The 139,214-nt window shown below is 56.0% G+C and overlaps 3 protein-coding genes across 5 annotated transcripts; 1 reads left to right on the top strand and 2 right to left on the bottom strand.

Moving 5' to 3' along the window:
- Positions 1 to 25,092: 25,092 nt before the first annotated feature.
- On the top strand, positions 25,093 to 36,485 carry CCNQ (cyclin Q). 2 transcript variants are annotated; one of them, XM_010361751.2, is made up of 5 exons: positions 25,093 to 25,324; positions 28,045 to 28,228; positions 29,846 to 29,978; positions 31,735 to 31,962; positions 36,022 to 36,485. In XM_010361751.2, the coding sequence occupies exons 1-5, from the start codon at positions 25,213 to 25,215 to the stop codon at positions 36,049 to 36,051; spliced, it is 687 nt and encodes a 228-aa protein (XP_010360053.1). In that variant the 5' UTR covers positions 25,093 to 25,212; the 3' UTR covers positions 36,052 to 36,485. The 2 variants fall into 2 exon arrangements, with proteins under 2 accessions (XP_010360053.1, XP_010360052.1); XM_010361750.2 differs by having other exon boundaries at positions 35,962 to 36,485.
- Positions 36,486 to 44,036: 7,551 nt separating this feature from the next.
- On the bottom strand, positions 44,037 to 107,095 carry ATP2B3 (ATPase plasma membrane Ca2+ transporting 3). Its single transcript, XM_030933467.1, has 22 exons — positions 106,920 to 107,095; positions 88,429 to 88,761; positions 83,320 to 83,517; positions 82,950 to 83,207; positions 82,436 to 82,561; positions 81,709 to 81,834; positions 78,650 to 78,691; positions 76,805 to 76,969; positions 76,004 to 76,218; positions 75,135 to 75,377; positions 74,557 to 74,798; positions 71,589 to 71,823; positions 67,858 to 68,037; positions 67,669 to 67,756; positions 67,069 to 67,175; positions 65,835 to 66,026; positions 64,146 to 64,359; positions 63,224 to 63,435; positions 62,014 to 62,121; positions 59,354 to 59,536; positions 54,763 to 54,876; positions 44,037 to 44,357 (listed from the first exon to the last, which is right to left on the bottom strand). The coding sequence occupies exons 2-22, from the start codon at positions 88,634 to 88,636 to the stop codon at positions 44,037 to 44,039; spliced, it is 3,777 nt and encodes a 1,258-aa protein (XP_030789327.1). The 5' UTR covers positions 88,637 to 88,761; positions 106,920 to 107,095.
- Positions 107,096 to 114,984: 7,889 nt separating this feature from the next.
- On the bottom strand, positions 114,985 to 129,432 carry BGN (biglycan). 2 transcript variants are annotated; one of them, XM_010361759.2, is made up of 8 exons: positions 129,210 to 129,432; positions 119,560 to 119,808; positions 119,159 to 119,271; positions 118,436 to 118,649; positions 117,877 to 117,987; positions 117,593 to 117,686; positions 117,331 to 117,469; positions 114,985 to 116,299 (listed from the first exon to the last, which is right to left on the bottom strand). In XM_010361759.2, exons 2-8 carry the CDS (start codon positions 119,795 to 119,797, stop codon positions 116,102 to 116,104), a joined length of 1,107 nt encoding a protein of 368 aa, XP_010360061.1. In that variant the 5' UTR covers positions 119,798 to 119,808; positions 129,210 to 129,432; the 3' UTR covers positions 114,985 to 116,101. The 2 variants fall into 2 exon arrangements, with proteins under 2 accessions (XP_010360061.1, XP_030789323.1); XM_030933463.1 differs by lacking the exon at positions 129,210 to 129,432 and adding an exon at positions 120,798 to 120,912.
- Between the last annotated feature and the right edge of the window lie 9,782 nt (positions 129,433 to 139,214).

Raw genomic sequence — 139,214 nt, 5'->3', positions numbered from 1 at the left:
ATCTTGCAGGAACCCTTTCACAGCAGAGCCTCTAACCTCCCCAGGCTGTCGGCCTTGCCCCTGCCCCTGGGCAAAGCTGGCATCCTGGGTGTCCCTCTGCCCTTCCCCCCTCCTATGTAACAGCCCTCAGTTTATGGTCACTTTTCCTTTAAAAATAATGTACTGCTTGTATAAAGTTAAAAACACACATTAAGAAAGAGCTAGACGGGGTCTCAGTGGCCTTGACTGTTCCGCGTGACCTTGGGCAGTCGTCTCCCCTTGCGGGATCTTGCTCGCATTATCTCTGGAAGGACAGAGTTGGACTGCAGTTATTCACGAATACTTCACGTATTCAACAGACACTTGTTTAGCAGTGACTCTTAAGAAAATGGTTTATCATGGAAAAGTTCGAACATAAACAAAGAGAGAGTTCATGAAACCCTGTGGATCCATCAACTGGCATCAATAGTTTGCCCATATTTTTCATGTATACTTTTCTTTTTTCTGCTGGAATATTTTTTAACTTGTTCTTTTTAAACCGTTAGATTCACGAGGACTTCGGCGAGAAGTGCCTGGGAAGCTGTGGCCCCTCCCCACAGGTCCCTCTGACATTGGCTACTTGAACGCCCGAGGCATGACCGGAACCCGGACGCGATGTCCATGCTCAGGTGTCTCCTGTGTGCGTGCACTCGTGTATGTACGTCTCTATGCAACTTCATCACTGTGTACATTCATGTAACTGCCAGTGCAATCAAATTACAGAACGGTTTCCTCACCACAAAGCCCCCTGTGCTACCCCTTTATAGATGAGTGTTTTTGTAAGAAACTGCCAACTGTTTTCCCGAGTGGCTGCCCGGTTTGTCATATCCACCAGCAATGGGTGAGCACTGGTGTCTCCACACCCACTCCGACATCTGCTGTGGTTTAGTTCAGCCATGGGATAGGTGTGTGATGGCACTGCACGGTGGTTTTGATTTGCATCTCCCTAATGGCTGGTGATGCTGAGCCTCTTTTCATGTACCTCTTGACGATGGTAAAACTGATCAGGAGATTCAGGTGGTGTCAGCCTGATCTGGCCTTTATAGAATTCTCTAGTATCCCTTTGCCCAGTGTTTTTAGCACCTACATCCATTACTTAGGGTTAAAAATGGTGATTTTTCGATTCTATAATTATTCCGGCATTTCCTAGTTGGAATTCTGTAACAGAAGAGCTTTCCTTCATTGACTGCTTGGTCACCACAAAAAAAAAAAAAAAAAAAAAAACACAGGTGAGGCGGAATACTATGCAGCCATAAAAAAGGATGAGTTCGTGTCCTTTGTAGGGACATGGATGCAGCTGGAAACCATCATTCTCAGCAAACTATCACAAGAACAGAAAACCAAATACCGCATGTTCTCATTTATAGGTGGGAATTGAACAATGAGATCACTTGGACACAGGAAGGGGAGCATCACACACCAGGTCCTATTGTGGGGAGGGGGGAGGGGGGAGGGATAGCATTAGGAGATACACCTAATGTAAATGACAAGTTAATGGGTGCAGCACACCAACATGGCACATGTATACATACATAACAAACCTACACGTTGTGCACATGTACCCTAGAACTTAAAGTATAAAACACACACACACACACACACACACACACACACAAACAGGTGAGGCAGGAAAAGCCAGATAGCCATGTGAGTGTTCTTTCTATACATCACCGTTCAGAGTCATAGGCCAGTCCCCAACAATTTCTGCAAGTGACCCATTGTTAAGAATATTCTGACTCTGGGCTGGGTGTGGTGGCTCATGCCTGTGATCCTAGCACTTTGGGAGGCCGAGGCGGGCAGATCATTTGAGGTCAGGAGTTTGAGACCAGCCTGACCAACGTGGTGAAACCCCGTCTCTACTAAAAATACAAAAAAAAAATTAGCCAGGCATGGTGGTGCATGCCTATAGTCCCAGCTACTTGGGAGGCTGAGGCAGGAGAATTGCTTGAACCTGGGAGGTGGAGGTTGCAGCGAGCCGAGATCGCACCACTTTACTCCAGCCTGAGCGACAGAACAAGACTTTGTCAAAAAACAAAACAAAACAAAACACAGCACAACAAAACAAAAGAAAACAAAGAATCCCAATTCTGACTCTGGCATATGTCACATGCTTTATTCCATGGCCATCCTTCCTCTTCTTGGTGCTCTTGGCCAGTGGGGTGCCTTGGAGGGGGCTTCCATGTCCCTTGCTGCAGTCCCAGCAGGATGTCCTGGTCTCATCTTCTCCACTCTCCACTCCAGACCTGCATATACACATCACTCCAAGGAACCCCAGGTCCTTTTAGGGGGAAATGTATTCAGAGAGACCACACTTAGGCATTACTGAATACCATTTCAGATTTCTTTGTAATTTTTTTCATCCTTATCCCATTAGGGGCAGGGCACAGTGGCTCATGCCTGTAATCTTCGCACTTTGGGAGGCCAAGGCAGAAGGATCACTTGAGCCCGGGAATTCAAGACCAGCCTGGGCAACAGAGTGAAACCCCCATCTCTACAAAAATTTTTTAAAAATTAGCTGGGTGTGGTGGTGTGCACCTGTAGTCCCAGCTACTCAGAAGGCTGAGGTAAGAGGGTCACTTGAGCCCAGGAGGTCAAGGCTATAGTGAGCTGTAATCATACCACTGCACTCCAGGCTGGGTGACAAAGCAAGACCATGTTTCAAAAAAACCACATGTATCCCGCCAGGTGTGGACAATACAAATACTGCTTTTCCCGTCTTTTCTTTTCTTTCTTTTCTCTTTCTTTCTTTTTTTTTTTTTTTTTTCTGAGACAAGAGTCTTGCTCTGTTGCCTAGGCTAGAGTACAGTGGTGCAATCTTGGTTCACTGCAACTTCTGCCTCCCAGGTTCAGGCAATTTTCCTGCCTCAGCGTCCTCAGTAAATGGGATTACAGGTGTGCACCAGCACACCCAGCTAGTTTTTGTATTTTTAGTAGAGATGGGGTTTCACCATGTTGGTCAGGTTGGTTTTGAACTCCTGACCTCAGGTGATCTGCCCGCCTCGGCCTCCCAAAGTGCTGGGAGTACAGGTATGAGCCATCGTGTCCAGTCAACCAAAATACTGTGTTTTCAAGACACTTGAAATACTTCTACATATGATTATGCCGCCAACTTTTATATTGTTTGGTTCATCTGCTTCTGTTTGTTTTGATTCTTGGGGATGGCAGTGATCTTTCTTTCTGATTTTTTATATTATGGAAAACATTTTTCATTAAACAACATATGTGCATTCATATCCCCACATTTTTATACAAAAAAATGGCATATTGTTGTGTGCCTCACTGTTGGGTGTATCTTGGTATGCTGGGGGCGCCCCAGGCAGCATGCTGACTCTAGCTGCATAGTATTCCAACACGCAGGTCAGCCCCAGCTTGTTCAAACAAGCCCAGCTGATGGATGCTGGCGTCGTTTCCAGTACTTTGCTATTACAAATAATCACCTATCCTTGTTAGGTCTGTAGGACTCCTTCCTTTCCTCCCTCTCCCCCATTCATATGCATATATATATAGTTTGTCATCTGTGTACCCGAATCTCTCATCCTAACTGATAGAAGAGAGAACCAAACAGATGTGGTCTTGTTATTATCAAGTGGGGGGATAGTCATTTAATGACACATGTAGTAAGTAAATGTGTAATTATTATTGCAAAAATATCTATGAAAGAAAAATACAAGGCCACCTCCTCAACAAAAAACTGAGAGAGGGCCGGGCGCGGTGGCTCAAGCCTGTAATCCCAGCACTTTGGGAGGCCGAGACGGGCGGATCACGAGGTCAGGAGATCGAGACCATCCTGGCTAACACGGTGAAACCCCGTCTCTACTAAAAATACAAAAACTAGCCGGGCAAGGTGGCGAGCGCCTGTAGTCCCAGCTACTTGGGAGGCTGAGGCAGGAGAATGGCGTGAACCCGGGAGGCGGAGCTTGCAGTGAGCTGAGATCCGGCCACTGCACTCCAGCCTGGGCGACAGAGCGAGACTCCGCCTCAAAAAAAAAAAAAAAAAAAAAAAAAAAAAAAAAAAAAAAAAAAAAAAAAAAACTGAGAGAGAGAGAGAGAGAGAGAGAGAGAGAGAGAGAGAGAGAGAGAGAGAGATTCATCTTTGGTGAATGTATCCAGATTTTCGCAATGAGAAAACCAAGAAAGAAGTTGTTTTTATGTGAGCATGCATGTCAGTTTTGTGACATTTCAAAAGGTAAAAACTGATTTCTGTTTTCATTACAATTATAAACTAGGTGCTCTGCATGACCCTTCTGATGAAAACAACTAAATATGCTAAAGAAAATAAAATATTTTAAAATCATCTCTCTGTTTTTTGAGACAGAGCCTGGCTCCGTTGCTCAGAGTGGAGTGCAGTGGCATGATCTTGCCTCACTGCAGCCTTAACCTCCTGGGCTCAAGTCATCCTCCCACCTCAGCCTTCCGAGTAGCTGAGACTACAGGTGCCACCACGCCTGGCTAATTTTTTATAGAGACGGGGGTCTCACTCTGTTGCCTAGGCTGGTCTTGGACTCCTGGGCTCAAGTGATCCTCCTGCCTCGGCCTCCAAAAGTGCTGGGATTATAGGCATGAGCCACCGTGCCTGACCTTAAAATCATTTTTTTTAATGCACCAGTGATATGGCAAAGAAGTAAGGAATTCCCAGAGTCCAAAAATTAAGTCAAAGCAGGAACTCCGAGAGGTAACCAGAACAGTGAGGCTAACTGTCACCCTTGGGCATTTGCAGACCCTAATGACTTTGGGCTTCAGTTTTCATGGCCTCGTGGATTGTGGGGACAGAAGACAAGGCCCAAGACTTGCAAAATAAGAAGTCTAAAAGGAACCACGCCCCTTACCACCATCTGCATGAAGGTGGGACCATAAAAGGTGTTATCATCATCAGGATGAACTGGAAATGTCGACCACTACCTCTTCATCACCAGGCCTCAAGGAGAATTGCTCATTTCCAAGCGTGGCATGAGGGAGAGGGGAAAATACCTCCTCTTGAGTATTTGTACTCACAAGCCAGCACCACGTGGCTTTGCAGCTGGGATTTACAACACCTAGATAGGCCATAAACTCCTCAAACTGAGAATTTAGTTTAAATACTTCTGGGCAAGGTGTGGTGGCTCATGCCTGTAATCCCTCCACTTTGGGAGGCCAAGATGGGAGGATCACTAGAGCTCAGGAGTTCGAGACCAGCCTGGACAATATAGACAGACCCCCATCTCTACAAAAAAAAAAAAAAAAATTGCTGGGTATAGTGGCATCTGTGGTCCCAGCTACTCAGGAGACTGAGGCAGGAGGATCGCTTGAGCTCAGGAGTTGGAGGTCGCAATGAGCCATGATCACAACATTGTACTCCAGCCTGAGTGACAGAGTGAGACCCTGTCTCAAAAAAAAAAAAAAAGTTCTGGGTTAGTGTGCCCCGGAAAACTGTCAGAAGGCAATGCAAATCCTCTCTGGAGGGAACCACCTTCAACCAGGTCTCAAGGCATTCCCACTGTGAGATCTGAGAAGGAAAAATATCCAGTCAAAAAATCCAAACACACGAGTAAAAAAGGAAACCGCTCTATGGATGAGTGCCAGCAAAGCACAGCTCCCACAGCCAAAGCTGGGATCATCAGCTACAGAGCATAACGTCAGCGTGTTTAATACATTGAGAGAAATCAAAGAGGGGGTTGAAAATATCAAAAAGGCAGTGTTCTATGAAACAACCATGGATATTTGAAAATGGACCAAATTATACTTTTAAAAGTGGAAAATAAGGTAATCGAATTTAATAATTCAGTGAAGGACTTCCACTTGTGATAATGATAAATTAGTGAATTTGTGCCTCCCTCCTACTGAGGGCAATTAAAAAAACTGGAAAAATATGAAAGTAATCTGCTTGAAGGCATCATAGAGCAAAAAGAGGATGAAGAACTTCCAGGGCAGGATGCTAGGGAGGCAAGGCCAGTGTTTGCAGCTGCTCACACCCTGAGGGTGATTGGAGATTGAGAACGAGGGGAGTATGAACTGTCCAGGGCTTTTGATGGCTCCTGGGGCTAGCAGGACAGGCACGGGAACCAGGACCTGCTCATGGAGCACCCTGGTGCATCTCTCTCATTTTGGTGGGGACCCTGTAGGGCTGTTCCCTAGGAGTAAAGGTGATCCAGCAATAGAAAGAGTCTCCTAGTACTTTAGCTAGCTTTTTAGCCTCTCAATACCAGAAACTGGATTAGGGCAACTAATCTTAGATTGCTGGCATCTTCAGAAGCTGGGACAGTCAAGTGGCATCTTCTCTGCAGGAAGGTGACATCGCCCTCGTCCTTAAGCTATCACTATAAAAATGTCTGCAGTTGAAATGTTCAGCAAACAATAAAAATAACTAGCCATATGAAGAGTGAAGGCAATATGAATGGAAGCAGCAGAAATAGACCCATAGTGGAATTATCAAATACAAACTTTAGGATAACCTACGAGAATCAAGACTGCATGGTATTGACATAAGAAAAGGCTCACAGATCAATGGAGTAGAATTGAGAGGCCAGAAATAAACCCACACATCAATGGTCAATTGATTTTTGCCAAGTGCACCAAGACCATTCAATGGGAGAAAGAATCATCTCTTTAATAAATGGTGCTAGGGCAACTAAATGTCTACATGCCAAAGAATGAAGCTGAACTCCAACCTCACACCATACAGAAACACTCACTCAAAATGTATTAAAGACTCACATGCGAGCCCCAAAACTATGAAACTCTTAGAAGAAAACGTAGGTGTAAATGTTCATGACCTTAGATCAGGCAATAATTTCTTAAACGTGATACCCAAAGTCCAAGTGACAACAGATAAAATAGATAAATTGGGCTTCATCAAAATTGAATAGTTCTGCACTGCAAATGTTACTATCAAGAAAGTGAAAAGAAAACTTGCAGAATGAGATAGAAGATTTGCAAATTATATATCAGATAAGGGACTTGTATCTAGAATATATCAAGAACCTCACAAAACCCCACAATAAAAAGATAAATGACCCAATTTTTAAAGTGAGTGAAAGATTTGAATAGATATTTCTCCAAATAAGATGTAGGAGAGGTGAATGAGCACATGAAAAGATGTTCAACATCACCAGTCATCAGAGAAATGCAAAGCAAAGCCACATGAGATACCACTTCACACTAAGATGGCTCTATTCAAAAGGACGGACACCAACAAGTGTTTCCCAGGCGCGGTGGCTCATACCTGCAATCTTATATTTTGGGAGGCCAAGGTGGGCAGATCCCTGAGCCCAGGAGCTCAAGATCAGCCTGGGCAAATGGTGAAACTCCATTTCTACAAAAAAATACAAGAAAAGTTAGCCAGGTGTGGTGGTGCACGCCTGTGGTCCCAGCTACTGTGGAGGCTGAGGCGGGAGGATCACAACCCCAGGAGATGGAGGCTGCAGTGAGCCATGATCGTGCCACTGCACTCCAGCCTGGGTAATACGTGAGACCCCATCTCTACAAAAAGTTAAAAAAAATTCAGCCAGGCATGTAGTTGTGCACCTGTGGTCCCAGCTACTGGGGAGGCTGAGGTAGGAGGGTTGCTTGAGCCTGGGAGTTTGTCACTGCAGTGAGCTGTGATCATGCCACTGTACTCCAGCCTGGGTGACAGAGCAAGATTCTGTCTCAAAAAAAAAAAAAAAAACAAAAACAAAAACAAAAAAACAAAAAACTATAATCTACAGACCTTAGAGTTTGTTAATTGTGCCAATAATATCTTTTCTATAAAGTTCTTTCCAGAAAAGGAGCACCTCTGATCACACGTTCTATGCAGTTGACCTAGCCCTTTAGTCTCCTTAAGTCTGGACCAGCTCTTTGTTCTTCGTGGCTTTTGACAGTTTTCAGGAGCAAATGGGCCAGTGATTTTGCAGCACTTCTGTGTGTTGGGGCTTGGCTGATGTTTCTTCATGATTCCATCCAGGTTTTGCACTTTCCATGGGAATAGCTCAGAAGTGCTGCGTCCCTCTCTGTGTATGGCATCAGGAGGCCATGATGCCGGTCCCCTTGTCCCATTGCTGATGATGATCACTTTGATCATGTGGTTAAGGTGGCATCTTCCAGGTGTCTCTGCTGTCCAGTTCCCACGAGTTTTTTCATTCATTGATTATTTTTTGCTTGAAACTCATTACTACAATAGTTGCCAAATGGCGATTTCCTATTTCCATCATTCCTTCTTCATTTATTATTTGGCTTTGTTCTGTGAGAAAGAGCTTCTCTTCTCCCCCTTTATAATCATGTGTTGCTTGATGATGGGGCTATGTTCTGAGAAGAGTGTTGTTAGGCGATTACATCATTGTTCGAGCATCCTAGAGTGCACATACGCAAACCTAGATGGTGTAGCTTACTGTACTCCCAGGCTATATGGTATGGCCTATTGCTCCTGGGCTACAAACCTGTACAGCATGATAATGTAGGCAACTGTAACACAGTGGTAAGTATTTGTGTATCTAAACCTAGAAAGGGTCCAGTCAAAATGCAGTATTATAGGCCGAGCACTGTGGCTCACACCTGTAGCCTCAGCACTTTGGGAGGCTGAGGTGGGAGGATCACTTGATCCTAGAGGTTCAAGAACAGCCTGACCAACATAGTGAGACCCCATCTCTACAAAAAAGTTTAAAAATAGCCAGGCATGGTGGCAGGTGCCAGCTACTAGGGAGGCTGATGTGGGAGGATTGGTGGAGCCTGGGAGGTCTAGGCTGCAGTGAGCTGAGGTCATGCCACTGCACTCCAGTCTGGGCAACAGAGTGAGACCTCATCTCAAAAAAAATGCAGTATAATAATCTTGTGGGACCACTGTCATATGTGCAGTTTGTTTTTGACCAAAATGTCATTATTCAGTGTACAACTATACTTATTTCTTTTTATCAGTGTGGACTTGGGGGTTTCTGACTTTCTGGAAGAACAGGGTATTCTAGGCTCATCTTGACTTTCCCTGGTCTCCTTTTCTGGAATCAGCCATTTCTCCTAGGATCCCTGATTCATTTTGAGTGGATAATGGCACTTAGAAGCTTACTGGGAAATTACACACACATAGAGAATACATACATATATGCAGATACATATATGTATATCTATGTATATACAGTCCCACATCTATCTGTTTATGTATCTATCTACCATGAGTTCATACTGACCCATCCAATTTCAACCCAACGGCACCAGGTCCATTCTAGTCTTCCTCCTACTTCTTGGTTGGTAAATTCTTTCCCTCTTGCTGAGAAAGTTGGCTCCCATTATCCACAATATATTTATGTATTTGCTCAGTCCTAGAATACTTGGAAAGTAGTTTCAGAATCATCAACTCATGTCTCTGCAAAGAAGAAAACTACTATGTAGATTTCCAGGTTTGTCTAGAGTCCTTTTTGTCTTTCCCTTGAGGACATAGAGTCCCATACCGCGGTCAGGCTGCTTGCTGAGTTTTTTTCTCTTTCAAGGTGGTTGTGTTGTTGTTTGATATATGGTTTGCTTCATTTGTTTCCGTTTGTATTTCCTTTGAGGATCTATTTCCCCATCCTTGTGACTTGATCTGTTTTAGGGACTTTGAAGTTCAAATGCTCTTTGTCTTCTGATTATGCTGAGGACATGGGTTTTGGGTGGTTTTATTTGTGCTTGCTTTTTAAAAATGATTTTGGTTCGGAAGCTCTGTTGAGAGTTTCAGATTTACGGGGCCGCCATTACCTTGGATATCCAGGATTTTCTGAAAAATCAAGGTTTTGAGCATGCCAGTTCTTCCCAATTTAAGTTTTAGATTGAACGTAATTGTAATCTAAATGCCATTTGTAAATGGAGCTTGACAAGGTGGTTCTTACATCTATATGGAAGAACAAATGGCATAGCTAAGACACTCATAGAGAAGGAGGAGGTGGGTGGAGTTGCCTCAGCAGATTCTAAAAATTATTATAAAGGTGCCATATTTAAGATAGTGCGGGCCGGGCACAGTGGCTCATGCCTGGAATCCCAGCACTTTGCGAGGCTGAGGCAGGAGGATCACTTGAGCCCAGGAGTTTGAGACTAGCCTGGGCAACACACGGTGAGACCCTGTGTCTACAAAACTTAAAAAAAACTGGCTGAGCATGGTGGCGGGTGCCTGTAGTCCCAGCTACTCGGGGGACTAAGGTGGGAGGATCACCTGAGCCCGGGAGGTCGAGGCTGTGGTAAGCTGAGATCACACCACTGCATTCTAGCTTGGGTGACAGAGTGACACCCTGTCTCAAAACAAGCAAACAAACAAACAACAACAACAACAACAACAAAAACCTTAATGTATGACAAAGTTGGCATTGCTGGCCAGTGAGGGAAGGAGATGTTCAATAAATTATGCTGGTTATCCATATGGAAAATAAGGTCCGACAACATCAAGTGTTGGCAAGGCTGTGAAACCGTTAGAAAGCTTGTATGCTACAGGGGGGCATATGGACTGGTACAACCACTTGAGGAAACAATTTGTCATTGCCCAGCAAAGTTGCAAGTGGACATTTCTGGTGACCCAGGGATTTTCCCCTGGATATACCCACTAGTGAAACTTGTGCTGGGCATCAGGACTCTGGTAACAGCCCAAAAAGTGGAAACAATTCCCCCATCCACCAAGCAGATGATACAGAGATCAGCTGTAGTTTAATCCCACAACAGAACAGAATGCTTGCGGGGAAAATGGATTATAGCTCTTAGTCTGGTGAATACCACATTCAGTGGAAAGGCAGGTTATAGAATAATACAGACAGTATGATTCCATTTATATAAAATTCAAAACAGGCAAAACTAAACAATATATTGTTTGGGGATGCAAAGGTGGTGAAACTATAAAGAAACACATGAGTGGTAAATGTAAAATTCAAGAAGGTGGTCACCTCTGAAGTGGGGGTGGGGGACACGGGGCGAAGAGAAGGGTCACTCAAGGTCCTTCAAAGGGAACGTTACCTTTCTTCTAAGCTGGTGGTGAGTACACAGAAGTTCGCTGTATTGTTTTTTACACTTACACATATTTTGTAAATGTCCTTTTGTGTCTACTCAGTGTCTACTAGACCATTTTAAAAGGTGAGAGTTCTGCTGAATTCCATATGGAGAGGCACCGTAATTCTTTCGTGTCTAAGAAACCTCAAAAGTCTTCATTAGGCCCTGGTGACCCCTCCAGGTAACAGATGAGGGGAGAAATTGGGTCCCAGGACTGGCTCTGACCCCTGCCATCTCTGGTCACAACAGCTGGTACCCACTCATAGGGCTGTGCCTGTGGCTAAAATGTCAAAGTACCTCTGCACCCATTGGTAAACTGCAGCTGCCCCTGAACCAGTCTCTCCTTTGGGACCCCCCTCAGCCCCTGCTCCTCCTGATCCGGAACTAGCGGCTCATTCTGGGCACAGCAGTGGCCCTTGGAGAACCGGCACCAGCCCCTCAGCAGCCTCTGTACCTGGGTTATCGTGGTGTTAAGTGCTGGAAAATTCACACTGCGACCTTGGGGTCCCAGCACCCACACTTTGGGAGGAGAGAAGACTTCAGGTGACGTCCACCCACCGGCTCTGTGTGCAGCCCTGTCCACCCACAGCCAGTTTGCCTCATGGCTAGGTCACCTCCAAGCCTGAATTTGGAATTCAAATGAAGGAGTTTATTTTTACCTTTTATTCAACAGCGGCTGTAGCTTAATCAGTTCTCTAATGATCAATTGTTCTGATTTAAAGAAATCAAGCACTTTGAAACCAATTCACTGAAGGCCCTTCTGTCTCTGCGAAAGGATTGCTTGTCAGTTGGGTTAGGGGCTGCTTCCTCTCCTGGGGGCTTTTTCTTCACCTTTCTTCTAAAGTAGATGGTCTGGCTGCCGAAGCCTTTCACACAGGGTTGCCCATTTGCCCTTGGGCTAGTGTTGCCCCCTCTGGCTCCAGGCCATTGCTCCCTGTGCCTGCAGCTGTCGTGCCTGGCTCTGTGAGGGAAGAGAGCGGCGAGGCGGTGTGGCCCTGCACTTGGCTGCACTGTGTCTTTAACTATGTCTAATGCACAAAGAAAAACTGCATCAGGACACACAAAATCAGTCCTAAATATGTTTTTTCTTTTTTTTCTTTAGACGAAGTCTCGCTCTGTCACCCAGGCTGGAGTGCAGTGGCACGATCTCAGCTCACTGCAACCTCCACCTCCCGGGTTCAATCAATTCTCCTGCCTCAGTCTCCTGAGTAGCTAGGATTACAGGCATGCCCAACCGCACCCGGCTAGTTTTTTTGTATTTTTGGTAGAGATGGGGTTTCACCATGTTGGCCAGGCTGCTCTCGAACTCCTGACCTCGTGATCACCCCGCCTTGGCCTCCCAGAGTGCTGGGATTACAGGCGTGAGCCACTGTGCCCGGCCAGTCCAAAATATCTTAATAAGGTATGCTTATTTCTAGGAAAAAACAATCTTAGGAAAAGGTCTTTATCCAAAAGGACAAGAATTCTCTTGGTTTCATCAGCTCAGGGGAGAGGCCTGAGTAGAGAAAACAGAAAGGACAAGGGCAAGATGTCCCAAAGGGGTAAGTGCTCTCCTGGCTCATCTTGGGCTCTGACCCCGGTGAGAATCACACTTCCCTCAGGAGACCAGCCTCACTCACTCCCACAGAAGCCCGGTGTGGAAACAGGCTGCCCTTAGGGGAATGCTTTGTTTTTAAACCATAAAATGCCAAAATGTTGGGAGAAAATAAGGCCCTGCCAGTGCTGTGGACACAGCCCGCGGTCCCCGGAGGCTGTGGGGAGAGCTGGGTATGTCCCCCTGGGGATGGGGGGCATGCCGTATTCCTGAGCAGGCACCTGCCTGTCTGCCCGCTGAGGTTTCTGAAGGCAGGACATTTGCTGAACCTGGCAGGACTGAAGGCACTCTTACCCTAGCTGCCTTCTGCCCCGGGGGCACAAGGTGTGGGAGCCAGAGGTCTGAGGGGGTCCCGTAGACACTGGTGGGGCCCAGAGAGGACAGGGCTTCCCAATCCCAAAGGGTCTTTAGCCTTAGCAAGGAGGGGGCTGAGTCCGCCCTCGGAAAAGGGTGACCCCATTGGCAGGCATCAAAAAGTCCAGGCAAAGATGGGGCCCCGCTCACCCCCTCACCTTGGCACAAGTTCTGCCTGCCTCGGCCTGGGGGGGGCGGAGGGTGGGAAGGGAGGGAAGGGAGGTCAGGCCACCTCCTCTCCATTCCAGTCCATTCCAGCCCCAAGGATGGGGAGGGGAGGCCCATGGGATGTGAGTCTGGGCTGAATTTTAATAACTGAAAAGGACCAGAGAAGTTAATGATCGGGGTGGGGGAGGTGCCAGAACACAGTGACTGGCGTAAACAAGCCCTGTCATGAGTTCCACCAACAGGAATGGTCTGGAATGGCCGGCACAGCCCCAGGAAGTGCTGGAGGGGCTGCAGGCCCAGGTGTGATTACCCCACTACGCTGTGTTGCCCAAGCTGGGGTCAGGCCTCCAGGGCGCCTCCTCACCCTGTCCCCTCCAAATGGGGCAGAGCAGGGAGCAGCTGAGCAAGGACAGGCATTTGAGGACAAGTGGGCAGCACAGACATTTCCCACTCACTGAGGCTAGAAGGTTGGGCGGGGAGCACCCTGGGGTGAACAGAAAGCACTGGGCTGTGAGGGAGTCCTTGAGCAGACTGGGTCCAACAGGAAGCCTGCAGCCGTGGAACCCTGAGCTCAGCCCTGCTAGTGATTTTCTAGGCTCTGTTGTGCTGTGCCAGCTCCGAACCTGCCAGGAAGCCACCCCTTGCTCTTTCTCTGGCCAGAAGAGAAGAAGGCTCTCCAGTCCTGATGGCCTAGGTCCAGCGCCCAGGCCAAGGGCGTCCCTGCAGACAGGTGCTGACGCTAGCATTTGTCCATCTGGCCCACGTAGCCGCCCTTCGATGTCTTTAGATCCGTGGCCTTTTCTCCGTGGCGGGCGGGTCTCCGGGGCAGTCTGTCTCCGTCCTCGCGTGGCGGCCTGCTGCACACCAGCGGCAGCAGCATCCCGTCGCGGCAAATGGCTGCCGCGCAACAGGCTGCCTGGTGGCTGAGCGGAAACCATGGCAACGGGAAGCAGGGAGGATATTCCCGTCACCCTCTGGAAAGGGCAGCCTATTTCTGGGACCCGAGCCCAGTTCTTCACTAGTTGTGTATTTTGCTGTGAATTTCGATGCCGGAGACACGGCGTGGAGGGTGCGGGGCTGAGGTGGGGAGGGGCAGTAACCGCCCCCAGCCGCAACCCCGGGCCCGGAGGAGGAGACCCAGTTCCGGGCTCAGCCCCACCGGATCAGACCCCTCTCCAGCCACACCAGGGGAGGGCGGGCGCTTTGGGGGGCACTGGGGCAGGGCCTGCTTCCCAGTCCCCAACAGAGGGGACCTTTTGGAACCCCTTGGCCGGGGACTGCCTGGGGCTCCCAGCAGCAGGGGGATGGGGTGGGGGTGGCGAGCCTAGCTCGCGGGACTCAGCGTCAAGCGAGGCCCCGCCGTGCGTGCACACGGGCTCGCGCACCTCCCCGCACGCGCACGCTGGAGCAGGGTGGCTTTTGATGTAGACGGCTCTGCCCCCTAGTGGCAGCTGCGATCAGCATGCGGGGCTCCTTCCAGGGAGGGCTTTGGAGAGGAAGAAGGGGTCCAGGAAGAGAATCGCAGGCTGAGCTTGGGGTGGAAGATCCCAGGAGGGGCTCGCGGCGGCCCGCTGCCCCGGCAGCTCCTTTTCACCCGCCACCCTCGTCCTGGGTGACCTCAGTCCCTCTTATGGCTGTCCAGACCTTTCCCTTAGGGGACAATCCCCAGGAAGACATAGGCCCCTCAAACTCCACGTGTCACAATGGAGCGCGTCTTCTTCCCACACCCGTCCCTCATCTCGGAGACTGGCACCTTCACCCACCCGGTTGGCCCAAACTTGGGAAAGCTCCTTGATATCTCCTTTTCCTCCTCCCCAACATCCACCTCCTCACTGATCCTGGGGATTCTCCATCCCAAATAGCTTTGAAATAATCAACTTCTGGTAGGCAGAATTTCGGCCCCCATGACCTTCATTCCCGTGTCACGCCCGTGAGTATGTTACATTACATGGCCAAAGGGACTTTGCAGATGTGATTCGGGCTACTCATCAGTTGACCTTAACATAGGGAGATGAGCTCATACAAGCAGAGAGCTTCACTGGCCGAGGCCAGAAGCCGAAGTCAGAAAGATGCAGAGATGATGGGAAGAGCTCTTGGCATCATTGATGGCCGGAAGGTGAAAGGAGGGCCTAGCTCCAGGGAACTGAATTCTGCCAACACCTGAATGAGCCCAGTTCATCTGACACCTTTTGTTGTTGGCTTGTTTTTATTTTGAGTTATGATAGATTCACAGGAAGTTCTAAAGACAGTGCAGGGAGGTCCCATGTACCCTTCACCCTGTTTCTCAATTTAAAGTATACACGCCAGGCATGGTGCCTCATGCCTGTAATCCCAGCACTTTGAGAGGCCATGATGGGTGGATCACTTGAGTTCAGGAGTTCGAGACCAGCCTGGACAACATGGCAAACTCAGCCTTTACAAAACATTTTAAAGTGTACAATGCAGTACTTTAAAAAATATTCATAGAGTTAAGTAACCATTACCACGATCTCATTCCAGAACGTTTTTATCACCCCCACCAGGAACCCTGTATCACCTAAGCACTAACTCCTCATTCTCCTCTCCCCCTAAGTCCTGGCAACCATTTGTCTTCCTTTCTATGGATTTGCCTGTTCCAATCTGGCATAGAAATGGACTCATATAATTTTGTGGCCTTTTGTGTCTGGCTTCTTTGGCTTGGCATAATGTTTCCAAGGTTCACCAACACTGCAGCATGGACCAGTGTTTCATTGCTTTTGGGGACTGAATAATGTTCATTGCCTGGATATGCCACATTTTGTTTATTCATCTATTGATGGACATTTGAGTTGTTTCTGCTTTTTGGCTATTATGAATAAATCTGCTATGAACATTCGTGCAAATTATCTGGTGTGGGCATATGCTTTCACTTCTCTTGGCTGTACAGCTAGGAGTGGAATTGCTAGGTCACATGGTTACTCTATGTTTAACCTTTGGAGGAACTGCCAGACTAGTTTCCCAAATGGCTATAACCGTTGAACATCTTACTAGCAATGTATGAGGGTTCTGATTTCTTCATATCCTCTCCAAACAGACACTTGTTATTTTCTATTTTAATTTTATTAGTCATCCTAACAGGTGTGAATTGTACCTTATTCGAGTTTTTTTTTTTTTTTTTTTTTTTTTTTTCTTGTTTGAGACAGACTCTCACTCTGTCTCCCAGGCTGGAGTGCAGTGGCACGATCTCAGCTCACTGCAACTTCTGCCTCCTGGGTTCAAGCGATTCTCCTGCTTCAGCCTCCTGAATAGCTAGGATTACAGGCACCTACCACCATGTCCGGCTAATTTTTGTATTTTTAGGAGACATGGGGTTTCACCATGTTGGTCAGGCTGGTGTCGAATGCCTGACCTAAGGTGATCCACCTGCCTCAGCCTCCCGAAGTGCTGGGATGATAGGCGTGAGCCACTGCACCTGGCCTCATTCTAGTTTTGATTTGCGTTTTCTAGTGATCCTGCATCACTAACGACTAGTGATGTTGACCATTTTTTCATGTGCTCATGGCACATTATACATAGTCTTCTGAGAAATGTCCGTTTAGATCATTTGCCCAATTTTTTTTCTTTTCAAGCAAATGAATACTTTGATTAATATGGTACGTTTAAAAAAAACATGGTAGGGTTTTGACCCCAAATATTTATCAGGTCTGCTACTCAAATGAACTTATAGCTGGACAATGTATGAACCTTGAAGATGCCTCTTCCACTCCAGTTTAGGGTCCAACGCACAATTCCACACTCTCATCCCCCAGCTCCTCAAGGGTCTTTGCAGATCTCTTTCATTTTATGCTAAGTCCCTGAAATGCATCAGGGTACTACATCAACTTGTACAGAATATCAAGATCTCATCCTCTATTTTAGGTTCCATGTCAGATAAAGCTGAATTAGGTTGTCCAAACAAACTCACCAGACAGGTTAGATCAGATAGTGTACCACATAAAATTTAAATTTTGAACAAAATATATCTCTCCTCCTTTGGTCTCACACAGAAATTAAAGTCCTCAAATACAGATAATACTCTCCATTCTCCAGCTCTTCTCCAGATTCATGGGTCCAAGCCAGGTCAGCCCATCCACATTCCCAGTTGAAGTCTGGTCCTTTCTTCAGTAGTTGCTGTATGGAGTCATCTTCTAGAATTATTGCGGCTCCTTCAACCCCTCCAGAGCTGGAGAACTCCAACTGTGAGGCTCATGTGTCACACACAGACCCAAAGTTCCATGGAGCTATCAGATCACACAAGAAAGAGCAAAGCACCTCAGACATCTGGAAATAACAACCAAAGCCCAGGAACAAATGTGACTGCTGCAAGAGCGTGGTCTAGGTCCTCATTCCTGTATGAGAGAGCATTTTCCAAACAAACTTACTTCCCCAGACAAAAACGCTAACAATCAAAACTCACATTGAGTTCATCAACCACAGACCATAGCAGAGAACTGAGTGTGAGTGAGGACAGAGCGTGGACAGAGGAAAACAGAGAAAACCAAAGGCTCTCTGGTTTCAGCTTCTCCTGGGTGTCAGCCAGTCTCCACCAGATGACCAGAATCCATAGGCTGTAAACCACCGACCGTGCTCTCAACTCGTTCGTCTATCCTCCGGGCCAGCTCCACCAGCATCTCTGCCATCTTCACCATTTCCTTGGCCTTCTCCTCGGCCTTCTGGCACCTCTTGGCCACCCTGCCCTCCATTGCGTTGCCCGGGTTGTTGAGGTGGTTGAGGATGCTCCTCTGAAGCTTCCACCTGGGTTTTGATCTGGATGAGCGTATTGCCCATCTTCCACAGCATGCTCTGCTTCCACAGGTACGCTGGCCAGTGCTTGTCAGCGACGCGATGTCCTTTCGCATCTCATGGATGACCGGGAGCAGAAACTGCTCAAAATCCTCCTCCACCTCTAGCACCTCCACTTCCTCCGGTTCTGACAGCTCGACGACGTCCAGGGGCCGCATCTCTTCCTGCTGCCTCAGAAGCGCAGTAGCAACATGAGCAGAGCAGCGGTGAACAAAATCCCTTTCCCTAATTTTAATCGGGTTATTTCTTTTTGTTATTGAGTTGCATTGGTTCTGTATATGATCTAGATACAAGTCAATTATCAGCTACTGTGTGATTTGCAAATGGGGTCTGTTATTTTGTGGGTTGTCTTTTCACTTTCTTGATGGTGCCATTTGAAGCACAATAGTTTTTCATTTTCCAATTGATTTTTTGCTTTGCTTGTTTGATACTTTGGACATCCTTTCGAAGAAACCATTGCCTAAGCCAAGGTCATCAAGATTTACTCTTGCGTTTTCTTCCAGGAGTTTTATAGTTTTAGCTCTTACATTTAGATTTATGATCCATTTTGAGTTAATTTTTGTATATGGTCTGAGCTAGGGGTCCAAGTTCATTCTTTGGCTTGTGGATGTCTAATTGTCCCAACACTTTTTGTTAAACAGACTATTCTCTCTGCCATTGATGATGGTCTTGGCACCCTTGGCAAAAATCAGTTGACCATAGATGCAAGGGTTTATTTCTGAATTCTTAATTCTGTTCAATTGATCTATAAGTATCTTTGTGCTAGTACCACACAGACTTGAGTCCTGTAGCTTTGTGGTAAGTTTTAAAATTAGGAAATGTGAGTCTTGGAAAATTAGGAAAAATAACTTCATTCTTTTTCAAGATTGTTTTGGCTATTCTGAGTTTCTTGCATTTTCACACACATTTTAGGGTCAGCTTGTCAATTTCTGCACAAAAGTCAGCTAGGATTTTCTCTTTCTTTCTTTCTTTCTTTCTTTCTTTCTTTCTTTCTTTCTTTCTTTCTTTCTTTCTTTCTTAATTTAAGCCAGCTGGGATTTTGATAAGGATTCCATTGAACTTGTAGATCAATTTAGAGAGTGTTGTCATCTTGGTTGCCAGCAAAGCTCGAGTCCTGTCGTCTTGCTCTCCCCCATGGACAGCATGAGCTTCACCACTTGCTCCACCTTCTCCACTAACTACCAGTCCTTGGGCTCTGTCCAGGTGCCTAGCTATGGTGCCTGACTGGTCAGCAGTGTGGGTAGCATCTATGCAGGTGCTGGGGCCTCTGGTTCCCGGATCTCCGTGTCCTGCTCCACCAGCTTCCAGGGCGGCATGGGGTCTGGGGCCTGGCCACAGGGATGGCCAGGGGTCTGACAGGAATGGAAGGCATCCAGAACAAGAAGGAGACCATGCAAAGTCTGAACGACCACCTGGCCTCCTACCTGGGCAGAGTGAGGAGACTGGAGACTGAGAACCAGAAGCTGAAGAGCAAAATCCGGAAGCACCTGGAGAAGAAGGGACCCCAGGACAGAGGCCGGAGCCATTACTTCAAGACCATGGAGGACCTGAGGGCTCAGATCTCTGCGAATACTGTGGACAATACCCATGTTGTTCTGCAGATCGACAGTGCCCGTCTTGCTGCTAATGACTTTACAGTCAAGTATGAGACAGAGCTGGCCATGCGCCAGTCTGTGGAGAACGACATCCATGGGCTTTGCAAGGTCATTGATGACACCAATGTCACTTGGCTGCAGCTGGAGACAGAGATCGAGGCCCTCAAGGAGGAGCTGCTTTTCATGAAGAAGAATCACGAAGAGGAAGTAAAAGGCCTACAAACCCAGATTGCCAGCTCTGAGTTGACCGTGGAGGTAGATCCCCAAATCTCAGGACCTTGCCAAGATCATGGCAGACATCCGGGCCCAATATGACAAGCTGGCTTGGAAGAAACAAGAGGAACTGGACAAGTACTGGTCCCAGCAGATTGAGGATACCACCAGAGTGGTCACCATGCAGTGACAGAGTGAGACTCCATCTCAAAAACAAACAAACAAACAAACCCTCTGAACTCAGTGAATGGAACCTTATTTGGAAAAAGGGTCTGGGCAGATGTGATTAAGTTAAGGATCTTGAGATGAGATCATCTGGATTAGGGCCCTAAATCCAATGACAGGTGTCCTTATAAGAGAAAAGAAGTCACAAACACAGACGAGAAGGCCACGTGGATTCACAGAGAATAGAGCGGTGTCATCACAAGCCAAGGGACACCCAGATTCCCCAGGAACTGGGAGAGGCAAGGAGGAGCCTCCCCCAGAGCCTCCAGAGGAGGGAACAGGGTCCTGCAGACACCAGGATCTTAGGCTTCTGGCCTCCAGAGCTGCAAGAGAGCGCATTTCTGTTGTGTTACTTTGTTACGGCAGCCACAGGAAATGAGGTGGTGGTGGGGGGACCATGAACGGGAAACAAATACATCTTCACTTTGATGCTTTTGTACAAATACCCCCTAGGAAAATAACACATTTAGGGCCCCATTAATGCATGACAATTGAGTAACTCATAGACAGGCCTCCCTCCTCTCTCCCTGATACCTTGATGTTTACCCTCCTTCCCTTCCTCAGCCACTTGCTCCTGATCCCCAGATCCTGTCAGCATGTTGTCATGGATAGAGTGGACCTGTGTGACATGCGAGGGACACCGAGATCAAGGTCCCTGGAGACAGACTGTGGCATGGAGCCGGAGAGCTAAAGTGTCCTAGGGGGAGGATAGTAAAAGCATAATGTTGCTCTTTGGGGCAGGCGGAAACTTCTAGAGTTCTCTGTGTATGAGAATGGAACTGCAAATCATTTGCCACTGACTTTCCTGCTTTGCTCCAGCGAGAGGGTCACAGTGGGACCAGTAGCTGTGAGTGGAGTACCCATGGGGTTGCGGGACAGGAGCTTCCACAAGGTGCCTCCTGCTGCAGGAGCCTTCACTCACCTGAGCCAGGGAGCCAGCTGTTCATCACAAGAGGGGCTCAGGGGCTGCCTAGGAGACAGATTTCAGGCCAAGGTCTTTCCATCAGCTCCCACTCTGGCTGCTGTGCACCCCACGAGGATCCTCCATCTCCAACCATCGCAGTGGACCCTTGTTTCAGAGGTGACTTTGCTGACCTTGTTGAGGACTTTGAGGGTACACCCCACTCTGGTCCCCTCCCGCACCACCTCCTTGCTATCAGGAGTCGTCCCTGGGCTATCAGGAGTCCTGCGACAGCCCGGCCACCCACCCTCGCTGTGGCTGTCCTGCTGACACCCTGGGTTTCTCAGGTCCTTGCATTCACTTGGCCCTTCTGAGAGCTTCCTGGCTCCATAACGTTGCCCACTTCTTCCAGCTGCTCTGCCCTCCGACTTTCTTTGCTGGCCAGTCTCCCAGTTCTTCCGTGTGAAACCCTTCTCCCCATAAGAATATTTGGTCCTCAGTGGCACGATTGCATGTGGTAGTTTTAAAAAATAATGGATTTACTCAGATATAATTCACGTACCATAAAATTCACCCATTTAAAGCATACAATTCAATGGCCTTTTAATGTATTCACAGAGGTGTGCCACCATCACCACTATCTAATTCCAGAACATCCTTGTCACCCCTATCTCCATCAGCAGTCACTCCCTGTGATCCCTCCCTGGCCCTGGCACCCACTCATCTGGTTTTAGTCTCCTGCACATCTATTGCTGGGGTAGATTTTCCAGCCCTCATGCCTGACTGGCAGCACTTCTCCCTAGGTCCAACTTGGTCACACCCAAGATCCCGTGCGTGCTTAGAGCTTGCTCAATTACTCTATTGAGCTCCTGGTTACTTGAGTCTCTGAAAAAGAAAATAATACCAGGCAGTAGATTCACCAAAAAGTTATAATCTGACTAGGCTTTGTGGCTCACACCTGTAATCCCAGCACTTTGGGAGGCCGAGGTAGCCAAATCACCTGAGGTCAGGAGTTCGAGACCAGCCTGGCCAACACGGTGAAACCTCGTCTCTGCTAAAAATACAAAAAATTAGCTGGGTGTGGTGGCGCACGTGGCCTGTAATGCCAGCTACTCAGAAGGCTGAGGCAGGAGTATCACTTGAACCCGGGAGGTGGAGGTTGCAGTGAGCCAAGATCATGCTACTGCACTCCAGCTTAGGTGGCAGAGCGAGATTCTGTCTCAATCAATCAATAAATAAAAAGATGAAGGGTGGGTAGGCAGTGGGGAGCGGGGAGGGAGAACAGAGATGGAGGCTGTGGATCTTGCTGATGGTGAGAGGGAGCTGGCTCGGAAGGCACAGTGGATAGGTGACTATGGCAGGAGGTTCCCAGCCAGTGAGGAGTTTCTAAAGACAAGTGGCAGGCCTGGACTTTGATGAGGCTGCCAGGATGAAGACCTGGGCAGGTTAGGTGCTTTGGAAATTGCCTCTGCTTTTTGAAGACCACCCAGGCTTTCCCGTGGCCCTGCCTGTGCACAGCCTCTCTTCTGGACCCCAAATGCCTCTTCCCTCTTTCTCTGCCTCATCCTTTGATCTTCAGACCGAGTCCTATTCCTTGAAATGAGTCACTCACTCTTTTCCATAATAGTGCTATTGTGAGGGAAAGGCTGTGATTTAATCAATGTATGGGCATTGTGAGGATTAGCTAAGGAAGCGCTGGCAAATATTACAGAATCGTGTTTCTGATGGTGACTGGCAACCCCAGGGCCAAGCCTGGCGTTGAGAACCAGGCTTCAGCCCTCAAGGAACTCACCATCTGAGCCAGGGGAGATGAGACGGGGTATGCCACATTTGGGACAATGGGGACAGGCTTGCCAGTGGGAGAGGAGGTGCTGCCTAAAGGTTTGCTGGCTCCAGTTGGTGGCTAGTGAATTATTCATTTATCAACCAGTGCGCCGAGGTGACCCAGGGCTTTAAACTTCACGTGTTCATTGAGTCATTCCCTCGGCTCACATTCCCAGGCACCTTTTACTAGCTGAGCTGGGACTCTTCTCAGCACATAAGGCCCAGAGCAGAAGAAGGAGTTCGAGCTGCGCCTAGAGGATGGGCGGGCCACCAGGGGCCAGAGGGAAGCACTGTATGATTTGGGGTGGTCGCATATGTGCACGTGTGCATGTGTGTATGTGGGGGGAATGTGTGATGCGTGTGCATGGGGGTGTGTGTGTGTAGTGTGCACAGATGTGGTGGTAGGGGGAAGCTGAGAGGCAGCAGCCTGATTCTCCAAGGCCCATAGCTGCTTTAGGGAACATGGGCTTGAGCCTTCTAGATCTAGCTGTGGCTGGTCCAGCCCAGGGGCACTGTCTGGAGGAACACAGGACCTGGCCTCCACCAACGGGGCTGAGGGGAGGTGGGCCCTCTGGGCATTGCCCAGGTTTCAGCCTTGGGCTGGGGAGAGGGTGGGGCTGCTCACAGCTTGGGGACAGACACAGTGCTCAAGGTGTGGCAGGTGTCAGCAGCACAGGGAGCTGGGGACCCTGAGTCAGTTCACACACGCACACATATGCACACACACGTGCACACCTGTGCACATACAGACAAAAGCAAGCTGGGTGATGGAAGTGGAGCAGTAATTCCTTCACCAGGCAGAAAATGTGCAGAGACGTTCAGCTGGGAGGCCATAACCTTTAGGGGACCTGCCAAAGGTCTCTGCCATGAGGCAAAGTGGTGAGATCTGAGGCCGGTCAGTTGACAGGGTGACTCTGCAAGGACCAGCATGTGAGGCCAAGGCCCCACATTTTCTCCTGAGGGTGAAGGGACCCCGGAGGGTGTCAGGCAGGGCAGGACCTGTTGAGCCTCGCCGTTTAGAAAGCTGGCTCTGGCGGCTGCTATTGTGGGCTGAATGGCAGCCCCCGAAAGGTGTGTCCATGTCCTAATCCCTGTGACTGTAACCTTATTTAGAAGGACCTTTGCAAGATGTAATGAAGATAAGGATGTCAAGATGAGCTCCTCCTGGATTATCTAGGTGGGCCCTAACCCAGTGACAGATGTACTTATAAGAGAAGACAGGGAGAAGGCCACGTAAAGATGGAGGCAGAGATTGGAGTGATGGGGCCAGAAGCCCAGGCAGAATTCAGGGTGCAGAAGCTGGAAGAGCAAGGAAGAACTGATCCTCTGCCAGAGCCTTTGAGGGAGCAAAGCCCTGGTGTCACCTCCATTTCAGGTGTCTGGCCTCCAGAATTGAGAGAAGATATACTTCTGGTGTTTTTAGCAACCCAATTTGTGGTCATTTGTTACAGTAGCCCCAGGAAACTAACCCAGCTGCGATGGAGAGAGGACTTGGGGAGCCTGGTGGAGGCATGAGGTGCTGAGGAAGGAGACCCAGGCTGGACTGGGTGTGTGGGGTGGGGGTAAGAGGTGGGGACTTCCACATCATCCGGAGATCAAGGCGCCTGGGTAGAAGGGTTTAGGGAGCAGTAGCTGTTGCCTCTCCATATTGCCCCCTGTCTGAAATTGTAGCAATGATCTGAATGTATCAGAATGGCTCAAGTGACTGTCACTAGCTTGGGAGTCCTTTTGGGGTTCTAAGTCCCCTAAAGCCTGATGCGCCATTTCCTGCTTGTGGAAGGCACGAATGAAAAATGGGATGGTAAATACATGAGTTCGATATTCAACATTTATTCAACAAACATTTATTAGGCTCCTAGTGTGCGTAGCGCCGGAAAGGCAAGCAGAAGCTAGATTCCCAATCGATCCCAGGAGGCTGGACGATCCAGACACAAACACCGTTCATGCGTCTATTGGAAAAGGCCCCCTTGGAATTTTGTGCACAGCATTTCCTTGGGGTGTCGGTGGATCGGGGTTTGCAAACACTAGCACCTTTTCCGGTGGCCGCTGCCTTCTCAGACCTCAGACACCGGCGCCTCCACGTCAACTCCCGCAGGCGTCTCTAGCCCAGGGCTTGGCGGGCGCTGCCGGCTGTTCCTGGCCTAAGCCACGTTGGGCCGCCAGCCCGGGGCTACACCTTCTTCGGACGGCGGGGATTTGCAGCTCGGGTGACCGGAGGTGCCCTCCCGCGGGTCTGAAAGTAGCTCCGCGGACTCTCGCTCCGCGGGGAGGAGCCTGCGTCTCCCAGAGGCGGGGCTCGAGGCGTCTAGGGGGTCACCACTCGCTAGCCGCCCGGTGGTGTCGGCCTCTGCGCCTGCGCCTGCGCTTGCGCCTGCGCGCGCGGCCAGGCAGCCTCTGTGGCGCAGGCGCGCGCTCACTCTTGGGCGCGGGCCCTGCGGGGCGGGGCGGGGCGGAGGAGCGGCGGGGCGGGACGCAGACGGGTGGGACGGCCGTGCCCGCCGCGAGCACCCTCCGGCTTTGCCGGCGTCTGCGCGCCCGGGCCGCCTCTCCTTCCGCCGGGGCCGCGGGGCCTCATGGAATCCCTGGAGGGCGGCGGAGGGGGTTCCGCAGCGCGGGGCCCCGAGGGGCAGCCGGCGCCCGAAGCCAGAGTGCACTTCCGAGTGGCGAGGTTCATCATGGAGGCAGGTAACCGCGGCCGGGGGCAGGCCGGGGCAGGCGGCGCCGGGGCCCGTTTCGCGGAGCGGGCGCGGCTGGCCGGGCCGGCCTTCCGGAGTGCTCACCTTACAGAGGCCGGGAAGCCCGGCTCGGGGCTGGGGACCTCCGCCTTTGCGCCGCGCCCGGTGTGCTGAGCAGTGAGCCGCGATGTGTCCCCATTGCGTGAACCGGTGTGCAGGCCCTAGGAGAGGACGTGGCCGGGTCGGGCCTCCAGCGAGGCGGGGACCAGCCCGGGCACCTGTAGCTCTGCGCAGTGCGCCACGCCTTCTGCCGCACCCGCGGGCCTGCACTGGCGCTTGGTCTCGCGGAGCATTTTGGAGAAGGCTGTCCGGGGATTCCTGTCACTCCGAGGACCTAGGGTGCATGCAGCTCCTGTTCCGAACCCTGCCAGGATATCCACAATAGTGTTGGGCTCCGCGTTTCCATCCGGCCATCAACAGTGTTTTTTTTGTTTTTGAGACGGAGTCTCGCTCTGTTGGCCAGGTTGGAGTGCAGTGGCGTGATCTCGGCTCACTGCAACCTCCGTCTCCTGGACTAAAGCAGTTCTCCTTCCTCAGCCTCCGAGTAGCTGGAATTACAGGTATGTGCCACCGCGCCCTGCTAATGTTTGTAGTTTTAGTAGAGATGGGGTTTCACCATGTTGGCCAGGCTGCTCTTGAACTCCTGGCCTCAGGTGATCCACCTGCCTCGGCCTCCCAAAGTGCTGGGATTGCAGGCGTGAGCTACCTCGTCTGGCCCATCAACAGTGTCTTGATAGGAGATACTGTTAGTTGGCGGATAGTTATTTCCTACCTTTACTGCTTGGGGGAGAAGGGTTGGGCAGATGTGCTTTGTACTCAAAGGGGACAGAGAGTCTGAGGAATGCTGCAGGACTGTTCATCCCAGTGATATGTAAATGTACTGTAATTTGCAAGAAGAGTTGCAATGTTATTATTAGGGAAGGATAGCAGTGACACCTCATCTACCATCTGCTCGGAGGGTCCATGTAAATTGGGCTTTGCTCTGTAAAACAAGGCTTGGAAGGTCATGTCAGTAACAGCATCTTATCTGGCATCTCCTGGAATGAGGGGTCCCAGGTAGGAATTGTCTCTATATAACAAGTTTAGACCTTCTGAGGGACTTCTTTATAAAATGTATTGCATAAACCTTTGTTCTTTGTAGGAGGCTAAATATTGATTTCCCAAAGATGTCCCTGTCCTAATCCCTGGAACCTGTGAATGTCATCTTATATAGCAAAAGAGACTTTGAAGATGTGGTTAAAGACCCTAAGACGGGAGATCATCCTAGATTATTTGGATGTAACCATCCTTATAAGGGAAAGGCAGGAGGAGTTACCATCAGAGAAGGCCACATGAGGACAGAAGCAGAGTTAGAAGCTTTGAAGATGGAGGAAGGGGCCAGCAACCAAGGAATGCAGCCCTCCTCTAGAAGATAGAAAAGGCAAGGAAACAGATTTCTCCCATGGAGGCTCCAGAAGGAGCCAGCCCTGCTAAGACGTTGATCTTAGCCTTCTAGGCTTGTTTTGGACTTCTGACCTCCAGGATCAGGAGAGTATAAATGTGTGTTGTTTAAGTGACTGAATTTGTGGTGATTTGTTGCAGTAGCCCTAGGGAACTGATCTACTTAGGCAGAGGACGCTGGCTGTCATTTCATGGTTGATTGTTGGTTGTTCTCCACCTTCCTGTTTTGGCCTAGTGGATGTCATTTAACCTCTTGTGAACCCTGGTTGTTGTGAATTTGTTTTGGTTCTGTGCACCAGGGCAGTGATTTTCTTAGGAGCCATTCAGGAATGGGCTGGGGATGGGCTTTAACCCCCAAGTTAATCCACTGAGTTGTGTTCTGGTGTTTTGAGTTTTGTTAACTTTCAAATTTTTTTTCTTTCTTTTTTTTTTTTTTTTTTTTTTTTGTAGAGACAGAGTCTCACTCTGTTGCCCAGGCTGATCTCGAATTCCTGGGCTCAAGCAATCCTCCTGCTGGGATTACAGGCGTAAATCAGCATGCCCAGCCCACTTTTCAACGTGTTAGTGTTCTTCCCCCGTGCCTGGCCGTGGCCATAAACATTGCCTTTTCTCTGCAGTGCAAGTGGTTACTCTTGGCAGTCACGCTGCTTGCTTTGCTCACCTCTTCTAACCCGTGAACTAGGAAACCAGTGCCCAGTATAATCTTTCACTGTGACTTCAGGACTTGTGGTACCCACGAGGCCGTTTCTCTTCTGTCGTCGTAGCTGTGGGTTGGGCGACTTCTAGCTAGCGGCTTGCTAAGGTGAACCCAGACACACAACAGCGTATGGTCCTTTCCCAAGGTTTTGCAGAAGCTGCTATGCCAGTTGCTAACTGAGCAGTACTTGGAACCCTTGTTTCCCAGAGCGTGGTCTACAGACCCCTGACATGGGCATGACCTGGGGCTTGTCAGAAGTGCAGAATCTCAGAGCTGCAGACCTACAGAAGGGGAAGTCTGCATTTGAACACCGTCCTTAGGGGCTTGGGTCATCCACTGGAGTCTAAGAGCCCAGTGAGAGACCCAGCAGGAGCCACTGGCTCTGCTGGAAGCTCTTAGCCTTGTCCAACAAGGGTTCTTAGCCTTGTCCAAGAAGGGTTGTACCTGCTAGGACCCATTCCAATGGCTTCCCTCACTGGAGCAGTGAGCCAGCGCTGGACTGAAGTCCTCTCTTGCCTGCTTTCTCTCTGCAGGTGTCAAGCTAGGGATGCGGTCCATTCCCATTGCCACTGCTTGCACCATTTACCATAAGTTCTTCTGTGAGACCAACCTGGATGCCTATGACCCTTACCTGATTGCCATGTCTTCCATTTACTTGGCTGGCAAAGTGGAAGAGCAGCACCTGCGGACTCGTGACATCATCAATGTGTCCAACAGGTAATGGCATTTGGATGGGCTCCTGGTGTCCACGCGGTGGGGGGGAAGGGTAGGGAAGGCTCCTACGGGGCCCTGCCCACCAGGTGCCAGCAATGGAGCTTGGAAGGAAGTACCTGGATGGCCTTGAAACAGGGCCAGAAACACTAGCAGCAAACGTGGGAAGGAGCCTGATGTCAGACGCCAGTGGGGTCTGTGAGAGAAAAGCTGGGCCAGATTATGGGGAGCCTGGAAAGCTGGATGGAGGGTAGAGGTGGGGCTTGAGCAGAGGGAGCTTGGAGGGGCATGTCAAAGAAGATTCTGTTGAAGTCTTAGACAGGGATGGCTGCATGCAGAAGAGCTTGCCTGCATCAGGAGGGTGCAGACCCAGCCAGGTGGTGGGTCCCAGTTGCTTAGGGGCCTCACCCTGCTGTGGGTGTGGGCGTGGGCATAGCACAGCCGGCCCAAGCAGGTGTGTTCCTGCTGGGGCAGGATGCAGGGTCTTCGCCAAGGCAAAGGAAAAACGGTCTGGGAAATATAAAACTGAGAAATGTTCAGTTTTTGGAGTACCTCATTCTCATGAGAGGCTTAAATATCTTTCTTGGATGGCTGGACATGGTGGCTCACGCCTATAATCCCAGCACTTTGGGAGGCCGAGGCGGGTGGATCGCTTGAGTCCAGGAGTTCAAGACCAGCCTGGCCAACATGGTGAAACCTTGTCTCTACCAAAAATACAAAAATTAGCCGGGTGTGGTGGCGCATGCCTGTGGTTCCAGTTGCTCGGGTAGCTGAGGCAGGAGGATCGCTTGAGCCCGGGGGGTCAAGGCTGCAGTGAGCTGTGACTGCACCACTGTACTCTAGCCTGAAAGACAGAGCAAGACCCTGTCTCAAAAAATAAAAAATAAGGCCGGGCACGGTGGCTCATGCCTGTAATCCCAGCACTTTGGGAGGCCAAGGCGGGCGGATCACGAGGTCAGGAGATCGAGACCATTCTGGCTAATACGGGGAAACCCCGTCTCTACTAAAAATGCAAAAAAGTGGTGGCGGGCGCCTGTAGTCCCAGCTACTCGGGAGGCTGAGGCAGGAGAGTGGCGTGAACCCGGCAGGCGGAGCTTGCAGTGAGCCGAGATCGCGCCACTGCACTCCAGCCTGGGTGACTGAGCGAGACTCCGTTTCAAAAATAAATAAATAAAAAATAAAAATAAGATAAAAAAATACGTTCCCTGGGCCCAGAGCGAGAACCCTGGGCATTGCCACCTCAGGTGATGAAGACTCCCTACTGCCAGGCTGAATATAACAGGAAGCACAACCGACTTGGCATGCTCAAGCTTCCGGTTCCTCTAGAGCCATTGACAACAGCCAGTCTTTGCACTTGACATTTTGCTGAATGATAGCAGACAGCCCATCTGGCTAAAACTAGGACCTGGCTTCTTTCCTGTGTTGGTTACTGTTTTCATTCTGTACACTAGATGTGGAGATGAAGAATTTTTGTATAAAAACACAAATAAAATGACTCTACATTAATCTGCAGATGGACAATGTAGTTTGCATCTGGACATTGTGTGACTTAAGCAATTTGAGCCATCCAGTGCTCAGGGGAGACTGCACTGGCTACTGAAGCATTGCCATTTCGCTGTGCAGGTACTTTAACCCAAGCGGTGAGCCCCTGGAATTGGACTCCCGCTTCTGGGAGCTCCGGGACAGCATTGTGCAGTGTGAGCTTCTCATGCTGAGAGTTCTGCGCTTCCAGGTCTCCTTCCAGCATCCACACAAGGTACATGCTAGGGAATTGGTGCCTGTTTGGAGAGGCTCAAGCCATGGTCTTTGTTCTTTATCCCAAAAGTGCATCCCATCTCATACTCGAGAGCATAGCACAGAAGGAGAGCAGGGCTGCGGCTGGGAACTGGGTCTCCCCGCTCCGTGTTTGTGGCCGGGTTGGCCGCCTGGCCTCTCCTGTCCCACTCCTGTGGGTTTTCTCAGCCAAATTTCATTTCAGCTTCTGCCTTTCTGCCTGCTCACCTGTGGGCGGGGTCCATGTGGCCCGCTGAAGCTGTGGCAGCTCCTGTGGCCCATATAGATGGTATGCACGCTGGGCCTTGGGGAAGCAGGCTGGTTTCGTGACCAGCCAGAGTCCCCGTCCCCAGGAGATGCTGTGATGCCTTGGAGCATGCATCCAGCTCAGCTGTGCTTAGGAAGCCATTTAGGAACGTGTGAGTCTCAACAGAAGAACCATTTCAAACAGCAAAAGGGAAAAGTGGAACGCTAAGGCAGCTGGCACACGATGCTCTGGGCACCGCAGCCCCACACGTGGGCAGCTCAGAAGGCTGGCTGGAGACAGAGATGGTGGAGTTGTGGTTTGGGGCTCTGGGCTGGAGTTTCATTCTTTTTCATCAAAACTCTTACTGAGATTATTGTAGCTTCCCATGCAGTTGTGACATGTACCCTTGGCCCAGTCTCCCCCAAGGGGAACACAGCCAGGATGTCAACATCAACACAGTCCACTGGCATCCTTACTTCCACGTGTATTCCTGTGTGTATTTTTTTTTGTTCCATTTTATCACGTCTCCGTTCACAGACCTACCACCACAGCCAAGGTGAGAGACAGTTCCAGCTGCACAAGCCCTTCGTGTTGCCTTTATAATCTTGCCTCCAGCCTTCCACACTCCCACCTTAGTATCTGGAAAGCCCTGGTCTGGGATTTCTGCACAGTAGTGTCTTAGTGGGCAGAATGCTTGGTGAGCATCCTGGGGGAAGGTGGGAGATGCCCTGGTGGCTGCAGGGTGGAGCTGTCAAGGTGACAAAGCTTAGAAAAGAGCAGCACTCAGAACTCGGGAGGTGTGTGATCTGTGCCCAGATGGGAAACCGATAGCTTGGTGTGGCTGGGAGCCTGCCAGCCCCTTCCCCTCCTTCCAGTCAAGGCTGGGATGGAAAGTAACCTATGTATCCCTCCTGCATGGTGTGCTGGGGTCACACACACATGTGTTCCAGACTGTCCAGAGAGCTTGCAGCATCTGTCTTATTGTGTGAGGTTCCGGCAAAATGTCTGTTCTGAGAGCAGGAGCTGGCAGCTGGGCTGGGAGGTCATTTGGATGTTGTGGCTGAGGACAGCATGTGCCCTTGGCAGCAGGCCAGATGCATGGGGAGCGGCACCCTCTGTTCTGCCCATGAAGAGGGTGCTCTCCGGAGCACCAGGCCCCGAGGAATTTCATGGTGGCCAGAGCGGGCCCTGTGGTTGAGAGGGACTGCGGTGGGGGTGGCCCTCATACCTAGAGCTGGGTGTGGAGGATGAGAGTGGGCAGGTGCATCTGGTGAGCTGGTTTCAGGCAGACAGCTCCATGAGTGTGAAGGGCCTAGACGGTGCGCTGGAAGGCGGGGTGGGAGGGGCAGGAGACGGGGCCAGCAGAAGGCCTTGGGGCTTCTTCCTAAGGGACATGGTAGCCGCTGGACGGTTGGTGCAGGTGCTGATACGATTATGTCAGCATGAGGAGAGCAGCTGGTGTGACCAAAGGCTGATGGATGTGTCTTTGCAGTATCTGCTCCACTACCTGGTTTCCCTCAAGAACTGGCTGAACCGCCACAGCTGGCAGCGGACCCCTGTTGCCGTCACTGCCTGGGCCCTGCTGCGGGACAGCTACCACGGAGGGCTGTGCCTCCGCTTCCAGGCCCAGCACATCGCCGTGGCGGTGCTCTACCTGGCCCTGCAGGTCTACGGAGTTGAAGTGCCCGCTGAAGTCGAGGCTGAGAAGCCGTGGTGGCAGGTGAGGCGGCTACTTGGCATACTGGACGTGCCCCCTTTCCCTCTGGACATCTGTATTGCAGTGCTCACCAAATTCTTTCTGTTAATTATCCATGAAGAAAGATACGGGCTGCTGGGGAGCATGGACGCTTCAGAGCGCCCTGTTGATGGCCTGGGCCAGGCTCTCCCTCAGCACAGTTGCCATTTAGGGATCCCGGATGTCGAACAGGAGTGCTAGCCTCCACCGAGACGTCGCCGGTGTCCCGGGAGGCGGGTTGCCCCAGCGGAGAACCACTTTTACTGAATTGAGTGGGAACTTGAGTGTGGTCACAGGTTACTAAACCTGGCTTCCCATCAGAAACATCTGGGGTGCTTTACGGAGAGGGCTGGGTGACTAGGTAGGTGACAGCTAGCTGGCTAGTTGACAGACACCTAGGTGGATGGGTGAGAGAGCTGATGGGCCAGGTGGCGGGTGACTGATAGGTATTAATAGGTAGATCCTGGAGGGATAGATGGTAGAACTCTGTAGGCCCGCCCATCGCACAGCTTGCCAGGTGGCCGCTGCTGCTCTGCATAGAGACGCCCCTGCCTCTCTTCCCTGGCCCGTGTGCCTTGTGGGCGACCACAGCACTTGCTGATTTTTGCGTGTTTATTGTCTAATCTCGTATCCCCAGTCAGCTGTGAGCCCCTGAGGCCAGGCAGCTCGTCTGCCCCATGCCGCCACATCTCCTGCGCCACCCTGGCACTATAGCGCGTGCCCATGTGTCTTTGAACCCATGCCCCCGTGTTCCTAGTCTCGGGCTGGAAGCACCCTGTCCCCGAGGCAGTGTGCAGGTGGTGCAGGGCCATCGGTGTGGACAGACAGTATTGCTCCATGCTCGGGCTGCTCAGGGACTTTCAGATAGCATGGCTGCCTTGTGCTCAGGGTTGGACTCTGGTGAGGGCAGACACCCTCTGGGGACATCTGGTGGGTGTGGCCCTGGCCCTGGGCTGCCTGGCTATTCTGCATCTCTCTTCCTTTCTGCTCTGTCTTCTGCGCTTGCTCATAAACCTCACCTTGTGTGCTGGTACCACCTGCGTCCCATGCTTAACCCCTCCCCGAGGAGTGCGAGCCCAGGTGAACCTGCACAGCCAGGAAGCAGCTCCACCAGCAAGTTGTTTGCTGGCGGCCCAGCTCACCCAGTTGTTGTTTAGACTGCGAAGAAGTTACCCTTTGTGGGGTGGCGAGCTTATGTTCACCCAGCTCTTCTTAAAGGTTGCTAAACTTGACCTGACCTTTGCTTCCCAGCTTGGGGCTGTGCAACAGAAGCTTCCGGAATCCGGGTGCATCCTATGGGCTGGTGGGGTGCAAGGGCCTGATCCCTCGTGATGAGTGGGGTCCTGGGAGGCCTCACCCACCCGGGTGCTGCGGAGCGCATGGCCTGGCTTTTGAAACCCTTTCTTCCTTGTGTGCTCTCGGCCGCCACTTCTTATAGCGACTCCTGTCACTTGTCTGCCATGGGCTCGGCATGGCAGCTTGATGTGCTTGCCTGGAGAAGCTTGCCTGCACTCTGACTTGCCAGATGAGCAGGGATGGTGGCGGTGTCAGAAATGATGCAGGTCGTCACACAATGCTGCTGAAGCTTCCACGTCCAGAGCCACACTGAGTGCCCTCCATCCCCTCGTTCCTTAGCAGGAGAACCTGCCTCTTTCCAGCCACTGCTGCTCTTTGTCTTATCAACAGATGGACCGCCCACAAAAAGGCAAAGTCCCCAGAGGCCAGCAGTGTCTCCTACTAGGACTCGGGTCTGTGTCCTTTCTGCTGTCAGGTGTCCCAGGACGGTTATATTTAATTGTGGTGACATACACATCACCTAAATTGTACCACATTCAGCATTTTTAAGTGTGCGGCCCAGGGGCAGAAGCACATTCACGGGGCTGTGCAGCCATCACCACCATCCAGCCGCAGAACTTGTTCATCTTCCCAAACTGAAGCTCTGGCCCGTTCAACCCCAACTCCCCACCCCCCAGCCCCTGGCACCCACCCTTCCACTGTCCATCTACAGAGTTCACGGCTCTCATTTGAGGCCCCTCACAGGAGTGGAATCCTACAGTGCGGGCCTTTCTGTGACTGGCTCCTTTTACTGAGCACGATGTTGGAGCCCCTGTCTCAGAATGTCCTTTCTTTTGATGGCTGAATCATATTTCATGGCCTGCATGGACTGTATGATATTAACATATTCATCCATCGATGGACGCAGGCTGCTTCCACGTTTTGGCCCTGCTTTTTTTTTTTTTTTAAGTGACAAGAGTCTCACTCTGTTGCCCAGGCTGGAGTGCAGTGGTGAGATCTCGGCTCACTACAGCCTCCGCCTCATTGGTTCAAGTGATTCTCCTGCCTCAGTCTCCCAAGTAACTGGGATTACAAGTGCCTGCCACCACACCCAGCTAATTTTTGTATTTTTAGTAGAGACGGGGTTCAAGGAACTCCTGACCTCCAGTGATCCACCCGCCTCGGCCTCCCAAAGTGCTGGGATTGTAAGCATGAGCCACCATGCCCAGCCCCTGAATGCTTTTTCATGATTGCTTCTGAGCTTGGGGTCTCCAGGAGCACACAGGTGACGGACCCCAGCAAACAAGTGTGCATTTCTGAAGTATTTGTTTTTCACCCAGAGCCCAGGGTAAGACAGCTATGCTTCCTGAGTCAGGACTTGGAGGGTGTCCAGGTTACCATCTCCTGCCTGAGGTTGTAGGCCACAGAGGAACCTATGGTTCTTCGGGAGCATTCAGCAGGGGTGGACTTAGGTCCAGTTCTTGCCTTGACTTGGCCCAAGGCCTTGATCTTATTGGTACATTGGTTCCCCAGGCAGCAAGCTTGGGCACAGGGTGGCTACAGACGCAGCATCTAACCAAGGTCTTGCTGCTTTGCTTGCTATTTCCCTTATCACTGGGGATCCCAAAGCGCCCTGGGGCTCAGTGCTGTGCTGGGCTGAAAACCCAGAAAAGCCGTCACGCTCTGAGTTCCGGTTTATTACAAGGAAAGGACACAGGTCACGGTGAGCGAAGGCTCAGGGCGCACAGGACAGGCTCCAGGAGAGACCAGGCGTGAGCTTCAGTGGCTCCTTGCCCAGGGGAGTTGTGCAGACAGCACCTGTTTCAGCAACAGTGTGGGACAGTGTGCACGGAGTCATAACTAGGGAAGCTCACCCCAGCCGTGGCGGCCAGGGTTTCCTCAGGGCGTGGATTGCATAGGCACGGAGCGCCTGCGTGGCCAACCCTGGTTACTTGGGCTGCAGCCACCAGAGGTCAGGCTGGGACTCTGGCCCAAGGCCCTCACCATAAATGATGTGGTTAACACAGACCGCCTGGCAGTCCAGTAAACCAAGACGCTTACACGGGGCGGGATTTTCTAGGGGCCTAGAGGTTATTCTCCAGGAGCTGGGCAGAGGCCAGACCTGCCTTTGGAAGGTACAGGGTGTAGACCCCACCCTGTGGCGTGGCCCTGGGCTGCAACCCTCCTGCCATGGGCCCTGAGGATGTCCTTTGCCGTCTTGCGAGTGCTCCTGCATGTGGTGGTCCGGGCTGTGGAGTGGGTCCACATGCTCCCCAGGGGCTGGGTTATGGTGGGCATGGGGTCCGGGTACTTAGTCTGCCTGTGGCTGCACAGGGACTGCCACCCTCTCCTCTTGCCGGTGTCCCCAGAGACCCTAGACCTGAGGGAGTCCCAGACAGGAGGCAGGAGCCTGTGCTCTGGACGCAGCTGTGTTAACAATTCCCTGCATGACCTCGAACAGCTCCCCTCCTGTCTGGGTCAGAGGATCACCAAGGCCTGTTCCATCTGGAATGTCCTCGGCTTTGTGAAGCGTTTCATTGGCCTCAACAAGCTGGAACTGAACTGGCTTTGCAGGAGAGCTACCATCTTCCTGGATAGCCAAGTCCCTGTGCCCCTCCCCTGCCCATGAAATGTGATTCTGTGCTTAGTGACAGGTGCCTTATTTAACACAGAGGGAGTCTAACTGGAGCCTGTTTTCCTTCTTTCTAGGTGTTTAGTGACGACCTTACCAAGCCAATCATTGATAATATTGTGTCTGATCTCATTCAGATTTATACCATGGACACAGAAATCCCCTAAGGCCCTGGCCCAGGCCTGCCCAAAGAGAAGCCCAGGATGGTTGGCTGCCTGGGGACATTGCCAGCACGTCGCCATGACGGCTGGTCCCCAGAGGACTGGCTGGGAGGACTGGTGCTGCTGGAGAAGGACTGGAGAAGGCGATGGCATGCTGCTGCTTTGACAGTCCCTAGCAGTTGCGGTCCAGACGATGATGGGAGCCGCACCTCCAGTGGGCAGGCCGGGAGTGCACTGTGTGAGCTGACCCAAGGCAGCCACATCTGCTTTTGTCCTTTGAGAGGACTCTGACTACCACAGAGGCATGACATCAATGAAAGGAAAACCATGAAATGATGAGACTGGATCCCGAGGGATTTTTTGAAGCCAGATTCATAGCGAGAATGAATACGCAACATGGCTGAAATCTATTTTGTGTAATAAAAGGTGATGCAAGTCAATAGGGACCCTTGGCTTTGCTCTGCAGCGCATGCTGCACATGGGGGTGTGAGGGGCTGCCACAGACTGCTTCCCTCCGAGTGCCCTCAGGTAGAGCGTGTCCCACACACAGCCACCAGGCGGCAGGCCTGGGCTTAGGGAGGATCACTTGTATTCAGAAAAGTGAGACCTGATCAAAAGTAACTAAAAGTAACGTGTTTTTCATAGACTCCCTGCTCAAAAGCCAGTGGGTAAGAAGTAGTCCAGGAGATGCTCTCTGGGTCCCCTTACAGGCTAGACATACGTTCAGCACGTGGCATAGGGCGAGGGACTGGTAGGTTTACACAGGAGGGTGGGCTCCAGCTCCTGCAGGTGTGGGGGCAGGGGTGATGCAGGTCAGGGCAGAGTCTTGCTTGACTTTACAGAGCGACTATGTTCAGTGTCCTCAGGGTGCAGTATCAGAGCACATGTCACAGGCCTCCCTGGTGGGCAGGCTTGCCCCGGCTGACCTGCCCTTCCTTTTGTAGGACTCCCCTGTGGGTTTTGATGATTAACTTCTCCTAAATGTGGGCTCCTGCTTTACCTGGTGTAAGCTTTTTAGACTAATCAGTCAAAGAACCACATTTATTAAGCAGCTACTGTGTGCCCAGTCCTTGCCTATGCTCTGGCAACCTGGTGAAACTCCTTGCTTATGTGGAGGGAGAGATGGGAAACAGAATGTGTAGCATGGTAGTGAAAAGTGCTCAGGGGAAGAGAAGGTGGCCAGGGCTCAGAAGAATTATGGTAAAAATGGCCCTGATGGCTGGGTGTGGTGGCTCATGCCTGTAATCTCAGCGTTTTGGGAGGCCGAGGCGGGCGATCACCTGAGGTCGGGAGGTCATAGACCAGCCTGGCCAACATGGCAAAACCCCGTCTTTACTAAAAATACAAAAATTAGCCAGACGTGGTGGTGGGTGCCTGTAATCTCAGCTACTTGGGAAACTGAGGCAGGAGAATTGCTTGAACCTGGGAGGTGGAGGTTGCAGCGAGCCGAGATCACGCCGCTGCACTCTAGCCTGGGCAACAGACGGAGACTGTATCTTCTTTTTTTAAAAAAGGGAGAAAATATTCACAAACTCTCTGTCTGACAAGGGGTTAATATCCAGAATATATAAGGAATTTAGACAACAGAATAACAACCCAATTTAAAAATGGGCAATAGACCCAAATAGACATTTCTCCAAAGAAGACATACAAATGCCCAACAGGTATATGAAAAAATTGCTCAACGTCAGTAATCAGGGAAATGCAAATGAAAACCATATTGAGGATATCACCTTACTCCAATTAGAATGGCTACTGTCAAACTAAAGAAAACATTTGAAAAATAGGCAGGGGATGGTGGCTCAGGCCTGTCATGCCAGCACTTCGGGAAGTGGAAGCGGGAGGATCATTTGAACCCAGGAGTTCAAGACCAGCTTGGGCAACATATGAAGACCTCTTGTCTATTAAAAAAAAAAAAAAATTACGCCAGGCACAATGGCTCATGCCTGTATTCCCAGCACTTTGGGAAGCTGAGGCAGGAGGATGGCTTGAGCCCAGCAGTTCGAGACCGGAAAAGAAAAGAAAAAACATTTTAGCATTCAATATATTTTAACATTCCAACAAACGAAAGAGTGGGTTCTGGAGTTAGACCGCTTGGCTGTGAAGGCTGGTTCCATCACCCGTGTATCTTGGGCTAATTGATCCACCCCTCTTTTCTTTTTCTTTCTTTTGTCTTTTTTCTCTTCTTTTTTATTTTCTCCTTCCTTCCTTCCCTCCCTCCCTCCCTTTCTTCCTTTCTCCTTCCCTCCCTCCCTCCCTCCCTCCCCTCTTCTTTCTTTTTTGTTTTGTTTTGTTTTCTTTTGCAGTCATGACTCACTACAGCCTTGACCTCCTGGGCTCATTCGATCCTCCCACCTCAGCCTCCTGAGTAGCTGGGACTATAGGTGTGCACCACCATGCCTGGCTCTTTTTTAAATTTTATTTTTACTTTTGGTAGAGATGAGGCCTTGCTATGTTGCCCAGGCTGGTCTCAAACTCCTGGACTCAAGTGATCCTCTAACCTTGGCCTCCTAAAGTGTTGGGATTACAGGTGTGAGCCACCATGCCTGGCCTGGTATGTTAAAATGTAAAACCAATAAGAACATACTAGTTGCTTGAAATAATAGGCAGTCATGGTGGTGGGGAAAGTTAGTGTCCACCAATTCTAGATAGGGTCATGTGCTTCATGTTCATCTCTGGAAGTCCAGGGGACTCTATAGGTGTCACTGTAAGCACTTAAGAGCAAAGGTGTAAACACCATCTATTTTCTCATCTGAACTTCCAGAAAGGAATTGCAAGCCGGAAACAGCTTCCGTGCCTATATTTCTTCTGGAGCCTAACACAGCCTCCCACATGCATTGAACTGTGCTGTGGGTGAGAAAAAAAAGCCGTAAGAAAAAAGGAGGAGAGACAGACACGGGAGAAAAGCCACACTACAACAGAGGCAGAGGTTGGAGTGGAGCATCTATAAGCCAAGGAATTCCGAGGACGGCTGGCAATGCCCAAAGCTAAGAGGAGGTCCTGGAACAGATTCTGCCCTGGAGCCTTCAGAGGGAGCATGGCCTGCGCATGCCTTGATTTTGGACTTTTGGCCTTCAGAACTGTGAGAGAAGTTTCTGTTGTGAGCAGCCATGGGCCACTCACACACGGGTCTCCCCCAGGCCGCTGCACGAGCCTTTACTCCCAGGACTCAGCTGTTTCACTGAGGACCAATTTTCCCCCATGGCACCTGTGTCATGTCTGAAGCAGAAGCTTGTGGACAGGGGATTCACAGACACAAATTTGCGTTTCTTTTAGGGTAGCATGATGTCTCTCCATGAAGGGCCAGCTATCTTGGTGTGGACTTTGGCTCAATCTGGACTTACTCATCCTTATGGTTCAGGATGCACTTGGACACCAGTGCAGCAAGGGCATGGTGCGATTCTTCTGCCTGCTGTTTTCAATTTGTCTTCTTTTCTGTTTTCCTTTCCTTTTCCTTTTCCCTTTCCCTTTTCTCTTTCCCTTTTCCCTCTCCCCTTTCCCCTTTTCCCTTCTCCTTTCCCCCTTCCCCCTTCCCCCTTCCCCCTTCCCCCTTCCCCCTTCCCCCTTCCCCCTTCCTCCTTTCCTTTCCTTTCCTTTCCTTTCCTTTCCTTTCCTTTTTCCTTTCCTTTTTCCTTTCCTTTTTCCTTTCCTTTTTCCTTTCCTTTTTCCTTTCCTTTTTCCTTTCCTTTTTCCTTTCCTTTCCTTTCCTTTCCTTTCCTTTCCTTTCCTTTCCTTTCCTTTCCTTTCCTTTCCTTTCCTTCTTTTGAGACAGTATCTCACTCTGTCACTCAGGCTGGAGTGCAGTGGTACGATCTCAGCTCACTGCAACCTCCACCTCTTGGGTTCAAGTGATTCTCCTGCATCAGCCTTCCAAGTAGCTGGGATTACAGGCGTGCACCACCATGCCAGGCTAATTTTTGTATTTTTAGTAGAGAGAGGGTTTCATCATTTTGGCCAGGCTGGTCTCGAGCTCCTGACCTCAAGTGATCCCCCGCCTTGGCCTCCCAAAATTCTGGGATTACAGGCGTGAGCCACTGCACCCGGCCCAATTGGTCTTTTCGCTGGTTTTAGAAGCATGGACTCTGATACTTTGAATGACTTTGAAGCCATTTTTCTCCTCTCTTGGCAGCCTTCCTGGAAAATGCGTCTTCCGATGCTGCCAAGTCGAAAAGGGAAAGAGAAATCCAATGAAGTGAGGGGAGTGTGGTCTTAGCGCCATCGCCAGGGTGGTCACTGGCAAGTCTTGGCCACAGGATTGCCTTCCTGGCTCTTCCGGGCTCAAGCAAGAGTGGGACCATGGAGCATGGGCGTGCACAGGCACAGGTGTTTAGGGATGCAGCATGTGGATTAAGGGAATGAGTGAAATGGCGGGCTTTCTTCCTGTGGCTTTGGATTAGCAAAGGCGTCTGTGATTGGAACCGTCCTGCACTGCTGATGAGAGTGGAAAATGGCGGTTTCTCAAAAGGTTCAACCTACAGTTCCCATAGGATCCAGTAATTCCACTGCTGGGTATAGGCCCAAAGGAATGGAAGGCAGGGTCTGGAAGGGCAGTTTGCATGCCCATGTTCACTGCAGCATGATCCACAGTAGCTGAAATGTGGAAGCAACCTAAATGTCCATGGATGGCTGATTGCATAAACAAAATGCAGCATATCCAGACAATGGAGTATGATTCCCCTTAAAAAGGAAATTCTGACACATGCTTCGACATGGGTGACCCTTGAGGACATCATGCTAGTCACAGAAGGGCAAATACTGTAGGATTCCACTTCTATGAGGGTATGAGGGGCCTAGAGTGGTCAAATCCATAGAGACAGAAAGTAGAAGGGTGGGTGCCAGGGGCTGGTGGATGGGGAGTTGGGGTTGAACGGGGCCAGAGCTTCAGTTTGGGAAGATGAACAAGTTCCGCGGCTGGATGGTGGTGATGGCTGCACAGCACCGTGAATGTGCTTGTGATCTGTGTTTTACCACAATAAAAGAAGTGAGGAGTGTGCATGTGTGTCAGGGAGCCTCAAATTCCTGGGCCCAAGGGATCCTCCCGCCTCAGCTTCCCAAAGCGCTGGGATTACAGGCCTGAGCCACTGGGCCATGTACTACAGGCCCTTTCAAGTCAAGGCAGCCATGGCTCCTGCAGCAGCTGGAGCCCCTCCCCACGGGGCCTGACATCCCAGCATTAGTTCCTCTTCTGCTTACACATCCGGCCAGGCTGCTGCACACCCAGGGGAAACCCCCTCCTGCCCATGGCTTCTCCAGCTCTGTTAAAGCGGCGTGAAGGCACCTTTGTTTTGTTCCGCACGTCAATTCACCAAATAATAAATCACACACGTTACCCAGACCAGGATGTAAGGAGCTTTTCATTTTTTTATACACAGAAATTTTGGTCTATAAGTTAGGAAATTCAACTACAGACTTTAAATTATTATGCATCTGTGATCTTTCTCATTAAGTTTTTTTTGTTCATCTTTGTAACAGGCAGATAAAAATGTAAAACATATTTGTGAACTGAACACAGTTGACCAAGCCATTCCAGGTAATATAATGCTTTATAAAGAGGGGCTTCCCAGTGAGAAAGGGCCCCCCGCCTGAAGATTGCAAAAACAAGAGCAAAACATTCCAGGTCATGGTGCCCCGTTTCTGAACTCCACACCACAGCACAAAGGTGACCTCGGGACTAGACGATCGACATTGACATCAGGCAACTTGATACAGCAGCAGTGAGGGTTTGCTTTTAATAGCTATTGGTCATTGGCCCTATCGGTGTGTCTACGACAGAGTGAGAAGAAGCCGGTGATGGCAGCAGCACGCAGCTCATCTGCAATTTCAATGTCTCAAATTCGATTTCTCGTTGAAGAACACAAAGACCCTCAACAAATGGAGCTGCCCTTTTTCTTATTGTCGCCTAAACAAGGACATCAGGGGACAGTTTACAAATGGGTAACATTCTCAATGTGCCCTTTAGAAAAAAGGGATGGCTTTGAGTTATCTGCAGCTGGCATTTTAAAATGGGATTTTCTTTTCTAGCCAAAATTCTTTTGCCCGAGATTTGACTACTCCTGCTGAGGGGTGACATGGCATTAATGGTAATAGTGGGGATGGTGCCTGCTCCTGTTTGGTTTGTGTGGATGCCAGTGGAGGTGTGACAAGCCTCCTGAGGGTGCCAGTCCACATTGGTGGCTTCCATTCCAATCCTCTGTCCCTCAGGTCCCAGCTGTCTCCCAGCGGCTGAGCCCCAGGCCCAACCACCTCCCTGCAAAATGTGACACCTGCAAGTGCAGCAGGCAAGGGTCCCCCATGGCATCACTGTGTGGACCTAGGGGCTTCCTCAGGAGGGTGGCAAAAGTCAGGCCCCTCTTTATCCCCTCTGCTCATTTGGGGGAAACTGAGGCTTGGCCACCAGGTGCCCACACTGCCAGGATAGGCTCCCCTCAGTACCTGGTGCTCAGCCACAAATTCATGCCTTCATGGCTTAAGCTTGGCCTCTGGACACAAAGACTAGGGTGGGAAGAGTGCTTTGGTGATGGCATCTCTGGTGTCACAGCAGACATCGAGGTGGTCTACTGAGGACTCCTCGGCATTTGCCAAAGCAAACAGTGGGAGTCCATCCAGGTGCTGAGGGGACAGGGTCTGAACTGTGGCTGCCTCCCTGTCGTCATTCTCCCACTGCCAGCTCCTCTGTGCTTCTGACGCTCCCTCTCCCTCCATCGGCTTCTTTTGAACTCTTGGCCCTGCCCCCGCCCCCTCGGACCTGTGCTCAGCTGGGGCTGCTCCCTGGACTCTGGGCAGGACCCACAACTCCAAGAGTGCTTCATGCTCTTGAAGTTGGGGGCGTGGCCAGGATGAAGGATGTGGAATTGGAGCAGAAACCAAAGAAAGCTGAAAACGAAACTCCCGTTGCACTAACTGGAGGACTCTTTCTCATCAATGTTTTGTTTTTTTCCTTTTAGATTAAAATTTCAATTGAAAGGGTTTTCTCCTCTCTGGCAGGGGTCTCAGTGCAAATGCTCCAATTATACATGCTCCAGACCTGGAGCGTCCCCTCTCCGCCTTCTTGGGAATCTCAATAGGACCGGGCAGAGGGCAGGAACGAAGGGTGGGGGCAGGGAGATGAGGAACAAAAATGGATTGACCAGAAAGATATTCTTGCAGTCTAGTTCCCTGAAAACAAAACAAAACAAAACAAAACAAAACAAAAGAACAAAAAACAACAGCAGCAAAAAAAACTCTTGCTACATTCAATAATGAAATTTCCAAATGAAAATGCCTGATAAGAGGAATGCAAATATCATGCCAGTAAATAGTTCCTTATTGAAATATGCATCTGGCCATATGTATGTGCATGTGTACAGATCCACACACATACATGTGCACACATGCACACACATGCACACTGCAGATGTGCCTAGTTTTTGCTGGGGGCGGATTGCTTTGTGGCTGCAGGGCCGCTTGCAGGCGGCTCCCTCAGGTGGCACCCTTCACAGCCCTGCAGAGCACTCAACCTTTTTTTTTTTTGCATGAATATGCTGACCTGATTGCTCCTTCATGGGTGCAACAAAAGCTCCCAATAAACCCAAAGCAGCCCCCTGCCCACTGCACAGCCCAAAAGCAAACACGCGGTAAAACTGTAGTTCGTTAAAAAAGAAGCATCAATAGAAAAAAAGGTGGGGAACTCAGCTCTTCACACTTTCTACTTCTTCTCCTTCCTCCTTTGGACGAAGAACCTTCTCCTCCCCCTTTGTGTCCTCCTCTTCCTCCTTTTCCTCCTCCCCGTCCTCGTCTTCCTCAGTCCGGATGAGGAGCCTGTGGCAGGCTGCACCCTTGTTGAATGGATTTGGCTTCTTGCAAATGCCCTGCCAGAAAGGTCTTCAGCCACCTTAGTTGTTCCCCCGTTTTGCAGGTGTGCAGGTCCCTATATGTGTGTATGCGTGCATGTGTGCATGTGACTTCGTGTGAGTCCGAGTGTGTGTGTGCGCATGTGCTGAGACAAGTTCTTGTTAGAGGGATGTCTCCACGCTGTGGAGCGGGCTCCCGGGACTGGAGGAAAACACTGAAGAGGTAGCTGATTTGGTGACATGCGTGGTCAGGTAGATGCCGCTGTCTATGGCATTGTTGTTCTGGTTGGGGGACGGGGGCTGGGGGGCCCGGAGGCGCTCCTCGTTCTCGTCCACGTCCGTGTCGTCGATGAGAGGGATGTTGTGGGTGTAGTCATTGATCAGAAACTCGGGCGTGGCCATGAAGTTGTGAATGGAGGTCTTGGATTCTGGTTTCTCCAGGCCTTCATAGAGCGAGCTACGGAACGCTTTCACCACCCGGATCTGGAGTGGGAGATGGAGGGACAGGGCCCGACGTGGGAGCAGGGAGGGAGAAAAGGAAGGGAAAGGAAAGGAACGGTGGAAGGAAGGTAGGAAAGAAAGAAGGAGACAGTCAGTGGTCAGCTGGTGCTGGTAAGTTCCACCCACATCAATGGCTGGGGGTCATGGCATGAGAAATGTCCACCCATTTGTTGGAGGGCTGCTACGGAATGGGGTGGCTCTGCCTGCCTTTGGAAAGGGTTTTCAGGTGTGGGCCTTGGTCTCGTCAACCGATCTGCATGCAGGAAAAGATGGCAGTGTCTTTCTCTAGGCTGAGCTGGGCAGGTATTCTGGAACTCCAGAGTGCTGCACTAGGCTCGTGGCTGCGACCTCCCAATTCCCTGTCCCGGGGGGACGACTGGCTTCGGTGACCTCCGGGGTCTGCCCAATCTGAATTCCAATTTGGTAGAAAAGAAAGACGATTTGAAAAGGAGAGAATGCTGGTGAGTGGGCTCTCTTCTCGATCTTACCAGAAAGTCCGAAGTACCTGCTAGTATAAGCAAGTTCCCAGCCTATGGGCACTGCCGGCCTTTCTCGCATGGGTCTCCCTCCATCCCCCAGCTTCCATGGCTGGAGCCGGGACCTGCCATGCCCAGAGTCTCCCTGCAGCTAACTACGCTGTCCACTTCTGCATCTTCGTCTTATTTGATTCCTCAGGGCACTCAACACAGATGATCATCCCTCTTTCTGGAAACTTCTCATGGCTTCCTGACATTGCCCCTGCCTGGCCCTCTTCCACCTCACTAGCTGCTCTGGCCCCGTCTCCTCCACTGCCCTCTCTTCTGTCCCTGTGTGCCCCAGAGCTCTGGCTTGGCTCTGTCCCTCCTCCTCTCTGTCCATACCTCTCTGCCCTGGCCACAGTGCTGGGGCCCATCTGGCTATAACCAGGAACTGTGGCCCAGGCCTGTACTCAGAGCTCCAGGCCAGAGAGCCCAGCAGTCCCCAGCTGGAGGTATTTGAGACGAAAACAGCCACACTTTTGATTTGCACCCACTAAAGCCTGTCTCTGCCCAGATGCCCCTGTGGCCTCCTCATAGCCCCCGAGTCCGACTGGGTCTGGTTCAATCTGGTGCCCCTGCTCCTCTGGCCTCACTCCCCCGTCCTCTCTCCCGTCTCCTCCTCCATCTTCCAGTCAGACATTCCGAAACTTGCATCTCCACCGCCCCCCAGGGCTTCGCTCTGTGTTGTTCCCTGGCGGTCCCTCCTCACTGGAGTTAGCAGACCTCAGATGAGCAGAACTCCCTGCAGGAAAGAGCTCCCGCTGTGCCCCAGATTCCCCCAGCACAGTGGCCCTCTGCCCCCAACTGAGCTCATGGCACCTCTGAAGCCCCCTGACCCTCCAGCAGGGCACTGCTCCAAGAATGAGCTCTTCCCTCCTCTGGCTTCTCCACCTTGCCTCACGCACTCAAGTCCTTGCTGCCTCTCTTTGCTCCCTGGCCCCTCAGCCTGGGCTCCTTCCTGCTTCTAGAAGCCAGGAGTTGATGGGGAGACCTCTGCCTGGCCTCGCACAGGCCAGCGTCAGCACAGCCACCAATGGTAGCTGGCCCACCTTGTACTGCCGTCCCTATAGGGGGCAGCAGACAGAGCGCTGAGCTTCCAGGCAGACCCTGGGGTTCATCCAACACCTGTCCACCCCTCCCTATGTGAGCAGGTGGACACATTCGGAGTTCTGAAGCATTTCCAGGGCCAAGGTTCTATTTAGGATTTGGTTTTCTGGATTTAGACAAGGTGTCAGGGCTTACTCAAGGGCTAACCCCAGCTCTCTGCTAGTTTTGGTTAATAAAGTTTTACTGGTTTAAGGGCACAGTTGTGTCACGGCAGCAGAGACCAGGCCTGGAAAGCTAAAAATATTTCCTCTCTGGCTCTGTATAGGAAAAGTTAGCCGCCCCCTAGTTTAGACAATGAATCACCTTTTTTCAGTGACTTTCTTTCAGCCCTGCAGGGGCTCAGCTAGGCAAAGCACAGTGCTCCTGAACAGTTGAAACGATGCCAACCTCATCACCTCTCCAGTGCAAAAAGTGAGCCAGGGCCAGGTTTGGTGGTCCACGGCTGCAATTTCAGCACTTTGGGAGGCTGAGGTGGGCTGATCGCTTGAGACCAGGTGTTCGAGACCAACCTGGGCAATAGGGTGATACTCCCTGTTCCTATTTAAAATAATAATAATAATAAAAGTGAGCCAAAAAACTCCACATTGGAATTTTCTAGCACCCTATCTGAAATCTGGTTAGGATTTTCTCTGGATTCAGCAGATGGTCAGCTATTCTCACTCAGGCCTTTATCTCCAGACTGGTTTCTGAATTAGGGGTAACACAGAAATTGAGAATATTTTAACATTTTTAATGAAAAGAAACAGAATTCACTTTTCGTAGCCAATGCAGATGTTGCCTCATTATTTAGGCCTTTTCTGGTACAGGATTGTGGTATGGAAGCTGCCTGGGACATCGCCTACTCCAGCTGTTGCCCATGCCCGTCAAGTCACAAAAAGGACAGAACGCTGCAGGCCTTGACCCCAGGGCTGTGTGGGGTGAGTACACCAGGTGACCTTGGCCACACCCTTCTCCTCGCTGAGCTGGTGGCCTCATTCAGACCTGGGGCATGTGATCAGGCCAGGCCCCTGCTCAAACCTATGCACAGGTCTCACAGCACCTGGCTCAACTCCAAAGACCTCCACAAAGGGCAGCCAGGCCACGGAGCCAGTCCTTCCTTCCAGGCTGGGTTTCTGCTGCTACTGCTACTCCGGTCCCACCGGCTGCTCCAGCGTGCCCCTCCCGGATGGCATCTGCCTTGTTTGTGGCTTAACACCAGAGCCTGGCCCAGAGCAGCTGCTCAGCAGACACTTGGGGAATGCACAAGTGACTGAGTGAACCACTGCAGGATGGAAGGGCTGCCCCTCAACATTCTGCTGTTCGGGGGTGCTAAGCTTGGCTGGAGTCCTGGTGAGTCTGTTACAGCTGACAGTGAGTCAGCTTTCTCCAGGCTCTATTTTCCCTGCATTCTAATCCTGGGCCATTAAACAATGTTTTGGTGTTGGTCTTAGGGTAGGGTGTTTTCAGCCCACCCAACCCTGAAGGATGCAGTCAATTCCCGGGAGATTGTTTCAATGGAAAGCAGCAAACATTTCTAAGAGAGGCCCATCCCAGAGGGCTGCACTCCTACCTGGGTGCTCGAGGATGCCCTCCTTCCACCAGCCTGGGTTCACTCTGTCCTCATCTCAGGCTCCTGTACCACCTCCTGCTCTACTCCCAACCCAGGACGCGCCCCCCTCTACTGCTCCCAAAGGAATCTCATGGCCCCCAAGGCTGTCAATGCTGTTTATAGACCATCAGGTCACCGTAAATACTGCAGATACCAGCTGCACCACGTCCACTTTTTCCTGGACTGCCACACTTCTGCCCTGGCTGCCTCCCAGGTGTCCCCCCTTTGACGCCTAAAGGACCTCTCAAATTGCAGGAGGCCCAAGGAGGACTCTTATCAGTGCTCCAGCTGAACTCTGCCCACCAGCAGCCTTCCCAGTGCAGGGCTCTGGCCAAACCTCAGAGGCACTTTGACGCCCTGACCCTATGCACCAGACATCCGCGTGTCCTGTGGTCACTACCCTAACTCAAAAGCATCTTCCACATCTGAGCCTCTCCACACCTCCATTGCTGCTGCTATGTCCTGCCTGGGGTCCTGGGGTCCCCTTGGGACCGCAACCCCCACCAGCAAAGCCTTCTATCCTTCCTGTCCCTTCTCCAGGTGGAGTTTCGGAGCTCTCTCTGGCTGCCGAGTCAGACTCTTGGTTCCCCATCTGGCTCCAAACCTTCCAGTAGGCGATGGAACTGGCCCGCGTCCTGACTGTGTGGAAATTCATTGAACTGTACCCCAAAAAGCCCATTTCACTGTAGGAGAATTTAAAAAGAAAGGAAAAGAAAGCATTCTTCAGGGAGAGATGCCCCTAGGACGGTCAGGTTGGGCTGGGGGATTCCCCATCTCATCCGGGTGAGGCGCGGTGGCTCCACACTGTGTGTCCCCACCTCCTTGTGTCCTCCTGCTGTCTCCCTCTGCCACACTTCTCCGTTCCCCATCATGGCTGATGGCCCTGAGAGGCCACAGTCCTTTACACCTCACAGTCCCCCAGCGCTGTCCGACACTGCTCCAGCCCCTCCTCCTCTTCCATCCCTGACACCCGAGGGCCTTTCCTCTGGGTCTAGGTACTCTCTTCTGGCCCTCGGCCTTCCATTCCATCTGCCGGCTAACAGCCTCTCGGCTCCGGCTCCAGACTTAGGCGTCTAAGCTGCGTCTCAAACTTAGCAGGCCCAACCCCCTGGCCCCAGCCCCGTGGCTCCCTTCAAACGCCATCCAGAACCTGCCCTTCGTCCCCACCCCTCCATGCCCTTAGCATGGCAGCCCAAAAACCAGAGCGTGTCTTGGTCTCCCCGGCTACAAGCCCTCCACTGGCTGTGGCCCTCAGAGCCTGCCCCGGTCTCTCTCACTCTGCCCTCTTTTACCCCTCAGCCTCCAGCACATCCCACCTGGGGGCCTTTGCTCTGGCCACACCCCACAGCGGGAAGGCTCCCCTCACTCTTATCTCCCCCAGCAGCACGGTGCCCACTTCTGCTCCTTCCTTCAAGTGCTCCCTCCATCCGCCTTTCACTGGAAGGTATCTCCCTGGGGCAGGGGTCTGTCTGTCTGGCTCACTGCACCCAGCAGGGGCTCAGTGGACGGGGCTGAATGTCTGGGGCCTACACGGCCTGGCATCAGTCTCCTGTGCTGGCTTTGGCCATCACCATGGCTCTTTGCCCACTTTGCGATGCCCAGCTGGCTGGAGCTGTTTCCGAACGCCCCATGCAGGGGCTCGCCGGAGCCGTGACCCCTGCCCTTTCTGCTGCCTGGCTGGCCTTTCTCCTTCCTCTGAACTTAGCTCAAGTACACATCCTTAGAGAGGCTGTCCCTGGCAGTTTGTTACCAGCTTCCCAGAGGAGACACGCTGGGTGCTGTGGGCTTGGCCCGGGCTCCTGACCTGTGTGGATGAGCAGTTCTGAGCCTTACACAGGGCCGGTGACTCTGCAGACGGACAAGGCCCATCCCTGGCCACACTGAGCCAAAGCAGAAGGGGTGCAGGTATGGAGTGCCATGTGCGATGCCACTGCCAGCCAGCTGGAGTGGAGGTGCCCGCCATGTGCATGGGGACATGGGGAGACATGCCCCTGCTTAGCCTTCAAGTGCTGGAGTTTGCAGTGCAGGACTGGGGAGGAGGATGAGGGTGAAGAAGGGCCGCAGAAGCAGGGAGACAAGCGAAGGATCGAGAAGAGTAGAAAAAGGAAAGGAAAAGAGAACAATCAAAGCAAAGGCTCCTGACCCGCAGTGACAACGGAAACGACAGAAGCTGTGCCTGATACCTTCTCACTCTTCTTTCTAATTCCTCAAGCAGAAACAAGCCCTATCCTGCTGCCTCTGTGCTGGGCACCAGCTGGCCTAGGGGGCTCCATGCTCTCTGCTCAGTCTCAGTCACTACGGTTCACAGAGCTCCGATGCTTCTGGTCGATTTCCTCCCTGCCTATCCATTGCTCAGCACCAACCACCGGTCCAGAACCTTCCACTGGAGGCAGGAACCTGTCAGCTCCCCAGGCATCTGAGCTTTGAATTTAGAGCAGATTCTGAACACAGCAGCCAGGGAGACCCATGGGGAACTTCTCGCCAAGAACTTTAGGGTTTCCAGGCCCAAAACAACCCCACTTTCAAAGCGACAAAGGTGTCCTCAAGAGCCTGTGGCAATGTGAACCATCAGTCAACTCAGGCAATGAGAAGCCAAGCTCAGATAGCCTGAACACTGAGGAGAAGATGACTTCGGTCTCACCTCCCCGTGTGGGGGAAGAGCAAGGGGAAGGCCCCTTTCTCCCCCATGGGGATGTCACATGCTTGAATTAGGAAAAATGAAAATGCAAACTCCACAGCTGGCTCTTTCCCCAAGGAATCGAACCAAAGAACGGAAATGACAGACATGGTTCTGTGTGTGTTGGCAAGCCAGAACTGCTTGCAGCTGGCAAGTTTCATGAAAATTGCCTCCCACCTTGTGTGCACACTCATGCCCAGGACCGTGTGAGCCTAGGCCTGTGCTCCTGACATCAGCACTGAGCAGCTAAACTGACCTGGGTGCGGCGAGTCCCAGGCCTGTTGGGTGCTCGAACTAAAGAGGACCCAGGAGGAAGGCCCAGCTGAGCCCTTGCCTCCGTACTGGCTGAATCCAGGTGTGGGACCTCCAATTAAACTTGGGAGGTCTCTGGCCCTGGCTCCCAGCTTGGGAGTCCACACTCGGAGTGCCTGATGGGGAGGGCCTTGGACCAGGGGTTCCGGGCTGCCCTAGGCTGTGTTCTGGTGTCTACTTTAGGAATTGCCTGGAAGGGCATTCCCCTGTGGTAGGGCCCAGGTTTCCAGGAAAGCCTAGGGCAGGGCAGGGCTCTTGGGGGAGGGCTACTACTGCTTCCAGCATGGAGGCAGGGTGTAGACTGTCAAAGATCTGAGAAAAAAATGCCAATACACCGTTCCCAGAAACCAGGTAGGGAGGCTTGGCTCAAAGCACATGATCTTTCTGAGAATGCAAACTCCAGAAAACAAGACTCCTTCCACCATGGGGCTGTGAGTGTGGTGAGCATGTCGCCCTGGGCCCTGGAAAGGAGTGTCCAGGGAAAGCCTGGGACTCATGTGGCCCGGTTCAGCCCCTTTGACCACACGGTTTTCATGTTGCCAAAGCCAATAAAACCAAGCAACTGCTGTGATCTGTTTCCAGCTAATGATTAACCAGAACTAAATGGCCCTGAGGGACCCCCAGTGGCCACATGGGACCAGACTCATGGCCTGCTGCCCAACCCCTGCCCTTTGCTGGGCCAGGTCAGGTGGCATCTCAGGAACGACTCCAATAGTAAGCATCTCACACAGGCCTGGTGTTGGCGCTGCCGGAAGGATAGACTTTGGATGCGTGGCTGGGGTGTGTCTGTGTGTCCTAGTGGAAAACAGACATAAAAGTCCTCTCGAGTGGCTTTGGGGGGGCTTTCCAAATGATCGCGCACCCTCCTGTCCCTCCTAGGGGCAGACACGTAGCCCCCTGGGCCTGCTACCCTTGGTAGACCTGAGCAACTGAACCAGCTATCCCTGGCCAGCTCTCCAGAATATGGACACCCAATAGGGATAGTGATTCTGTGGCCTCGGTGTGTGGGTGTGTAGTTGAGGCATGGTGCGGGGTAGTCACCAGACTGGGCAGGGGAGGGGCAGTGGAGGCTGCCTGGAGCTGGGGATCAGAAGCTGTGGCCGGCACAGTCTGACAATGCATACAGAGGAGGGACGGGGCCTATGTTGGTACTCCTGAGTCCAGAAGCAGCAAAGGCATGGGAGGTTAGACAGGGTGGGGAGGGCTCAAGTGTGTGAGCACTGAGCCCCAGCGATCCCGAATCTCTAGACCCTTCCTAGTCACCCCCTTGCTACTTCCTGCATTGGCCCCAGGGGCACAGGGTGAGGGGATGTCATGGTACCAACCCCTGGCCCTTCTCCCTGGAGGGCCTGAGGTCCTCATTGGTAAAGGCTTGGGACAAAGGCAGCTCCAGTGCCCAGAAAAGCCCCAGTCTCCTGGTGGGCTGAAAGGCAGCCTGGCTTGGAGCAGGCAAAGAGGATGGGAAACTGTGGGTTTGCCTTAGGAAACCATGTGACTTGATGCCCCTGCAGGCCTAGTCGGGGCAGCCCTCTTGTCTAGGGGAGCTCTGTTGCAGCTTTCAGAGCATCTCTCATCCACCAGAAAGTTCCAAGTAGAGGGTGGGCACTGGTGCTAGTCCCCACTCTGCCAGGCCTGGCTGCTTATGGGACCCAGGGCAGGTCCTGGCCCTTGGGGACAACCTCCTTCCCCTGATCTCTAGGATGAGGGTACTGGGCTTGGTGATTGCTTAGGGTCCTTGAAGCGTGGAGTGGGGGTTGGGTTCTGAGTTCTAAACCAATCTGCTGCACTGTGATGATGGCAGGAGGTGGTTCTGGCGGGTGGCTTCCAGAAGTGGGCATGTCCTTGGTGTTGCCAGGTCCCCAGCCAGCATCTTCCTCCACGGCAGAGTCCTTTCTGGGATGCTGATGTTCAGCTGGGATGGGCCTCTTCAGAGGGCCCTGCCACCCACCTTCTGCTGGAGCACATAGTGTGCAAGGGACAGCTGCTCTCCTTCTGGCTATCCGCCACTTAGGGCCCCCATGGAATAGCTCGTGAACAGCAGGAGGGGTGGCGTCTCTCCCACTCTACTTACCCGGCACTGCCAGGCTCCGGAGGTGGGGAGGAGGGGGACAGATGGCCACGGAATGAAGGCAGGAAGGAAGTGCTAGGAGCCAAGGAAGAGAGGAGCAAGAGGCCGCCCCAGGGAGGAAGTGGGAGGAATCCAGAGGGAGAAGAGACAGCAGGCCCCACTGAGGCTGGGCTGGACCTGGAGAGGGACAAGGAGCTGGTCCTGGGGTGGGATGAGGCCAGAGCTGTGGAGAAGGCTCGAGGAACGCGTGGAGCGGGGCCGTGGTGGCTGCCTTCCCCTTAACTCAACAAATGGGCAGATGGACAGACAGACAGGAAGCACAGAGAGAGATGGCAAAGAGACATACGGAGGAAGTCAAGAGGGAGGGAAGCTGAGGCACAGCCATGCCCCTTGTTGCCCCTCAGCTCCCAGGAAGGAAGGTGCTGGGAGGCCACGAACCATTTTTGGCCTTAACTGACTTGGCAGAGCCTCCTGTCGGCCTCTCTGGGTGGAGTGACGGCGAGGCCCCTCTGAGCCCACGTCTAGGGCACTGGAGGCGCCAGCTGTTTTTCAGCCCAACCGCCACAGTGTTGGCCAATATTTGTGACCAGGGTAGGTGGCACCATGATGAGTGTGGAGCAAGCTGGAGGTGCGCATGGCCTGTGGTTTGCAGAAGGAGTGTGTGAGTGTGTGTGTGTGTGCGCGCGCGTGTGTGTGTGAGCACACGTGCTCTGTTCCCAAGGGGGACAGGATGGCCCTCCTCCCTTCCTTAAAGGACAGAGTGGCCCAAAACGACAGCTTATTCAAGAGGAGGGGTGACCCCCACCAGGGACCTCTCACCAGTTCCTAAAAAAAAAAAAAAAAAAAAAAGGAAAAGAAAAGAAATCAAGCTGGAAGAGTCTGTGATGGAAAAAGGCGTGGTTAAGTACTCCCATCTGCAGGGGAGTGGCGTGTTCATGTTGGCAGAGGGGAGCGCTTCAGGGGCTTGCTAGAAGGAAAGGAAAGAGGTAGCCCAGAACCATCCTGACAAGGGCTCTGGGCCCACGCGTGAAGGTTTACTATTTGGTGTGTAAACTGTCTTGAGTTTGTTGGAAAAAGCAGGCTGCCTGGCTGGACCCACTGGGTTCCCTGCATTCTCTCCCATCAGGGCGGTAGGGTCAGCGATAGAGTGGCTTTCCCTTTGTCTTTGTAAAAAGATGTAAGCAATTATGGAAGTTTCTACCTCCTTAGGATAGCCCCTGGGTTCTCTTTAAACTGTGACCAACGTGGTGGGAACTTTTTGTGGCAACGTCTTGAAGAAAAGTTGTTTCTCTCAGCTTCTCGGAGGAAGGAGGGAGAGAGTGTGGGTTAAGGATCGGGTTAAGGCCTGATCCTGAGGCTCGTTTGGAAAGAGTGAAGGCGCTTCAGGAACACCTGGCCACGTGCCCGGCCTCTGAGCACCAGTTCTAGGGACACCTCTAACACCCAGTGGCTTGGGGCAAGGCCTGCAGGGCAGGCGTCACCTGTGCAGTAGTGATTGGCCAGCACTGAGCCCACCTGGGGACAGGCGACAGCAGCATCCTTAGGAAACCACTTTAAGGAGGATGCTGGAAGCGCCGCTCCAGTTCCTGGGTACGCAGGCTGCATTCTTCTGCGGCAAACAGTGTGGGAAAGGCACCCACCACCCCTCCAGCCCCGGAAAGGCGGCCTTGAGCCCGCGTGCTGCCCTGACGCTGCACCACTAAACACTGAGCAAGGCCCCAGCCTGACACCAGACACCCCCAGAAGTGGCCCAAGTTCATGAAGAACCATCGGCAAAGGCAGACAAGTTCAAGAAAAGAGAACCAATGGCACAAGGAGCACTAAACATAAACCCAAAAACCAAACAAAGCAAAGAACGGGAGGTCCGGAAGTGCCATGGGTTGAGTACGTTTCATAAAAGAATATGGCTTTCGAGAGACACCGTCTGGGTGGGAAGGACTGGACAGGGCGGTAAAGAAAGAACAGAAAAGCCACGGTGAGCGGAATGCAAGACTGGAAAAGAGAGAAGGCCGAGCTGGGGAGGCTTATTCTTCCCCAGAGATGCCATTTATGAGAGAAAAGGGAAGTCAAGACTCACTCCCAGCAGCACTGGTGGGATTGGCAGCAGAGAGAATTGCGTGAGTAGGGGTAGAAAGATTGGTTACGTCATGAAGCTGGCTGAGGACCGAAGACCGCCGGCGCACAGCACCCTGAACTGAACCGCTTCTCTTGAAGGTACTCACTACCTCCATCTGTGGGAGAGAAAATGAGATAAAGTTTGGCTTGCACTGTTGTCCAGGCTATCGCGGAGGGGAGGGCTGGGCGAGGATAGGGGCCACCACTGGGCACATAGGGTGACAGCAAAGCCTCACCAGGTCACCCTGCTCACTGGGAGCTGGCAATGTTTGGACAGGGCCCTGACTGAGGCCAGCCTCTGTGCCACCCACCAAGAGAGGGTTTGCTGAGCAGATGCTTAGTGGTCATGAGATTGGGAAGGGAAGGGGGTCACAAGTCAGGGCACACTGCAAACATGTCAGAAATGCCCCTTGCAAGCCACTTGTCAGGAAGTACTTCATAGTTCTCAACCTTTTTTTTCCTCCCCAACACACCTGAGGGACATGACAGCCTCCTATTAGAACCCGCCCTGCTTCCTCTAAACCCGGAGGACTTGCGCCCCATGCTCTGTCCCCCTGCCCATCTCCGCCAGCTTCTGTGGCTCATCCGAGTGACTGGGCGGGGGGCGCCCCCTCGAAACCTCAGCAGAAGAATGGACCTAGCGGAGGAGGGGATTCTCCCACCAACTGGCAGCCATGGCTTCGCTTTGTCCCCACTCTTACAGCTTCCTACAACTTGAAGGGGAAGCGAGGCTGGGGAAACTTAGGCCTGCAGGAGGGCCTTAACCCAGTGTCTTTGGATTTCCTGACCTGCCCTTGGCTGGCATGGGGACTCATGTCCATCTTGCTGGAGATGATGTGAAGAGCAAAGCCAGCGTGCGTTATCTGGAGCCCAAACTACCTGCTCCAGCCCGAGCCCTGCAGTGCTATGTGGTGGCCACCAGGTTCACCTGGGTGTCTTGACACGGGCCAGGGCTTCGTGGAAGAAGGCAGCTTGAGTGTTCAGACTCCCCCTGCACCAGCCAAAATGAGGATGTACGCCAGTTCAACCCTTGACACGCTGTGGAAAGGACTCCTCTTTCTTCTCAGCCTGCCCAGTCCCCTTCTGCCCAGCACATCCCACTCACTCGCTTGTCACAAGGGGAACCTCGTGGCACTGGCTGCGACCGTGAGGAACGCATATTGAGTATATCAGCGCACGGAAGGAGGATGGTTGACGTGATGGTGTCGTGGTGGCTTGCAGGGGGATCTCCTGTCTAGATTCAGGAGAGGACTCTTGCTGCGGCAAAAGTGATGAGGGATAGGAAAGATGCCTTTCCTGCCTCGGATTTGCATTGGTCTGGCCTGGCTACAGACGGTGTCCCAGTGGGAGAGCCACATCAGTGACAATACCACAGTCGCCACCACCCCATACCTGGAAGCCCAAGAGCTGAGCCAGGAGCAAGGCCCAGTCGCTAATGAAGCTTCTTTTTGGGTTATTATGGGATGCAAAAAAGACAGACCGAGTCATGAGCGCTTCAAAAAGCTACATGTTCTGGGTTTGAAGGACTCTTTTATTCTGGAATGACACCCTGTCCATCTGGTGCTTTGATATGTTAGCATGGAACCATGGTGCGAGCAGGTTACAAAATCCCTTCACTTAGCAACAGAAAAGCGTGTGCCGGCCTCCAAAATCTGGGGAGCGATTTTGGTGGTTCCCAAAACACAGAAACCTGGGGCCAGCTGCCTAGGAAATGTTTTTCTTGGCTTGGGGCATACGCACAACCTGACGGGCTTCTCCCAAGCTTTACCTCCATTTTTCAAGCAGGTATTTCGAATCAAAGAGAGCAGATGCTCTTACATAGCTGGCTAAAAGAACCGACTGGTTCAGCATTCCTGAGAAACATGGTGAGTTGGATGTGACAAAATCAAAGCGAAAAACCATGGGGGTCAGGAACCCATGGAAGAGTCAGATTGGCTGTGCTGAGGGGAAGGAGTGCACCCTGTTTCCTCATAGGTAAAGCAGGGGACTCACCAGCCCGTGTCTCTGTGAGCACCGACAATTGAAACAGCCTGGAACTCTAAGACTCTAACCGATGGGACCCGCTTCTACTAGCCAGGCTGCAGTGGCCCCCACATACAGAGGACAGGAGACACACAGGTGGTCAGGGTACCACTGACACCACTGATGCTTCAGGTCAGGGCAGGGCTGTTGTCTCAGCTGCTGGAAAAGCTAACGTTGCCTTTGGCTGCAGCGGCAGGAGTGAAGTGGGCCGCCGAGGGGCAAGGTCCTGCTGTCCTCACCCCCAACTCCAGGCTTGGGCAGCTCTGGGCTCTGGGCTCTGGGCTCTGTAGCACAACAGCCCATGTGGGGGCAGCTGGAGGGCTCATAGGCATGGTCTCGTAGAAGGCACAGTTGGGCCTCTAGGAGGGCACTGGGGCAGATGTGAGTGCTGCTTCTAACATTTGATGTGTTTAAGATTTAGCACAGAAATACATTGCAGGGATCGAGAAGAGACTATCTGTGCTGCACCCCTGGCCTGTCCAGGCATTGTGCTTGAGGCATTAGCCCCTGCACACGGGAGGGGAGACACAGGCCATCTGGCGACAAAGCCTGCTCTCCTTCCTCACCAGGGCTCTCTGTGTTCTGACCAGGCCAGGCCATAGGTAACAGTGTTCGGAGTCCAGACCTAAGACATCCTTCCCAGGCTACGCTGTGTTGGGTGCCTAGGATGCCAGCCTCATCTCCCAGTTCTCAGTTGGAGAGGCCCCTTGGACTCCTGGGGGGCTCTTTAAATGTAGAGTTCTTTGGTGCCCCTTGACCTAACTTTGCATGATTGTGGTCTCTGGGGACTCTGTAGCTCTGGAAAGTTTTGCAAGGAGCCCGTGTGAGTGAGAGGAGTCGGAGAGGGCTTTGTAAGCATGAGGGCCTCAGGGGATGCAGCGGGAGTTGGGGAGGTGCAGTGGCACAGGAGGGCAGAGGGCATGATTGGAAAGGCAGCCAGGGGTGCAGGGGTGCAGGAAGGTTGGGGTGACACCGAGAGGCAGGGGCTTGAAGGTCATGGTCAGGAGCGTGGACTTCATCCTTAGGACAATGGAGAGAGGCTCCACCAGTCCCAATGCAGAGGGCGGCGTTGGAGGGGCTGAACTGAGCCAAGGCAAGCAAAGGAGGCTGAGGCCCGGGGAGTGGGGCTGCCCTGAGGCTGGGTCCCTTGAGACTAGGCCCTTGAGACCACTGGGAGGGAATACAGGACCCAGGGCACCGAGAACAGCTTTGTGCAAGTTGCATGGATGATTCCTTGGGACAAGCCCTTGGTGACGTGTGACAGACGTGAAGGGGTGTGGCCTCAGTCCCTGCCTATTTCAGCTTGAGCTGGGGCTGGTGGCTTAGGCGGGCCCTGGCTCTGCAGCGAAGTGTGCAGTGGTGTCCTTACTCTGGCAGGACCTCAGGGAGGAGAATCAGTCGCTCCATGTCAGGGGCATTGCAACTGGGGATCCTGGACAGGGCCTGGAGGGGCAGGGAGTGATGGCTGTGACCTGAGAGACCGTGGCCCAGGCCTTGCAGAAGGAGGTGGAGTGTGAAGCATGCTGGGTGGCCCTCTGGAGGCTGCTGGGGGAGGGGCAGGCCATGAAGGAGAGGCTGCAGGGGCTGCAGTGGGAGAGGGGCCAGGGCGCAGGTGGGGTCCCCATGGGCTCTTTCTTCCTCCCGGGCCAGGATTTTCAGCACTCAAGGGCCACAGCAGGGTGGGGCGAGGGCTGAGCAGGAGGTGGGGGTGCCAGGCGGGTGAGGACAGCAAGTCTCCAGGCAGTGCCCACAGCAGGCAGGAACGATGCAGGGATAGCCCGACCCCAGGAGCCGGAAGGGAGCCTTGTAGACCTAGGCGAGCGCCGTTTCTGGGGAGTGGTGGGCAGAGGCCAGGCTGTAGTGGGATCACAAGAGAGTTCCAGGGAGGGGTGTGGAGACACAGCGAGTCTGGAGCATTCTGGCAAAAATGTTGGCCGGGAGGAGATGGGAACAAGGGAGCAGGGTAGCGCTGGCAAGCGCCTGATACTGGTGGCAATGGTGGCTATCTGACTTCAGAGAGGAACACAGCTAACACCCTTGGTCCTGGCCAGCCCTAACCCTTGGTGATTTGGATGAGCAGAAAGGACCAACTCGGTGGCCAGAGTCCACTTCCCAAATGAAGTCTCCCCATCGCATTTACAGTGTCATCCAGTGAACCTTGAGCTCACTGGTGGCTGTTTGTTTGAAATGGGCCTGTCTTCCCGAGAATGTCACTTGCCTATGACCTGGGGCTGTTCCCGCCAAGTAAAGGGAGCCCCAGCAGTGATGAGGACAGTGCTGGCCTGTGCCTCTGAGAGCCATTAGTCACCCACACACACCTTTAGCTATGGGGGATGCCTGGGCTCTGAAGGAGGTGTCAGGGAGAGGCAACCTCAGTGCCACAGCCATCAGCGGACACACCCCAGAATGGCAAAGGGGACACTGGCAGCTATTTTTGTGACCTTGGCAGCAAGACCAGAGGGTTTCCCTGTGGGTGTTGGGTGCAGACGGCCAGCTCTGGGCTGCTGATGGCCGGCTCGCCTCTACCCTCTCTGGGTGGAAGTGCCAGGGCGAGAGCGAGGCGGGGCTTACCTGTGTCTGAATCCGGTTCAGGCCCCGGAACCAGAGGATCTGGCCCCTGCGGAGCTCCCGCTCGGCGTGGTCGATCTCTTCCTCGCCTTCGGCCAGCTCCTCGTCGGTCATCTCGTCCTTCCCGGGCCCATGCCCAGCTTCCTTCAGGCACTTGAGCTGACTGGTGGGGATGGTGGCAATGATCTGGGAGAGCCACACGGAAGTGGCCGTGAGAGCCGGGCTGAGCAACATCTGCCTGGCGTAAGGTCCCCCTCCAGAGGGAGACGCCGGCCTCCTTCCTCCAAAGGATGTCATTTTTTTTGTGTGTGACTAAGCAAAGGGAGTAAAGCTAGAGCAGCCCCCTGGGAACTGGCAGTCCCTGGAGAACCGGTGTAGTGTTCCCCCGGGGGGCTGAGATGCATTATCAGGAGTACGTGGAACTCTGGGCCTGCCCCTCCTCCATGGAGTTCCATATAGCCAAAGGGCCCGGGGAGTGACCCGAGTGGAGCGCTGTGCAGCAAGGGCTCCTGGGAGGGATCGTTAAGCCCCTGGAACATCCTGCCTGACAGCAGCATGGCTCACTGGGGCTGGGGGCTGGGGACTGTGCCCCATAGTCTACACTAACAGCTGGACCTCCAGAGGGCTGGAGACGGAGGTTAGCCATGTGACCACGGCATGGCTCTGCGAACCACCCCAAGAAAAGCTCTGGACACTGGGGCCCGGGTGAGCTGCCTTGGTTGACAATACTCCCTACATGTCGCTCCACACCGTTGCTGGGAGACACAGGTGCTGTTTGCGCAACTCCCCTGGGAGAGGACAGCTGGAGCTCTGGCCTAGTCTCTCCTAGAGAGGGCATCTCCTGGGGGAAGACCAGCCTAGAGAAGACCTATGCATTGGGGACTAGGGAGGGTGGGACGTGACAAGGAGGGTGACAGCTGGAAAGGGTGACCGGATAAGGAGCCTGGCAGGAGTGAAGAGAGGGCATGGCTTTGCGTATTGCAGGCCACTGGGAAGTGGGGGGAACAGTATAGAAGGGCGCAGGGGAAGCCACAGAAAGGGATGATGGGCATCTGGAGTTCTAGAACAAGATGTCTCGTCTGTCTTGTGTGTCTATGCCAGTGTCTTTGTCGAATGTGGCCAGGAGGGGACTTGAGGACTGGTTCACAGAGATTCCCTTCTATTCATTTTTCACTTAAACATATTTTATCTTTGTAACTGAACAAGGTTAAAAATGAAAAGGACAACCCAGTAGCCCTGAGAGGCCAAGCTACAGGCTGGTACCACGTTCCTGGCGGGGGGACCAGAAGACCAGTGGCCTGGGAGCTTGAAGAGCAAGAAGAGGGCCTGGCACCCCTCTGGGCTGTGGTTAGAGTCCAGGTTTTGGGAAGTGAAGGGACTCCATGGAGCAACCAGGTTCAAGCGTGATTGGGAGGTGGGGTGCAGTAGCAGAGGGAAAGAAGAATTCTGAGAATTCTGAACATGAAACGGAGGAACTGGGAACTGGGTGGGCTGTCCCCAAGGACACTAATGCTGGGGCAGATCACTTGAGGTCAGGAGTTCAAGACTAGCCTGGCCAACATGGCAAAACACATCTCTACAAAAAATACAAAAATTAGCCTGGTGTGGTGACATGTGCCTGTGGTCCCAGCTGCTTGGGAGGCTGAGGTAGGAGGATCACTTGAGCCTGGGAGTTCAAGGCTACAGTGAGCTGTGATCATACCACTGCACTCCACCCTGGGCAACAGAACAAGACCCTATCTCAAAAAAAAAAAAAAAAAAAAAAAAAAAGAAACAAAGCCAGAATGCTATGGACTGAACTGTGCTATCCAGTTCATGTGTTGAAGTCCTAGTGCCCAGCGTGGCTGGATTTGGAGTAAGGAAGTGATCAAGGTTAAATGAGGTCACCAAGGTGGGGCCCTGATCCTACTGGATTAATGCTCCTAGGAGAGGAGACACTAGAGACCTTGCTCCCTCTGTCTACCATGTGAGCACAGAGTGAGGAGGCGGCTGTCTGCAAGCAAAGAAGAAGCCCTCACCAGGAACTGGCCCTGCTGGCTCCTTGGCCTCGGATGTCCAGCCTCCGGGACTTTGAGAAAGTAAGTGTCTGTTGTCTAAGGCTCCCAGTCTATGGTATTTTGCTGTGGCAGTCGGAGCGGATGAAGACAGAGATAAGCGGATCCTGAATACCCAGGCTGTTTCTTCCTGATCTAATTGTGGGGTCCTAGACACTTCCCGGTGTGCGACTTCAGCTGCAGCCCACAGAACTCAATGTGGGGCTCTCTGTCCTTTCCATCAGGTCAAAATATTTCCTAATTTCTCTGGAGACTTTCCTTTCACCCCATGGATTATTGATCAGGGTGCCGTTTGATTGATTTAAAATAAGTGGGGATTTCCCAAACTACCTACCCATTTTGAAGGGACGATTTCTGGCTCTTATCATAGAAAGGGGAGCTGTGGGCAGTTTTCCTGGGCCCTGTCATATCCCAGCCATGTTCCTTTGCATTATTTTGCTGACACCTTCCCTTGTGGCCTGTCCCTGGGTCCTGATGTCTCCCAGGCCTGAGCCCGCAGTGTGCTTCCTGGGGTGTGGACCCCAAGACTCTGAAGCAGGGTTAGGGCAAGTGGGCCCATCCAAGCTGTCTGCAGGGCAGTCTGGAATGAGGGGCAGGGCTGTCACTCACCTGTCCCCAGACCAGCTCCCCAACACCAACAAACAGGCACCAGAGCCACTGTTCCGTGGATAGTGGGGAGCAGCTGAAGGGCTTCCCGCCGAACTGGACAATGACAATCTGCGAAGGGCAAGTGGGAGAGAGGCAGGTCCAGCTGCGGCTCCTGAGCCACCCTTGTTCTCCAGCCCCTTGAAGGCCCAGCCACCCTGGTCGGTTCGCCCAGGTGCACAGGCTGCTCCCTGCGAGAGGACCACAAGGCCGGGGGTGCCATGACAGAGCAGCACGTGGCCTTCACCGCCCCTGGGTGCCAGGCACCTACTGACTCCAGCCTCAGAATCGGGCCCAGCTCCACTGACCATGCTCCTATTTTTAGCAAGACAGGCTGTGACACCCACCCTGTGGGCACGCTGGATACGCCTCATTCTGGAGGACCCTAGAACCTGCTGGGGTCACCTTGCCTTGGCTTCCTGCCTCCTCAGGAGGCATCCAATTCCCAGGGGTGAGCTTTCCAAATGTAAACTGACCCTGTCCTCTGTTGGACTGTCACAGTCCGGCCCACTATCCCCTTGCGCTCATTACCCAAGACCAGGTACCAGACAGCCAGGGAGCACCCCTATGCCCTAGAACTGCTTCAGTGATGCAACCTAGCCAGTCCTGAGCCTACCAGCCCTGCCTCACCTGCTCCTCCCCGAGGGAAGCACAGCAAAGGCTGTGGACTTACTAGACCTCATTTTTTCTACAAATACACTATATTTTAGAACAGTTAGCCCCTCCTAGACAGTGGGGCTGACCAGCCTGTCCATAGCACTGTGAGAAGCACAGGTTAGTGTGTCAACATTGGGCACAGAGGGCATCTCCAAAAGAAACTTCTGGAGCTATGGCAGCCTCATGCCAAGGAATTAAGTGCTAGAAATGGGAACGGCAGACCTAGAGGGAGCCAGGGAGGACTCCTTTCAGCATCTGTGAGAAAACTTAGTTCTGATGAAGGCTCACGAAACCCTTCTGGAAGCTAACCCAGGGCAAGGCCAGCCATGTTTGGAAGATGAAGGCCCGCTCCGACATGCAGAGAGGACAGGGGGCTACAAGAAAGCCAGGTGGGCTGGGGCTTCTTCTGGGAGTGGAGGTGGGGAGGCCAGTACTAGGGGTGGACATGAGGCCTTGAAGCCCACCACCTCCACCTTTTGCAAGTGGCAGATGCCAAGAGTAGAGCCGCCCCTCCTACCTGAATCCCGAAAGTGCCCAAAACGATGGTGCAGAAGATGGGGTTGCTGAAGATGCCGTCGAACACGTTCCTCTCGCCATGGATCTTGCGGGCATTGATCTCGTTGAAGAGCTGCATCATGACGAAGGTGTTGAAGATGATGGTGTAGTGCTCTGAGGGTGGCGAGTGCAAGGGCGCATTCCTCCCGCTGTCGATGTCAAAGAAGAGCTCCCCTGGAAAGCAACATTCCCCACTCAGACAGTCACCTCAGCGCATGACTCAGGATCGAGACTGTGGTGTGTAGCTCCCGAGATGGGTCCCTTGTCTCAGGGGATGGCCACTTCCAGCTCACAGCCAAGGCCTAAGGCAGCCACACCTACCCCAGGCTCAACCAACCAGAGTCCTGAGACCCCACTGGGCCAGGGGCCAGACCCTGAGCCTGAGGGCAGGAAGGAAGAGGTTAAGAAGGGATGTTCTTAATGCTGGCTATCCTCAGATGCCCTCCTTCTCTTCCTGTCTCTTGCAAGCCCCCCTCCCTCACAGCTTCCAGCGCGACACCGCAGTCACTCCGCAGGAGCAATCTTCACAGGGTAAATGCGGGCTGTTCTGTTCCTAGGGTTACCGTGGCCACTCTGAGGCTGGGTAGAGGCTGCCTACTCTACACAGCTGTCGGCAGGATGTCAAGACATGAACTGCTTCTCAGCTGCTCAGGGGCCTGGGAGGAGAGGCTGAGAAAGAGCTATAGGCTACCAGCAGGCCTGGCTGCAGGGTTGCTAGCCTGGCCCATCTGCTCCTTCCCCTGTGTGCCGTCCAGTCAAGAACTGCAGCGTCTCACCCCGTACTGGGCCCGGAGACACAAGTGGAGGCACACCAGACAGAATCTGAGCCCGAGGTGGTGGCGACAGTGTCCCGAAGGCCTCCCGTGTGCCCCTGGCCAGCCTACCGACAAACAGTAGGGTGAAGATGATGGCGAGCTGGTACACGGCATGGCCCAGAATGTTCTTCATCATGGTGCGGGAGATGAGGGGCTTGTCACGGCCGTACGGCTTCCGCAGCAGCAGCGACTCCGTGGGTGGCTCTGTCGCCAGGGCCAGAGAGGCAAACGTGTCCATGATCAAGTTCACCCATAACATCTGCACGGCTTTGAGAGGAGAGTCCTACGGAGAGGAGGCAGTCACCTTTCCATGGGCCGCCTGCCCGGGAAGGTTGGGGGTGGAAACCCAGTAGCTCCTGGGGGCTCCTCATGGGGTCCACATCACCAGGATTTCATGCCCATGAAAACAGACATCTCCATCCCTACATTGCCTTTACGCTAGCAGGGCGTTTTCTTTGGGCTGTCATGTGCCCGCCTCCCTTCTCTCACCTGGCAGCAGGTGTGCTCCAAATCCCTCGCAGGAGGTGAAAAACCCCAGACCACAACACAGCCCGACGATGGGGTCTGCCACTGGGGGCAACAGAGTGAGGGCTGCTCTCCTTGTCTCCTGCACCTCAGGGGCAGGAGGAGGCAGAAACTCTGAACTGGACCTTCCTTCTCAGCTCCTCTGAGTTGTTGGTTAAAAATCAGCCTCACAGAAGCCAGACACACAAGGCCACGTACTGTCTGATTCCATTCATAGGAAACTTCCAGAACTGACAAATCCATAGAGAGAGAAAGCAGATGAGTGGGTGCCAGGGGCTGGGGTTCGGGGAGTAGAGTGACTGCTCACGGGGTTTGGGTGTCCTTTTGGGGTGGTGATGAGAGTGTTCTGGGAATAGACAGTGGCAATGCTTGCTCGACACTGCGGAGGAATATAAACCTCTGAGTTAGCTACTTTCATAAGGTTCAAATGGTTCTGGTGAAGTTTGTTAGGTGATTTTTATCTCAATTAAAAAAATTTTTTTGAAAAGACCAAGTTGAGCAGCAGGCAATTTAAATCCCTGTCAGCAACAAATAGGTATTTATTTGCCCCCCCTTTTCTAAGGGGGGGCGAAGAAAATCTGGACACTCACCAATGGGGAAAATGGGACTATTGAGAAAGGGTTCCCATGGGATGCACAGCCCACGCAGAAACTCATACACAGATGCTCCTGGCAGCACCATTCACAGGAGCCAAAAAGTGGGAACAAGCTATGTGTCCATCAGGACAGCCATACATAATGTGGCAATCTGTGCCATGGAGTGTTATGAAGTCATGAAAAGGCAGAAAGTCCTGCCCTCTGTGTGTGTGAGCCTGAAAACGCGGTGCTAAGCGAGATGCCAGACACAAGAGGCCACATATGATTTGATCCCACAGGAATTAAGTATTTGGAACAGGCAAATCCATAGACCCAGGAAGCCCGTGAGTGGTTGCTGGGGGCTGGGATGTTTGGGGGAGAAATGGGGAGATGACTGCTCAAGAGCACAGGGTTTCTTTTTAAGATGATGGCAATCTTCTGGAACTAGATAGAGCCAATGGTTGCACAACATGGTGAATGTTCTCAAAATTTGAGTGCTGAATTGTATACTTGAAAATGGTGAATTTTTGGCATGTGAATTTGATGTCAACTAAAATAATCTGCAGCAAAGAAAACAAAACCCTCACTCTCACAATCTGGCCCTCAGGCCTGAGCCCAGGTGTCCTATAGCGGGGGCACGGCAGCCCCCAGTACTCACCTGAGTAATGCAGGCGCCTGTGAAGGCCACGATCACGGCCACCACATTGACCGTCAGTTGAAACTGCAGGAACTTGGAGATGCTGTCATAGACGTTACGGCCCCACATGACGGCCTTGACGATGCTGGTGAAGTTGTCATCCGTCAGGATGATGTCGGAGGCCTCCTTGGCCACGTCGGTCCCTGCGATGCCCTGGGGGGTGACACACACTCACACACACAGAGTGTTTGTGGGGGCCCCTTCCCCAGCCCCCATGATCACCTGGCCTACGTGGGCTGACTCCCTGCCCTCCCCTTCTGAATAACATCCCACCCCGCCCCCCAAAGCCAAAAACAGCATTGTTGTTGTTGCTGTTTTTATGCAACACATTCTAGTACTATGAACACTAAGTTGTCACATGTCACAGTGAGGGGGGCTTTGCTCATAAACACATAAAGCCCAGCTGCCACCACGTGGCCACCAAGCAGTGTGGTCTGTTCTTAGCACTCCAGAGACGCTTGCTGGCTAAGGAGCCATGGGAAATCCTGCATGCGGACACCCTGGGCGGGTGGGTCTTTGCCCATTGCAGGTGCAGCTGCAGCTGTGCCAAGCTGCTCAGCCCTCTCCTCTGCCCCAAGCCTGGCCCTGTGACAGCTGCCACCTCTTGAAGCTTGGGCTGGAGCTCCCTTCTGGGCTACGGGTGCTGGGAAGGACTGGGCTGGGCTCCCAGGGTGGCACTCCTTTTCGGTAGGGCAGGGAGAGGGGCTCGCCAGGTTGCTGTGTTCAGCGGCTGTGTTCAGTGGCTGTGGGGCCACTGTGGGGCTGCAACCTGCCATGCGGGTGACGTCTGCAGGGCCACCCTACTCAGTGGGTGAGCAACAGGAAGGAAGTGCAGAGGAAGAGCACATCTGGGGACTCTGCTCACCTCATCTGGGGATGACAGTCCATTTAGAGAGGACTGGGGGTGGGCAATGCCATCAGTGATGAGCCCCCGCCCCCCATTCTCCTTCCTCTCCACAGTATGTCTGGGGCCCTCTGTCACCTTGGGCATCACAGCAGATGCCTTTAACCATATGTCCCCTGACTGGCCAAGCCCACGCCGGCCCAAGTGGCCAGGATGTAAGAGAAAGACCCTTCAGGCACTCTGTAACCTGCCCCAACACTGGCTCCCACTTCCTGGTGCAAAGCTAATGTCCGTGGGACAGACGCAGGCCCCATCTGCCATGGTGAGTTGGGCTGGCACCAGGTGGCTTACCATGGCGAAGCCCACGTCTGCCTTCTTGAGGGCCGGCCCATCGTTGGTGCCATCCCCTGTCACAGCCACCACCTGCCGCTGCTCGCCAGTGGTGCTGTCGATAATCCCTGCAAGACAAATCAGGGCAGGGCAGGGCTGGAGCCATCTGTCACCACAACCCTGTGTAGCCCAGGGAGCTATGGGGGTAGGTTGGCTGTGAAAACCCTTCAGGATTGCTCCGTCCTGACTGTCCCAGTCATATGTGCTCCCTGTCACCTGGATCATCTCCTATCCCCAAATAAGTAAGCAAGTCTCACTGAGTGACAGGGCCAGGGTGGGAGGGTAGGGATCTGCTTAGGGCCTGGGGACACGACCCTGGGTCCCTGGCTCTAGACCCACTGCTTCTAGAGACTCGCTGTGTGACCTGGAGTGAGTCACTGGCCCTCCCCGAACCCTGGTTCCCTCATGGGCCCCTGCCCTGCTGCTCTGGGCTAATGGGACAAATGGACCCAGCTTCCTAGGCAGGCCCTGGGGACCTGTTTGGGAACCTGGCTTTTGGTGTCAGGAAGCAGACAACCTCAGGTTGGCCACCCCAGGAAAGGGGTGTGGGACCTCGGCTACCTTTGACCAGCGTGTGCTTGTCGGTGGGAGACGACCGGGCCAGCACCCTCAGCTTGGGCCACACCTTGTCCAGCCGCTCCTGTTCTATCTGGGGAGGGGAAGCACAAGGACGCTGCAGAGCTAGGGCGGGCACACAGGGGGCTGGGGGGAGGAGAAGAGGGTCTGGGGTGGCAGACAGCTGGGTGTTACCTCGCCTTTCTCGTTGCGGATCCGCCGGTTGAACTCCTTCCCTTCCAGGCACAGGAAGTCCTCCCCGGGCTGGATGATGCCACATTTGGCTGCGATGGCCCGGGCCGTGTTGATGTTGTCCCCAGTCACCATGCGGACTGTGATGCCAGCACGCTGGCATTTTCGGATAGCTTCAGGGACCTAGAAGAGACAAGAGAGGTGGGTGGGGTCATCGAGGCAAGACGTATTTTGGGTTGAGGCAGTACCCCTTCCTCCATCAGATCTGCAGGCGGCCCAAAGTCCAGCAGAGATGACAGTAAAGCCAAACCATGGGTCCCCATGCAGGGCCCAGAGGAGGCCCAGAGGGTGGCAGGGCTGTCCTGCCCCAGCCAAGCCGCAATGAGCAGGTGCTTGCCTCCTTCACTGTGTCAGGCCCTGGGAGTGCCAGGCCCTGGGGACCAGTGATGACACAGATCTAGGCCCTGATGGCAGAGGCATGGCAGGGAAAAGTCACTGGAAGCTTTGCACTGTTCAGGGGCACCATCAGATTCGTGTCTGGAAAGGTCACCTGGGTGACCATAGAAATCACCCAGCTCTGTCAACCTCATTTTCCAGCTGGAAAACAGACACGGGGCTGCTGAGCCAGAGTCAGCCTGGGTTCCAGACAGGCTGGCAGGGGACATAGCTCTAAAGAAGAAGGAGGAGGGGGCCTCGCACCCTCAGCCACCTCGAGGGCTCCCAGGTAGCCAGAAGGGTCCACCATGGCTAGGTGGGCACCTGGACTCCTCTCTCACTTGCCTCTGTAGCTTATTATGACATTGTAAAACAATATAAAACCTAAGACATTTTTCTCAGGAGTTAATCTTTTTCCTAGTGTAGTTTTGCAGGACAACATATCTCTCTCCTCTCCAGGGGAAGCAGAACATAGCTTTGGTTGTGTAGTGCATATTTCCTTTTTCAAACACAGATGCTCCTCAGTTTACGATGGGGTTAGGTCCCGATAAACCCATGATAAGCTGAAAATACCATAAGTCAGAGATGCATCTAATACACCTAAGCTGCTAAACATCATGGCTTAGCTCAGCTCACCTTACACGTGCTCAGAACACTTACGTTAACCTACAGTTGGGCAAAAGCATTGAACACAAAGCCTACTGTGGAACACAGTGCTGATTATCTCATGTAACTCACTGAACACTGCACTGAAAGGGAAAAACAGAATGGTTGTATGGGACTCAAAGTAAAGTTTCTGCTGAATGCGCATCACCTTTGCACCAAGTTAAAAATTTGATAAAAGTTGGGGGCCACCTGCATCATATTAGATTCTGGAGAAAGAGAAAGAGGTTCCCCAGTGCTGAGTGGAAAGCACTGCACGGGGTTGAGAGCAGGAAGTCAGGAGATCGGCCGGGAGGTGGTGGCATTGTGCCAGTGGTGGGGGGACAGGGAGTGGCTCTTCAGGCTCAGAGACAGAGAGACAGGGTCAGGCAGCTGATGCCACTGAGGTGGAGGGGCAAGGGGAGAGGAGAAGAGGAGCCAGGTTCAGAGTTTGGGAACCTGAATGAGGAGGTCAGGCCTAGGCAGTGGGGCTTGTGAGCACTGTCGGGTGAGTGCAGAAGCCTAGGTGTGGCCAGGCCCCCAGGCCTAGGGAGCCTGGGGTGGGTGGAGTAGACACGCAAGAGCGGGAGCCAGGGGTGGGGCAGCCGGGAGAGGCCAGGGGAGGACATTGACCTGGGAGTCCCTGCATGCTGGCAGCCCCTGAGGCCATGGGCAGGGGGGCTGTGATCTTTGTCAGGGAGACAGCTGGGGCCCCACTTCAGGCTGTGGCAGAGTGATCCAATGGTCCCTGCAGCAAATGCCACCAAGTGGCCTCGCTGCCAGCCTCGGGGACACTTTCTACTCTCTGAGGATCTTGGGGTGCTGGATAACAAGATCATGAGCCACAGGAAGACAATTCTCCTTTGAGCCAGTGAATGCCTGTCCCTGAAACGTCTGGAAGCCACCCCTCTGCTGCCACCAAGTGGCCATGACGAGCCTGAAAACCAGCAGTTGTGAACCCAGGCCTCCTGCCTCCTCAGGCCCAGTGTGTGTAGCCCGGTTTCTTCCCCATGGCCCCAAAGGGCCAGGCCAGGCTGTCCTTCATCACCTGCTCAGCCCTGCTCCCTGCCTTCTCCCCAAGGCCCCACAGCACAGCAGCCAGCCAGGTGTCTGGAGAAGTTGCCAGTGCCCTCCGCTGGCCCAGCTCCAGCATCAATACCACCCCCACCACAGGCTTCCTGTGGTCCCCCAGGGCCCAGCCCCGCGGGCTCTCCTCTGGTTGCAGCCGTGCCACATCTCCAAGCACCCTGGCAGGTTTCAGTGAGGCCCTTGTGCCTACTGCCTGTTATTGGCACCCAGGACTTCACTGGGCCCTCTGTGTGTCCTCAGCCACCACCAGGCTGGCCAGTCTTTGTGGGGGTCTGCCCAGCCTCCACAGCCTGGCCCTGTCACTGTAGTCTACCACTTGGACTCTCTCTCAGCCACTCTCAAGCTGGGAAGGAGCTGTCCCTATTCCCCAGGACCCTCTGGCAAGATTCCTTCCTCTGCTCCGTGCTTCATTTGCTCCCTGGTCCAACAGAGGGACTCGATGGCTCCTGAAGGGAAAGGCCTCTAAGCCTGTCCCCAAGTGTGGCCTTGCTTCACCTCACCAGCACCCTCTCCTTCTGCTCTCCCAGGTTCAGCGGGGTCCGGGACTCACGCCACTGCCCACCATTGTGGGGCCCATTGCCCTCGCTGGACTTCTCTCCCCTGTCCTCCGCTACCACCCATTTTCTCCTGGGGCAGGTTTGAGGTGCTCCCTCTCCAGGCGTAGTGACCATGTTCTCCTTGGGGCGCAGGGCTGCTCTGTTGACATGACCCCATGGCTGGCGTTTAGAGGCACTGTCTTTGAATCAAGTGTCTTTGCTACGTGAGCCAATACATGAATACCTGTCTCCCAAAGGAGAGCCCAGAAGCTTCTCCTCCCGGGTTGCACCTGCACCCCCAGGGTGGCTCCTACAAATACAAGTTCTCAGGGTGATAGGCAGGATCAAAGTGGCCCTGCTTCTGACAGAGGCGGGTGCCATGCAGAGGCCCTGGGGAGACAGAGGGGTACCCCATACCTTGCACTCTCCCTCCGGGGCCGGCCATCCGCCACACTCTCCAGGGTCTGGGATCTTTCAACAACAAAGTGACTTCCCAGAGTCAAGACTGTGGCATCTGCCACACAGCCCTCAAGGTCTCCCTCGTCTGGACTCCCCTGGTGGCATCATCCATATGGAGATATGCTTCTGGCCTCCCTCTCCCGCCAGGACCTTTGCTGTGAGCTCCCCACAGGACGCCCTGACTGTTGAGTGGCCCCAGCCAAACTCTCAACCAATAAACGCCCACCCTGTCCCCCAAACCTGTGTCCCCTCAGGCTTCAGCACCACCTCCAGTCCATCAGTCCTGGGCGGATCAGATCCCAAATGTCAACGGTTTCTCTGCCACTGCCACCTTCTTACCTGGTAGAAGGTGGAGCCTGAGTTGGGCCCATAGGCCAAGCAGGGGAGGCCTTCCAGCAGGCAAGACAGAGCCTTTGTGTGGGTGCCAGGGCGAGAGCACCCAGGACAGGGCTCAAGTGTACTACGGAGGGACCGCAGCAACTATGTGTGAAGGAAGGCTGCCCCTACCAGTCCGAACAAGCTCGGGCAGAGGGCACAGTTACCAGGGCAGCTCACAGAGAAGGCAGGGGCTACCTCGGGCCGCACGGGGTCCTCAATGCCCACGACAGCTATGCAGGTGAGGTCACCCACGACCTCGTTCTCGTTGTCCCAGTCGGGCTCCTGGCCTGCAGAGAAGTCCCGGTAGGCGATGCAGATGGTGCGGAGGCCATCGCAAGCCATCGGCTCAATGATCTTCCTCACCATGTCGTCCCGGTCCCGAGGCCGAAAGCCTTGGAGTTCGCCATTGCTGTTTAAGATGTTGGTGCACCTAGGCAAGGGGTGGGCAGAGATGAGGTGGAGGTGGGGAGAGAACAACAGGAAACAGCTCTGGTCACACTGGATTGGGGGCTTAGCCAAGGACTGGGGTCCTTATCAGAGAGGAGAGCCCCATGTGAGAACACAGACACACAGGAAGAAGGCTGTGTGACAACAGGCAGAGATTAGAGAGGGGCAGCTGCAAGCCGAGGAATGCAAGGACTGGCGGCCACCACCAGAAGCTGGAGGAGGCAGGATGTGTCCTGCCTGAGATGTTCTGGAGGGGCCTCAGCCCTGCCCACGCCCTGATTTGGACTTCTGGCCTCCAGAACTGGGGGAGAATCCATTTCTGTTGCTTGAAGGCACCAGGACACTCATGCACTGCTGCAGGCTGAGAGACCAGGAGAGAGGGAGGCAGGAGTATGCGGCTCATGGCAGCTCCACCAGAGACTTCATGGGGCAAGGGGGTGGAACATGGGCAAAAACTGAAGTCTGTGGACAATTGCTATAACCACATTCAGGCAGCCACAGCCTCAGTAGAGCACTCATAACTCCAGGAGTTTCTCAAAAGGGACAGGACTAGGAGGATTCAGGTGGGGAGAGGAGGGAGCAAAGGAGCTGAGGGCCACAGAGGTGGGCGTGGTGGAAGAAGCCAGTGGGGCTGTGAGTGCCAGGTGCTGCCACTCAACAGGAGGCTGGTGATGAAGGAAATTATCATAACAGAAGCTGTGCAGACGGAGGGCCTCCTACGGATGTGGATTCACCCACAGAGTCCTCACACCCCTCCCCAGAGATAAGTATTCTGTGATCTCCATGCTGCCGGGGAAGCTGAGGCATGGGAGTAGGGGGAGTAACTTGCTCATGTATGCACAGCCAGCAGAGTGAAGCTGGGCTGGGCCTTTTATCCTCAGTGCCTCAGTGTCCCCCAGTGCCCACCAAAAAAGCAGCACAGAAAGAGGGCTGAGGCCCCCACACCAGCAGGGATGGCTCCAGGGAGGAGGTGGTCCTGGCCCTGGCGGTGAACGCTGCACCTGGCAGAGTTCTCGGGAGAGTGCTGTGGGTCAGGCAGGGTGCACTTGGTGGTCTAGTCCGCTGAACGCAGGAAGGAGGGCTGGGCCTGGGCCTTTGGGGAGCCCTGGGCGTTCTGCAGAGGACCCTGCCCTGAGGGCCCTGGGATGGCAGTCATGAGGAGCCAGGTGCGTGGGGGACAGAGACGCCAAGGCCAAGGGTGTAGAGTGCGGGAAGGCTGAGTGGGAGTGGGGAAGCCAGAGCACTTGGAGGTGACGCTGTGTGCTCTCCCTCACTTTGTTCTAATAGCTTTATTGGGATATAATTCACCCACCACACAGTCCCCCCATTTAAAGTAGATAATTCAATGGTTTTTAGTATAGTCACAGAGTTGCACAACCATCACCAGTCTCCAATTCCAGAAAATTTTCATCATCTCTAAGAAAATTTTCATCATCTCTAAGCAACAACAAGAAGATAGATCAACTGGACGTCATCACAATTTAAAACATTTGTGCATCTAAAGACACTATCAAGAGAGTGAAGACAGGCCACAGAATGGGACAGAATGTGTAGAAATCACATAGCTGATAAGGATCTAGGATCTGGAATACATAAAGAATGTTACAGCCCACCAGTAAAAAGACGAACAACCCAACTCAGCACCAAGCCAAGGGCTGGGACAGACATTTCCCCAAGGAAGACAGGCAAATGGCCACTCAGCACATCAAAAGAGATCAAACCCACCAGGAGATATTGCCTCACACCCACAAGGATGGCCCCCCATCAGCACTGACACACCAGAAAATAAGTGCTGTTGAAGATGGGGAGAAGGTGGAACCCTCCTATGTCACTGGTGGGAATGTGAAATGCTGCTGCCCCTGTGGAAAACAGTTTGGTGGACACCATGAACCAGTCATTCCTCTCCTAGATGTCCACGCAAAAGAATTGAAAACATGGGTTCAAACAAAAACTTGTACGTGAATGTTCACAGCAGCGTGACTCGCGACAGCCAAAAGGTGGAAACGACTCACGTACTGGTACACGGATGAATGAATGAATGGACCAACAAAATGTGCTTTACCATACAATGGGCTATTACTCAGCCGTAGAAAGAGTGAAAGTTCAGACTGGGCGCAGTGGCTCATTCCTGTAATCCTAGCACTTAGGGAGGACGGGATGGGTGGATCGCTTGAGCCCAAGACTTCAAGACCACCCTGGGCAAATGATGAGACCCCAGCTCTACAAACAATTTAAAAATTAGCTGGGCGTGGTGGCATGCACATGTAATCTCAGCTACTCGGAACACTGAGGTAAAAGGATGGCTTGAGCAACAAAACAAAACAAAAAAGGAAGGTCCAATACCTGGGTGAAACTGAAAAACTTTACACTAAGGAAAGAAGCCAGACACAAAAGGCCACACACTGTATGAGTCCCTTTATAGGAAATGTCCAGACAGGCGAATCCATCCAGACAGGAAGCACATGAGTGGGTGCCAGGGCTGGGGAGGGGAGTGGGCAGGGCTGCTCCTGGGTCTGGGGTTTCTTTCCAGGGTGATGGAGGTGTTTTGGAACTGGTTAGTGGTGACGGTTGCATGATATTGTGAGTGTACTTAATGCCATTCAACTGGACACTGTAAAGTGGTTGAAATGGTGAATTTTATGTTCGGCCTCTTTTACCACAACAATAGCATCAGAAACTCTGCATATACCCCGGCGCCTCCCTGCTGCTCACTCACTTTTTCAGCAGGATCTCTGAGGCCCCCTTGCTGAAGAGGCGGAAGCCACCGTCGGGCATGCGGATGACTGTGCTCATGGACTTGCGGACCGAGTTGAAGGTGTACACTTTGTAAAGCTTGTCTTCCGGGATCTGCTCGCGCACGGGCTGGAAGTCCCGCTTCAGGTCCAAGATGAAGCCCAGCAGGGCGCACTCTGTCTTATTGCCCACCTGGCGTGGGAGGGCGCCTTCCTTCTCAGGAGGCTGCAAGATGAGGAGCGCTAGCATGGCACGGGGGGCCTGAGACCACCCTCCATGCTGCCCCTGGAGCCCCAGCTCTGCCCCCTTGTGGCCACCATATTGTTAGGGTGTGGCAGGCGGGGAGCAGAGGAAGGTCTGCCTTAGCTACAGCCAGAGCCACCTGTGAGGCCAGGGACGGGCAGGAGGGTAAGCAGCACCCCAGAGACCACTGTGGCTCTGGGCAAAACTTCTCAAGGGGGGGCCCAATGAGCACCTTGCAACAGCTCACCTGGCACCCTGGCCAGGTCCCTCCCCTGCTCCCACCCCCGGCCCTGCCCGCCCGCTCCTGCCCCAGCTCACTAGTATTTTGGTGGTATAGGCACTGTTGATGGAGATGGCATGGACCAGGAGGTCGAGGATCTTAGGGGTCAGGGCGCTGGGGGCCGGAATCTCTTTGTAGTGGGTGTCCCCTAGGTAGGACTGGACCACGGTCATGCGGTTGGTGGTAAGCGTGCCTGTCTTGTCAGAGCAGATGGCTGTGGCATTGCCCATGGTCTCGCAGGCATCCAGGTGGCGCACCAGGTTGTTGTCTTTCATCATTTTCTGCAAAGGGCAAGGGTATGGGCATTTGGCCCAGGTGCTTGTTGGGGTGGGGGAGTGAGAGATATCAACACAAACACCGCGCGACTCTGTTCTGCTCAGTTAGCTCCACGTGTGGCACTAAGAACACTGGGGACCTCGGTCAGCCCTGAGCCAATAGCAAGGCTATAAGGCATCAGAAACCTCATGCAACGGTGGGGGTGGGATGAGCACCCGGGACCTTCCCTGTCCAAGCCCCCTCTCAATTACCCACCAGCCCTGCAGCTCTCCCACCCCACCACCCCACTCCTGGCTCCCTCCACTCCTCCCACTGCCTCCCAGTGTCCCAGGCCCTCTGCTGATTCCACGCCTCCCCACTGCCTCCTGGCCCCTCCGTCCTACTGCCCACATTGTGCAGATGCTGACCCCTGGGTATTCCACTGCCTGCCTGCTTTCTGGCGCATCTCATGCCCAGGGACTTGAGCTGACAGATCAGCAAAGCTGCCCCCTGGGTCCCTGCTCGGCACCTCCTCTCCTCCCTTGAGCCATCCCAAACGTCCCCCAGTTTATACTGCTGCCAAGGTGCCCAGTGACTTCTTACCCCAGTTTCCTAGTCTGTAAACGGTATCAACTGTAAGTTTTATGATTACCTTGACAGAGTAAGCTAAGGAGATGGTGACAGCAAGCGGCAGGCCCTCTGGGACAGCCACGACCAGCACAGTGACACCAATGATGAAGAACTTCACGAAGTATTGCACATAGACTGGTGTGCACTCTGCCAGCCATGTCCGGCCTTCCAAAACAAACGTCTCGATCACAAAGTAGAGGACCAGGATGATGACGGTGATGGCAGACATCACCAGCCCTGCCACAGAGGAGGGAGGAGAGGAAAGGGGTTGCCGCGGGTGAGGGAAGGAGGGGACAGGAAGAGAGAAGAGGAGGTATGGGCATGGTCTTGGAGGCATTTGTGAAGGCCTTGTAGATTTGCATTGCGTTTCAGGATAAACAGCCCGGGCTTGGCTCAGCAGGTGAGCTGGGGCCTGTTTGCAAGGGGGTTCTGCGTGGCCTCTTCTGGAGTCCTGCTGGGGTTGGGGAGTGGACTTTGTGGCCTGATGGCAAAAGAGGCACCGCTGGGGAGGACTAGCAAGCGTCTATCCTGCACTGCCCCCAGCTGCTTTTTGAGCCTTGGGTAGGGGCACCTCATGGGCAGTGGCTCAGTGTGTGACCTGGGGTGTTCGTCGAGGGTTTGGGATTTATGCTCGCTAGGGAAGGGCTGCAGCAGACCCTGATGGCCACTGCCGGCCCTGGCCTGTGCCCCTGGCTGCCTGGCCCACACTTCACCTGCCACATTCCTTCCCACTTGCTCTGTACAGCCTGGGCTCATCTCCAGGAGCCCAGTGTCCTCCACGCCCAGTCAATGGCCTGGGCCCGCCACCTCTTGCTGTCCCTACCTGCTTTCCCGATCTGCACCGCTAGCTTTGTGAGCTTCCCCTGAAGGACAGACTTCTCCTTCTTGGGTGCGTTGGCTTTCTTCTTCTCCCGCTCCTCCATCTCCCCACCCTCTGCGCTCTTCAGGGGCTGCATCTCCATGGCCACTGCACCATCCTGCTTCTTAGCTGCACACAGAGGAACCCCATGGCCAAGGTCAGTGCCTGGCTGGGGAGAAGGGGTTACAAGGGGCTTTTGTAGGGTAAGACATGCCACACCATAGAGAGGAGACGGGACTCAGTGGAGCTCTCCTATTTCAAGTCTATCAACTTCCCATCTCTTGCCTCCTAAGCCCAAGCCCTCTTGGGGTGGGTGGAGTGGCTCCAGCACTGTTCTGGGTGGGACAGAGATGGTTCTCTCGGGAGAAGGGAGGACAGACACAGCACAAGGAATTTGGGCACACAGACAGGATGACCAGTCCTGGAATGCCCCAAATAATACCTGCGAGCAGAGGCCTCTGGCCCAAGGAATGTTCCAGAACCCTGAGCTGACTCATCTGCCTACTGGTGTCCGAGCCACCTCCTACCTCCCTTAGGGAGGCCCAGGAGCCCCATGCACTCTCCTCCCACCAGCCAGCCCTGCGCCTGTTCAGGCTCCATCTGTCCCTCCAGCACCCTCCCTGTCTCTCCCCTGGAGCAGACGGCTCCTCTCCCTTCTTCTCTGGTGGGTCCTGTGCTCCTCATCCTTGCTGCCCTCGACATGGTGGGGGTGTGTCCCCCACTCTGGCTCCCTCCTCTACCCACTCCTCTGCTTCTGTCACTTCCTCATCTCCCTCCCTGCCAAGCTCTGGTCGCACCCACTCCATGGCCCAGAGTAATCCTGGCCACCCCACCTCCCTCTTGTGCCCCGGGACCGATGCAGCAACCTGGGAGAGCAAGACTCGTCTTTCTCCCTCACTACTCTGGTCCCCGATCCACTGGGGCTCTTGGCACTACCACCATCACCTCTGTCTCCTCCTGCTCCTCCTCACCTGCCAGCCCAAGGCCATTCGCCATGGCTCCTCTTCCGAGTGGCGTCAGGACACAATTGCCCCACCCAGCTGGTCCCCTCTAGCTTTGTGCCCCACCTGCTGCCACCTCCTCGACCCAGGGCTCCAGCCATTGGACTGTCCCCCAGTGCCCTCCCAAACCCAGTTCCACACTGGGCGTTGCCTGGGTCATCTCTGCCTGTGACCTTCCTGAGGGTCAGGACCTGCCTTGTCCCCCATGGCCTCCCAGCACCTAGAGCTGGCTGCTGCATTGGCCGATATCTCCTCTCCTCCGTGGGCCACGGCCAGCCTCCTCCCCCGTCCCCCCACCCTGTGTCCTGCTTCCCGCGTCTCACAGCCAGGCGCACGCTGGCCCCAGGGTGTCGGCACCTGCCAGGCGTCTGGGGCTGAGAGGAGAGCCGGGCCTCTGGCCCTCAGCGGACCACTCTGTCTCCCAGGTCCACAGGCTTGGCTGAAAGGAAGCTGGCCTGGGAAACACTGACTGGGACCCAGAGCTTCAGGCGAGTCAGCCCTTCTGGGCCTCAGTTTTCTCATCTGGCCAGAGTGGACTCGGGGCGCCCACTCATGCTGGGCTAAGGTCTCCTCTACGTGGCTGGGCTGAGCTGCCAGCAGTGTCCGTGGCCAGGATGCCCTGTGCAGCCCCAGGGGTGTGCTCTCTCCTCCCCCTCTGCACCGGGACGGGACTGTGCAGCCCACTCACCTGGTCTCCAAGTGCTGCTCCTGCCACTGAGGCAGGTGACCCTCCCCCCACACTGTGCCCTCCACCAGCCCCACCCCCAGGGCTCCAAGCTAGTGGTACCCAAGCAGCGGCGCCCGTTACCTTTGGTCTGGCTACTCTCCATGGCCCCATCCTGCTGCTTGCCTACAATGGAAGAGGAATGACAGACACGAAGGCTTCAGGACACCGTGTGGCACATACATGCACATGCACAGCACAGCCTGGGGGCCGCGTGGCAGAGGGGGTGGGGAGGAGGGGCCTGATTTTTGGTGACCCTAAGCACTGCCCACCGCAGCACCTTCTTCATGCCCCGTCCTCTCCAGGCTCACCCCGTCACCACTTCCCAGCACACGGTCACCATGAACACTGGCATTTCTGAGCCAGACCTCTGCCCAGGGCTCCCCCTTGGGCCTTAAGCTCAGCCCTACAGTGAACCCCTAAAGCCAGCCTTGGAAAGTCCCTGGGTCACACATAGCTGGCAGTGGGAGGCTCCTGGAAGCTGGAACCTCCCCAGGTCAGGATGTCTGCTCCTTGCAAACCAGTTCAAGGGGTTCACTTAGATGGCCCCTAACCCCTGGAAGCCAGGCAGACAGCACCCAGCTCTCCTTGCCTAGGGATCGGTTTTCCCTGCAGTCACCTCCAGCAGTTAGCTCAGTGTGTGTGTGTGTGTGTGTGTGTGTGTGAGCACTGCAACCTCCACCTCCCAGGTTTAAGCGATCCTCCTGCCTCAGCCTCCCAAGTAGCTGGGACTACAAGCATACACCACCACGCCCAGCTAATTTTTGTATTTTTAATAGAGACGGGGTTTCGCCATGTTGGCCAGGCTGGGCTCGAGCTCCTGACCTCAAGTGATTCACCCGCCTTGACCTCTCAAAGTGTTGGGATTACAGGCGTGAGCCACTGCCCTGGCCCCAGTGTGTGTTTTAAAGGGACAAAGGAATGAGACTCTAGGACTCTGCCGGGCACTTTTAGGTCATTCATTGGTCAACCCAGGGCTACTGCACAGGAGTGCCAGCCTGAGCACCAGCACCCAGCAGCCCTGGAAGGCCAGGCTGGCCCCAAGTGGCCCTATCCAGGGGCTCAGGTGGTGGCACAGCCCCCACTTCTGAGAGCTGCAGTTAGAGGAACTTCCTGGGGGGCCCATCTGCACCAGCCCTAGCTCTGGAATCCAACCGACTAGGGCAGGAGGGGCTTGTGGACAGTCACCCATCCAATGGCTCATGTCACTGGGCATCCAGGGACACAGATGGTGCCGGGTGGCTCCCAGGCAGTTGGGGTTGGGATCTGGGGTCCCCAGGGAGCAGGGAGAGCCCCCCCCCTTCCCTCAGCCAGGGGTGGGGCATTGATCAGGCCTTCTTCGCCCAGGGTTCCTGTGGGCATAGAGGGCCTTCTTGCAGGGAGGGGAGACCCCCATGGACACAAGATGGCAGTGTGATGACCGCACAGCACAGCAGGGGAGACAGCAGAGCCTTGGGGCCGTGGGGGCCTGAAGGAAGCATGGACTCCAGACCCAGCCTGCACACAGGCCCTGGGAGGCCTCTGGAGGAGGGAGGCAGGGGGAGGCCTGGGATGAGTATTGCTGGAAGAGGAGGGCTGGGCCCTGCCGAAGAGGCAGGAGTGGGGGGAAGGTGAGGAGGAGAAGCACACTTGGAGAAAGGTGCTTAGGAGTCAAGGTCAAGAGACAAGAAATAGGGGGTTGGGTGCGGGTAGAAGGCAAGTATCCTAGGCATGTACTGGGCAGGCTGCACCAAACAATGGGGATGGGGCGGGAGAGATGGGGAGGGTGAGCAGGGAGGCCCCTGGTCTTGCTGCTACCCTTTCCCCAACTGGTCAGCTGCTGCTCTCCCTCCAGGGCCCCCTCAGGGTTCCCTTCCTCCAGGAAGCCCTCTAGCTCTTACTCCCAAGTAGCACAGCCTGAGGGTGCTAGAGAGGAGGGGCGGGTGGGGCCTGGGAGAGGCTGAGTGGTCTTGTCAATTTCAAAAAAAAAAAAAAAAAAAGAGAGGCCTGGAACAGTTAGGGAGGACACTCTCATTTAAGGTACAGAGAGAAGGTGAGCAGCTTGGGAAGGGTGGCCGGAGACTCCAGAGGAGCGTGGGTTCCTGTGGACGATGGGAGAGGGCCATGTGTGCAAGGCATGAGAAAGCAGCCCAGGCAGGGGCAGCTGGGCTTCACAGGACAGAGGCCTAGGGACTCCAGCCCAGCCCAGATGAGGCCCAGGGCCGCCCATCTGCCTGTGCACCCCCAGGGCACTCACTGGGGTGACACTGCACTGAGCCCTACAGGACTTGGTGCCACAAAGAAGAGCCGGTACAGGGAGACACAGGCCCAGGCTGCCAGAAGGCAGGGCTCATGGAAGCTTCCAGGCCACAGAGGGTCATCCAGGTACTCCCTTGCTGCCTCCCCGGGTCAGGGCTGACTTTTCCCCCGGGCCCTGACTGCCTGCCGCACGTCCCCACGCCCCGCGCACTGGCCCCAGGGCCCTGGCTGGAGGTCCCTGGCAGGAAACAGAGCTTTCCCATGCGGGTGCAGCTCCCTACTGTGGTTTGGCTGCAGGAGTGGCCAGAAGGCAAGCCCAGGCCAGACCAAGGCCACCCAGTCAGAAGGGGCTGTGACAGCAATTTGATCTTGTCCATCAGCGCCTCTCTGAATAGTCCTCAGGTTAGAGGGTCTGAGGACTCCACCCACTGCAGGGCCTGGTGGTGACAGCTCCAGCCATACGGCAAGGAATGGGCCTTCCTGGCTCAGGCTTGCCTAGCTTTGTAAGCTCCAGGGCAGGGCCACCACCCACAGGTGGGCGCCCTGCCCTCACCTGTCCCAGCCTCCTCTGACTTCTGACCCCCACCTCCCTGGCTACCTCGTGGCCTCTGTCCCTTTGACCCCATTCCTGCCTAGGTAGGTATGGGATCCCGAAGCCTTTGGGGATGGTGGTCTCAGGGGAACTCCCTGTCCACAGCACTGGAGGGGCTCTTGGCCTGCCGGCCCTCAGGGGGAAAATCCTCAGAAGAGAAGTCTCCAAGGAGAATCAAAAGAGAGGGCCCAGCCTCCCACCCACTTAGGCTGGCTCTCCCTGAGTCCCCAATGGCACCAGCCCGCAAAGAGAGAATGGGCTGCACGGAAGGAGCTCCCACCAGCGCCAGGGACTGGTGGCACTGCTGCGCTACCTTTCTTATCTTTCTTCTCTTCCTCCTCTCCGCCAGCTCCAAGCAGCGTGAAGATGATGCCTGTCTGTGAGTTCACGCCAACGGCGGTCACCACCATTCTTCCAGAACCTTCCATGACATGAGTGCCTGGAACAGCAACACAGAGACTGAGACAGGAATTTGCACCACCCAGTGGGAGACATATTCAATGCCCACAACTTGTCTCCCAGGGTCTCCCGGAAGCAGGGATGCAGCGTCCAGGCCGCTAGAGGCTGTGTCCACCTTAAAACTAGGCTGAAGCCTCCTCCATGGCTTGGAGGGGACCCCGAGGCCCACAGGGCCCACTTAGGGCCTTCAGCCTTCCTGTCCCATTTCACACTACATTTCCAACTGGGCTAAACACTGGGCTACGTTGAAAGCTTCTGGAAAGGGAGCACTACCCCCACTGGATATTGTCGAGGGGCTGGATTTGGGAGAAGCACAGTGCTGTGCTGACCCCCGCAAGCCTCTCTGCTTGGGGCTTCCCATTCAGGACACAAAGCACTCTCCTGGGCCTGGAGGGCCAATTGCCTCGCCCTGTGGCTGGAGCTGCCACGATCAGGCCTCATGGTGGATGGAGTCCTCAGAGTCCCAACCTGATGGTTATGCTGGAAGGCCCTGGTGGACATTATCCTGTCCAGGCCGCCTGCTGGGCTACATGGCTGCTGACGCCCCTTGGTGCCAGGCTGGCCAGGAGGGTGGCCCTCACCTGACAGCAGCATGGGATCTTTGTCGGCTGACTTGCGCACATGGTCAGACTCGCCCGTCAGGGAGCTCTCGTCGATCTTGAGGTCATTGGCCTGGATGAGCACGCCGTCAGCTGGCAGCAAGTCACCTAGAACACCAGGAAGCAGAGGCCTTTCTCCTCACCACCTCCTCCCGGCTGCCCCAGGGGAGGTCCCGTTAGGTGCCGTGGGCTGCCTGGGAAAGGGACTTGGGAGCCTTCCTCCTTCTGGGGAACGAGGACATTTGCATCCTTTGTAGAGGGGAAGCCCTCCACAGAGGCTGTGGGGACAGCTGATTCCTGGGGGGCCTGCTGTGTCTGAAACTCTCCCACTCTGCCCTGCCCGGTGCTCCCCCACCTCCCCCACCTCCGGCCTCCTGCAGGTGACGGCACCCATGCCGCCGGGGAGAACCTGTGCTGGGGGTCTCCTCTGGCTTACCCTCCCCAGAAGCAGGAGCCGAGCTTCCTTGACAGGGTAGGTGAAGACCAGGGCACTCACCGTACTTGACCTGGGCAATGTCCCCCACCACCAGCGCAGCCACGGGGACCTGGAGGAGCTGCCCGTTCCGGATGACTGTGAACTTCTGCTCCTGCTCAATTCGGCTCTGCAGGCCTCGAAACTGCTTCTCCTTGCTCCAGTCATTGAAGGCTGTGACCAGCACCACACAGATGACAGACAGCAGGATGGCAGCCCCCTCTATCCAGCCAGCCTCGGCCTCACCCTCATCTTCTGTGCCTCCTGACACATTCCCGCAGGCTGTGCCAAGGACAAAAGGGAAGCAGTGGAGGAGACGTCACCATCCTGTGACCCTCTCTCATCTCAAGCCCCATTCCTCCCCCTCCTTCCAGCCCAGACCCCCGGGCTTTACCTTCACTCTCCTCTCCCGGCGGCGCATAGAACGAGAGGCCCAGAGAGACGATGGCAGCCACCTCCAGGATGATGAGGGTCACGTCCTGCAGGGCCTCCCACACCAGCTGCAGGAAGGTCTTGGGTTGTTTGGGGGGGATGAAGTTCTGCCCGTAGATCTGCCTGCGCTTCTCCAGGTCATTGGTGTTGTCTGCCAGGCCTGCATGGTGCCCGGGAAGCACAGAACGAGAGGATGGGATGGGACGGGCCGGCCTTGTGTGTCCCAGGCCTCCTACGTGGCCCTGCTTGACTGCTCCTCGGGTGGCAGCAGCCCTCTGGGGCCATCTGGCCAGCGCCTGGCTCTGCCTCTAGACAGGAGCCTTTCTGCAGACCGCTGGGGGTGTGCACGTGGGAGTGAGCACGCGGCCCTCTGGCTGCTGTCACGGGGAGTCCCTAGCCATCCTCCTCCTGACACATGGATGACAAAACAGTCCAGGAGGCTCCCGGACCCCAGCAGGTCCCAGGTCCCTGTGCTATCCTGGCCACCTCCACACTACCGCTGAGGGGGCACTGGAAGGCAGGGGACAGGACCCAACAAGGGGGCACAGAGGGGACCCAGCAGGGTATTGCCAGGTACAGCCAAGGGTTGCTAGGAGACAGGACAGAAGAGAACAGCCAACCGTCCCCTGGGAAGGAGAGCAAGTGTCCAGGGCACTTTAGTGGAGGCATGGGGAGGGCCACCAATCAGGGGAGGCAGGGATGGCACCAGATGCCAAAGACTAGGCCAAGGCTCTGTGCCTGTCAGGAAACACCTCTCTCGCTCCTAGCCTATGAATTCCCTGAGCAGACTTGTCACCAACACCCCACTCCCCAGCTCTGTAAGATAGGGCCAGCCGGTCCCAAAGACTGGCAGTGTCACACACCCCAACATGTGAGGATAGGAACAGCCTGCAAAGAGGGTGGGCAGGGCCCGAGGGACTAGGGCATGAGCATGGCCAGTGCCAAGGGATCGGGAGTCTCCAGGGTGCCTGCGGCTGCTGGCAACAGGGAATGGAGGCCTACTTTCCAGAAGTTTCTCAGGGAAGAAGCAGTGGGGAGGGAGCATGAGAGTTAGTGGGAGATGCAAGTTCTTGGATCCAGAGACCCAAAGAGGAAGAATGGTGTCGCGCGAGGAAAGAGAGGCATGGGAGTGGGTTCCCGGTGGGGAACAGGCAGGGAGAAGCCAAACCGGAGTCACGGTGCTGAGGGAGGAGACTGGGCAGTCTTCAAGCCTTTTCTGGGCTGCATGGCCTCGCAGGGGTCAGGGAGACACTGCCCACCCTGGGCTGCTCATCAGCTGCTCTCTGCAGGGCGCAGACAAGGCGACTGAGGCTGGAGGTGGAGAGGGCCCTGTAACCATGAGTCAGAGCTCTGGCCTGTGGCCCAGGTCAGGACAGAACCTACGCTGCCCGACAGGAGCCGGCGAGCACAGGGCCCTCAGGACCCAGCTGCCTTGGTTCTAATATAGCTCCAGTGCCAACTTTGAGCCCTCAGCCAGGGCTCACAGCTTGTCTACATGGCGACTTGAATGACACCCAGAGCCACTCAGAAGCCCCAAATGGACTTTGCCTTCACAATCAGAGCCACTTGTCCCTATCCAATTCTGTCACTTGTCATCCTTGAGGATGCTCACTTCTCAGTCTTCCTTGGCCTGAAGGTACTGGAAGCTTACATGTGTGACTGGCATCCAGGCCTAGACACCCACTCAGTCACCTTCTACCAGGGTAGGCATGTGGCATGACACCATCCTCTGGCCTCACCCTTGGCGCCAGGATTCTCAGCCCGGGCTGATGCGGAGGAGCCCTCCCGGGGGCTCACCGGGCGCCCGGTGCTGTGGCGGCCATGACCAGACCCACACTGACACCTAGTGGACAGAAAGCAGCTTGCAGCTCCCAGCCCTGGGCAGCTGGGCTTACGCCTGCCATCTGCTGCAGGGACGGGATGACCAGAGAGCCCAGGCCCAGCCCATGGGGCACTCACAGTGGGTCTGGGAAGGCACACAAGACTCCCCAGATGACTGGAGAACAGGCGCATGCTAACCTTGGGGCTTCTGAGGAGGGATAGGGGTAGGGGTAACCCTGGCCGCAGTGGAACAGAAGCTGTCGCCTGCAAAGCCACAGCTCATTCGCCCCAGCTAGGTGATGGCCACATGGCCTCCTCCTCACCCAGAAGAGCCGCAGCTGTCCCTGCCTCTCTCCCCCTGGATCAGGTTTCTTCAGGAGCCAAAGGCCTCTTGCTGAGGCCCGAGCCTGCCCCAATTGGGAGCCTGGGGGTAACTCACGACCTCAGTTCCTGGGTGGTGGGGAGGGGGCTGGGGACCAGGGACCCAACTGAGGGGTGTGCACCTCGCTCCGGACTGGGACTGTCTCCTGGAATTATAGGAGCTAAGCCAGGTGGAGACAGTACTAGGGAGTACAAGACCCCCCAAGTGACTTGAGAGCACGCACATGCTAATCGCGGGGCTTCTGGGGAGGGAGAGGGACAGAGGAGGCTCCCCAAACACCTGGGGTATCCACTGCCCTTAGCCTGGAGCCTCCAAGCAAGTCTGCCTCCTGCCTGCCCCACCTCACATGCCCAGTTTGTCCCTGAGAGCAGACGGGACCCCTGGCCCATTCCCCAGGAGCTCCCTCACCCTAATCAGCCTCTCCCTTGGCCTTGATCTGCCCTTGCAGCTGCAGCCTTGCTCGTTTCTCCTTGGCCTACACAGGCAGCTGCCCTCGGCCTGGCCCTGTGGCCTTAGCCTTCCTGTGGGTTCGGGGTCCTGATGGCTGCCCCACCACAGCACCCATTGACAGGGAAGAGGAACACATGCTTCCCCAGCAGGCCCAAGGGCAGTCTAGGTCCAGGGCATGGGGGCAGGGGCTGGCCAGTTGGCATGGACACAGATGGGCTGCCTGCCTGGAGCAGAGGCCAGATGCCATCGGAATTGGATTAGGAGCATATCGTGTCGGCTCCCAGCTAATCCGTCCCTCCTTTCCAGTACTGCCTGTGGAGCCCAGAGGGGGACGGGTGGGGCCAGGTTCCCGGGCGAACCCAACTCTGAGTTCAGCCTGAGACCCAGGTTTCCTGACAACAGCAGTGTGGTTTCCAGGATGGGTTCTGGAATCCTCTTGGAGTGCTCCCAAGGCAGGGAGGGCAGTGGATTGACGAGTGTGCCGCCAGAAGATAAAATTCCCTTCCCGCAAGGCACCATGCGCCATAAAACACCTGCCCCACGGGGGAGTGCCTGCCTCCTGGGCAGCCCCAAGTCTGCCCACCTTGTCAGGGGATTGGCATGGGGCTTGGGGCACAACGAAGCCAGCTGTCCCCGTGGCTCAGACCCTTGTGTCTGAGGTGGACTGAGGGGCGGGCGGGTCTGAGCACCAGGTCTGGGTGCACGGCTGGGCTAGGGGATGCGGGGAGAGAGTCACCCGCTCCTGACACTGACAGCTCAAGCCCGAGGACCTTGAGGGTTGAAGAGGGGAGGGGCTCCTCTGTTGCTCGTTCTGTGGGCAGCAGATCCAGGCCTGGCCGGCTCCCTGCACTGTGGCCTTGGGGACCCAGGTGCTTGGAAGCCCGTCAGAGGCCAAGCCACCCACCTGTGTGCCTGCCCTTCTCCGTGCCCTGCCTCCACAGGCACGCAAGAGCTCCTGAGCTCCATGGCAGAATCCGGCAGGTTCCCAGGGGCCTTGACATTTTAAATATTTAACAAGGCCTGGCAGACAGGGGGAAGAGCAGACAGCTGAGGCCCATCTGCTTCCTTTGATCTGGGAGAGGCCAGAGCCCTTGTGGATAAATGGCCCTCCACCCAGCCTCCTCGGGGGCTGGGCAAGGAGGAGGGAAGGCAAGAGATGCTCGGGAGTGGAGCCAAAGACATCGGCCCCAGCAGCAGCTGCACCGCGAGGGTGTGTGCGGCGGCGAGGCAGGATGTCACAGGCGCATCAGCTCCAGGGAACAAAGCTAGGGAGACCCAGGCAGACCCCAGAGTTCCTGACCTGGCCTGCAGCCCCCGTCCTCCATCTCCACTCCTCCCTGCAGCCTGAGTGCCACCTGCAGACAGATGGGGCCGAGGCCGGAGCCACAGGAGAACAGTCTCTGGGTTGAGGGTGAGGGCAGAGTGGGAGGCTGGAGGTGCCAAGGAGCCTCGCGGCTGGGAGCAGAGGAGATGGGTGGGCCCAGGCGTTGCCCAGACGGGTAGCAGATCAAATCAGCCCGCACTGGCTGGGGCACAGGCCTGGCACTAGGCTGGGATAGCCCCAGCAGCCCTGCCAGGCATGCAGGGCCAGAGAATACTGTGGCTCCTGGAATCTGGGGCTGGGCCTGGCTCCTGGGGGTCCCCGCTTCATTGCAGACCCCAGCAACCAGGGCTGGGCAGGCCTCACAAAGCCGGGTGGAGCATTGCCTCCTACAGGGACAGTCAGGCCTCCACCCCAGATCTTTCTAGACAGTGCTCACCGGGCTTTCTAGAGCCTCCCTCAGCAGTGAGACCGATACTGCCCTGGGCTGGTGCCTCTTTGGGACAGCCTGTGGCCAGTCAGTGCCACCTCTGATCAGCATTCTGGGCCTCCTGTGCCCCAGCTTCAGCCACCCCTTCCTGCCAGAGCCAAATGGCTCTGTGCCATCCCCAGGCCATCCTCTCTCTTCCCAGGAGTGGCCCTGGTCACCCGCAACTCCGAAGGCTTGCACCCTGCACCCCTTCCTTCTGTTATGATCCCCCTTAACTGAACACAGGGTTGAGCACACCGGGAATCTCCAAATATAGAGATGGGGCTGTCTTCCTCCTCCCCACCCTGCCCTGTTCCTTGGAAGGATTTCTGTTTGGGGCCCATTCCGCCTGTGTGTGCATCCCATGAGGTACCCATCTCCTCCTCCCCAACCTCGCCCTATAGAGCAGAGAACTCCTGATTATGGAGGTGCGGGGACGAGGGGGTCAGGTCACACCCCCTTGAGGACCCAGGTTACCTGGGGCATCTCCTCCTCAAGGGAAATGGCTGAGAGGAGGGGCACAGGTGGCCCTTGACCCTGGCCAGCCCTGGGGGTAATGACACCTTCAGGATGCTCCTCTGAAGGCTGGGAGCAGGACTGGGTGGCACGCAGCCTGAGAGGGACTTACCCTCTGTGGGTGAGGTCTTCAGCCTCCGGCAGAGCCCGCTGACATCCCCGTAGGCCTCATCGATCTTCTGCAGTGCCTCGGCCCCTCGCAGCTCCATGAGGGCACGCAGCTCTGCCAGCGTGCACCCAAAGCCTCCAGCGTGGGGGGCATCCCGCTGCTGCTGGGGCTTGGGGTGGAACTCGATGGAACTATTGGCCATGTCGCCCATGCTGCCTGTCAGGCCTTTCACAAGTACAATCTTGGCTCAGCCACAGCTGGGGACAGGCGGCCACCTACGGTCCCAGTGCCCAGGCAAGGTTTGGCAGTGGTGAGAAAGCTGCTAAGCGTGGACACCTGGGGAGATGGAGGCGAGAAGAAGCCAGGGGAGTGGTTGAGACACAACTGAGATCCCATCTTCCAGAATATTTTCTGCAAATCTTCACTCAGTCTGTGCCATGACCCTCGAAGTGCAAAAATCACCTCCCAGGCTGGGCCAGTGGCCCTCATGCTCTGCCAGGCCCCACAAGCCAGGTCACTCCGGGGTCTTGCCCACCATGGGTGCCCAGAAACTGGAGGGCTTGCCCAGATGGGGAAGGGGAAGTGTCGATGCCTCCTGCCGGGGCCCTGCAGTGGCTAACACTAGCTATAGCTGGAGGCAGAGGCTCTCACTGCCCCCCAAATTCATTCGGGAACCCACGCTGAAGTGAGGGCAGTGTGCTGGGACTGATCGGTGGCTGGTCTTGCCCGTGCCCCACCACCAGTCCTGGGCTTGTCCACTCCGGTTCACTCCCTGCTCTTGCCTGGTTAAGATGCGCCCTGTGCAGCGGGCATGCTGTGAGTCCCTGGTGGTCTTCTGGTGTGGCCTTAGTGGCTCACGGTTTCTGTGGCCCTGAGATTACCTGGGGGGCCAGGGGTGAGGAAAGGAAGAGGCCTGGAGGAAGGGTGGGAGACAGGGGAGGGGAGAGAGGGTCAAGAGGGAAGGGCAAAGAGAGGGAGGGAAAGGGGGATGGAGGGAGGGAGAAGAGGGAGGGGATAGTGTGGCTGAGGAGGAGAGGAGGAGCGGGCACACCGGAGAAAGCCAAAGCAGCCACAGGTCACTGGCGAGTCTGCCAATGTCCCGGCCCACAGCATGGTGCCACCCACTCCCCTCCAGGCCCTTCTTCCCTCCAGGTGACAAAGGAAGGAGCTAAGGTCTCCCCACACTGAAAGCATCCAGGCCACGGCCCTGGCCACACTGCCTTCCCCCTCTGCCAAGCATTGCAAAGTTGTCATCCCTCTCCTTGGCCCCGGGGCAAGGATCCAAGGATCCGCTGGTGCCCAGGCTGCCCCTCCTGCAGCCATTACAGTGTTTGGCGGGGCCCACTGCAGCTCCTCTCTCTCTGCTTCTTCCCAGCCCAAGCTAAGCCTGCCACATCCTCATGGAACTGAAATGGCCTCAGTGTACATGGCCTGGCCTTGACATCAGCCAAGAGCCCTCCTGGCGGCTCAGCAGGGCTCTGACCCCTTGTCTCTGGGGAAGCTCCTGGCTCAGAAGCATCTGTTGGAAACTAGTGGCCCAGAGCCCTGAAGAAAGGGGAGAAAGCCCTCAGGCAGCCAAAGCAGACACGGCCAAGTCCATGGCCTTATTTTCAGGAGAGGCCCTGGTGGATACTTCATGAAACATCCATCCACAGTGACCCACGTTTAAAAAGCATGCACACCTGCGTGTTTCCTCTCACGACACTTTGCACATGAAGCAGCCTTCACTTCTGGAGATGTGGGGACAAAATGATGGCCATGTGACTGTGCCATCCTCTCTCCCCACCTCTCCCTGCCCTGTCTTGCAGTTGGTCACCTGACACATGTTTACCGAGCAGCTACTACATGCCTGCCACTGGCTTGATGTGCTGGGACAGGTGCTCAACAAGTCTCAACTAACCCCGTCCCTCTCTAGCTGGGACAGGGAAAACGGCAGGCCCAAGGGCCAAGAGCTGCGGAGTTGCAGCTGGGGCAAAGGTGAGGCAAGGTGCCTGGGGACAGGCCTGGGGGAAAAAGACTGGAAGGAGTGAGAGCCGAGGAGAGGGGCCAGGACAGCAAGCGAAGCTGTCCCGGGTGGGGCGGGCTCCTTCTGGAGGTGCTGTGTGGATGAATTGCCCTTGCTTTTGTGACGCGGGAAACTGAGGCTGGCTTGGGGAAGTGGCAGAGCCAGAGGACAGCTGGGTGTCCCACTTCTGACCCCTCAAGGCAGCAATGGCAGCTTCGGCTGTCACCTGGACTCCTCATCTTCTCGAGACAGCCTCCCCTCCCCACCCCAGGACCTTTGCTTGGGACGGTGCGCCTGCCAGGGCACCTTCTCCCTGACTCCCTGAGCTCCAGTCACCTCGTGCCTTAACAATCCCACCATGTAGCAACTTGGTGCCACTGTCAGGTTCAGGCTCTGTGCCCCCAGCGGGTGACAGAGTGAATGGCTTAATGGCTTGTGTGGTAGGCTCTTGGGTGGCACACGGCCATGACAGAAATGCTTGTTCCTCAGAGCAGGGGTTCCCCGTGGCACGGTCACTGAGGCCTGGTGGCCCTCCCCTGGCACGTGCTCATCCTTCCTCCTCTGACCAGGGCATACTCAAGGCCAGCTCTGTCCTCCCCAACACGGTCCCTGCCCCTGACGCCACAGCGGTGGCCCAGACAGAACCATAGCAGGTCCTACAGCTGCTCCTGACTGGTGCAGCCATGGCTGTGTCTGAGTGGACCCGCAGTGACTCATGGGGAGGGCAGTGGGCAAGGAGGCAGTCCTCCCCTCTGCCGTGGTCCTGGGGCCAAGTTCCTTCTCCTCGGCTGGCCCTGCTGGCCCTCCCCACCGCAGGATCCCCATCCCTCAAGAAGCAAGCTCCGTGTCCTGTGGACCACCTCATAGGTCTCCCTTTAGTCCAGCAACTCATGACGACCCTGCTGTGAGTCACCACTTTTCCTGGTTCAGGCACCATCGCTCCGGTGAGCCCCTGTTTCAGTCTCCCATCCTCATCAAGCAAAAGGCCAGATTCCTTCTGAGCACCTCCCAGCCCCACTCCCGCCCCAGCCGCACAGCTCTGCCAGCTCTGAGCCCTGACCGCACGCCCTCTGTTCCAGCTCCACCTGCTGACCTCCGATGAATCCTCTTAGTCACAATTCAAGTGGAACATTCTCCAGGAGTCTCTGCCAGTTCCCCAGCCAAAACTGATTGCGCCTGAGTCTATAATCCCACGACCCGTTCCTATTTCACTCTGCTTGGCATTGCAATGATCTGTGAGCATGTCTCCCACGAGCTGGGTCCTAATCTCTTTGAGACATGTGGTATGGAGTCGGCAGGAAGTCTAGCGCGTGGTCAGTCCCGCATGTGGCTGGGGGCCTGGAGGAATGAGTGAATGGGGGCCTGGCCCACAGAGGAGGAGCTTGGAGTCCTGGGAGGCGGAGTCTCCATCCTGGAGGACAGGGTGGGGTCAGAGTGCTCTGCTAACCCTCATTGTCTTCATGAATGCAATAGGCTATAGGGCAGACAGGATCCATCAGTTAAAGTAAGGCCCGTTTAGAGTGACTGTTGGCTGCTGTAGAGACCAAATGGCATATACTCTGCTTTCCTGGGTTCTATATAAGCCTGGGTGATGGCCTCCCTGAGTCCCAATAAAGACAGCAGTCATCGCCGAAATGGCCAAGAACTGAAGTGACTAGGCCTATCAGTTCTGCAGGCCTGACAGAGTTTCCTGCCTGGGCTGGCTGCCGAGAACGGTCTGTAGGCACCAAAAGGGCAGGGAACATACCATTTCTGTGCTCTTTCATCTTTCTGACCTTAACTGGCTTAATTGAAATGAGAACCTCCACAGAGGGGGCCTCGCACCTTCTGGCATTTGCCCCATCCCCGCACAGACTGGCTGACCTCGTGGTGGGAGACAGCCAGGGAGGTCCCTGGCTGCTGCCTCCAGGGGCTGCTGGAGGGGATGGCCCAAGTCCAGGCCCATTACTCAACCACCTTCTGGACTCTTCCCTCCAGCAGGGCCCAGACACCCTTGCCTCCCCAGTAGGCTCAAACAGAGTGCCTGCTCCCCACCCAATGACTCAAACCCACCCGACCAGAGACCCAGGGGTCCTCTTTCCCCTGTGTTGTCCCTCTCTGGCTTTGGGGGCTCTCCCAGCACCTCCAGCTTAATCCCCTATGGACTTCCTCCAGACCCTGGGCAGCCCAGCATCCTCGAGAAGGCTCGGCACTTTCTAAGTAGGGGGGCACCCCTGCTCCCATGGGGCCCCTCTCAGAACCCCATGGCACACACTGAGTTTTGAGCCCACATCTGCATGCCAGCTCTTGACAGACATGTTTCTTTCATTGCACCCTTGGAAACACACTACAAGGACCAGGAGAACTCTCCCCGCCTTACAGAGGGGGAAACTGAGGCTCAGGAAGGCTCCTGCTCTTGCCCTGGTTCTCCCAGTCCTGCCTTCCACGTGACTTGAAGTGGGTCACGGCCGCCCTTGCTGGGGCACTCTGATGGCACCTCTCAAAGCCTCCCCAGCAGGCCCAGGCTGCACTCCACTTGGCCACCTGCTCCGCCTTTATGGAGGAGAGGACGGATGGAGGGCGAGATCCCACCACCGTCCTCCAGATCTCAGGTGATGCACACATCGGGATTCACCCTGTTCTCTTTCCTGAAAACAGCCCCACTGCACCCCAGCCGAGCACCCCTTCAGTTTCTGGGGTCTGTGTGGACATATATCCCCACAGGGATGGTGGGGCATGTACTGCTAGGAAGTCCCAGCTCCCAAGTCACTCCGTAGTCACCGGACCCTCAGTGATGAGAACATGTGGCCCCTGGGGGTTCAGACCATCTGGATGCCAGAGCCAGGCCCAGGATGCTGTGGCCCCGAAGCAGGAAGGAAGCAGAACTCAGGGGCAAAGGGCAGGAGATGGAGGCCTGGGGCTACCTGGGCACATGCCCTCCACCGTGGGCCCTCCTGGAGGCAGACTGTCTATCACCTGCTCCCTACAGTACAGACCCACCAAGCAAGGGCCTGCCTTTCAGAAGGGCCCATCACTCAGCGACGTGACTCACTACAGGGATTCCTTAAAACAATAGTCCCCCATCTCTCTCCACCTCTAGGCTCCTAGAACACAGGCCAGGCCCAGCAGAACCCAGAGAGGAAGAGCAAGCCAAGGCAACAGCGAGAGGCGCGGCCCAGGCCTCACTGATCGGGCCCAGGGTGGGCTCCTGGACCAGCTGGGGAGCAGGTGGGGAGAGGGCATGGAAGGAGGGCGTCCAGTCTGGCAGCCACCCTGCCCTCTCCTGGGCCTGGCATGATCCTAGGCAGGTCGAGATGCTGGTGGCCGGTGTGCACCTGGGAGGCCCTTTTATCCCTGATTCCCCACATCTTCCTGCCCTTGCTCCAGGCCCTCTCCTTCCTGCACGCCCCTGCCCCTCCCCTCTGCTTGACGCACCTTGGCGACCACCTGGGAGGGGAAAGGAGGGTTCCAAGGACGAGACCTGCATGCAGCCAGGGAGGGGAGGAAAGGAGCTGAGGCAGGGAACAGCCTCATTAATATTTCAGAGGCACCTTCGCTGCAGCTCCTGGGCCCTCACGGCTCCACTTGTGCTGGTGGAGGGAGGAGGATGGGAAAAGAGAAGGAAATAAAACCCGAGAAAACAGATTTAAAGGGACAGGCTCCCCCCCACCCCCCACTGGCCCCCAGTGCTCCGTTCCTTCCTCCCCCTGTTCCTGGTACAATCTGTGCACATGCCAAGTGGTTCTCATGCCGGGAACAGCTTTGGGCAAAAACAATAACCGTCACCATGGTGCCCCCTCCCCACTCCTGCATGCACCCACCTGCCTGAAGCTCTGCCCTGCAGGGAAGGCCTGGAGGGACCACCTTGGGGATCCACTGGCAGTTGCGTGCAAAGCCAAAGCAACCGCCTGTCCGGCGCTGGGGGCCACAGAAAGACACAGGCATTGGAAGTCCTTGTTAACAAGGGCCCAGCCAAGGAGGATTCTGGAACCCAGAGAAACACCCTGGAGGTGGCAGGAGCCCAGGAGGTGGCCCGATTCAGCCTGCGCCTTTGGGTGGATGCACTTCTGCAGCACTCTTGGCCCCTAGGTGGCCCAGCGCTCTAGTCTAATCTACAGCAGCCCATGCCAGACCTGGGTGGGCACCCCTCACCACTCAGGGAACTTCACAAATACAGAGTCTTGGGTCCAGAGCTTCCCATTCAGAAGCGGGAGGACCAGAACGATATAAAGCACCCCAACCCCGGGGGATCTGGGTGTCTAGCCAAGCTTGAGACCACACATTTGCCTGCCTTCAGAGGCTCCAGGGCTGGCCCAGAATTCTCTCATTCAAACAAGCACCACCATAGAATGGAAGATTTGGTGCAGCCACTGTGGAAAGCAGTAGAATTCCCATAGGACCCATCCACCCCACTGCTGGGGTGGGCCCCAAAGAATTGAAAGCAGGGACACAAACATATTTGTCCACTCAAGTTCATAGCAACATTACTCACAATAGCCAAAAGGTGGATGCAACCCAATGTCCACGGATAGGCAGCTGGATAAACACAATGTGGCCCATCCAGGTTGTAGAATAGGACTCAGCCTTACAAAGTAAGGCCATTCTGAGATGGGCTTCAAAATGGCTGACCCTTGAGGACGTTGGACTCAGTAGAAGGAGCCAGTCACAGAGAGGCCAACACTATATGATTCCACTCCTGTGAGTGCCTCATAGGAGAGCTGTGAAATCCAAGGGGATGGACAGTGGAAGGGTGGGTGCCAGGGGCCGGGGGGTGGGGAGTTGGGGTTGAATGGGGCCAGAGCTTCAGTTTAGGAAGATGAACAAGTTCCGCGGCTGGATGGTGGTGATGGCTGCACAGCACCGTGAATGTGCTTCTGCCCCTGTTCTGCACACTTAAAAATGGTGAACGTGGTACATTTGATGTGATGTCTATGTCACCACAATAGAACATGCAAACAGCCCCCACAGCCACTTCGCCCTGTGTCCAGGGTGGTGGACACTGGGCCTGAATGGCCTCCTGTGCTGCCCAAGCCACACACTGCGATTGCAGGAGTTTCACTGCCTTGACCAGCCCAGTCAGCCAGCAGTTCGCTTGTATGGATTTTAACTTCCAGGAAACCCCCCTACTGGATATGGAAACCCAAGCAGACCCTTCCCCACACATCCTACCCCACCCTACAGCCTCTGTGACTTCTAACACCACCCATGCCTTGCCCAGCCAGGTGGGTGCCCTCTTGCTCACAAATGGCCCCCTCTTTTTGCTGCAGTTCTTCAGAGGTACAGCCCCAGGAGGGCTGGCCAGGGGAAAAGTCAGCCTGGGGAAAGCCTGGCCTCAAGATGGGTACCTTCCATTTCTCAAATGTGTCTTGAGGAGGTGTTAATTAATCCCCAGAGGCGTGTGGCAGAAACTTGCTAGCTACTCTCCCCCTTCCTAGGTCATGTTTTAATTTTCAGCTAAGTGTCTCGTCATTCAGCTAATGATTACATTCCCCCAGCTCCCTTGCAGCTAACCATGACCATCTGACTGTGTCCCGGCCAATTAGGTATGAGCAAAAGTGACAGGGATGACTTCAAGGGCCATGTCCTTAAAGAGAAGGAACGTGCTCTCCTCTGTCCTTCCCCTCCTTCCTGCCGGCTGGAGTGCTGCTACTGCCGCAGCTGTCTCTCTGTTGCCATCTTGCCCATGGAATCCATGTATGACACAATGAAAGGAGCTCAGATTCCTGAGGGCTAAGTAGGTGTCGCGCTGAAGCCACTGTTAGGCTGGGTCTCTGTTACATAGGCCAAGCCCATAGCCTGAGTAAATCGTCACTCCTAACTCAAATCCATCCTGGTTCTGGGAGAGCCAGGAGGCCTCCCTGAGGTCTCCAAGACCTACCAAATCCCCACTTTCCCCTGAGCTCGCTGGGGGGTGATATTGTCCTAAAAGTTCTAGCTAAGGCAGAAGGGAGAGGATAGAGCCACAGACGAGAGGCAGAATGACTATCACTCTGCCAGAAGCCTCTATAGCATGGGGTGGCCATCCCCACCAAAAGGCACATGCGGCTCAGGCACAGAGTGGTTAGAGAGCTTACTCAAGGTCACACGGCAAGCCAGGAGCAGAGGCCAACATGACCTCAAGTGGTCTAGCTCCAGAGGATTCTACATTGCTCCTCTGCCAAGTTACTGCCCTGAAAACCCAAGAAAAGCAACGAGCAAGTGATTAGAACCAATTAAAAGAGTTCAACAAAGTGACTGGACAGGAAATCTGTCCCCGTAAACCTCAGGGCTCCAGACTGCAGGTGCTGGAGTTGGAGAAGCCTGGCCATGCCAGCTGGCTTTGCTCACTCAAGCTCTCTGGGCCTTCACTTTTTAATCTGTGAAATGGTCCTCGTTCCTTTTCGCTGGGTTGGTGAGAAGGCAGGGCTCCACCTACCCACACACCCTAAGGCTGGTCTCCAGTGTACTGGGCCCATTTTCCCCGGAGGTTCCTTCAAGCCCATGAGGTCACCAGGAAGCCCAGCAGGGCAATGCTCTTTGCTGAGTCAGCCCCTCCCGCCACACGCGCCCCTCCCAAGGCTTGTCCTGAAGTCCTCAGCTGGACTCCAGCTGGACCCCAGAGTTCACAGGTCAGGACCAAGCTCGACCGGTGAAGCCAGAACATTCCGTTCGGCCGGGGGCTGAACCCATGTGCCTCTCTGGATGCTTCCCCAAGCTTGCCCGGACTCCCGCAGTGTTCCTGTCTCCCACACAGGCAGCCCTCACAATGCTGGGTGTCCCTGGGTCCCACAGGGAGGTTGGAAACCCCTTTGTGATTGGGGCCAGAAGTCTACACTGAGGGTTGGGGGACAGTCATTTGTTTCCTGCCAGAGAAGGCAAGAGCTACAGAAGGAGACAGTGAGGGAGCAGGAAGCATAATGACACTAATTATCCAATTACAGCGGGTGTGCGAGCTGCATTGCAGCATGAGCCTGGCTAGCCACTACCCTGCCCCCATGCGCTCCCCACGCCCCTTCTGCCAACCCGGGCCTGCCCAGCAGCCCCGAAGGCACGGACAGCATGGGCACCTAGAAACGCTGTGGCTGTGGCCAGCGTGGAAGACTCTAGCCTGCAAAGGGACGGAGACCTCGTGTTTGGGGTTCAGTAGGAAGCTGGGACCCTGTCCTCCCAGCCCTTCATAGCCAGAGAACATGTGGATGGGAGGAGAGGTGCCCCAAGTCGCCCTAGCTCTGCTGTGGTACCTCGGTGCCCGTCCCATCCCGCTTCCAATCTCGGAGCCAGCTCTGAGGACCGGAAGCCATCAAGGCCTAAATAGGTAATTAAGGAAATTACAGGCAGCTGGAGGCCATGGGGCTGTGGGCCCTGGGCTAAGTCCTTCCAGCTCGGACAGGCAGTGACTAAATAAGGAGTTACCAGGACACATACACGTGTCCTCCCAGGGAACGAGTCCCATGGGGCCCCATTAGGCATTCTGGCAGGGGCAGTAGAGGGGGCGTCCTGGTTTCTGGAAACAGGCCAAAGTCCTTGGGAGGACAGGCTGGGGGATGCATTGGTGTCAAGGTCAGAGGCCAATGAAAGGATCTGGAAGGCAGACCTCCAAACAGGGGCTCCAACTGAAGATGGGAGTCAAGCCTGCCCTTCTGTGACCCAAACCCAAGGAACAAGCACACCAAAGTATCCGTGCCACTCTCCCCGGCTGAGGGGTCAGGATGCTGCTGCCAAATGTGGTGACGGAGGAAGAGCCAGTGGCTAGGGTGCCCAGAGAGAGGGTACCTCAGAAGCTGCAGCCAAGGCTGTGACAGCAGGACCTGAAGGTCATCAAGGGCTTGGCTGCTGTCTGAATCGCATGAACTGAGCATTGCTGGTTCATTTTTGAATTGCCTAAGACACTATTTCTGACCGAGGAACTCGGCATATGAACCAAAAGCTTTTCCAACAAAGCCCAGAGGAAGCACCACAAAGCTCCTGCAGCGCTCCAGGAGTGCCTGAAGGGAGTGCAGAGGCACCCCTCTCAGGCCGGGACCCAACACCAACGCAGGGCTCCGAGTCTCTCTCGGCGCGCCTCACAGCCCATCAGGTCCCCCCACCCTCCCACCACCAGCTGCTTCTCCAGTTCCTGGCCCTCTTATCATCATCTGTCATCAGCACCATTCCTCCCGCCCCCTCTGTGCTCATGGACAGATGCCTGCTCTCCCCACTGGGAAGGCACCGGGAGAGCACAACTGGGCTGGGGATAGGACCTGGAGGGGTGGATTTCTGCTCTGCGTGCTCACCCCCTCCCCTCCTCCCTAGGTTGGGAGACCCCAACCTTGCCCATCTCCATCTCAGGCCCCCCCCTCCCACAATTGGGTGGATGGGGCGCAGAGGGCCAGGCAGTGGGCTGGGAGCCCTGACCCACCCCATCCCACCTACAGACACAGCCACGAGTGCCTCCCTAGGGGCTACCAGGGCAGGGGTCTGGAGCAGTGGCCTCCAGGCCACCCCTTTCTTACCCTCTGGCCCCATGGATGGGTCACAAGGGGGGACTCTTGCTCCACTCCCCAGGACAGAGATTTCCAAGCCTAGCTGCTGGTCACAGGGTTGTGGGCAGATGAACCACAGACCAGGAGGGAGAGACGAGACTAGGTGGGAGACATGCCCTGCCTGTCCATAGCCCTCCCTCTTCTCCTGCACCAGGCATGGGATCATTAGCTGGCAGCCACCCTCTGACTACAGGAGAGCACCCGGAGACCCCAGGAGCCAGAGGAGCCAGGACCAGCTACTCCTGAGCCCATCTCTCCTGGGCCTGTGGCTCCAAGCCAAGATGGGGCAGTGTCTGGTCCTGGATGCTTCCAGGAGAAATGGAGCTGAGGAACATGGAGTGGGGTGGAATGGACCCTTGTGCCTGGTGAGCCATTGCTCTGCCCGGGAATTGGGGCTGGACACACTCTTCTGCCCCTGCTGCTCTCTGAGGGAGCCAAGCAGTCAGCACAGGGCTGGTCCAATCTAGAGAAAGGGCCCCTCCCGACTTGGTCATGCCCTGTGCCACTGTCACACCCCTGGCCTGCAGTCTGTGGGAATGTAGGTTCAGTTTCGAACCGGCCACTCCATGTGCCTTAACTCAGTTCAGGGTTTGATTTGAAATGCCAGAGTGCAGGAAATTCTGAGTGTAAGGACAGTGATTTCCAAAAGATCAGCAGAAAGGCTAAAGTCCTGTCATCTGAGGTCATCTTCTGCCAGCCCACAGTGGCTTCCCAATCTCCCGCGCTCTCTTGTGCTGCCAGCTTTGTTTTCGTGTTTCTCAGTCAGGAGGCTCTGGCATTCCCAGGGCCGTCTGGCTGTCCTCAGCTGGGGGCCTTCACTCAGGATGGCGCTCTCCTGCCCACACCCGCCTGCCGTCTGCGGAGGGTGAAACCCACAGCGTCCGCACAGAGCCAGCCACCACCCTACCCCATGGGGACCGGACTCATCTGTGGCTTCAGATCTCTGAGGATGTCCAGAGAATGTATCATCCAGTGCTTTATCTTGGCGGGGAGGGAGGAAGGGGGACTTGACAAAGTGGTTCTAAAGTCCACCGGACGGAGAAGCAAGCTTTAGGATTGCTGAGGTGGGGCTGGCAGGGCAGGTATTAAACAATACCAGATACAAGAGGCAAAAGCACATCACCGGCACAGCAGCACACAGATGGGCTAATGGGTCAGCACAGGCAGCCAGCACCAGGTCTGACTGCAGACCAGTGTCAGTGCATGCAAATGAGCCAGGGAACAACCGATTTGCTACTAGAGGTGGGGACAACTGGTTAGCAATCTGCAAAGGATGCACCTTAGATCCTCACCTCAAACTATTACCTAAGACACATCTCCTTTGGATTCAACAGGTTTGGCAAATTACAGCTTAAGTGCCAAATCTGGCAGCCCAGTGTTCTTGTGAATAAAGTTTTATTGGGACACAGCCTCGCCCACTCATTTTGCATTGTCTGTGGCTAGTTGCAGGCTACCATGCAGAGTTGAGTAGCCGGGACAGAGATTATGTGGCCTGCAAACTGGAAACCTATTTACCATCTGGCCTTTTGCAGAAAAAGCTTTGTCAATCCCTCAGTTAAAGAGCTAAATATCTTAAAAATGCAGCTACACCACCCCAATACACACACACACACACACACACACACACACACGAAGACACATGGAAAACTCAGAAATGAACAGCTCTCAAATTTCCTAAAAGGATTTTCTAAGCCTAGAAGCAATGGAAAAAATCACAAATAATCGTGAGCAGCAAAATGTTTACCTTTTGCATGAAAAAAAATGGCAGAGAACAAAGGTGTTAAAAAGTATTGGCAACAAACCTGTTAAATTGTCACTGGTTTTCATGCATACAGTTTATTCAAGCCCACAGAAGAAGCAGTAAGATTTCAATAAGCGCCTTTCATTCCAGCACTTTGGGAGGCCGAGGTTGGCGGATCACCTGAGGTGAGGAGTTTGAGACCAGCTTGGCCAACATGATAAAACCCTGTGTCTATTAAAAATACAAAAATTAGCCAGGTGTGGTGGTGGGCGCCTGTAATCCCAGCTACTCAGGAGGCTGAGGCAGGAGAATCACTCGAACTCTGCAGGTGGAGGTTGCCGTGAGCCGAGATCACCCCACTGCGCTCCAGCCTGGGTAACAGAGTGAGACTGTCTCAGGAAAAAAAAAAAAAAAAAAAAAAAATGAAGGGAGGAACAGATAATTCACAAGGAAAAGACAACTTATAAATATGAGGAAAAGCTTTCCCCTCACCAGCAATTCAAGACATATAAACTAAAGTACATATTTTTGACCTAGATACTTATGACAACTTGTTTGATTAAAATATCTAATGCTGGCAAGGTTGCAGTGAGCGAGACCATCCAGTGCGATGAAAAAGCCCTTTTGGAGAACAATTTGGCAGAAGATATCTCTGTCTGGGTCCTCTCCTCAGGACAGAGACTCCTCAGCAGAGCTCACGTATAAGAGCAAAATAAATCTGACTGCCTGGGTTTCCAAAAATAGCCAAATAATTAAGTGAATTACAATCTCTTGGGAGAATATTATTCAGCCATTAAAAATTGTAATTACTGAAGGCCGCCTGATACATCCTGGGTGCTTGGTAAATAACTGTTGAATGATCACATTTCTTCTTTGCACGGTTCAAGATCATTCTTTATTTTTGCAATAAGCATTTACTGCTTTTATAATCTTAAAAAAATTAAACTATAACCATTCTGAAAAAACATCCATTTAGGAAGGGATTATATTAATAAAGAAGATGCTTATGTGAAGTAAAAATCACATTACACAGTTGAGCCCGCGGTATGATGACAGCAATGTGAAATGAATCAAATGGAGATGCTGCATTTGCATTCGCGCGATAGGATGGCTTTACTACATCTTTGACTTCTCTATGTTTTATACGTTTCCTATAGAGAGCATGTTACGAGTATTGTTTTTAAATAGGAAGAAATCAATTTAAATAAAAACAACCCACGACTCCTCCCTGCTGTTTCCTGAACACATGCGGCACGCTGGGCATATGGCGGGGCCCAATAAGGACCAGGCGGTGGCCAGATCTGGTTTCTGCCCCATGCTGGGTGTGCTAGGGCCACTGGAGTCAGCATGAAGCGAGGTCTGGGCATCCCCCATGGCACGGTGAGCTGCTGGGACAGAGGCCCTTTCCTTCCTCCCTGGTCTGTGTTTGTCCAGGTATCTGTGCAGCCCCTGGAGAGTACGTGCTTGGCCACTCCCTTCCAAGGAGCCATGGGGCAGTGGGCTTGGCTGGGGGTGTTTAGGTCTGTGTGAGGACTTGGGTCTCTATTTGCTCTAAAGCAGCTCTGTGTGACAGAACCTCCCAGAGTCTCTGCACTGGCCCATATGGTGGTAGCCACCAGCCATGTGTGGCTGCTGAGGAGGCAGAGTCAGGGCAGGATGGGCGGGGACTCAGGTTGTGGACCCGAGCCCTAGGAGATACTGGCTGGCCTGGTGGCCTCAGTCCATCCTCCTGGTCCCAGCCAGGTTTGCACTTACTTTGGTGAACACATAGCAAAGCGCAAAGGCTCCAGGAGGGCAGGAAGGGCATTGCGTTTGCTTTTTGCTTTCTGTCATCACCCCTGAAGCAAACACAGAGCCTGGCACACAATGAACCAGGGCAGTGTCCCTCACGCCCATCACATCAATAAGATGTGGCCCTTGGCATAGCTGGCGCCATTCTGACAATCGTATGCACTCATCCATTCTGAGGAATGACCTGCTCAAGCCCAGCCTGGCACTTTCTGTCCCTACCTGTCAAGCTCTCAGACTGGAGCCTAGCCCATCACAGAACACCTCTCCAGATATCTGTGGGCAGTCAGCCCTCTCTGGGGCTTCTCTTCAGGATGGTTCTCTGGGGGAGCAAAGCTGCTGCATGAGTGGCCTTGTGCCACCAGGGAGTGGGTGTGGGAGGTGGCTTCAGGGTCCGTGTGAGGGCTCGGGTTTCCACTTCCTGTAAAGCAACTCTGTGTGACAGAACATTGGGGGGTGATGGAACTGTTCTCTCTCTGCACTGTCTGTGACAGTAGCCACCAGCCTTGGGTGGCTCCTGAGCCCTTGAAGTGTGGCTGGTGCACCTGAGGAAGTGCATTCTAATAAAATCGCTGCTTGAACAGCGCAGCTGGAGAAAGTGCTAGAGCCTGTGGCCTCAGGGCAGAACTTCTCATTGGAATAAAATGGTTGCTCACTTACTGAGAGACCCACCTACAGAACATGAGAGGCTGGCTCAGGACCCCTTTAAATAAGGTGCTCTCCAAGGACATGGACATACCCGCTTTGCACAACTTTGATTTGGAACCAAGACTCCGAAAACCTCCTTGTGCTCTAAAAGAGTCCTGCCAGTTCCAAGATTCCCCAACCATTGGCATTTCCACCCTTGCCCTGTTGCTCTGATTCAAGTTCTGCCACCTACTCAGCTATGTGACCTTGGACTTGTCCTCTTCCCAACCTTGGGCAGTCCAGGATGCCCGAATTCCCCTGCATTTGAGAGCCTGCTTCCCTCTGCCCCGGTGATGCGTGGCTCTGATCCTTCTCTGCAGGCTTCCAGGCCCACTGCCAGCACCACCCACCCAACAGAAGGAGCCCAGGCAGGGGAGGGTTTTCCAGCTAGGCGCTGCTTGGCCTGGCTGCTGCCAGCTTAGCCAGGGTGGGGAAGAGAGGAGCCCTGTGCATGCTCCAGGTCCCTGCCTGGCATACCCAGCCCGGGGCGTTGCTGGGGAGCTTGCTGCAAAGTCACAGCGAGAGCCCAGTGCCTGGGCCTGTTTCAGAGATGGCACTGGTGAGGCTCGCACTTGCTTAGATGGAAGTGTTTGCCTTCAGTGCCATGGCACAGGTCCCCATCTATCAGCTGCCATTTACGTGCACTACCGGTGCTTCGGGGTGCCCTGAAGGGGCCAGGAATGCAAAGCAAACGGGTTTCTGAGTTGCTGGAGATTGATATAAATCCACCTGTTGTTCATTTCTTTCAATGGGTACATGGGGCAGAGGTGCAGGTGGCTCAGCTTCTGAGCTGCAAGGTCTTCCCAAGAATCCTTGACTTCAGCCCACAGGGCTGGGAGTACCCGAGACAGTGAGTTCACACAAACCACACTCTATTCTGCAGACTTCTGCACACACTTCTGGAGATATAGGAACTAATGACTACAAGCACAGACCAGACTCCGGAGCCTGATGGACTGCATTTGAGCCCTGGATTTGCTACCTACCGGCTGTGTGACCTTGGGCAAGTTACCTAGCCTCTCTGGGCCTCAGCCTCAATGCAAAATGGGGATAACAGCACTTGCAATCATTTGTTGTTTCAATTAAGTGGGCAAGGAAATGTCTGTACAGCACTCAGTGTCTGACATAAAGTGACTGCCATTATAACTATTATCATTGTTGACATTACTTGATGTGCTACTGACCACTGATGGAGACAGTGGCCATTGGTGAAATACACAAGCCATCAATTTAAAATCAGGAGGGAGTTCATATGTGCTGATGACTTGCTCTGTGAGGTGGGGGAGGAGGTGCAAAGGCCAGAGGAAGCTCTGCCTGGCTCTGCTGGTTGCAAGAGGCCCAGAGGGTACTCAGCTCTCAGAAGCCCCTGGGGCTCTGGGGCACCCTTATCCTGTCTACTGGGCAGGCAAGGCGCCCCTTTCCACAAGACATTCTCAGAGGGTCCTCCACAGCTGACCCCGGCACTCCATGGCTGCATCCCTGGGCTGGGAGCAGACGTTCTGGGATGGAGAGCACTCACTGACTCACAGGCTTGGCTTCTCCCGCTAGTGAATGATTCAACCTCTGAAGCTGCAGCTCGCCCAGGCCCACCCCCACCCTCCCTGGATCTGGAATGGAGAAGGGACTTGGCCAAGGTCACAAAGGCCATCAGGTATGGCGCTGCTGTCGCTGAAGCCCTAGGCATCCACATGAGCCTCCTCTGGCCCCTTCCTTGCCCCTCGGGAGCCGATTGGGGCATCTCCATCACCTGGCACTGTGGCTGTCCCCTGGCATGCTCTTAGCCTTAGGGGCTTCCTTCCTCAAGGGACTGGCTCTCCTTCTGGCTCTGTGCAAGCCCCCTCCCACGCTCGCCCCACATCCATCTGCCTGTTGCCCCCTGCTGTGTGAGAGCCTGCCCCTGCACTCAAACCACCTGGCCGTGCTGGGCATGGCCCAGGTGGAGCTGATGGAGACTGGCTGTGTCCTTGGCCCTCCCCGGCCTTGGGGCCTGCAGCAGAGACGATCAATGGCCTGGGACCACAAGTTCCCAGCCCCTTCCGATGGCGCAGACTTGAGGGCTGACCTCACCCTGGGACCCTCTGCTGGGTCTCAGCTGTGTCCCATAGGGGCCCAGGCATCCCCAGCCCTCTCCTCAGCATCCCAGCTCCCCTTTCATGAGCCACATGGCTTTGGTTTCTTAATCTGTGAAAAGAGGCGGCGGGGGGCGGGGGTTGGGGATGAAAACAGTCATTCACTCGCGTGGTTGGTGTGAGACTCAGATGGAGCTCAGGAAGTGGGGCTGGCCTTTGATTATTATGATAACCTCTCCCCGCCTCCCTGCCCCACCAGGTCCATAGGAATGTCCCCAGCCATCTGCTCATGAAGGAAGTGGCCTCAATTCAGGGCTGAGTCCTTTCTCCTCTTGGGGGCCTCAATGATCCCATCTGAAAAATGGGGACAAAAGTCCAGGCCTTTCCTCTCCTGTTCAGTGAGTCTGCAGATTCAGTGAGGTCAAGGTCATGAATATGCCATGCAGAAACCAGGTGCCCACTCTGTGCCAGGCCTGTGCAAATGAAGAGCCAGTCCCTGCCTTAAGATGGTCACTGACTGGTAAGGGGTGATGGCAGGGGCGAGGGCACAGAGCCTAGCGGGCAAAGGAGGGGAGGAAGTGCAGGGGATGCCTGCCAGACTGGCGCCCAAGTCAGCCAGGGGAAGTTGGCTGACTTTTAGGGTGCCAGCGGAATTCACGATGGGGGCCAGCTGGGGACAGGCTGGACTTGATCCTTCAGCAGGTAGGGACTCCCTTGAGGTCAGAAGCCTCGGGGCTTCATCTTTGAAATTTATATGGCCTCACCAGGAAATGGCGAGCATCTAGTTGAAGAATTCTGGTCCCTTCCCTGCCCCTTGAGTGAGCGAAGGAGCATTTCCACAGTCTCTCCTAAACCCTCATGGAGCCGTCACCCCGGGGGATCTCCAAGACTCCCTCCAGTTCTGACCTGCCTGCGCGCCATGCCCCTGCCCTGCCTCCCACCTCTCCTCAGCCGGCTGGCTGAGCCACCAACCCCCAGAAGGGCCAGCAGAAGATAGGAGACCAGGTCATAGAGAGAGAAGCCCATCGTCTCAGGCTCTGGGAGATGCGGCACCTGCCATTCCAAATTCCAGAATCTTAAAGCCAGAGCTTTCACCCGTGAGAAAACGGAGGTGGCCACAGGAAAAGCTGGCCAAGGTCACAGAGGGGAGGAAGGGGAGACAGCCATTCCTGGAGGGATGGAGAAGTTACCTAAGTGCGGCCCCGGGCGGCTCCTCATGGGCAGTGCCCATGACCGCGGTGGGGTCTGCTGGGCAGCCGCGTGGGCGTGCGGGGAACGATGTGGGAACGCGAGAGGGGAAGGATGATACAATGTGAGGGCGCGGGGGGGAGGGGGTGTCCGAGGCTCTGGGAAGGTGCGTGCGCACCGGCGGGCTCCCAGCCCAGATCCCGCGCCCCCGGCTGTGCCCACCCTGAGCCCCGGCCCGCAGCCCCCAAAGGCCTTGTTTCTCAGACACGGATGCGCGTGCGCGCGCGACACGGGGCGCAGGGTGCAGGGTGCGGGGCGCTGCCCGCCGGCCTGGGGCCCCGGGGTGACGCGCGGCCGCGGTGCCGCAAGGACACGCAGGCCCGGCGCGGGGCTCAGGTGCCTCGGGCGGGGACCCGGGTCCCTCAACCTGCCGCCGCACCACCTGCCGGGTCATCCTCCCATCCCCGCCCGCGTCTGTGCCCGCGCCGCGCCCGCGCCCACCCCGGCGGCGCCCGCGCGCCCCGAGCACCACTTACCCGGGCATGGGCACGGCCGCCGCCGCGGCCTCGGCTCCGGCGGGCGCTGTCACTGCGGGCGGGCGCCAGGCGGGCAACGATCTGCTCCAAGGACGGAAAGGCCCGGGCACGGGGCGGCCTGGCCAGAGGCGCGGGACGCGACCCTCCGCGGCGGGCGAGGGCTGCAGCCGGCCGAGTGCTCCCCACGCTCTGCACCGGCGGCGGGCGACGCGGCGCGCTCGGCTCCAACCGCAGCTCTGAGCGCGGAGGGAGGGAGGGGGGAGGGGGAGGGAGCTGGGTGAGGAGAAGGGAGGGAGGAGGGAGCGGGCGCGGGGGGCGGTGCGCGGCTCAGGGGCCTCGGGGCTCTGGTGCTACGCACCCGGTGCGTGCCCTTCTGTTCCCAGGACGCGCGGGGGTACCTGCCCTTCCAGGCCTGGCATTGCCCCCAAAGGGCACTGGCCGAGAGGGGGTGGGTGGGGATGGAAACTGGGGGACCACGGCACCTGTGAGTGCAGAGAGAGCACCCTGAGCTTGCGGCTGGGGCACCAGGCTGCCACTACCTCTCCAGACCCCTGCTCTCTAGGTGCTTCTCCCCAACAGTAAAATGGGGCACAGAGCCGGGTGGCTGATGTGTAGCGTGGGGTCCTTGGGTCTTGCCTCGGTGGGCTCCAAGGCATTGGTGATCTCCTGCAAACTCACACTACCTGTTGAGAGTACAGGTGCCCAAATGCGTCTACCCGGAGGAAGGGCACTTACCACAGATACTCACCGTTGCTTATCACGGGAACCCGGTTAGGCAGAACACAGAGACTGCACACAGGTGGGCACCAGAGACAGACACGCAGGGGCACATACATCCCCGGTGTGAGTGGAGACAGACACACAGACAAACCCCAGTGCAGACACCTGTCCAAGCCCACAAGCACGCGTTCCCACCTACCTGGACAGAGACCCCCGTGCCTGCCGGTGGACCCCCAGGCTTCCCAGCTCCAGGGGCAGTGGAGGCCTCTGACCCCAGGTCCGGCCTTTGCCAGCATTCTGAGCAGCGAGCAGAGAATGCTCGCTGGGGCACAGGTAGAGGCTCTGGGCGGGAGCCTGAGGCAGGTGCAAGAGGCCTGGATGCAGCCTTGAATTCTTTCTTGCCTTGGACAAAGAAGGCCCTGGACATGCTGTGTGCCAGACCAGAGCTGAACACCGGGGACACAGCAGGGACCACAAAGCAGGGAGTGGCCGGTAGATGGCAAATGTGCTCACGCCGCTGAGGTCGGGGTTATGGAACCCCATCGATGGGGAGCCATGAAAGAGGCTGCTGGCGGCTCAGGGAAGGCCTCTTTGAGGAGGCACCACTGTGCTAGGGACCAAAAGGACAGGAAGGTTCTGCTGCCCCTGCTACCAGGGAACTGTCACAAACCCCACAGACTGCTCCTCCCTTCCACAGGAAGCAGCTGGTTCCGTGGAAAGCCAGTGAGATCTGGCATCCCAGAGCCAGGGCCAAGCCCCTGGCACCTCTCAGTATGGGCTGAGGTTCACGCACACACACACTCAGACACCTGCTCACATGTGCGCTCACACATGCTTACTCACACCCACTTACATGCATGCACACATACACCTGCTCATATGCACGAACTCATGCTTGCTCACCTACCTACACAAACACACACTCACACACTCATGCACACACAATTTCACGCACACACATCCTCACAGTCACATGTGCTCACTCACACACCCTCACCCCCACACCAGCTCGGTGGCCCACACAGTTACACAACGATTCACACATAGTTACATGCTCTCACACCTACACAACTCACACACTCATCCAGTGAGCACACACGGGCACATACATGCACACACACACAGTTGCTCACAGTCACACTCACACACACACTCCCCACTCGGTTTGCACCCACACTCACACTCTCACACATATTCATTTCCACACTCATGCAGTCCCCCTTCCACGCCAACTCTGAGGCAGCTTTTCCCGAGCCTGGGGCATGTGCTCCTCAGGGCCCAGAGCTGCCATGGGGACATCCCCCCGTCACACATGCACAGTCTGTGACTTCCCATTGCCCCAAATGGGAAAAATCAAGACTAAAGCAAGCCCCAATCATGCTGGACACGTATCGTGAGCTAAGTTCTGGCCATTTCGCCAGAGCCCTGCCATCTTGCCATCTTGGAGTCGCTCCTCTTACTACCCCACATTCCAGATGGGGAAGTGGAGGCCCAGAGGTCACTGGATCCCACCCCGAGCAGGTTGTAAACTGGATTTTGGCCCCCGGCCGGGAGGCCAGCTGCCCCCCATGCCCCCAGGCACCACAGGAGGGCAGAGGAGCTGTGAGCACAGGAGTGCCTCCTGAGGGCCCGTGGTCTCCCTTCCCCGGCACATTCAGGCCGTGTTCCTTCTTGGCCTCCCACACTGTGGCAGGCTTCCTGGGGTCATGTCGCTCCATCCCAGGCCCCAGGGCCCTGCTCCGGAGTGAGCAAAGGCAGAGGCAGTCTGCTGAGCCGGCCTCCTTTGGTGGCCCCCAGCAGGAGCATCCCTTGGGCAAGGAGTGGGTCCTGGCTGAAGACAAACACCTCTTAGCAGACATGTGTGGGCGGCTCTGGGAGGGCAGGTGTGGGGCTGGGGAGACCCACACTTAAAGGCTTAGGAGTGGCTGTGAGAGCTGACAAGAAGAGAAGACTCCCTTTGGGCTGCGTCACTGTCTTCCCTCGGGGACCAGGGAACATACTGAGCACCCCTGGGGGATGGAGGCTGTTCATTTAACTGATGACTGCTATCCACATGGGGGAATCTCCCTGAGCTTGGAGCAGCTGCTGTCTGGGCTGGATGTTTATGCATCTCCCCTCCCTACTCTCTGACCCCAGACTCTGCACAGGCCCTCTCTGGTCAGGGGGAAGAAGCAAGTTTGGGGGAGAAAATCTGAGGCAGGGGTTACCTGCCCCACCACTTTGCCTCTGTCCCTGGGCCCCCAGGGCACTGCTCATGGCTAATCCAGTCAAGAGTTGGCCATGGTGCATACCTTTGTGATGAGCCCACTGGGGCCAAGGTCAGATGGCCAAGGAACAAAGTTTCATGGAAGTCCCCAGTCCTCAGCAAACTGTGGCCCCTAGACAGCTAATGGCCAGGTAAGGTGATGGTCCTTTCTCTGTGGTTTGTGTCTGTTGGTTCCCAGCCCAGAGCCCTGAGGCTGGGAGGGAGGGCCCAGGCCTGGGAATGAGGACACCTGAGTGCCAGGCAAATGCTGCCAGTGTCACTGGTGATCCTTGCTCACTGGCCAGCCCCTCTTGGGTCCTCCATCAGTAAAGAGGTAGGAGCTTTACTAGAAAGTTCTCCCACACACCAAGTCCTGTCCTCTGCACTGGAAGTACTTAGGGAGCCAAACCCAGGGAGGCCCAGACCACTCTGCTTTCCAGCTCCCTCCCAGGTCCCAAGCCAGCCTGTCCCACCATGCCCTGGACCTACCTCCTTAGGGCACACCAGGCCTCTGTCCCCACCACACTCTTCCACATTGCCGATGATTGCCTGGGAAACAAAAGCCACAGAGAGCACCCCACTCTCAGCAGCTGCCCCCACTGCCCCTCCTGGCCGCCTCATCCCCACTCTCACCCCTCTCTCTCCACCTGCCTCCAGCCCCTTCAGTCCCCGCTCCCCTCCCACAACTGCTTTCTCTCTTGGCTCCTTGGCTTCTACCTGGTCACCAGGCCCCTTCCCTCCCGGGCCTCTAGTCCATGCCCCCTCCTTGCGCAGGTCCCTCCTGCCACTGCTGGGACAGCAACGCCTTGGCCAGCTCTGAAGTGAGGGCCCCTTTGGCTGGGCCCGGGCCCCCCATCCCGTCTTCTCATGCCCACTGTCTCCCTGGCTGAGGTCCCAGGCCCTTCCCCAAGTCCTCAGGGACCAAGCCCACATCCATTTGCAGCTCAGGGACAGGCTAAAAATGCCCCCACGGAGGTGTCCTTGTCCCAACCCCCAGAACCGGAATGCAACCTTATTCGGAAATAGGGTCTTTGCAGATGTGATCAAGTGAAGAATCTTGAGATGTGGGGTTATCCTGGGTTATCCAGGCAAGCCCTGCATGCAGTGACAAGTGTCCTTATAAGGGGGAGATTACACACACACACTCTCACACATGCACACACATGCTCCCACCCACACCCATGCACAGAGACACACACACACACACATGCACACATATGCACCCACTCGCCCAAAATACACATGCACAGTCACACACACACACATATGCACACACTCATACACATGCATACACACACATACAGACACAGAAACACATACACACACATTGCACACATAAACACACATGCAGACTCCCCACACATGCACACAGTCACACACACAAACATACACACAAACATGCTCACATGCACGCACACACATATGCACACTCATGCACACACATACACTCACATGCACCCCCCCCACAAGAAGCCATGTGATTGCAGTGGCAAAGTGGAGTGAGGTGGCCACAAGCCCAGGACACTTGGAGCCTTCCGGAGCTGGGAGAGGCAGGAAGAAGCCTTCCCTAGAGCTTCTCGGGGGAGTGTGGCCCTGAGACACCTGGATTTCGGACTTCTGGCCTCCAGGACTGGGAGAGGGTCTATGTTCTCTGTGGTGAGCCACCCAGCTTGTGGTTATTCATGACAGTGGCCTCGGGCCACTCATTCAAGTCCCAGCTGGGCCACCGAGGAGCTCCAGCTTGGCAGAGCCCTGCCCACAGCACAACACAGGCTTCTTGGGCTGCTTGGCTTGAGTACATCCACGCTTGGTGGTTCTGGAAAGCTCTGGCAATGCAGAGTGTGTGTGTGTGTTGTGCACGAGTGTGTGTGAGTGTGAGTTTGTGAGTGTGTGATTATATGTGACAGTGTGTGAGAGTGTGTGTGGGTGTGAGTGCGTGTGTGAGTTTGTGAGTGTGTCGATGTGATTGTGTGAGAGTGTGTGAGTGTGTGAGAGTGTGTGTGGGTGTGAGTGCGTCAGTGTGTGTGAGTTTGTGTCAGTGTGATTGTGTGAGTGTGAGTGTGTGAGAGTGTGGGTGTGAGTGCGTCAGTGTGTGTGAGTTTGTGAGTGTGTGTCGGTGTGATTGTGTGAGAGTGTGTGAGTGTGAGTGTGTGGGTGTGTGTGTCTGTGTTTGTGTGTGTGTCCCTTGTGTGAGTGTGAGTGTGACTGTGTGAGTGTGTCAGTGTGTGTGTAAGAGAGACAGATGGTTCTTTGGGCATGACTCCTGCCAGTGCAGCTCCAGCATAGTCCCCTGGGCACTCTTGCCTGGGCCCTGGCTGCCCATGTGCAGCAGGCATCAGGGCCTTTCAGCACCCAGGCTGCCCGGGGTTCTCCAGGGCGCCAAAGAGGCTGTGCCCTACCAGAAGCTGAGGGAGACAAGGTCTCTCTGCTGGTGATGTTGCCCTGCTCTGGCTGTCCAGAGTGGTAGGCAGGGGCTTGGCCTCCTCCTGCGGTCTGTGCCTCCCGAGACTAGAGCTGGAGCCTGTGGGAGCAGAGCCTGGAGACCAGGCCACTGCCAACTCCTCAGGGCAGCCCCTCTGACTTGGCTCCCAGGCCTGCCACCTGCCCCTGCAGCCCTCCAAGGAGGGGTCGTGTCCCTCAGGGGTCTTGCCCACATTGTGGGCCCAGTCTGCCAAGGTCTGGCTTGCTGTCCCTTTGGCAAGCCCAGACTCGTCTAAACCCTAGCAGTGATTCGGCTTAGGCTCCTGCTGGGCCCTGCTGTGCCCAGAAGGCACCTGACCTGCAGCAAATGCTGGGAAATGGCCCCACTGCGGCCCCGCGCCTTCCACAGCCACTCCCCAAGGAAGCGGCTTTGTGACCTTCATTGCTGTGCGTGTTTGTATGCACATGTGTTTGTGCGGCATGTTTGTGTTTCTGTGTGCTTGTGTTTGTGTGTTCAAGTGTGCATGTGTGCGTGCGTGTTTGTGTGTGCATTTGTGTGCGTGTGCACGTGTGTTTGTGCGTGCATACGTGTGTAAGCCCACGCCTGCTGCCTTCCAACAGCTCCGGGGTGCTTCTGGCCCTCAGTCGGGGGTCCTCAGGGCCCTCTTCCCCTCTCCAGGCCAGGGAGCATCACAACCAACCCCGTTCTCACACTACACCCAATCTGTCCCCAAGTTCAGGGGCTCTTACTCAAGCAAAGATGGGCTGGAACCTGCAGCCCACCTGTTGTCCACCCTGGGCCTTCCTGTGCCACAGCTGGGGCCCTGAGCACAGTCCTACTTTCCAAGCCACTTGCAAATAAATGTGGGAGATTGGCAGTTTGCAGGGAGAACCTTCTCAGCACAAGTGATCCTCCCACCTCAGTCCCCTGAGTAGCTGGGACCACCAGTGTGTGCCCCAATGCCTAGCTAATTTTTCAGTTTTTTGTTTTTTTAGAGATGGGGTCTCACTGTGCTGCCCAGGCTGGTCTTGGACTCCTGGCCTCAAGCAGTCTTCCTACCTTGGCCTCCCAAAGTGCTGAGATGACAGCCGTGAGCCACCACGCCCAGCCATTTTCTTTTTTAAGCCCAAATCAGTCTCACCTTGGCTAGTATTATTTAACAGTTTTTACCAAACTTGGCGGTGGAGTGAGGCTACGTGATTCATCTTCACACTGTGGTCAGGACCAACTGCTTTGAGGATGGAGCTCACCTTCCACCATGACCCAGAAGCCCTTGCAGGCTGTGACTCTGTCCAGCTCTGGGCTCCTGCCTGGGGGACTTGGCACCCCGTCCAGGCAGAGTGTGTGCTGCCTGCAGGGCACTCCCTGCTGTGTGGACTAAGCACGCAGCCCGCAGGATGCCTTCCTCTGCACTGACCACCTATATCACACTCGTCCCGCTAGCTTGTTCTCCACCCACACTGCATCCCCGAGCTGGGACATGCAGAGGACGGGTGTGATGAAGGTGTATGAAATGAGAGGGAGACAGAGAGGAAACGAGGCACAGGAGGGATGGGAGGGAGGCAGGAAGAGTGGACAGAGATTCATGGGGGCTGTGCTGGACCCACTGAACACAGAGCCAGTGCCCCAAGACTCACTCACAGATGAATGGGCGGAAGCCCCATCTTTCCATCTCTGCCAGGCCGTAGTGCTGGCTGCCCCTCCTCCCAGCCAGTGAGGGGACTTGCCTGAAGCCTTGACTCCTGGCCCCTGACCAGTTCCCTTGCACCACGCCTGCCCAACTCAGCAGACATTGCCAGGCCGTGGAGCACATGGCCCAGAATAGTGCTATGACGCTGATGGTGACATTCTATCACTGGGCCACCACACTGCGTGGCAACTCCTATCCCAGGAAGGAGAAACCTGGGAACGCCAGTGCCCCAGTGCCAGTCCAGGCTTAAAGACACAGTTATGTGCGAGGAGCCAACACACAGTGCCAGGCTGTGACTCACGCGGGCCCTGCCCACTCTATTGCTGTTGGGAGCCTGGAGCTGCCCAGGGAAGCCCCAGGTTCCGCCACCTGCTCTGAGGCTCTTCGTGCAGGACCAAAGGAAAGTCACAGGTGGTAGTGTTGCTCTGGAGACTGTTCCCCTCCAAGCTGTCCTTTCCGGGACGACCTGTGTCCCCAGCATGCAGCTGACCTGGATCCTCTCTCTGGAGCCGGTGCCAATGCCTCGCAGCCCGAGCTCCACTCTCCCGGCGCACAGTGTGACTTGCTAGGGGGCTGGCTGGGGAGCCAAGGCCAGGCCAGAGCAAGTGGGTGCACACAGCACCCTGCCCTGGCTCCATGGGGCCCCGTCCCTCCTGTGTTACCCCTTGGGTGTTGGTGGTGCCTCGGTACCCTAGACTCCATGGAGCTGGGCAGCCCGGGTCCCGCTTAGATTTCCAGGCTCTAGCCTGGTGCCTGCAGTCGGTGTGTTCTTGGCAAACGCTCCACGCTGAGGGGGCAGGTGCCATTCAGGCCTGTTTGGATTCTGGAGCCCTGTCTCGGGACAGCTGGGGCCATGAGTGTCTAGGAGGGAGGGGAAACTGGCTAGCCCAGACCTGAGGATGACGGGGCCCCTCTTCTGAGGGTGAGGAGCCCAAGGGCCAGGAGGGGCATGGAGAAGCCAGGCCGCCACAGGAGCAGCGCACGGAGCCATGTTGCACAGTGTTTCTTTAATGGAAAGACAGCCACCGACCTCAGAAGCAGCCCCTCCTTGCGCTGAACCAGAAGGAAAGGGGAGACCTAGCCGCCAGTGGCGGTGAGGGGGTTCCATGAAAACCGGTGTCTGGGACTCTGGCGGAATGTGGGGCCTCTCGTTTCTTTGGGGCAGAAGGGCCAGGGCCTGACCAGCCTAAGGCTCCCCTCCTTGATGGTGTCATCTGGGAAGGATGCTGGGCCTCCAACTTCCGGCCTCCTCTGGGACTATACAGGTTTGGGGGCAAGGGCTGGGCAGGGCAGGCTGGGGAGACCGCTGTCCCTGGGGTTTCGTGGGCAGGGGCTGGGTGCAGGCCGGACAGACAGAAAGCAGACCCAGCTCAACGCAGAAGGCCAGAGGGTGTGGAGAGAAAGGGACAGGCAAAGCCAGGTTTGGAGAGATGGAGGGGACAGGCCACCAAGCTCAGAAGCGAGAAAGGTCTGAGGAAGCACAAGACACACACACAGAGAGAGAGAGAGAGAGAGAGAGAGAGAAAGAAGGGGAAAGAGAGAACAGAAGGGAGGACTGGTCGAAGGGCCAGTGGAGCAGGGGTCTGGGAGGGACAGGCCATGAACTTGCAAGGGGGCTGAGGGGAGCCGCGGCAGTGGGGAGAGTTGAAAGGCTGGAAATGCATGAGGAGGAGGAGCAGAACATGCGTGTCTGGACAGGTGCAACAGCCCTGGCAGAGTTCACTGTCCCCATTCTTATGGAACACCTCCTGGCTGCTGACCCAGGGACCATTCTCCTAGGACTGGAGCCTTGGACACTTGGGTTTGGGAGTGAATGAGAAAAAAGCTTCATGGGGTGCCTCTGGGTGGCTGTGGTGGGAGAGCAGGGGCAGCTCTGAGGCGGAGGGAGCATGTGATGGGGGCCAGACCTTGAGCCCACCTGCACCCTTGGGAGCCAGGGAGAGGCCGTGATGGGGTGGCGAGCTGGGGTCAGGGACCTGAGGTGGGGGGCTGGGTTGGACGCAGCTGGGTCCTGGCTTAGCTTCCTGGCTCTGCCTCCCCATCAGGATGTCTGGCTGTGTTCCCCAGAGACCCCCACCGAGGCCCCGCGGTGGCTGTAGCTGCCTCTACTTTTTGTAGTTGCCAAACTGGATGGCCAGGCGGTCAGTGACGCAGCGGAAGGTGGCTGGCTGCACCTCCCAGTAGGGCACGGGGTTGTTGAAGAGGCTGATGCCGTTGTAGTAGGCCCGCTTCACCCCGAAGCCCACGGGACAGAAGTCGTTGACACCCACTTTGGTGATGTTGTTGGAGTGCAGATAGACCACCTGAAGGCAGAGGGGCCGGGTCACTGCAGGCCTCCCTCCCTCCATGCCAAGCCCGCTGCCTCCAGGAGGCATTTTGCTGTTACCTCTGCACCCTACTTCAAGGGCCACACCAGAGGCTCCCTGTTGTTGGGAGGAACAAACCAAGGCATGGGTGTGTTCTTTGTGTGGGTGTCAGCCAGGATTAAGGCACTGGATGTGACCAGGGACCAGGATGAGGGTCTCAGGTGGGGCAGGTTGAGGACATGTGGGGGTGGGGGTGGGGGTGGGGCTGGGGTAGGGGTGTGTTTGGTGGTGTGAGGTGAAGGAAAGGTGGCCTGACCCTCGGGGGAGCACCCTCACACTCCATGGGGCAGTCAGCAGAGGAGCTCGCCCTCTAGCAGCCCCTCCAACTCTCTGGAGTCACTGTCTTGCTGTCTCGGAGAGGAGCAGAGGAGGGCAGGCAAGGCGCCTGCTGAGTTGGGCTGGGAGCCCAGTGCTAGTGAACATGAAAATGGCCACTAGAGGGCGCTCTCGGCCCATCATGGGCATGGCCTGCATGGTGCTGGCTCACAGCTGGTGCAGATCGGGGTGCTCCAAACACGTGTGGATGGAGCAGGGCTGGGCAAGACCAAGATCACCCATCTGGTTGGGGGCCAGGCCAGGGATAGAAGCTCTCGACAGAATCCCAGGCAAGACCGTGATCCCCCTCTTCAGCCTACTTCCTGCCCTGGGCTGTCGCTATCTTGGCACGGATCAGTACACCCCCACACCCACAGTTTCTTGACTCCCTGGACTCTGCCACATCTTTCTGGTGTCCGACCCTCCTGGAGACCCTCAGGTCCAAGATCTACCGGGCTGCCTTGCTCTGTATCTACCATGGAGCCCCTGCTGCCTGCCTCCTCAGCACCAGCTGGGAGCATCAAGACTGCTCCTTTGCAGATGCCCAGAGTTGGCCGGGAAGGAGGGCCAAGGGGCTGAGGGACTGCTTGGGGACATGCACGCCTCCCCCAACCCAGCCTTAGGGAACCTGGCTATACACGCCCAGCTCTCACCTGGAGGAGCTTGAGGTCTGGGAGCCCTGAGGGCACCCTGGCCAGCTTGTTGTTGTCCAAGTGGAGCTCCCGGAGGGTTGGCAGGAAGCTCAGGCTCCCGTTCTCGATCGTCCGGATCTGGTTGTGGCCCAGGCCCAGCCTGTGAGTGGGAGAATGACAGGGACTCAAAGGCTGGAGAGAAGGATGGTGGGCTGGGCGCGAGGGGCCACACAGCACTGAGGGACTCTGGCATCACCCTCGGGCAGTGCCGGGCTGGCCTCACCTGTACAGCTTGGAGTAGCGGAGCAGGTCCTCCAGTTCGATAGCCTGGATTTTGTTGTGGTCCAGGTGGAGTTCATTCAGGGTCTCAGGGAGGTCTGCCAGGAGAAGAGGGCACGGGGGAGAATGCAGGTGCTGAGGGCAGGGGCCCTAGCTCTGCCCCAGGTGGTGGGAGGGGACTGTTGAGCCTTTCCCTGAGTCGACCAGGCCTATCCAGAGCCCCCACCCTGGCCATCTGTGCCGTTGGGGCTGAGGCAGGCAGGTGCGCAGGAAGAGTGGGCTTCCTACCTTTGGGGATGCCAGTCAGCTTGGCCTCTGAGATGCGCAGGTAGTTGAGCTTCAGGCCATCGAAGGCTCCAGGTTCAAAGCCACTGTTTTCCAGTGGGTTCCCGCCCATCTCTAGGTGAGAGACCTCATTAGCCCGGGAGCCTGGTGGTCCCTGCACAGCCCTGGGTCCTGTCATTTCCAGGCTAGTGTGGTGAGCCCTGCTAACTGCCGGCTGCTCCCATCTCCTGAAAGCAGTTCTGCTAATTTACCGGGCTAATTGTAAACTCCTAGCTGTTCAGGACTGCTAGCTCCAGGGGCAGCAAGAGGAAAGGGAGGAGTGCCAGAGATGCAGACAGGGCTCCCAGAAGCCACCCGGAAGCCACCCGGCCCCTCTGGCCCAGTCTTCTCTTTAGCCATGGTGATCGCCTGCATAGAGGATTTGCCAAGAAATTCATGGATTATCTTTTGACCGTTCTCACCATACTCTTTCTTGAACCGAGCCTCTAAAGGTGTCCCTTGGTCTCCCTTCCCCATGCCCCGAGACAAGGCTCTGGAATGTTCTGGGAGGCTTTCAGCTCACCGATGCAGTTCATGTTCCGGAGCCCACTGAACACGCCCTTGGGCACCTTGCGGATGCGGTTGTCGTGGATGCGGAGCTCCACCAGGGAGCTGGGCAGGTTGGGCGGGATCTCCACCAGGTGGTTCTTGGAGATGTAGAGCTTCTGCAGCTTCCGTAGGGGGCTGAAGGCCTTCTCGTGGATCTTGGAGATCTTGTTGTTCACCAGGACGAGGGCCTGAAGCAGGGCGGAAGGAGGAGGTGAAGGTGCGGACTCCCTGCCCCACCTGCCCCTCCCTCCTGCCTTCCTGTGCCTCCCCAGTCCACTGGGCCTCGAGGAGGTCAGTCCGTGCTTGTGAGCAGAGTGCGGGGCAGGAGGCAGCACCCAGGCCCAGCCCTGAGCCTCAGCAGTGCCACCACTGCCTTGCCGCTCCAAGCCTCAGTTTCCTCACACATACACTGGTTACAATGAAATCCGTTCTCCTCTGTTGCTGGGAGGAATGGATGTGATGAAACGTTTTCAGTCACGAAGGGAGCTGAGCTGAGTGATCCAGTCCTGCAGCTGCGGTTGCTCAAACCCACATGGGTGAGCTGCAAGCCCGGGAGCTTCCATCACGGCTGGCTCCAGGCTTTACCCTGAAGCCCACGGGTCCCCGAGCTCCTCTCATACCCACATGTCCATGCACATGCACCCACCCGGACCTCTGCCCCCTGCTGTAGGCCTGCTGGTTCCTCCCAGCTCCTTACGTAGAGGTGCTGGAGACCCTTGAAATCATCCTTGCGGAGCTCAGAGATGTCGTTGTTCTGCAGGTCCAGCAGCGTGGTGTCAGGGGAGAGCTCTTTGGGCACAGACTTCAGACCTAGGGGGCCCATGACCACCAGCAGCATGAACTTGGAGCCATCCAGCCAACTAGCCCCACCACAGGGAGGCCCAGGGACACACGCACGCGACACCGACGGGCACACGGGGATGCCACCACAAGTGGGCGCAAACTGCACAGCTCACAGCCAGACGGCTGGACCCCTCCTACACTCACATCATGCTCACCACCAGCCCACAGGACCGGCATGTGCCTCCCTCAGAAGGGGCTCTCAGGCTGCATCTGTGCCTCCTTGCATGCCCCACCCCCCATCACTCAGGGACAAACCCAGATCGGAGCACTGAACCACCCGCAGGTGGCAGTGGCAGCCAAAAGGACACATGGCGCTGTAGGTGGGTGTGACAGAGTCCGGGTCCAGGACGCCCGAGGTGTCGGTGCCTGAAGCTTCCTCATCATTCATCATGAACGGCCCATCGTCCAGGGTGAAGTCCCAGAAGCCCCTCTGCTCAAAGGGCAGGGCCTGGCTCAGGGCCAGCAGAGACACGAGGAGCCACAGGGGCCACATGGCGGATGGGCCTGGGGGAAGAGGCAGGGGGATCCTCAGCACCAGCACCCACCCGTCTTCCCCATGCCAGGGGTTAGTGTTCCGTGTGTGTGGTGGCACTGCGTTCCCATCCCTCACCAGGGATGGCCAGACCCTGGGACGGGAGGCAGAGAGGGCGGAGTGTGGGCAGAGGGCTCCAGGCAGGAAGGGAGTGGATACTGCTGGCAAGGAGGGTGCCCCTTGCACTCCACTCCCCTCACCCCTTCCACTATCCCCCTCCCCATCCCGGACAGGACTTGGCTTAATCAGGCGATGAAATGTCTCCTCATTAGCAAGTCTGCAGGCCCCCATGCCTCTGAGTCTGCCAGAAGCCTGCTTTAGGGCAGGGGCATCCGTGAGGGCTGCGTGGAGGAGGTGGAGGAGGAATCCTAGCCATTGGCCCTCAAGGGCTTTGAAGAATCCACTTTTTGGGACGCCACTGTGGTCTCCTACCCGGGCCAATCCTTCCTTTGAGTTCTGGGCTCAGGGCAGCGTGGATGAAGTTAGTTGAGTTTGGCAACTCTGAATTGCTTCCTACCTCCTGAGCCCCCCTTCCACCCTGCCCACGTTTCTCAGAGGCCCTCTAAGGCCAAGGCAGGGAGGTGGAGAAAGAGGGGGTGTCCTTTGAGGCCATGAGCAAAGTTGGCTGAGGCAGCACTGAGTGGAGACCCCAGAGGTGGAGGCCATGGCGCCCCCAACACAGCCCCTGGGCCTTGGCTTCCTCCTCTGGACCACCCGCCCCAGCCCCGCCCCGCCCCCCCCCACACACTGCCTTGGCTCAAACAGCCCTGGAGGTCCTAGATGTGCTCCCACCCTTCCTCCCTGCCCACAGCCTCGGCAGCTCAGAGAGGCCCCCCCAGGGGAGCAGGCTGCCGCCAGGGTGGCAGGGGCAGGGTCAGGCTTGCCTGAGGCCCCCCAGGCCGAGGCGGCGGGTGGGAGTGGAGGGGAAGCAGCCCTGCCCGAGCCTGCCGCCAGCACCCACCTCTGCTTGCCTCCTTCCTCCTCATCAGACATGGTCTCCCGTCCAGAGGCAGCCGGGAATGTGCCCTACAAGAAGAGGCTGGAGCCCTGCCTCTCCTACCACTCCATCCACCCTGACTGCCTGGCAAAGGTCCAGGTCTCACCCCAGCCTCACCTTCCCCATCTGTTAAGTGGGAATAAACATGCCTGCCCTGCTCGCCACCCAGCCTGGGGTGGCGCTCGGTGCATCTGGAGACAGGGAGCCCAGCTGGGCAGCAAGGGCCTCTGGCAGACCTGAAGCAGTCACACGCCCAGGAGACCTCACTTAGGGCCAGTACTAGCTGGGGAGGGGCTGTCTGGGGCTCCAGCAGGGCGAGGTGAGCCCCCTAAGCCCAGCTGCTGGTTGCAGGGGTCTAAGGAGGCCGTGGGGAGGTGGGGGCTCTGCCCCCTAGGCCAGCACTCTCTGAGCAGCCCCGCCCTGCCCGATGCTTCCCCAGTTGACCTGGGGGCTGGGTTGGCTGCTGGGGGCTGCCGCTTTGGGGCCCTTGCTGCCAGCGGACCGGGGGCCTGAGGCCACTTCGGGGCCAGGTTGGGTCTGAGCACAAGCACTGTGCCTCCAGTTCCATCAATCCCAGGAGAGGGTTGGGATGGAGGCCTGTCCTGTCGCCCCCTTGCAGCTCCTCGGGTGCTCCAGGGAGCATCTGCTGGCAGGCGTCCCCTCTGCATTGGCATCCCCTCTGGAAGCCGCCCATGGCCCCTCCCACACCCGTGGACAGAGGGGCCTGTGGTGAGGCTGTGGCTATAGCAGCTGCCAGGCCAGTGGAGTGGCCTTTCCGCAACTGGCCCCAGAGCCCTCCTGAGCCCATAGGCCCCGGGCCATACTGCAAAGTAGGAGTCAGAGCCCAAGGCTTAGCTCGGCTTCCCCCTCATGTGGAGCTGGACTTTATGCTGACCCCTGGGGTCACCAGGAGGCCCCTGCTGGGGCAGCACCCAGCCTCCCTCATTCTTTTGAGCCTTGAGACCCCAATTGCAACCCAGGGCCTGCCAGCCCCAGGCCGGTCCAGCAGGACCTAGGGGAGCCCCCCGGAGGGTCTTGGCCCCCAAGTAGGGAGAAGGCTCAACACTCACCTACCTGGATGGCGTTTCCCTTCCTCCGGGACAGGGCAGGGCAGGGCAGGGCCTCTGATGCCTGCTGCCACTGCGGGACCCTCTCCCAGTGCCACTGGACACCCGGGGGCAGGAGGAGGAGGAGGAGGAGGAAGAGGAGGAGCGGCAGCAGCAGCAGTGGGAGAGAACAGGAAGGGCAGGATGGAAGCAGGAGAGCAAGATGGAGTGGGGGAGGTAGGAGACTGCCCTGCCCCTCCCTACCGATGCCCCTGCCAAAGCCGCTACCTCCCAGGGAGAGTGAGTCAGGGCTGGAACGTCCCACCAGAGCCCTGGAAAGCTCCAGGGTGGGCAGTCCACCTGGACAGGTGGGGTTGGGGTGGTCTGGCTGGGCCTAGGGAAGGCTGTGGGGAGGGGCTAGGGAAGGCTGAGGGGACAGAGGACCATCTGACCATGGCCAGCTTGGAGCCCCCAGGACCCACGCATTGGCCTGGAGGAGGACTCTACAGGGACTCCTGCCCCGGGGCCAGGGGTCTCCCCAGGAGCTGGGACTTCCCTGCAGGTACTCCTGTTAGGGAATCGGGCCCTCCACCAAGGGAGGGGGCACAGGCGCAGGGCTGTCAGTCACGGGCAAGACTGGTCATCGGGGTCTCAGGTGGGTTCCCAGGACCAGCTGTGGGGCGACGAGGACTCTGAAGGCAGGCTGCCTGATATAGTAGGATGTCTGGGGGGTCTCCAAGAGACTGAAAAAGGGGCAAGGGGAAGAGGTTCCCTCGGAGCAGGGAGGGAGGCTGAGGGCCCATACACTCGGGCCCCGTGACAGAGGCAGAAGGACAAGGTTTGGCTGGCTTTCTATGGCTCATGGCTGTGCCCAAGCAGTGGGCAGGCTGGAGGAGTGGGGGCCGGGCAGGCTTCCCGGCACATCCCTCATTTCCCCTCAAAGAACTGGCACAAAACTGAGACCGCTCCCGAGGAAGGGACAGGCTCTGTGTCTGAGCCCACAGGAGGCGGCAAGGGGCCCATGAAGCCAGAGGGAGCCAGGGGAGCCTTGGGGGGAAGGATCCCCTGGAGCTGGCACGATGAATATCCCCATTTTATGGACACAAAAGCTAAGGCCGAGAGAGAGGCTCTCATTTCCCCCAAATCACTCAGCCTGACTTGGAATTCAGCTTTGGCGCTTCTAGGCCCTGAGCTCTCAGCTGTGCTCCTCAGCCACAGGGGCTCCAGCCATGTCTCTGGGCCTGTGACAGCCTGAATGCCCGAGACTGGGGGTGGCAGTTTGGGAGGTTCTGGAGATGAATAGGCTCAGCTGTCCTCCCAAAGCCTGGCCCCTGCCTTCTCCCCACCACCTCACACCGAGCCCCTCCCTCCTGCCAGAATATGTACACACACGTATACACATACACACACAGAAACATACACACAGATGCACACATACACATACTCGTATACACACACACGTGAACACACACATGCACATACCTACACAAAACACACATGTACACACATCCACACACATCCACATACAGGCACACATCCACACACATACATGCACAGACACATGCACACTCCTATACACACATGTACACACACATATACATGCACAAACCTAGACACACACATGCATACCCATGTATACACATTCACATACACACATGTATACATATATAAACACACATACACAGATGCACACATACACACACACTCGTGCACACACCTATACACATACATGCACATGTACACACACATGCACACATACACATGCACACATACACACTTATACACACGTACACACATGCATACATGCACACGTACACACATGCACACATAGACCCGTATACACATACACATATGTAAACACATACATGCACACATCTATACACACATGTATACACATTCACATATACATATGTATACATACACACATACATACACATATATCCACACAGAGATAAGGCAGGTGAGGCCCCCAGCCCAGGAAGCAGGAATACCCCATAGTCAGATCCTGAGAGACCCACAGCAAGTCCCTCCAGTCCTCAACTCTCCATCACCACAACTGAGGCCTCTGGGCCTCAGTTTCCCTGCATTGGCCTCCCTGGATGTGTCCTCAGGGACTTCAGGGAGGGTTTCAAGCCCCATCAAAGTGTGCCCTGAGCTCCCTGGATGCCACCTCTTTAGAGCAAAGGACAGGAGCGGCAATGGCATGAGCCCCAGGTTGGGCGACCGCAGGTGTGAGTGAGGGAGGAGGCTGGGCTTCCTGGAGCCTCCGCCACCACCCCAATAGGGCCCTCCTTGTCTGCCCCTCTGAAAGCCAGCGCAGTCCTCTGCACTGGATTGCTCGAGGTCACAGCCAAACAAGATGCGTTGGCAGCCTCTGAGAGCATGGAGGGTCCGTGCCAGGCATTCAGGCCAGGCCAAGGGCGGCAGGAGCAGGGCTTGAGGTCTGGCGGGCCCTGGGAGCTCGCCTGCAGACGGTGTGGCTCACAGCTGCCAAGTGGCAGACGCCAGACGCTGTCTCCGCAGCCTCAGCCCTGGGCGTCTGCCCCCCTGAGCAACCCGACCTGAACTCTGACACACGTGCCATCTTGCACGCAGCCCTGCAGGGTCCCCGGGACTGTGCCCTTCCTCCCTCCCCTCTGGCCGCCAAAGCCTTTTGGGCCCTGTTTCAATCAGCAGCCAGTTGCTTGTGCCCCGGCTGACACCTGGCCTGCCCCCTGCCACTCTCCCAGGCCCCAGTCCACCAGTCCCTCCCCACTGATGGCTCCAGCCTGCACTTGGGCATCAACCAGAGAGGGGATGTGCAACCTCCATGGCCTTGCCAAAGTCTGCTGTGTGCGTTCATCTGTGGGAATGGCTGCCTGAGGGGCTGGGGGCTGGAGTGGGGAGGGGCGGACCTTGTGCACCCCAGCCACATTCCAAGCCCCCGCCATTGCCCCAGCATGCCCTTCAGGCAGCCACGCTTGGGTGTCTGCTCCCCTTGCAGCCACGTGTGGAGGGACTGGGAAACCCCGGCTCATCTGCTGCTCAAATCCTTTCCAGAGGTTTTCTGGCAGGGTAGGGACAAGGGTGGAGTTCTCCCTTGATGCGCCCAGCCACTTCCCACATCTCTGTGCCAGCCCTTTGCAACCTGTGGTGCCCATGTCGAGGTCCAACCTGTCCCCACAGTCGGCGGAGTGCAGGACTCAGCCCTTCCTGCTGTGCGCTCCTGGTCCTCTGCATGCGGACCACTGCTGCCCGCCCCCCTCCCCCCACTCCCTGAAGAGATTCTGGGCCTCTTGCTAGAGTCTCCAAGGGAAAGGGAGGATGCTGTCACCTCTCAGAGGCAGAGCAGGGGACTCATGTGATTTCTTTACTTAGTCCCCTGCCATCCCCCATTGACTCTAAGAAGGAAGCGATACTCTTAAGACTTGATGAAGGGGTAAACTGAGGCTCAGGGAGTTGGCCCCAAACTCTTGCCCAAGGCCACACAGTGAGGAAACAGCGGAATTGGGACTGCACACACTGTCTGTCTGTCCGTCTGTGTCCTTGCTCACTGCAGACAGTGCCACAGGCCCCAAAGCTGGCAGGCCTCACACTCTTGGGGCTGTGCAGGGAGCTCCCCTGGAAGCATGGCCCTTCTCTCTGGATGCCACCATCAGCAGCTCCTCAAGGCCCACAGATCCAGAAGCCCCTCCTCAGCCCCCACCCAGCCTCTCACCTCTGCCTCTGTCTGCAGGGGCGTCTCCTGGAAAAGCCATCTTCTCCCCAGGCGAGCACTTCAGGGCCCCAGGGAAGATGCTCCCGGCCTGCTCCCCAGACCCTGGGGCCCTGCCTCCCTCCCTCCCTGGTACAGGCCCACTAAGGCCAGGAGGGGAGAGGAGGGTTTCCTGCAGCCCCTCCCTGCCGCAACCCGCTCTCTGCCGGGGGCTCAGGCTGGGCTGGGATTAGCCTCCTTCAGCCAGCCAGGGCGGCCCACAGTCTGCTTAGCCTCAGGCTCCTAGGGCTGCTGGGCTCCCATGGGTGTGTGTATCCTTGCATGAGGGCAGCCTCCAAGACCCATGGGATGGCAGTCAAGGCCAAGCAGGAACTCAGACTTCCAGAGGATAGAAGTCACACTGGCTTCCCAGACTTCCCCTGTCTCCATGGACAGGGCTGCCTTCTAATCTTGTGGCCACCCAGGTCTGCCCACTATGCTCCCCTTGGCCCATTTGAACACCTCAGGGACCGAACAGGACTGGGATGCCTAGCAGAGGCAAGTTCAAGAGGCCCACAGAGTCTGTTGGGTCCCTGGTCTTCCAGCTCATCTCAGGCCAGTGTTTAAGTGGAGCTCAGGCTTAATTAAGATGCAGTGGACCGGGAGAGTTCCACGCGGGAAGGCTGGCTAGAGCCCCAGGCTCCTAAGCCTCAGAAGTAAGCCCCATGGGAATGGGCAGCACCTTCACCAGGCCTGCCAGGGAGCCGGGACCTGACCCTGCCCCTCGGTCTGGCTGGGATCGGAGCTGCGCAGGGGGGAAGCTGGGAGGGGGAGGGTTCTGCAGTCCTTGGAAGAGCCAAGGCTGGCGGCCCCTCCATAGCCACCCCAGAGCCCCAGAGGCTGTTCTGACGCAGAGCCATGATGGGGCGGGGGAAGAAGGCAAACGGCAGAGGAGGCAGCTGGGGTGGTTTCCGGGAGTCTAGAGTCCCAGAAGGGGCTTCTGGCTGTGGGCTCCAGGTCTCGGAGGGGACCTGGGGAAGGAGGAATGAAGCACAGCCCCCACCCCTCCAGAGGAGGTGGCCCCAGGCCTTCCCCAGGGAACCCTGGGAAGCTGGTTCTTTCTGGAAGGCTGGAGAAGGGCCTGGCCATGGGTCCTGGAGGCCACTTAGGCCAGGCAGGCCACAGGCCAGGAGGACTGAGCCACGTGCCCTCCCCACAGCGCAGCCCCTCTGTACACCCCCCCCAACTGGTCCCTGTAAGCCTTGCAGAAAGGGCTCTGAGCGGCCGAGCTGTGGCCGCGGCTCTCCCAGCCCAGCATCTGAGCAGAAGAGGACAGGTGCTGGGGCACTGACTGCCCCAGGCCCCGGCCGGCAGGATCCCAGGTTGGGCTGCCTTCTGAGGGAGCCGGTGCCCACCCAGCGGCCTGCAGCCCAAGGCAGGGTGCCCTGGGAAAGCCACCATCACCCCCAGCCCCTCGGTGTGAGCAAGACCCCCGGCTGGTGTGTCCCCACTCACCAGTGCGGTTCCCAGGCCTGTCGGGGGCTTGGTGGTGGGCCTGGACGCTAGGGGGGCAACGTGGGGCAGGGACGAAGCTCTCCCGCCCACAGATGAGTGGGAGGAGGTCGTGGTGGGCATGGGAAGACCTTTCCAACAATCAGGAGTGTTGGGGGTTGAGCAAGGCAGGGGAGGGGCCCTGGCAGGTGGGGCTCCAGGGGCTCCAGGACTGGGGCTAGGCCTGCGGGTGGGATGTGTGCTGGGGATTCTGGCTGGAGATGCTGGGGGGTGGGCCCGGGAAGCACGGGAGACAACAGAGCGGGAGGTCCCCATCCCACCTCTATACAGGGTGGCAAGGACTCAGAAGCCCTTGCTGAAGGCTCTGAGAGCTAACTGTCAAGTGTGAACTCATTACAAACCCCTCCTCTGGGGACTTGGCGCTGTCACTGAAAGGGATACGCTATAGCTTTGAGTGACTCTGGAATGTTGCTAAAGACAGGAAACTCATTCTTGCCTTGGAAACACTCCCCTTCCTTTCCCAGACTCCCCATCTATGCGGTGGTAGGGTTAATGCCCACTGCCACCTGGGTCCTTGGGGCTTGAAGGTGGGCCAGGGAGGCCAGGGCTGCCACCCACAGCTGGCCATCTTGCCATGGGAGCCCTCTGCGCTCCCTGGCTCACAACCTGCTCCCACCACCCAGCCCTGGTGGCTTGGAGGCTGCCCTGCATCTTCCTTTCAATACACCCACATGGGCTTGCCCTCAAAGACTCACTATGCTGGCCCACAGTGGCCATACATGGACATGGTCCGCACCAAGACACCCCTGCTCATATACCAGCTCTCCTGGGGTGCGGCTGGCACAGGCAGCTGGGTGTCACCAGGAGGTGCTCACCTGCACCCCTGGGCGCTGGTCCCCGGGAGCTTTTCTGGCACAGGGGCGGGGGCGCTGAGCATCTCCAGCTTGTCTCAGTTCCAATTAGTTGCTATAGGGCAGAGAGCTGGCAGGACACGGAGGGGAGAGGGCACAGAAACAGGAGCCCCTGAGGATGGGACCTGAGCAGTCTGGCGGCCAGGACAGCAGAAGAGAGACCTGCCTACCAAGACAGACCACTGGAGACTGATGTGTCCTGTGCCCTGCAGGTCCCTCGGTCCCCTGCTCTGCTCAGCAGGCGCTCAGGCACCCAGCCCAGCCCACGGGGCAGTGACGGGGCGCTCCTCTCCCTGGGCCTTCCAGAGCACTCCCTCTCCTGGGTCCCTTGGCAGGCCCTTCTGGGACCCCAAGCCAGGTCCGCCCTGGGGAACATGGCACAGTTGCCTGATTTTCTCTCCTTCCCTTCCCCATCCATTCTGAGTCCCAGTCCAAGGGGGTCCTGGAAAACAGACAGGGCTGAGTCACCCAGGCAGCCCCAGTCAGGGCCCTTGCAGCCAGGGCTCCCAGGACCCATACTTCTCACAGAGGAAGTACAGGCAGGGCATTAACCTGGGGGTGAGTGAGGAATATCTGGGCAGGGTGCCTGGGGCATGCCTGGGAAACCAAGTCTCTCAGCCCATGCTAAGGACTGGCCTCAGGCAATGCAGCGGAGGACTGCTCCTGGGTGCTGAGCTCAGTGGGTGCTGGGCAGTCCTCCCTGACCTGACGCAACCCAGGCCAGGTGCCAAGCTCTAGAGCAAGGAGGCGCCTAGGCAGAGCAAGGCTGAGGGAGTGGAGCATGCGCCTGGGACTTGCAATGATGAAACACAGCAGATGGCAAAGATGGGGTGCCAGTCACCCAGCCACGCTCTAGGGTGGCAACCAAGAAGACGGACCCCAAGTGGGAGGCAGAGAGACAAGAGCTGGATGAAGCAGAGCAAGGTCAGAAAGGAGAGGGAGAGGAAGGGGTGAGGGAAAGGTGCCTGGAAGGTGGTGAGACAAGGCAGAAGCCTGACAGGGACCAAGGGGACCGCAGGGTGGCGATGAAGGGGCATGGATCAGCAGCCTACAGAGAGCACTGGGGAAATCCGTGGACACCCTCGGGACACTGGGGACAGCAGGACCAGGGCTTGGGATAGCGGAGGCAGCAGAGCCAGAGGCATCTCTGGGTTGCTGAAGGGGCAGCTTGAGGCCAGCAAGGGGACAGTGCGGACAGTGCAGGGCGGGAGTGGGCCTGGCTCAGGAGCCCTACCTGGAGAGGGGAGGCACCAGGCTCAGGCTGGCTAGTTGGCGGGCTGGGGTGGTGGGCCGTCCGCGAGTCTGTCTGTCCGGTCTGTCCGGTGGACCGAAAGCAGCTACTCACTCCTGGGCAGTTTGTGGAGAGAGGGAGACAGTGGCGGCGGGAGGGAGGCTAAAGGCTGGGCAGGCGGGCCGACGGGGAGGGGACGGCGGGGAGAGGGCGGGGAGGGAGGAAAAAAGGGAGGGGGCTGGTGGGGCGGAGAGGGCGGGCAGGCAGGAGGGGGCAGGCTTCCCGGCCCCCCTGGCAGCTTCAAAGGGAGCAATTTTCTTGTAGACGGCTGGACTAGCTGAGCCCCCGCCCCCTCACCCCCACCACCTCCCCATCCTCCTTCCCCCGCCTGGGGCAGACAGCAAAGGAACGGACACACTCACACTCACTCAAACAAGGACCCAGAGAGTCAAACTTTCCACTGCCCAGATGGGGACACTGAGGTGCTAGCTGGCATCTCGCCAGGTAGAGGAAAGCGAGATGGAAGAAAGACGAGGGGGAGGCGGCCTTGGGCTGCTAGGCCCGTGAGTGGCCCCTGGAATTTGGTCCTGAGCCTGCTGGGAACCTGCTTGGGCCTAAGCAAGGAGGTGGTTTCTCCAGGATCAGAGAGGTAGCTGTTGTGGATTTCCGGAAGGACTTCATGTAGGCTCCTGGCGCCCTGTACCCTCCCTTCCACCCCAGGCTTTCTTCCCTTAAAAACAGGACCCAATCCGTCTGGTGGTGGCAGGACGGGGCAAGGGGCTCCCCAGCTTGCCTGTCGTGAGCTGATTCAGAGACGAAGGATCCAGCGAGTCAGTCTTCTTGCTTAATCCCTGCAGGTCCCCACAGAGAACCACTCTGTGGGCGGCCACTTCCTCTGGGCTCAACCCTGTGCCCGTCACTTATGGGGGATAACCAGGTTACCCCACCAAGTCTCGGCCACTTCCTGAGGGCCCAAATGAGTCCAGCTCCTCCAGTGTCTGGAGCCCAGGTCCTTAGTACGACACTGCCCCCTTGTCCCATAGTGTCCCCTTCTTCCCTCAGCAAGAGCAGCTCCCGAGACACAAGGGTAAGCCTTTAGATGGAGCGAGAAACCAAGATCTCCAATAGAACTGGGGGCCAGGAGTGCAGAAGGCCCAAAGAGAAAATTGCATATTGACAGAAAAAGCTCGAAGGGGTCGAGAGGGAGAGGGGTGGCTAGAGAGAGGCGGCATCCAATGAAAAGAGGACAATGTCAAGGGCTGAGGGTCTTCACCCCCCTGGCAGTGCCATCACTCAGCTGGGGGTTGGAGTCTGGGAGGTCCCAGGCCAGGGAGGATGCTCCCAGGAGAGCTCTACCTGGGGGCATGGCAGGGCCCAGAACCTCTTCCTGTTCACCAGCGGCAGCTCAGGGGCTGGCCAGGACCTGGGACACATGGCACCTTGACCAAACTGTGGTACCTGCCTGCAAGAAGCTTCTAGGCTGGGCCAGGGAGAAGAGAGACGTGGGAAACCAGGGGCCAGGCTGGTAACCCTGGTTCCCTCTTGATTTCATGGTTGGAATGAGGAGATTGGAGACGACGTACGCCCTTTCCAGACAAAGGGGGTGGCTTGTTTTTCGGCAGGTTTGTGTGTTTTACCTTTTGCCCAGCCTCAGCGTCCAACTCACTCACAGCGGCCTGGTCTCATCTTTGTCCCGCCCTCTTTTCCTCCCCCACTGCCAACTCATTCATGGAGAAATATGTCGGTAGAAAGCGGGACAGGCAGTGAAGCCTGACCAGCAGTCTGGGTGGAGAGAAAAGCATTTGGAAACATTCCGCTCAGTGACAGCAGCCAGTCGCAAAAGGCCGCAGAACCTTCGGTTCCATTCATTTGAAATGTCCACAATAGGCTCATCTGTGGGGACAGAGAGCGGATTTGTGGGCAGTGGGTGCTAGGGGGTGATAGCTAAAGGTATGGGTTTTCTTTTTGAGGTAATGAAAATGTTCTACAACCGACTGAGTGATGGTTGCAGTTCTGTGAACAGACCAAATAAAAACCCTTGCCTTGTACATGCTTAATGAGCAAATCGTGTGGTAAGCACAGTCACTCTCAGTAAATCCGTTTCAGAACAAAGGATAAATCCACTCAAGGCATGCCTGCTGCCCAAGGTGCTGGTACCCAGTCCCCTCTTGCACTGCTTGAGGACTGAGAACCCAGGAGCTGTCACTCAGGGCCTCAGCCTCTAGGAGACCCATTGGGGGTGAAACAGCTCTGAATACCTTGGGGGCGCAGGGCCATGCACAGTGCCAGAGGCTCAGGAGGGCTACCTGGAGGAGGTGACCTGGAGCAGACCAGTAGGGAAGAGGGATGTTGCCGGTGGAAGGAAGAGCACACGTGCGGGGGGCGTGGGGAGACACAGCCCTGCACCGACCTCACCCTCAAGTTTCAGCCAGGCATATTCCTGGAGGGGGCTTGGAAGTGGCGATGAGGCGACACCCTGCTTGGGGGAGACACATTATACATGCATCTTGCAGCTCTTACCTGAAGTTGGGGGCTGCCTCTGGGGGCAATACGCATATAAATACGGTCCTTGTGCCTGGAAGTTTCTTGTGTCTGTGGTTTGCAGTCTGCAATAAACCATAACTGCATGACCGGCCCAGGGCCCACTGAGTCACTCGGCCTGGGCCTCTAATTTGGGGGCCACTCCCAGACCAGCCAGGCAGTACCTCGGTCTTAGGGCCTCCCCCTTCTGCTCCCCCTCCCACTCCCCCTCCTCAGGCCTGGGCTCTCTCTGCAGCACAGAAGCAACTTTGATCCCAGCTGAGGTGCTCTAGGAACAGGGCTTCCTTGCTGGTGAGCAGAGTGGGCAGGCGGGCAGCCTTCTGCCTTTCTGGCCTCTCAGGGCTGGGAGGAGGCAGGGGGAGGCAGGGGGAAGCAGGGGGAGGGCAGGCACCGGGGCACAAGGCAGGAAGGAAGAGCAGGCATTTCCTGAGGTCCCCAGGGCTCCTGGGGAGGAGGCGGACACACAGCTGTCTTAGCTCCCCAGGAGCCAGCGGCAGACAGGGCACAGGAGGTGGGGGAGGTAGAACCTGGCCCCTTCCAGCATGGCCTGTATGTGACCCTGGGATGCCACCGCACAGGCCCCCTAGGCCCTAGCTGGCATGCTTCCCCCAAAAGGCTGTAGAGGGCCGGAAGGTCCTGCTGGCACCAGCCTTGCCTTGCATCTCAGCCCGGGAGACCCCTTCTCCTGCCGGATGGAGCTGAGAGCTCAGTTCTCTCCACCTGACAAGGAGCCCGGCCCCCTCAGCTGCGTGGGGAGGGCAGCCCTGGGCAGCCTGCTCAGGCTTCCAGGGAAAGCTGTCTTGCTCTGGCAGTTGCCCCTGCACAGGGCCCCAGGTCATACTGTGGTCTCCCTGCTCTGAGCCTAGCTCTCGTCTAGCCCTCATCAGGCAGCTGCCACCCCAGCCTGCCCAGGGCAGAGCCCAGGACAGGTGCTGGAAGGTAGCAGGTGGGGCGGCAGCCATGGGACGGAAGGATGGGACAAGGGCATGTCTGAGGGAGGGAGAGGGCCACGGAGGAAGGGGGCTGGGAGGAGGGGAGGCAGGGCGCAGGGATCTGAGCCAGCTGCCATCTCCTTGGCCAGTGTGGGAAGAGGACCTGGAGTCAGCTGCAGCCTGTCCCCCACAGCTGGCTCACAGCTGTTTGTGTCCTGTCTTCAAAGCTACAGCAGGGAGGCCCAGGAGAGAAGCGGAGTGGGGGTGCCCAGAGGGCAGGCTGTGAGCCCTCTGGTCCCGTTTGGGCATGAAATGCTGGCGGATGGTGTGAGTCCTAGAGGGCAGAGCCTAGGAGCCTGCGAGGCGGTCTCTTATGCAGGGGCCCCTTACAGAGGTGGGCTGCTTGTTTCGTGATTCTCTAGGGTCTGCCCTGCTCCCCAAGTGTGTCCAGCGGGCCCTCTTCTCTGTGGGTGGCTGCTTCTTGAATCCTTCTGCCTGGACACAAACTCCCCCGCCCTTCCAACCTGATGGTGTGAACAGAAGGGCCCATGCTTGTCTTGGGGATGGGGCAGAGAGACAGAGGAAGAGCCGAGAGAGCTGGGACAGAGAGCTGCAGTGGGCGAGGCAGACGGGCAGCACTCCCATCCCCTGGACCATTAGCAAGACCCTCAAGAAGTAAGGAGGTGACAAGTGCTATGCACCCATACAAGACTGGGGGGCAGAGAGAGCTTCTAGAGGAGGAGGCAGTGCCCTGAGCCCGCCTCTCAGTCACTGGGGAGTAGCTCTTGCAGAGCCTCAGCCTCCAGGACAAATTCCCATCCAGGGACCTGTCACTCACACATCGAGGTTACCTCTTGAGCAAGTGACCCTGCCCAGAGCGGCCCCAAGTTTATGGCCTTGAGTGGGCCTCACTCCCAGCCTGCGGGCTTCGTCCATTCCCAGTGTCGGCACCCTTGGAGGCAGACACCAGTGGGCAGCCCCACCACCACTGAAGGGTCTCTGGATGACCTGCAGCCTCGAAGCGACATGAAGCGGACGCTCAGCGGGGCCCTCTGGGTTCAGAGGGCGGGGCAGTCATGGAGGAGGCTTGTGTCAACATGCCCCGGATCAGCCGAGGTGGTGCTGAGTGAGCGGAGCCTCCACTATCTGGAAGCTTCCCAGTGCTGGATCGCCGAGGTGTGGCTGGTGAAAGCTGGCACTCTCCATGCCAGGAGCTTTTTTTGACCTTCCCCTGAGGACATAATCACACAGCATCTCTCCCCTCCGGGCCACCAGGGCTGTAATTTCAGGGCCTGCATGGGGGCTCCGGGGAGGCCCGGCCTGCGTCTAGCTATCTTTAGAGAGGCATAGTCTGGGGCATGGCCAGAGGATGGAAGATGGGTTGCCTTGGAAGCCGAAGCCGGGAGCCAGAGGCCAGGGGCACTCTAGGACCCCTGTGGTCTTCCCTCAGGGAGGCCAAAGCCCAGGAGCAGCACCGGGAGGCTCTGGCGGGAGTGGGGAGGGGCTGGGCCGTGTCCTGAACCCTGACTTCAGCTCGGAGCAATCTTTGGCCCAGATGCTCAGAAGATGAGGTGGAATAGCGCTTGGCCTGAGGGCCAGACAGCTTAGCATCTCCCCGTGCGGCCATGGTGGCAGCTATTATGTGGGTAGGGGGTGGACGGTGGCACAGTAGGTAAGATGCTTGTGTTAGACCGGAGGGAAGGCTCAGAACAGAATGTGGAGAAGGCGAGGTGCGGGTCCGTTGGGGGCCAGTGAGGGGCAGTTGGAGAAGAATTTGGAGGCTGATGGGCAGTTTTCTGGGACTGCAGCTGGCAGAGGCGGTGCAGAGGTGCAAGGTCCCACCCAGGTCTCAGGCCGGAGACACAGGCCAAGGCCCAGGCAGGGCATGGCTCCCCGCCCTCATTCTCCACCCCTCTGAATTGTGAGCTGTCCCCACTGTCCTTAACCTCAGTTCCACCCCATCACCTCAGCATCCCCATTGCCATCTGAGGACCGATGAGCGCCTCCCTTCTGACCCCAGTCACACCTACCTTGTTGCCATCACTACTGCAATTGTCACTGCAATGTCCCCTCAGATGCCCAGCACTTTGGGGTCACCGATTGGGCTGCGCCCACTGCTGTACCCTCAGATGGAGCCAGCAGCTACCCCAAAGAGGAGCACAGTAACCACAGTGAAGGTGGGAGTGTGTGGTTGTTGTAGGGTGGCCCGTGCTGAAGGAGGGGCAGGTGCAGGGCCACGGCTGGGCTGCCCTTGCTCTTGGGCTGGGGCTCTGTCTAGAAATTCCCTTCCGGTGGCAACTAGACTCTGAGCAGCCTTCCCACAGCCCCAAGGAGTGAAGCCCCCAGCCCTGAGCTCCTGGCCCTCTGGGGAATCCCCTGGGCTGAAAACAGCACCCTTGTCCCAGTCATGAGGGGGAAATAAAGGCCCAGTCCCTTTGCCCCATCTGGGAGTGCAGGTTGGCTGAGGCCTGGCTGGGCCTGTAGGGTCGGCTGCAGCCCAGCTTCTCCCTTGGCCAGGTGATGACCCCAAGAGCCTGCAGGTACATTTCCCAAATGCGAGTCCCCTGCCTCACCAGTCGGGAAGGTCATAGGAGGATTAACTCCCACCCAGGCTCTGAGAAGTGGACTTAACCACCTGTGGGTGGCCCGTCTGGCCCCTGCCTTCTTGCAGCTGAGGGGCCCCTCCCCTTCTCCTCCCCACTTGCCTCATCTGTTGGGCAGTGGTGGGAAGCAAGCAGGAGATGTCTGGGGGCTCACCCAGCCTGCACTTCCTGTGCCTCCTGGGCCTGACCTCCGGGACTGTGAGAAGGTGGGGGCTGCAGGGTGACCTGAGCAAGAGGCGCAGGGACTGGGGTGGCCAGGCGGGGAGGAAGGGTCATGAGAGCTGGGAGAGTGGGGCCAGCGCCTCGAGGTCTGCTGACCTCTGACCTAGCCCAAACAGGAAGTGCCATATCTGCGGGGCCGGCTGGAGGAGAAGGAATGCCGGGATGAGTCCAAAGCAAACAGCCCGCAGCTTCCCAGGCCTCTCCCGCCCCCGCCACAGTCTGGTGCTTTCTCCACTGAGAACTCAGGGGTGGGGGCAGGGGTAGGGGGAATCAGCCACGGAATGGGAGCAAGGCGAGAGTCAGTTCCCAGGCCCTGGTCCTAGGCAGATCTGATGGCGGGTCGAGGTCCTTGAAGCGGACACCCTGTGCCCTTCCTCCTCTGCTCCACCCACATCCAGCAGCCCGGAGGCAGAGGAGAAGCAGAGGGGCGGCCCTGCCAGGGTGGAGGAAGGCCGGGGAATAGGAAGGTCGTGCCCAGATCGAGATGGGGGTGCTGAGGTGATGGGGTGGGATAGCGAGGGCCGGAGGGGCATGCCAGAGGCTCACAAGTTAGAGGGACGGAGGACAGGGACACAGCCATGCGCTCCTTGGAGCTGGACTATGTCTCTGCTGGGCCCTCTCCTGCAGCATCTTCCATGCCTGTCGCCCGGCTGTCTCTGTGAGCCCCACCCCAGGGCAGTGGCTGTCATGCTCCCTGCTGGTTGTGACCCTTTGTCCCTATCCCTTCCTGGCACAGGGCTTGGTGGCCTAGATAGCTGTGGTGGCTGTCCCAGGAACCCCATCCGGTTCCCAGGGACCCCCTCACTCAGGCAGGCCAATGGGGCAATGGCCTCAGTGGCCTTCGAGGGCTCCACAGACCCAGTGTCTCTACCAGCATATCTGGCCAGTCTGTCTTCAGGGCTCAGCAGGGCTGAGTTGTCACTTCCCAGGGACTCCTGGCACATGGGGAGGTCAGCATGGAGGGCTGGCCTTGCTCAGGCAGACAGTCGGAAACTGGCCAGGGGTGGTCCCTGCCCAGTGCTCAGGGCGGGGCTTGGCTTTGCACAGACCACATGCTCACTCCCCACTCTTCCCTGGCACCAGGTCAGATGGGCACAGCCTGGTCTCACAGGGAGCCAGACATACATCCCTGGGCAAGTTACTCATCTGTGAGCTGGGGGTGGGGCCCTGGGGACCTATCTTACAGGTGGGTGTGTATATTGGGGGCAGGGATGAGGGTTCTGGGACCAGGAATGTGGGGGAGGTGTCAAGGGAGAGGCAAAGCGGCTTCCCGAGAGGTGCCACTGTGCAGTGCTCACTAGCCCCTGCCTCAGGCCTCAGTGCAGGTGTGGGTGGCCCTAAGACCAATGGCAGGTGCCCTGAACCTCCACACCCTCCTGCTCTGCCAGCCAAGCCCACCTCTTTGGGTCCAGGCCCAGGACAGGGATACTTCTTGGATGAGAGGGGCCGGGGGCAGATGCTGCCCCAAGCAAGGGCGGGGAGACTGGCCCCTTGATGGCCTGAGGCCAAGCAAGGACTTCAGGACCCTGGTGAGGCAGGGTGGGGGTGGGGAGGCTCTCAGAGAAGCCATGGGACCCAAGCCCTCTGAATCCCTTTGCTGACAGTCTTAGGTGCGGTCCAGGAACTGCATGGACATGGGAGAGCCAGGATATGCAGCGTAGCTCCTGGAGTGGGGGAGGCTGGCTGGTGAGCCTGCCCAAGCTGCATTTATTATGTTCAAATACAAACCAGTGCCACCTTTTGCCCCTGGGCCACTTGCTAAGTGAAGGGGCCTCACCAGTCAATGTGGAGTGGGTGCACTGGAAGCAGTTGGGTCTTCTAGACCTTTTTCTCAGGGGTGCAATGGCCAAGCACAGCTCGGCCCACCCCTCCACCCCCTCGAGAATCAGAGTGTGTGCTGGAGGAAGGCAGCAGGCAGGACTAGGAGCCCTCCTCCTCCCCCTGCTGGGGCTGGAGGACCACGCTGTGATAGGTTCGGATGCAGGAGAAGGCAGTGGGTGGGATGCGGCCCTGGTCAATGAGGTTGTTCTCCAGGTGTGTGGAGATGAGGTTGGAGTCCTGGGCCACGCGCATGTCACAGATGGAATTCAAGGGCACTTGTCTGCAAGGGAGGGGTGGGGCAGAGCAGGGGAGAGAAGACCCGGGAAAGAAGGGGTAGGCATCATTCAAGAAAAGACAGAGACCCCTGCCCTAAGAGAAGCAGTAAGACCAAGCCACAGAAATCAGAACTGTGGAGGAGTGATGGTGGGCTTCAGAGACCACTGCGGCCTCCTGGCCCCCTCCCAACTTGAGGCTCAGTGCCAGGTCCCCAGCCCCACCCCTTGTCACTCCGGGCTGGAGCCCTGCCAGCATCCGGCTGCCGGCTGCCCTTGGCTTTCCAGGCCTGCCAGCCACTGGGCACAGCCTCCATCATGGCAACCAAGACGGGTGGATGGCTGGATTGGGGGAGGGTGGATGAGCCCCGACTCCTGCCCTTGGCCTCTGCGGCCTGCAGGTAAGGAGCCCAAAGGCCAGCCTGTCCTAGCCCAGCCGGAAGGCAGGGCCTCCTGGCCTCAGGGTACCTCTTCCTCTGTGTGCTGGCAGGAGTGCGGGGGTGGGGACGGCTGCAGGTGTGGGGACGGGGAGGGGGGCCCTACCTGATCCTGTTGTGACTCAAGCCCAGCACCTGCAGTCCCTTGAGGCCCAGGAGGCCGCGTGGGATGGCCTGCAGCTGGTTATGATCCAGGAGCAGCTCTGCCAGTGAGGCGTGCAGGCCCAGGAAGGACACACTGGATACCATCAGCCTGCAGCCTGTTGTGGGGCAGGTGCAGGAACTCTAGGCCTGGCTTCATGTGCGCGAACGCTTAGCCAGGGATGTGCTTGATGTGGTTGTGGTGCAGCAACAGGCGCCTCAGGCCCCGCGGCAGGAAGGAGGGCACGTGCACCAGACGGTTATAGGACAGGTCAAGGGTCTCTAGCTTCCTGTGGGGCAGGGTACACAGGGGCAGAGGGAGCTGACAGCTGGCAACTCCCAGAGGGGAGCTCCAGGGGCTGCAGCCCCAAACTCCCAAGACGAGCGTGGGATTCACTCCGAGATGGCAGCCGCAACCCGAACTCTCAACAGCTGGGACTCTCGCAGCTCCTGTGTGAGTCAGGCCAGGCCCTGTGTGGGTTTATGTCCTCCTCTGTCCCCCAAGGCCTAGGGATTAGAGAATCTGGGTGGGGGCCTTCCTTGCTCCCTGCAGGGCTAGCGATGCCTGCTGTCATTGTGGAAACCGAGGGACTGTCCTCCCACTCACTTCCTTCCCTCCAGGTGTTGTCTCAGGGTCTCCTGTCTCCTAATCCTGACACCTGACAGAGCTCAGAGAGTGACGCCTAAAACCTAGGGGAAAAGTGGGGTGGGGGAACTCTCTGCCCCTGCCGGTCCTCAGCCTCGAAGCCCTCTCCTCTGTCCTTCCCACTCTCTTGCCCTCATCCTGTCTCTCCCAGTCTTATCCTCAGATGTGTAGAAGCTAGATGAGTAGGGAGAAAAAAATCAGGCTCCACCGGGCTGGGGGACCCTGGGAGGTCACAGAGTCTCGCTGTCCAATAGTGGAGTTCAGGTTGCCACCTTCAGCTGGGAGCCCCCGGTCGCTCCATGGTGGACACCTGACTCCTTGAGGCCCTGACCCCATCAGCAGGAAGCCCTGGTCCCTGTGGCCATGCAGGTGTGCAAGGGCAGAGGGTGGTGA

This window comes from Rhinopithecus roxellana, chromosome 7 (genome assembly GCF_007565055.1).
Source record: "Rhinopithecus roxellana isolate Shanxi Qingling chromosome 7, ASM756505v1, whole genome shotgun sequence".
Taxonomy (NCBI): Eukaryota; Metazoa; Chordata; class Mammalia; order Primates; family Cercopithecidae; genus Rhinopithecus; species Rhinopithecus roxellana.
The sequence above is the reverse complement of the archived record's forward strand: the minus strand, read 5'-3'. Positions and strand labels throughout refer to the sequence as shown.

What these genes read in the sequence shown, in the direction of transcription:
- CCNQ (XM_010361750.2), top strand. Translation starts at nt 25,213, where the DNA reads ATGGAATCCCTGGAGGGCGGCGGAGGGGGTTCCGCAGCGCGGGGCCCC. An exon ending in ATCATCAATGTGTCCAACAG is followed by an intron (nt 28,229 to 29,845) that starts GTAATGGCATTT and finishes TTCGCTGTGCAG; the next exon opens with GTACTTTAACCCAAGCGGTG. An exon ending in CTGAGAAGCCGTGGTGGCAG is followed by an intron (nt 31,963 to 35,961) that starts GTGAGGCGGCTA and finishes CCTTCTTTCTAG; the next exon opens with GTGTTTAGTGACGACCTTAC.
- ATP2B3 (XM_030933467.1), bottom strand. Translation starts at nt 88,636, where the DNA reads ATGGGCGACATGGCCAATAGTTCCATCGAGTTCCACCCCAAGCCCCAG. An exon ending in CAAGCACACGCTGGTCAAAG is followed by an intron (nt 67,176 to 67,668) that starts GTAGCCGAGGTC and finishes TTTGTCTTGCAG; the next exon opens with GGATTATCGACAGCACCACT. An exon ending in CAGACGTGGGCTTCGCCATG is followed by an intron (nt 66,027 to 67,068) that starts GTAAGCCACCTG and finishes GTCACCCCCCAG; the next exon opens with GGCATCGCAGGGACCGACGT.
- BGN (XM_030933463.1), bottom strand. Translation starts at nt 120,822, where the DNA reads ATGAGGAGGAAGGAGGCAAGCAGAG. An exon ending in AGGGTCTCCAGCACCTCTAC is followed by an intron (nt 118,650 to 119,158) that starts GTAAGGAGCTGG and finishes GCCCTGCTTCAG; the next exon opens with GCCCTCGTCCTGGTGAACAA. An exon ending in CAGACCTCAAGCTCCTCCAG is followed by an intron (nt 116,300 to 117,330) that starts GTGAGAGCTGGG and finishes CTCTGCCTTCAG; the next exon opens with GTGGTCTATCTGCACTCCAA.